Source organism: Lissotriton helveticus, chromosome 1_1 (assembly GCF_964261635.1).
Source record: "Lissotriton helveticus chromosome 1_1, aLisHel1.1, whole genome shotgun sequence".
In the NCBI taxonomy this organism is placed as follows: domain Eukaryota; kingdom Metazoa; phylum Chordata; class Amphibia; order Caudata; family Salamandridae; genus Lissotriton; species Lissotriton helveticus.
The window spans coordinates 1,615,697,864-1,615,842,042 of NC_136057.1; the positions used below are offsets into that span (position 1 = coordinate 1,615,697,864).

General features: G+C 43.4%; 1 protein-coding gene and 1 pseudogene across 2 annotated transcripts; both read right to left on the reverse strand.

Annotated features, from left to right (window-relative positions):
- Positions 1-3,333: 3,333 nt before the first annotated feature.
- SMUG1 (single-strand-selective monofunctional uracil-DNA glycosylase 1) lies at positions 3,334-114,032 on the reverse strand. Of its 2 annotated transcripts, XM_078688252.1 has the most exons (4): positions 113,909-114,012; positions 75,259-75,376; positions 25,701-26,000; positions 3,334-6,086 (listed from the first exon to the last, which is right to left on the reverse strand). In XM_078688252.1, the coding sequence occupies exons 3-4, from the start codon at positions 25,995-25,997 to the stop codon at positions 5,538-5,540; spliced, it is 846 nt and encodes a 281-aa protein (XP_078544378.1). In that variant the 5' UTR covers positions 25,998-26,000; positions 75,259-75,376; positions 113,909-114,012; the 3' UTR covers positions 3,334-5,537. The 2 variants fall into 2 exon arrangements, with proteins under 2 accessions (XP_078544378.1, XP_078544369.1); XM_078688243.1 differs by lacking the exon at positions 75,259-75,376 and having other exon boundaries at positions 113,909-114,032.
- An 8,635-nt stretch (positions 114,033-122,667) lies between these two features.
- On the reverse strand, positions 122,668-123,818 carry LOC144764744 (uncharacterized; annotated as a pseudogene).
- Positions 123,819-144,179: the final 20,361 nt, after the last annotated feature.

Sequence of the window (144,179 nt, forward strand, 5' to 3'; positions counted from 1 at the left end):
AGTACTGCCTCCTGATTGGCTGAGGAGCCGACGCGGGAATCGAAACTAGTGGTGCGCGCGCACCAGAGGAGCGGGGGCAAGGGAGCGCGAAGACGCCGAGACGAGGTAAGGGATGTGTGTGTAAGCGCCGGGGGTTCTCTGTGTATGTGTGTGCGTGCGTGCGTGTGTGTATGCGGGGGGGTTCTGTATGTATGTATGTATGTGTGTGTGTATGCGTGGGGGGGCTGTATGTGTGTTGTGCATGTGTTGTGAAGAGCCTGTTGATGCGCGCGACCTGATCCCGGCAGGCTGCTGCTGCTGCTGCGTGCGCGTGACAGTCTGTTGTCCTCTCCGGCTCCCTTTGAGTCCTTGAAAGCCGGAATGATAACAATAGTCTCGCTCTGCGACAGCAGGCCTTTGGCCTGCAATCGCAGGGCGAGACCTAAAAAGGAGGTTAATGAAACCGTGGAGATCAATTCTAATACTCCCAAGGACAAGCATTGATTGCTGGTGAGCCTAGTATATACTTGGTGTCTCAAGATTCTGTATAACAGGCCGAGAATAAACTTCAACCAACCCCAGGTCAAGTGTGCTTGCCTGCTAACCACAGCACTTCTTAAGTCAAATTAAATAACATTTTCCATTGACTGGAGGACTTTCACCATATCGATAGCATCAATTCTATCATGTCTATTTTAGAGGATCCCTTAGTCTATCAAGCAGTAGGAGAACCCTGGGATCTTTAGAAGCAATGAACATGGTTCAAGTGTTCCTGGTGAGTTTATATGACTCCCAATCGAAACAGGTCCCTACACTTACCAAGATGTTGGAAAAATCTAGCAGTCATTTGCTATAAAGATAAAGAAAAAATGTACTGTGCTTTAGGTTGCCAAAGAGGCAAATGATGTCACTACCAAAAAACCCACAGAATTCTTTGAATCTTACCTACACATGGGTAAAAGCAAGTATTGTTTCAGACTCCACCCAGCTTTTTCCAGATGGTTCTTTCTATAGAAGAGGCTAATTCTGAGGCATCTACTAGTCCCGTTATCCCTTCTAGTGATAACAGCGGGTTGCTCTTTTCGATAAGAAAAAAAGTGCAAAATAAGCAAACTTAAAATGTATGGGTTCTGTCCGTCTGGATTATGAGAAGACAACGTGCCCCAGTAGATATGGCGAAAACGCTGTACACTGGGATACATGTGACCATTTTGTGGGCTTGGTGTCCTTTCTGATGACAATGGTGGGGTATCTTACCTTAAATGAAAAACTGGAAAAATACTGAAACCTATAATATAGGGTGTTATCTTATCAGAATTTGAGGAGGTAAAGAGTTCCAGTAGACTTGGTGAAAAAGTTGAAAAAGATAATCATCCGTCCAGTTGTACTTCCCACAAACAATAAACGGGTGATTGGTTACTCTTACAGGCTATGCCCACCGCACTCTCAGTAATTCCTGACGAGCCTAAGAGAGGCATTGACTGCTATGGTTGTGAGGTTGTTAGGAGACCATCAGCAAAACTCAGTTCCCCCTTAGAAATATCTGGCACTTCAGAATCACTTCAGGGTTCTGGTCTTATTACAGGCTATTCTACACACAGGCCACTAAAGAATACTGCTCGTAAGGCACCATGTGTGATTGCCAGTACTAGATGTTTACTAACTTCATAAACAAGAGCTTTGCAAATCATGTTCTTCCAGTTGGTGACAGGGTTCCTACTGTGACTTGTTCAGGTAGGGCATCATTTAGCAGATTACTGTGGGAAAACACTGTAGCAGTACTAAGGATTCAGAGAGGATGTTCCATTCCAACTATTATCCTCTTACCAGTTAATATCAAGGTGGATCGAGGGTGTGTAGTCGTATGTTACGGCAGCTATGAGACTGATATGGGATCTATCTTGCAGGATGATATGAATATTGTTATCGCTCAACATCCTGTGGGTAACTGGGGTTTGTTACCCGGTGCTTTGAATATAAGGACAGTGCTGCACTGTTCATAGCCTGGCCTCTGATGACAAACATCTTGTCTTGGAATACAGCTGTTTTAAAGCACCACCCCTAAGAATCACAGTTTTTCTGATTTTTAGTAGTAATATCACATATTTGTACCAAAACACCTCTGTGTTTAATGTTATCACTATCATGGGCTAGTCTCTTTTTATGCTAATGCCAAGAAGGGTTGCAAAGGCAGATTGAGTGTCAGCCTTTTGATGCAGGTTTCTAATAACTTCGGTTTATCGACCAGATAAAATATATCGAGTTGAGCAGATATTGTTCCTATGACTATTATGGGATTGATACTGGTTTTGTCGGTCCTGTAGTTGCGGATTAGCATTAGTTTTTGTGTACCAGATCAGTGGGGTGGAAAGCAACCTCAAAGATGATGCGGCATAATCAAACATTCTATGAATATCTTGAGCCATATGTTATTATATCACAGGAGATTTTAATAGCAAGGTGATGAAACATATCCCTCTAGGTATACTGATCGATTGATGCAGCGATGCTTGACATGTTCCTGACACTGTAGCATGTGAAGTCAGGCTAGATCTTCAAGGAGAGTACTTATTGCAATTTTAGAGTGACAAAGTTAGAATGCTGAATTGCAGCACATACAATTATACACTTGGCGATCATACCTGATTCAATGGGACAATCATTGCCCTGAAATGGGCGCAATGCAGGATTCTAGCTCTATGTATCACTACTTGAACATATTTCATCCCTACTTTTCATCTGGTCGGAAGGGTGACAACCTCACTGCAAGTCAAAACAGACACACATTCTCTTTCTCTCTCTATCTCTCTCTCTTCCTCTGCTTTTGTGCCACCTCTGAGGGATTCAGGGTACTCTAGTCTTTGTGTGCGTCCTAATAAGGCTAACACTACCATTTGTTTGCAGGTGAAATGCCCCGGATTGAAAGCGGTGTCTGTAATGACAAAGAGTGAAGTCGTCTCCCTACTGGTGGTGGCACAGGGACAAGCCGCATCCAGGATGAAGAAAGCTAAAAATCTTGGACTCATCAAAGTCCACTCTGTCTGCAGAACCTGGCCATACATTATCACCGCACGAGGACCTGCAAATCTTCTATCTATTACACCTCTGCCCACAAGCAAGCCCAAATGACAACATGACAACTATTAATTCTGTCCCATTAAGTTTAAAAATACCTAATGATAAAAAAATAACTGTGCCAATTTTCCTATTGTATAATCAGGAAAACTAGCCTTCTCACGTCAATTTTTTATGCAAACATCAATTATATAACATTAAAATAAATAAGACACTCCAGTTACTGCTCCCACTTAAAAACATCAACACGTCTGATATGCACAGATTTAAATAAACACATTTTGGAAACTATGTTTTTAATAGCCTCATTCCAATGGTTGGTGTTTTCGGAAAGAAAAAAAAGACCAATCCATTTTGAAGATCGTGGCACAATGTCACATTGTCTTTCAGTAAAGAGGTGATTTGGAAAGGTATCCCACTTCATATCTTGAGATGAGAGTGCTCTTTGGCCACATAACAGCAAAAAAGGTTTATTTCCAGTCGGGCGTCCGCACTCTTGATTGAGAGACACGCTCTGTACATGTATCCGGTGTAGTGTTCACAACAAGAAGCAGCAAACTATTCAAACTGCTCACAATAATATGAAATAAAGACAACATTTTAAAGCAGCCTAAATCCTTCATGTAATCTCAATATTCATTCAGAAGGAAATACACAACAGGTATATATCAGCACCCACCGTATGTTCTCACCCTCCTCAGAAATATGAACCTCGGCCATTTATTGACAGCACCAATAAGCACACATAATTCTTAGGTGATTATTTACATTGGCACAAAGTTATATTTCGATCAAACATATTGTTAATGGTGCACACAATCAAACACCACACTCCACCTATCTGCATTTAAAGGTCAAACCAGACAACCAAGCATGCACTTTGATTCTGACTCCCATGGCACCTCACTGTAAGAAGACCTTAAAGGGAAAATGAGAAAGTGAAGTGACAGGTTTACAGTATGACACAGACTCGCTCACATCATCTGGATTAATGAAAAGCAATCTTACTAGAAAGTGAATGTGGCATACTAACCACAAACAAATGTACCCCCTCAGAAACGGGCCATAACTGACTAACCACGATCATTTCAACAACAATTACTACAAACAATAACGATTTGCACAACATATTTTGACTAGCTTAGGTTCTAAAAGGGTGTGCACCAAGTAACACATTAGGAACCTTCTCCATACACTTGCTTCTGCTACCACACATTGAAACATGAATGCAGTGTACGTCCAATGACAAGAGACTGGATACCACTAGGTAGTAGGGCTCTGTAAGGGCTATTGGAGCATATGAGGTTAGTATGGCCTTTCAGGATCAACAAGCGGTAAACATTTACATTACATTTAAATGCATTGACGAAGTATCAAGGACCAAAGGCAGTAAGCATAACAGAGTCTGCCAGATAAAAGATGGACCGGTCAATTATAATGTAACTGAAGGGGTCAGCTGAACATCTTCAGGGGATTTAAGCAGCAGGTCTTTGCAGGTAGCAGCAATAGAAGGTTTCTCCTAAGAAAGTACTAAGGGAGGGAGCTAAACACAGTGTCGCAGAAATAGAAATAGAAAATAAAAGAATAAAATCGATGTCCATTAAAATGATTCTGAAAAAGAAGCACCTGCAAGAGTGTGTACAGATATCAGAACAGCGGTCACTACCAATGAAGATCATCCTAAGCCCCTTAGTATCGAACCTAGTGATCTGGTGGAATGATGCGGAGCTCAACGTCATGTAATGTAGAGGACAGATTGCACATATAGCTAAGGGGATAGGTATATAAAGCAGTAATGGATACGACTCATGGGGGGTGTGTGTCACGCTCTAGTGTAAGAAGGACAGACTCTGCCCAGCCGCCTAGTGTAAGAGAGAAGCTGCCCAGATCAAATAAATGGAAAGCATATAGATTTACAGACTATGGCTCAGAACGATGTGATGAAGAAGACAAATATTGTAAGAACGTGTCTGGGTTGATAAACTAATAACAAATCTTTAAACACTATTTCGAGAGCAGTGGACAGTACACAACAAAACTGCAAGCCTAATCCCAGCCACGTTTGGCTTGGATCCATAAGCCAATCACAAGCTGAAGCAATGGCCCCCTGCAAGGTTTTATGTAGTACAATACATAAAGGACATAAAAGGTTTGGTCAATTTTCTTATTGACCACATTCTGGTCTAAAACGATTGGTCTCAAATAAAACATAATTGGTTCAGCCCCTCTTCTTACACAGAAAAGGTTGAACCAGAATTGAGCTTGAGCGTTGAGTTTACTTGCCAGCTTCCATTGACAAGTCGGAATTATGGTCCATGTTACACTAGTAAAATATTGTCAATATGTACACCTGCAAAGGCCAAGGACCTTCTTCCACATGCATTGGATTTAATAAAGACTGACCACTTAAAACTGGCACGAAATAGTACATTCCCCTGAGCTCGTATTTGTAGTGTTGGAAACAGCTTCCCCCGGTGCGGTCCTCAATCTCGCTTGCTGGGCTCTGATGCCACCAAGAGAGGCATAATTCCCAGTTCCTCCAGCTGTGTTCTTATAATGGAATCCCAGCCCTTATTGGCCTGAGGGTTTCGGGGCGATGGGTGCATCACCCCCTTCACACAGATATCCATGCCTGCAGCTGCCAGGGCCTTCCGTGCCCGCTGCTCTGCAAACCTCCCAATACCAATCACAGTCCGGACTCCAAGCACTCGCACAGCCTGGCAAAGCGCGTCGTCGCAGATCTGCAGCAGGTGCTCGCGCTGGATCCGTGGCAGATCAGTGGGCGTGAGGTTCTTGCCAGCATGGTTCATGAAGACGAGTGGGCAGTGGTTGTGCACGAAGCAGCTGCGGAAGAAGACATCTGGCTCCTGACAGAGATTCTTGAAGAAGCCCCAGAAGCGGGCACCACTCACCTCACTCTGGGGGCAGTCCAGACCCCGGATCGGTCTCTTTGGGTGCTCTGGGTTGGGCTTGTTCACTTCACCGCTGATTTGCAGCCAGCCTTTCACATAGTTCACCTCGCCAAAGGGCACCTAAATAATGACAAAGAAATAGTTACAAATAATTTGTTAATCTTCGCCCTCCCCTGTGCTCTAAATGGGCAGGTGCTTCCGGTACTGAGTACCTACACTTCTTTCATTTGAAAGGGAAAGTACCTGCACTTCTCAGCACTGCTACAATACATTTAATGAGAGACTACGGACACTTCTCAGGAGGAAACAGGTACTGTATATAGTGAGCATCTGCACTTCTATATTTCAATTTAAAGCACTGTTCCTCCCCCACAAACTACTATGAACCTTGTGCTGTTATCAAATATTTTCACTGTCAGCAAGGGGTCCTTACATCATTCTGTCAGTAAGTCAGTCAGTAATTCTTTATTCGATAGTTAAAAACATCATAAAAGTACACATATATACAAATAAAAAAATAAATAAAAAAGAATTAGATTACACCTATTAAGACTATTTCAGGTTTAAATATAAAATCAAGTAAACAGTATACTCTACAAGGGTCCCTTCACTAGCCCTCCACTCTTAAATTTCTTAACTTTACAGCAGTCTTAATAAAATTCATGATACAACATAGTGACCATGGATTATGTGCTCTTTGTAAAAACAGTAAGGCCGTTTTAGCATGACAGAACTTCTCTTTTTTTTAGAATCTCTACCAGGAATCTATGTCTAGGGTACTTAAAAAAAGGACACAAAAGTACAAAATGAAGGGTGTCCTGCGGAGACAAATTGTCGCAGACGCAGGTACCCTTCTGCTCAATCGTCAGTGTAAAACCTGGTGGGTCTGCCAGTATATGAGGTAAAAGATTAAGTCTAAAACGGGTCATTAAAAACCTATCCTGGGCATTATACATCACATAGAGGTATGGCTCCATACCCTCTGAGTTCTTGATGGAGCTATAGGCAAATACAGTGTGTTTTAACATCTCCCGATTTGTTCTAAGTGTGGAAGATTTATCAATCAACAACCTTTTAATTTTCCTTTTATCAGAAGGTGCAATAGAGCTAGGGTTGGTGAAAATATCCCTCTGGTCAATACCCTCCAGGGTTACCTTAACATAATTTAGCCAAGGTATTTGTAATCCTTTGTCCCTGGACAGGCAGTCTCTCAGAATTTGTCTAGTTAAATCTGCCTCCGGGTTGGCTAAGATTTTTTAGCCAGGCCATAATCGGTCTTGACTTGAGTTCATCCTCTAGAAAGGGTCTCCCTAATTCCTTGAGTGCAATTACAGCTGGGGAACTCTGAGGGAGCTTTAAAATCCTTCGCATAAATTTATTTTCCACCAGCTGCAATTGCTCTGTTTTGACATAACCCCAGACTTCTGAGCCATACGTGGCTTTAGACCAGCAAATCGAGCCATAAAGGTTCATAACCTGTTCTGGGGACCAACGGCCCAACCTTCGGCCAAAATTTAGTAAGGCCCCGTTTGCGGAGATTAATTTTGTACATCGTTCCTCCACTAGGGATCCAAATTTGAGTGCACCATCGAAAAGCAACCCCAGGTAAGTGAAAGAGGGAGTTGTTTCCAGTTGGTGGTTCCCAATTTTGTATACAAACCTCTTACAGGGGTTGGGACCTGCCAACATCACATAGGACTTGTTCAAATTCACTGCCAACCCCAAGGTGTCCATGAATTTCACAAATCCATCTAGCAGGCTTTGCAAGCCCCTCGGGGCGCGGGCCAGCAGCACCGCGTCATCCGCATATAAGAGCACCGGTATTTGGCGTGTTCCTATTCTCGGGCAGTCAACATTTAAATCTAACAGAGCCTGTTCTAAGTTGTTAATATATAACGAGAACAGAAAGGGGGCAAGAATGCACCCCTGCCTCACACTGCTCGTACAAGGGAATGAGTTGGTGTTCTCCCCCTCTAGATTATAGCGGACTTTAGCTGTCGTGTCCTGGTGTAGCTCCCTGAGAATTTTGATCAAGCCCAAATCAATACCCATATCCCTCATAAGACACCATAACTTGTTTCTGTTCACATTATCAAAAGCGGATGCAAGGTCCATGAACCCCAAATACATGGCTTCATTGCTGGCTTTAGTGTACTTTGCAACCAGCATGTAAAGATTAAGACATTGGTCACTGGTGGACCTCCCGGTTGTAAAGCCATATTGGATATCCGTAATTATGTGATTATCCTCTGTCCATTCCATCAACCGCTGCAGAATTACCCGACCCAGGATTTTGGCAGATACATCTATCAGGGAGATTGGTCTAAAACATTGCCGGTTATCCCTGTTACCTTTCTTGAAAATGGGGATAATGACTGCTGTTGACAAAGAACGTGGTAGCCCCGTCTGGACTGCCGCATTTAGCACTCTAGTGAGAATGGGGGCCCAGAGATCTACATTACTCAGGTATAAATCCGGCGGTGTACCATCCGGGCCTGGAGCTTTGTTCCGTGAGAGACCCTCTATCCCCTGTGTGGTTTGCGCTAGGGAAAACTCAATAACTGACCCAAGTGGATCTTCCCACCCCCTTTCCGGCACTAACTCCTGGTCGTGATTGTACAAACCCTGAAAGTGAGACACCCACTGTTCCGGTAAAATGTTTGTTCCAATCTCTGGGGTGTTACTATCCTGAAAACGAGGGTTGTTGACAAGCCTCCAAAATTGACCCATGCCCCTTCTTTCTCCTTCCTCCCTTAGGTCAGCCCATGCTTCATTTTGGAGAGCAGTCTTCCATTGTTTCAACACCTGTTTATAAGTCCATCTACACTGGGCTATTCTAGAATTGTCTTTAGGCTTAATTTTTAAACTGGATTTTAGGTCTCTCAAAGCTCGGGAGCACTTGGTATCAAACCATCTTGGTTGCGTATTGTGCCTCAAAGGGGCTTTAGTCTTTAAAAGACCATCAACTATTTTGGATACTGAGCTAAACGCCCTAACCAGGGTACTCCCCTCTATCTTAAGGTCTAGGCACTCATCGATCTGTGTTTTCCCTTTTGCCAATAACTCTTTATAGAAAGCTTCACCGTCAATTTTAGACCAACTAATCCGCCTTCCCTGGTCAGTTACCTTCATCACACTGTCCACCTGGGGGCGGATCCTTGGACGACAGGGATTTACTATGCTTAGCGTTAGGGGGTTATGGTCGCTAAAAGCACTCCAATGGATCCCCACAGTGCTAATCCTATTTTTCACCTGTCTAGATACTAACATATAATCTATATAGGACTGGCAACCTCTTCCCTTAAAAGTCGGAGGGAGTGTCCTGTCACACTCCAGGCAGACCAAATCGACCGTGTGTACCAGATCATGGTTCCTTAGGAGATTGCTCAGGACTATTCCCTCTACAGAATGTTCAAAGTGGGGGCCTTTCTCTATAGGGCACCGGGACCAGTCTGCAGTGAGGGGGAACAGAGTTGGGCACAGGTGACAGTTCAAATCGCCCATTAGTAAAATGGTAACTTCTGATGCCCCTTTTCTATAACCTAATTCCTGGCTAAGTCTATATTCTAACTCCTTAATTGTTTGGTTAATGCCTTTTGTGGGCCCTGCATTATATAAATTATACAAAGTCCACCTACGTCCAGGACTACTAAGGCCTATCGATTGAATATTGTGTGAGGACCAAGATACGCTGCTCCAAACTCCTTCCAGATTTAGGTCAACATATATTGACAGGCCACCCCTCGCTCTTCCTGAGCTAGATTTTTGAGCCGATACAAAGAAACATTTGTACCCTGCCATATGGAGGGGATTACTATCCACTGCCCAGGTCTCTTGTAGACTAATAACTTGAAACCCTCCAATATACTGTCTCCATTCGTTATTGGTAAATTTTCCTGTCAAGCCCGCAACATTCCATGAGATAAACTTTAGCTCCCCCATCGCTTGCGTTACCCTATTAGGATATTCGCTACCATAGCTTTGAGCCCTCTGCCCTTCCTCTGTCCTTAGGGGACTGCTTTAAAGGCCGGGGTGCTGTATTGGTGGTGCGGATTCAGGAACCCTCAACACTCCTCCCATTATATGTGATGTTGGGGGGCTAGATGGAAGTTCCTCCACCTGGGGTAATTTCTTGCTATAGTTTACTAATTCGGGACGTGCGCTACTTACATGGGATTGCATCTCAACAGAGGATTTTATTCCCCTCCTCTCTCTCTCTACCTCACTTGGGGAGCCTAATTTAACAGCCTCACTCATGACAGTCACCACAACTTGATCCGTTATAATTCGTGGTCAATAGTTATCTTCTAGGGTCATGAGGGGACGGAATCTATTTGCCCAGAGGTGATCATCATGAAGTTTTGCCGCAGGTACATTTGTACACCAGCTTCGTTACCCATATGTAGTAAAACCCGTCATTTGTCTCCCCTGAAATTGCCAAGTGTCGTGAATAGCCCTTTGCATGGGATAGAAATAACCCAGCGGTAGCGTTCTTATTGTACTTTCTGATTGCAGCCACCCGCAGGTTAATATTTCCTCCACCGAGCTTGTGTCCTTAAAGTTTACAATTACACAATTCCCCACCAGACTTTTCCTTGATATACCAATCCAATTCACCCTTCTGACAAACAGGATTTCACCACTATTATTCCCAGACAATGGTCTGTGCTTATTGAGCCAGGCTATTGTTTTGTTTTTAAGTTCAGGGTATGACTCTATCTGGTCTGGCTTCAACTCTGGCACTCCCCCTAGTCCACTACATAGGGGCATGCGGTGGAAGATTGATACTTGGTAAAGGATTAGGTATTGATGGGTTATTGGCACAAGTAGTTTGTTTTGTCTCAGTTGGTTTAATGTTCAGGGGCATCTTGTTTTGTGTTTGTGCAGTACACGTGCTAGTCCCTCTGGCTATGGTAGATTTGCCTCCCACCTGATCAGATCCTGTGTTACTGTGTGTAATCGGGTCTGACTGGGGATGGTCCTGCCTTGCCCCCGATGGAGTTCTAGTAGTGCAACTAGAGAATATGCCTTCCTGGGGAGCTACAACGGTGTGTTCCTTCGAACTAGTGCCTGTAAGATTAGGAAATCCGGTGCTACCCGGTGCCCTTCCCATCTTATAAAATTAATTTATAATTGTATCCAGTCTGCTGGCTAGCGGTTTAATCTGACTGATTATAAAAGTTTCCAGGGAAGATTGTAGCTCTTGAACCACCTGAGCCATCCAACTTGGGGATGCTAGCTGATGGACCGCTTGAGTTTCAGGGTCTTCAGCTACAGACTGACCTGTATAGGGTATTCTCGCTCTTGATTTGTTTTTCCTGGAACATGGGGCCTTCTTAGGTGCACTTCTTTTCTTCCTAGTGTGGGCTTTCTTATTTAACAGGGGTATTACCTGTGCATCATCACACAGCAACTGTGCACATGGAATATCCTGAGTGGAAAGGTCAGTGCTAGTGCAAAGGGTGACCACAATGTTCTCTATAGTGTTTTCCTGGGGTGGGGGGGGGGGGGGGGGGGGAGGAGCAGACCCTGGTGTTATTGACAGCCTTCTCTCCGTGCGCTCTATTTCGTCCGAGACTGCACCTAATGCTTTCCTCAACATACGATCAATTGCAGTCGGTTGCGGAATGGGGAGTAGCAGCGGTTTAGGGTCCCGAACTACAATCCTTGATGACAAAGGGATATTTGATTTAGCCTTGGCCGCACAAATGTTTACTTTAGTTGCCATACTAGGTATCGTCTTACAGTTAACTATCCCACACACTAACACTCATGAGGGGGTGGACCCAACCCCGCACTGGCAACCAATAACCATAAGTCCTCACAACCCCTCCTGTACTAGCTTACAGTTAGTGTTTGAGAGTCCAGTGTTCTGTTCTGTCAATATTCTCCTTGTTCACAGGTCGCCGGTTGGACTGCCTCCTGTTATCGAACAGATAACCCGGTTCCAAATGCCCAGGGAGGGTGGACCGGCCCAGCCTCCTCCAGCCCCAGACGGCCACAGACGGCCCGCCCTTTGCCCGGGCTTAGCCCGGCTGCACCCGCGCGCGTCCCGCGGCGCGGGGCCTCTATCGTCCTTTTAAAGCGCCACCTGGCGCAAAATCCTTCGGTGAGTCGGGTCAGCTGCGGGGAGTGTGGTCTCCCCCCTCGGCGGCCGCGCACAGGTGTCAGAGTGCAGCGGCGGCGGGGGAGACCTGCAGGAGACAGCAAGATGTTCGTACGCGCCCCTCTCCACCTCGCAACCCCTACGGGAATGCTTGCAGGAATGTAGCAGCAGTCAAGGGAGCCCAGGTAATGCCGCAAGAGTCCTCAGTTGTGGAAAGGAGCACCCCTACATCATTCACTTGTGCATATATCTGACAGCCGCGGCCCATGCAGGTAAGAGCGGTGGGGCTGAGTTGGGGGTGGGGGGGGGGGGGGCAGGTGGAATTCGACAGATGACCACGAGGCGAAATAAAATTAATAACTAATTTTCATTCATCTTCGTCTGTCGCAATCCCCCCCCCTCCCACCTGGCCACACTGCTCTTACCTGCACGGGCTGCAGCTGATATCTGATAAAGCTGCAGTACTCCTCTACACAGCTTTTACCTGCACGGGCTGCGGCTGATATCTGATAAAGCTGCAGTACTCCTCTGTGGTAACATACCTGAGCCCTGCTTAGTTGAGTCTTCCTCGAGGTGACCAACAGAGAACTTTGGTTAGCATGTGTAGCCAGCCCCTGTGCTCTACTGCGACTAACACAGATGGTGCTGATTGAGAGAGTAAATTTAGCAATATAGACATCTGTCCCAGAGAAAATCATAAACCAACTCCTTTCAAATACTAAACTCTAAACACAAGATATTGCAACTTTGGTGAGATTACACCCTTTGCATGTTATTCCTGGGGATGCAGTTGAGAATTTAACTCTCACTAATATAAAATTTTCCCATTCGACCACTGACTGATAACACAGTAAACATTTGCATATTACTCTCTGTAAAAGACAGAAAACTTAGTTCGTTTGCACATTTTAAGTCTATACATTGTAAAAGTTTTAACATCATGAAATGGCGTATATGCTAATATTATTGCTACAAGCTCCTACGTAAAGTCTACAATTTTCCCCAAATACCATATTTGATCAACTACTGTGGTATAAACTCACTTCATAAATTACATATTGTTTCTTCTAGATTTATTTGAGGTAGATGGATTCTGGATAATGTCCCATTCGTGTTTACGAAATAACAAATGAAACTCCAGACGCGAGTAACTGGTTCCAAGAGTCAAATGTAAAACGACAATTTCACTTGATCAGCACTAGACAACTACAATACCATATGTTAAATGCTGACGTAATGCAAAAAAGTTTTGGGATATGCTGGCAGAGTCCAATATTCTTACATTCAACAAATTAAAAATACGAATGTAACTATTTATGACAGTTTGAAAAAGATACACTGCCTGTGCACCATAATAAAGCAAAGTTCACCCTACAATAAATGAATCCAAGTCTATGAACCGCATTTGTTATTTTCTACCTGTTTCGGTTTGCGGAAGTGCCTGCCAAACTGCATAACCCTTTATCGTAGAAGAGAATTTATGAAGCGCAATTGTTTTATTCCCTCTGGAGAAAGACCGCATGCAAGAATAATTTAATTTCATTTCCTGACTACACTCTGACCCCCGGAGGGGCTATTCTTTCAATGCCACCAATTCAGTCTACCATCATATACCTAGGTTTGCTGACGCTAAGCACTGTTACCAACACTGCCTGTATAGAAGGGTATGTCTAGGGAACAAACACATCTCACATCTCAAAACATCGAACAAGTGGTTCAATTCTGCCCCTACCGCATCCTCCTCTGCTTGGTGGGTATGGCAAGACCTTAGCCTCATGCTATGCTTCAATGGTGCCACATTTCTTGTATTGGAGGCTTCTAACACGTATAGAATGATGTTGTGCTTCTGAAGTCTGGTCTCCCTTTCCAGTTACGAGTTTGTCAAGAACATATGTCAAGTTGACCCTGAGTCGCGGTGTTTGGTTACTACTTATGGACTCTTATTAGTACCATATATTTTAGTTTTCTTACCACGGACCAGCATAATGATTGGACACTTCATCTCTCTCCCCATCAGCACTAACCCTCCAAGGACAGTGTTAATACCTCAGCACAACAGATTTCCGACTGCGCACACAACCAGATGCCAGACATGTGGGGACCATAAGGTTTCCCTCTTCAATTTTCAGAGATCTTCGGGTCATTATTGTTAGTTTCGTCAAATAGTTGTTTCTGTGTGATATCAATCAATTTGCCCTCACAGCCTTTCCTGCGACATCAGTGGAGTCAAATATGACAACATGATGCCACTATCATGTTCACCACCCACATGGCTTCACTAAGAATTCAAAAATTTCTTTACAGAATAGGTCAAAATTTCAGTAATGGCCGCAGGCTTGTGATGGGAGACTCTACCCTCTGGTGCTTTGTTACTTCAACTAGACTCTCCATAACCACGTTCAACTCCCTTGGCTTATAGGACAATCTATCTAAGGTGATTCAACCATAAAGGTCATGCACACGAAAACAAAGATATCCATCAAATTTGTAACTAAATTCTACCTTACCCCTGCGGTCATGTTACAAGAACTTGCCAATGGGAACCCCGAGCACTCTGTTCTTCGTTGTGATGAATGGGAAGGACTACATGGCATTGTGGATTGAGGTGGGATCAATGGGACAGCCAGTCATAGACACCCATGCCAATCTGTTACCTTTGTGTTTGATTCAGAGACTAATGTTGAACAAAAGGGCCTGATTTTGTGAGGTTCTTGGCCATGAAATGGACAAAATTACTACAACTAAAGAAATTATAGAATTAGATGTCAATACCTTTCCTTCATGTCTACTAAGAAAACGCCATATAGCAATGAAATTAGATTAACAGTTCTAAAAACAGTCTTCTGGTCCATAATAGCCATCGAGGTTGTTTAGCAATTAGTTGATCAGAAGTAGAAATTAGAAGATGGGGCGGTTTTGTTTTGCACCCTGGAATCAACCTAGATGGCTGTGGTGCAATTTTTGGAAAACAATTTCCTCAAAAAAACGGGTATGTAAAGTATTACACAAACTGGTTAAGTTTGGATATATGGAAATGTTTATATAGCTTTAGGTTCATGTATATCATCAAGACACATTTTAAAACCTTGTTGTTCAGATTCACATTACCACTCTAGAGGAAAAACAAGCTATTGCAATGTCTAACATATGCTAACAGGCACAAGGCAGTGCCTTTATAATCTCCAGGAGATCCCATCTAGAGTAATGCCTAGGGATTCACTCCAAACCACCTAGGGGTCCTGGCCCCGTCCAGGTGCCGACGGGCTTGCCTTTGTTGTGCCAGCAGCGCAGCTGTGCTGGCATGATCTTTAAGTAGCCAACTGTGGAGGGAGTCCTAGAGCGCTGACCTTCAAGGTGGCGGCTCAACCAGGAAGTGGGGCAGTGATCGCAATGTGCCTATCCATTTCCACACACACAGTGATACAGCGGAGGACTGAAGGGTAGATCTCAACTGAGGCACAACATTCAAATAAACTCCCTTCCGCCCACCACAGCTCCCCAGAATGGTTAAAAAAAGGTGAATTAAATACTCGAAAAAGATTTGAAATAGGGCAGCGTGCAGAGCGCCTCTACCTGCAATTATGACATGACTGATACATGTACACTTTATTACTGTGCTCTGTATATCAACGTGCTAGAAAAGATGCCTTTCGTCACTAGTTTTTTCGCATAAGATGTCTCTCACTCCTCTACTACATAATAAAAATAACATATCAGATGGATAGTGCTTCATACAACACTTCTACAGTTTCGTACTGCTAAAAATAACAGGTGTATCTGTTATGCAATTTAATGTAACTCAATTTTGGACTTTGGAAGGATGTAAGCCTGAGCCAGCCTGGGTGGAATTTGTAAACTTCAGATCATGCACTTTAAGCAGTTAGCTACATAGCTTTCTATATCAACCCTAGATGGCATTTTCATTAAAATCCAATGTATCCGTAACTAAGTGTTTTCAAATTAAGACATGAAAGAAAAACAGCCTAGGGCCTTGTGAGCAACGTAAATTCATGTTTCTAAGCTACATGCTGTACAGAATGCTCCATGAGTGGAATATTTAACTGACAGGCTGTGAAACACATCCCTCCCAATTAACTCAGAGCTATGACTATTTCCGGCGTGCAGTAATATCAATGCTAAGCAGCTAGGTGCATCCACAGTTTTCTTTAAACAAATTCTGGGTGATTGACTTCTGCTCAATACTCTACGGAGTTTAGGGTCTTAGCAACGTGACTTGCGCAGCCTTTGCAATCTCCAGCCTGTCCTGGTGCGTGGCCAGTGCTGCACCCAAGTAAGGCCACAGTTAGCGGATGAAATAGGTAGCAATGGTGGTGGGCGGCATCATACTTGGACGGGACGGTGCCCTCATAAAAAAATGTGTTGACATACTTTTTTTTTAATCGCGAACTAAGAACCAATTAAACCTTTGAGTTGTATTATTTTTCATGCATATCAAAACAGACAAGTAAGCACTGGGCCAACAAGTTGCACTATTGTTCATGCAAAACAGTAGCCGCTCCATAAATCCAATACAACAAGGAGACCTCTGAGCCGATGGCCACTGTCTCTTGTCCCCACACCCCCCTTCTAAGAATCGTGACAGAGAGCAAGCGCCATCTCACATCATTAATGTGCAATCACTGCACTTGATTACACAATTCTGCTGCTTTGTCCTATCCCTCTGCTCAACAGTATTGATCAGCTGGACCAAGCCATCAATAGCATGTCTCACCTACCCCTTCTGCCAATTAGCAGATTAACAAATGCTGCTGCTGGCGGAGGCGCGTCCCTCCCGTCAGAGAGTACAGCAAACAAACTGAAGCCTGGTCTTAAAGGATCCCTTACCCTTGGGACTCCAGGCCCGGGGAGGTCAGGTAGTCAGCAGGAGGCGAGCAGCTCAAGGTCTTCAGCTCCTCTGCCCTCATCTCTGCTCCTCCACGCCTGGTCCACACCGTGGCTGTTAGCAGGCATCTGCCTGCACTGCACAAAAGGGGCACTCTAAACATGGCTGCCTAAGCGAAGCTCCACCATCTTACGTAGGCTCATTTCCTATACAGGTGTCTAACAAAGCTCTGCATGCCAAGTCCACCAACTCTCATGGACATCAAGTAAATGGAGCCAGGTGAATCTCACCCACTGCTTGCCCTCTGCTGCCCCTGGTACTCTTTTCTGCTAATATAGAAAGGAATAAAAACTTGAAGAACCCGGCTTACTGTCTGTAATTTCTCTGCTTGCTTTGACCATGGCCCTTAAGCAATGAACAGTATTATGCTGCGGGGCCAAGAATACGGCTTGTGCCAATCCTGCAATGTCACATAGGGGCAAACGGTGCACCAAATCACTTGTGCCTGCTCTGTAATTTTGGTGAATAGATGCCTAAGCAACTTCTCAACTACTGCTCTGACTTCCATCAGGGGTATATTCACTCCTAAAGGGCACCTAGGCAGTTCCTTCTCAGTCACACCCTAACCATTGCCATGTCTATGAAGAGGAAGCACCTTGTTTGGCATGTGCAGACCCCTCCGGCTAACAGGAACAGGCCACCCACACCGGCCCCATGCCAATGTACCCAGCGTTGTCCTATGAAGAGGTAGGGTTTCTGAGGCACTCCGATTCTGTGAGCCTGCAAATTCTACAAAGTTCTTACTGAAGCTAATGAAGAAAGTCAACGTTTCAGGTTCTCGGCCCAGAAGCCGAAGAGTAGACTAGGAGTGTGGGTAAGTAAGGGTATATGTTCACCAACGGCGCCCCCGTCAAAAATGGCCCCATGACGACAGTTGGCTGGTGACAAAAGTTTTCTCCACCAAGGCAGACAAAATTCATTTCAGCCAGGGCCACTGGAATGATACGATTGTGCATCCGCAACGTTTCCCCTAAAGGTTATGGATTTGCCGTATTTGACATATAATTCGCCATCTGAAGCATAATCTGAAGATTTCAACAATAAAACATTTTTTCTAGCTCAAACGGTTCAATAGTTACTAAAAATGCAGCCACTCGTGTTTCCCTTCACATCTTTGCTACGGATGACTGGTCACATTTGCCTAATGCTATATTTAAGTATTAAACGGGTACCAGTGAGGTGATAACAAATGTAAACATTACAAACTAATGAAATGATAGAACAAAACGTGCCGCATTTTACTTTGCCTTTTCTTTCTGCATAATGTCAGCCCTGCCGCATAATTCGGCCCTCCCCAGCCGCATAATTTCAATAGCCCTGCTTTCAACCAGACTGCGTAGGATGTCCCTACGTGGATCATGGCCCCAAGGAATGTGGGTATGGTGCCAAATTTAAAACAGTTGAAGGTGGTGGCAGAGTCAAATGAGTTGAAGATGGTGGCAGAGTCAAACGATATTCTCATACGAGGGATTTACCCCCTGGTGTTATGTCTTACAAGGACGAGAAACTCCGGGCAGCTAGAACATGAGCCAATGACAGAGAAGGCAGCCTTTATCAGAGCGACTCCGGCCGCTCCTCGTCCTGTCGGGGAGAGCCGTGTGCGGGTAATCACATTCCCCATGCACGGGAGGTGAGCGGCGGCCTGTCGATGGCAGGAACATTGACAGGAAGAAAGACCAGCTCTGGCCGAGGAGCTGCAATTACCAGCACACTCATTTCTCATTAACCGGCGGCAGCTGATAAATCAGTGAGATTTAGGCCTGCGCTCGAGCGCTGCAGATGCAGGGCGGCGCGCGCACCGTTCCCTGACCTGCGCTCCCAGGATCCTCTGCTTCTCAAGGCTGGGCGCCGCGGCATTATTCAGGAGAGGTACTTCTCCACACCAGTTCCACAGTCTGCCTTACAGATATGGGGCGGCCCCGAGTTCAACTGGTACTCAATGAAATGTGATAGAGGCTCCTTGTCCTTATGCCCCAGGGGCCTGCAGGCGCCTTCTGGATATGCTACAAACTGAACTAGTACTTGCCACTCAGTTAACAGAATCATAGATGGTGTTTTTTTTAAATGTATCTTTATTGGCATTTCGTCAAATACAAAAGCAGGCCAGGGCAGGCACGACCCGTCGTAAGGAGGCATAACTCAAAAGGGAGAAGGTGACGTTGCCCACTCCCACTGAGTGGTATAAATCGTGGAGTAGCGGGCAGTCACACACTGCATCTCAAACAACCAGAATTACCCCTACCCCATCCCCATCCCGGGAGGGGGGGGGGGGGGGACTGCGCGTGCACGACCACATAGAGGAGAGACCCACTCATGAACAATGAAGTTGAGTAAAGAAACAAATAAAGAATACAAAACCTTGACTCAACACGCGACAGGCATAATCGTTAACCCTTATCCACTGGTGTACTGGATTCGGAAGAGAGAGTGGTCAAAGAAAAGACGACGTCTCAGGGAAGCTGGATTGGGAGCGTCCGGTCAGCACCATCTAAAGCAGGCGCATAAGGTGTGGTCGTCTGAACAGTGCATGGAAAGATGAAGGGCCCCCACTTCAAGTTCTGTCCCGCCTAGGCCCTGACGTGCCGCCATGATCAAGGGGTAGGATCTCCTCTTCGTCATTAGCCAGAAAGGCCACCATCACTTCCACTCAGAGACCAGCAATTGGCTGTATCCACCCCTCACCTCCCCTCACTCTACAGAGCTGCAGCCTTAGCCCTGGCCCACAGCTCCAGAGACAAGCACCAGCGGGAGGGACCTCTCGCGATCTCCAATGTAGGGCAATTTACAGTTTTGCCAAGACTATGGCTAGGTCAAGGAACCTGTCCCACACCCTGCGCAGTTTGTTCTGCGGATAAACGCCCAGCAAAAAAAACTGCTATGGCGCCAACATCTCTCCCACCCAGCGCGCGCTCCACGTCAGTGATCATTGCACTCCAGAATCGCCTAATGGCAGGGATTTCCCAAACCATGTCTAGAGACCCAGCATCTCTCAGGGCACATCAAGGGCCCTGCATGTGTTCCGCTTAATGCATAACATTTATTCTGTGGGGTTTCAGATAAACTGTGTGCATGTGATTAAATAGTATGTATTCAAAGTGGGAGCTACACAAAACCTTGTGGACCTGTTCCATTGCCAGCTTTCACTCCCTGTCCTGGAGCCTCCTGCCCAACGCTGTTTCCCATCCTTCACACCTACGATGGAGGTCTTCCTTGCTCATTTCTAGCATTGATCTGTAGAGCCACGAGACCAGCTTGCACCCATGGACAAAGGTCAGAAGGACCTACAAGAACTCATGTGTCCCGGACTCCGCCAGACCCCCAAGCCCACAGCCTCCGCATGGCCACCCCCACCGGACCATATGTTTATTGAGGATCAGAGCACCAGGGAGGCCATCTTTCTCCATTAAGGAGTCCAGCGTGTGCTTAGAGCCGTCTGCATAGAAGTCACCTACAGTTTCTATGCCCACCCCAAGCCACTGTTCCAGTCTGCGCTCCGTGAAGTATACCACCTTACAGGTAGGAACTCCCACCAGCAGGGTCGGTGGGGCATAAAGCACCGGATGATGTTAACTCATCGCCAAGGCCCTCCAGCACCTCATCGCGAAGGTCAAAAGTCTCGACGACGGAGCTCCCCTCATAGTCTGTCCCAACAGCCAAGCCACCAGGGAATCCCTGCACTGGGGGTTCAGCAAATCTCCCAAGATCCCGAGCATCTCGACCTGCTAGCCACCCGCGCCAACAGGAAATACAATTCTATGTTGGAACACCCAGGCCCCCACTTCTAGATTCTGGTGCAAAGTTGTAAGGTACCCGCGATTTTGCCCCTGCCCCAGACTAGTTCCCAGAGCATTGCATCAAGGGCCTCAAACCAACCTCGGAGATACAGATCATAAGATTGGTGAAATAATGCAGTACTCTTAGAAGAACCACCATCTTGGTGAGATCAATTCTCGCCATTATGGGTTGTTTAAGAGACCGCCAGAATTTTACAATGCCTCTGAGTCCCGCAGCAAGGCCTTGAGTTTAGCTTCCCTCGTGTCCACCACACTATGAAACACACGCACCCCTAAGTACTTCAGCTGGGTCGATGCCTATTGGATGTGTCAGTCCTTTACAGAACGGGGAGCATCGATCCAGCCTGGGAACAAGGGGAAGAATTATATTTTTTCCCAGGTGGTCATAAGACCCGATGCTTCACCTAGGTCTTCCAACACAGACATGCACCACGGTATATCCAAGTCAGGGTGTCGCAGATAAATCAGCATGTCGTCAGCATACAAGGACACTATGTGCACTCCATTGTACAACGGAATTCCCCAGGTGTTGCCATCAATCCTCATTATACTGGCAAAACGACCAACACAAAAACATTGGTGAAAGGGGGCATTCCTGGCATTCCTGTTACGTTCCCAGGAACACCCCAAAGGACTCAGAGATGTCACCTCCCACCTGCATACAAGCCTGTGCATCAGCATACAAAAGGGCAACCATCGGCACCACCGTGGACCGAGGTTCATTCTGATCACCTCCTTCAAATAAGACCATCCCAGCGTGTCGAAAACGTTGCGCAAATCTACCTAAAGGGCCAGGAAGCCTCAGGCATATTCCTCCAGCATCTCATTCAGGAGGTTATAAACTGGGGAGTGGTATGCTTATTCCCACAAGTGTGCATGCTGTGCGTGTTATGAATCCAGTAATCCCCAGTGGGAACACCAATCCTGGAATTCAGAGGCTACTCTAAAGGTCGGAGAGTCTGGAAGGGGTGGGGTCGAATGGTCTGAAATAGTGTTAAAATTTCCCCTCAAGAGCAACGGTGTGTCTGGTGTTAGTGCCAGCAGTGAGGCAAGGGAGTCGTAAAACTGAATTTGGTTGAGGTTCGAGGCATGTATGCTGCCCAGCATCAACTCAACTCCATTGACCTGTCCCCTAATGAAAAAGTACCTCCCTTCTTTATCGATACGTTCCGACAAGACGTCTAAGGGCATCCCTAGTCGAATCCACACCAGTCAACCGAAGAGATCTTGTTGTACAACTATCCTTCCATATCCGTTGTAGCGCATCAACCTCCCCACTCGTCAGGCGTGTTTGTTGTAGGAAAGCCACTTCTACCTACTTGCGCCACAGGTACGAGAGAATTTTGTGCCACTTCGCATAAGATCCCATAACTCTCACAATTCAATTAAATTGAGTATAAGGCGTAATGACATAATGATGCATCAGAATTTCGACCACTAGCCCCCTCCTCCCAAGCTCCCCTCAATTGCCACAGAAGGGACACCCAACAAATGACAAGTCCAGTGCTTCGGGTGTTGTCTCCCGTCACCTGAGTCAAACAGTCCCAACTCCCAATCCCCAGGACAATGCAGAAACGTTCACCCGTCCAAGAACCAAGCAACTATCCAAAAGCAATTGTCAACAATGTAAGTATTCACAGTGAACTCCACCATCCAGGAGAAGTTGGTGAGGGGTGACATGTAGCTCCGCTCCGACAACAGTCTCCCGCCTGCCCTAATACAAATGAGCACAAATACTTGTGGAGTCATCGACAGGGTGCAAACACTGACCATCAGCATATAGTCCCCGTGTGTAAGCCAAGGGCATCTCTCTGTGAGTCAATACATCAAACACATGGGCCCTCATGCCCCCACAGCAAAGCACAGCAGTCTAGCGGTCATCCATTGAGCATGGAATGATCACTGATGGGGTCGGACCAACTTCTTGCTCGCCTGTCAGCAATGATTGGGCTCGAGCCTTGGTTCGTGTCTGATCTTCTCAAAGCAGCAACGGCATTGCAATCTCCAGCACCTCCTGGAGGCCCCGCGTTCCCTGAGCTTCCAAGGGTCCGATCACCTAAGGGCAGCTGCAACATCTTCACCTCGTCCTCCTGGGCTTCGGGGGTCTATGCCCAGAGCACCTCCATGCCTGCCCTATATGTTTCAAGCCACTCCCAAGCAGCCACAGGGGTCGGAAACAGTAGCATATAGCAAGCATTTTCCTCCCTGAGTGTCTTTTTTTTACTTGGGTGATGGAGACCCTGCTCGGCTGCACCTCCAAGGTGTAGTCCGGAAAAATCGCTACCAGTACATTGTCCACTTGAAACCTACCCACCTCTCAGGATCGTTGCAGGATGCGAACCTGGTCTCGATACTGCAGCAGGCACGCCAATGGGTGTGGCGGGCTCCATGGAGGGCAGCTGCTGAGCCAGGACCCGGTGAAGCTCTTTCCAGTACGAAGGATCTGGGCAACTCCCGCGGCTCCACCATCGACACGAACCAGTGCTGCAGATAGGGAATCATGTCCTGATCCTCTGCCTTTTCCGGGAAACCAACAATCCTCACGTTAGTCCATCTTCCACTTATCTCTTAAGAGTGTCCACCCGCCTAGTGAGCACCTGTGTGTCCAGGGCATCGAGGCGAGGCGGGACCGCCACTTTGAATGCCTCCGTCTACAGCACTCTAGCACTCATCTTACGGTGTTTGTCGCAGAGGATCCCCGGGTCCACCACATGCAATCCAGTTTTTGCTCCAGGAAGTCTCTGGATTTGTTAATGGCCACAGAATTTGTGCCAGAGTGATGTCCACTGGTGCCCCAACAGCAGGAACCCAAGCACTCTCTGCCACCCCTCCTGGCAGAGCCACTTGCAGCCGGGTGGACTCCAGACCAGATCAAGAGCCCACCGTGGACTCTCGCAGTGCTCTGGTGCGCCCCATCTCATAGGAGACCACACTTGGGGGAAAGTTTCACTCAGGCAGGGACCACTCCAAGAAATCGCCCCACAAACGGAAACCAGTTACTCTCCTGCATTTGCAATGCAGGCAGGAGCACAACACAGCCCAAGCGCAGGAAGGGGCACCCCCACAGCGGGAGTGATCCCTCATCAGTTCATTAAGGTTCAACATCTCACAGGCAATGACAGTCCACTGTCCAGGAACACCGGGGTCGCAGCCAGCTCCTCACAGAGCTTCCTAAATGTTCAGTGCCTCACAAGGTAGATCAGCTCACTTGTCCCTCAAATCCATCACATCCCTCGGGGGCTCTCCACACTCAGTATCTGTAGCCCTGTACCAACGATAGGCTAAGCAGCAACAAGCCGCCGCCTACAACCCCTCCTGCTTGGGCCCAAAAAGCCCACCAAAGTCCTCTCTCCTTTTAGCCTGCTGTTGCAGCCTCACACTCAGGGGTGGGAGGGTCAGACCTTCTGTTGCAGCCTTCTTGTCATTGTGGTGACCTGCACACAACAGTACCTGGCTCTCTGGGCCCACCATTCTGGGCACAGTAGGTGACCTGTCCATCACCTCACGGCTAAGCATGGTTGCCGGCAAAGTCTTTGCATGATGCAGCTGCCATTTTGGGCCGCGGGCCACCAGAGTCAAAGTTCCCCAAAATTCGTCATAAGGAAATCCCTGTATCTCCGGGGAGCTCTGCTCCTGGCAGGAAAGTATGGGGGCGCAGCGGCACTCCGTGAGCCCCGTCTGCCCCTCTGACACCCACTGTGCGTGTAATGTAGGGGTCGCCGGCGGGAAGCTCCTCTAGGGTGCAGCCATCTTGTGCTGTGGTTAGCCACGCCTCCCCATTATTAATAGTGTTTGAGTATAGTGCCTCCCTTTAAAAACGTTAAATCCGCCTAGCATTTCGCTAAGAGTAATTCACTGCTTGTGCGATATTGAAGCCAGAGTTGTTCATTGGAATCAACTGCTAATGACCCACCGTGTTCTTTGCCAATTCTACTTAATTCAAATATGCCAGTGCATGCATGTGTCCTCTCCAGTACTGTGTGAACAGAGGCACCACACCGAACACAAAAAGCACCACCAGTGAAACCTAGTTTATTCAATAGCTTCTAGTTTGTTAAGATTCTGTAAGTTGAAACAGCTAATAGAACCATTTTTAAAAGGTGATATAAAAAGCAGAGACGGCTCGTACTATAAGGTATTGCACAGAAATCCTTTAAGAGAACTGCAGGGCTTCGGGGGGCATGAGTAATAACATGCTTTAGCCCCGTCCAAGATTAAAATTCAATTTTCCTCTGTCAAGTCCAATCCATCACTTTAACCTTTAGCCTCAAACAAGGCAAGCCTTTAAATTGCTGTACTATCTAACAGAAATCGCACATTATTATTAGTATAAAGTGCAGACCGAGGCAGTGGGTGAACTTCAACAGATTGCTTACGTAGTAAGTGAGTAGATGTGAAATTTGCAGGCACCAGCAAGTCCTCTTACCCCTCAACATTCACTCTGACATCAACTGCGGGGCCACTCACCTTGCAAACTACTCCTCACATTCTGAATTATATCCCTCACGCAGTCACAACACATTCAAAGACACACACACACACAAACGGACGCGTTCCTGCTCCATATCTATGTAAGTACAGATATTTATTTCCCAGTGGTGCTGCAGAAACTCCACTTGGAGGAACAAAATGGAGCAGCATCCGAGTCCAAAACCTGAGAGTTTGCACTCATGAAAATAAGAGAAATCAGACAGCTACATAGTTAAACATTCTGCGAACGGCCATCTATGCGTAAAATATTTAGATTACATACCAACAAGTGCTAGTGCAAATTTTTCTCTTTATCCGGAGGAGCCCAGGTTTAAGGAACAAAATAAGTGCCGTGGGAGCAGATGTATAGATTTGGCATGTTAAAATAGGCCCTAGTTCTGAGAGGATGTGTATTTTCACGATTCCCTGTGTACCTTAAATGCTTTCAATGGAAGGCTTACCCCAGTCTGGGCCATTCCGAAGGGGCCGGGGTTCATGCCCAGGAACAGCACCTCCTTCTGGGACTTGCAGTATTTCCTTACGTAGGCCTGATGGGGGTCCCAGGCATACTCCAGAGGGTTGTAAATGTACTGAACAGGCTCCTGGAAGGACAATTCCTTTAGCCGGACATTGAGCTCCAGCTCAGTCTGCAGGAAACGGTCACCCACGCTATCCCCTTCCCAGAGAGTCTTTATTTCAGACTCAAAGTGTCCTGGCCCATTTGCGAGGCCAAGGGAAGCTGCCAGCTCCACCGCCATCTTCTATAAGGCAGAAGGGAACAAAATACTGTTAATGAAGAGAATTCTTCGAATCGGAAATGGTCAGTACTGAAATCATAGTGCATTTAAAGAGAGGTACTGATGCCAAACCTAAGCCTCTAAAAGAACTGAAGCCAGCAGGTTAACATGCCGTACTGTTGTTTATTTGCAGTTTATAAAGAGTGGAAAGATAGAGTGGGAAACAAAGTGCTTTGCATAGTACCACATAAACAAAGAAAAAGCACAGGCAATCCCAGTATTGAATAAGTAAATCATACAGTTTACACAGTACTGGGTTAACAATCCCAGTATTGAGTAAGTAAGCCATGTAGTTTGCATAGTAGTACCGGGTTAACAATAGAGGGGAGACATAACAAGCCACAATATCGAATAACCAAGTCAAATATGTTAGATAGTACCCCACAGTTAACATTACATACGAACAAAATCAATCAAAAGTATCGAATGAGCAAATAATATAGACCACACAGTACTGAGACATCAGGAGATAAAGGCATAAACCAAAAATATTGGATATCATGACAAATATTACTCAGTACGAGGTTACAAGACATGAAGAATCCAAACAATGCACAGTACCCAATCAGCAAGTTCGAGAGGATAACAGAAAAAGGAAAATATGTACATAATATAAGAATACATAGTGGTATGCTGACTAAAAAAGTATTTGGAAACAGAAAGGCAAACTTATGTTAAATAGTGTAAAATAAAAGACTACACAACTACAGTGATCATTTCAGGTGGCCATTATCTACGAACCTGAAATCAGGAGACATTTAACATTTCAGCTCTCCTTTCAACATTTCAAGAGACGAGATACCCTATAGATAAACAGAGGAATGGGGTTCCACACATTGGGACGCTCCCAGATCAAGTTATTGTCACTGCAGTGCTATGTCCTGACTCGGAGCTTATGAAACTTGACAGCCAAACACTTTCCACAAAGATCTCAAATTATTTCAATCAAATATTCAAGCCACACCCACAATTTTAACAAAAGCTTACACATTTTCAGGATGCACAGTCACATAAATCCTTACTGTACATCCTTACTGCACAAATGCATGCGCTCAGCTAGCTATCCAACTGTGCTTCCACGCCATATCCGACTGCCAAGTCATTACACAGGCTGCAGCAGCAACAACAAACAACATCCCAAGTCTCAGTCAAATCTCTAGAGCTGAAGTGGTTGGTAAATAGGGGTGTCTGATCTTAATGCGGTCATAAACGACTGCAAGTATCACCACAAATGGCTCCCAGTGATCTGTAAAATGGAGGCAAATGTTGATAGTAAGTGATAAATCATTTTCTACTGGGTTTACGGTCACCACAGAGATATCTGTGGATACATTAATTGCGCAAGTTTTACAGTGACCACAATTTATTAACATTTTTATTAAGATTCTTAGGTTTTAAAAACGTACTGCACTTACTTTGATTAAAGCTTAGCTAGCTTAAATTCATAACTTGTACTCAATAAAATATTTCGATGGGTGGCTAGCCTTTTGGAAACATAATATCTCACATTTAGGATAACGGAACAGTGGATAGAAGGAGGATGCTGAGAGGTACTGATTGGTCATGCACACAAATGATGCTCTCTTTCGTGACTGGGAATACACACTCACAGTCTGTAAAATCCATATGCAACACGTTGTGTCTTCTACCAGAAAATGTGTCTATTACATCGAATTTTCTTCTAATTGATTTAATCTGGGTAGGCTTTTTTTTCAATAATGTTGTACGAGACCAAAACCCACTTTTTACACCATGGCCATTAAGATTTTAGAAGGGCAAGAAATAGCTCCTTTCCAACCAGAAACATAAAGCTCCAGTAGATGCATGTTAAAATCTAAATACTTTTTTAACATAATCTAAATGTCTAGCAATGCTGTGGTAATCAAAAACGATTTCAATGTATGCTAGAGTTTGATTACAGGGTATCCATTCTCCAGGAAGACTAGTACATGACACGCACATTCCTGCCGTGGATTGTCTCTACTTATGATCACAACTACACACTTAAAACTTCGAACTCCTCTTACCTTATTGGGTTTATCTTTATTTTACAAGAAGGTGCAGCATTTCAAGACTAACTACACAGTTATTCACGATAACCAAAACTGCTCTTTTTGAACTTTTCTCAAGTAAACAATATGCCAACTGGTTAAGTTTCAATTATTTTCAATCGGGTAGTTGTCCTTTTAAAATTCTTTTAAAGTAATTGGACTTGTCAATGCAATTAAGAAACTTCTTAATTTCTCCCTTTCTGCAGTATGCCCCCCAATTCGCCATGGGTCTTGATTCTGTCTCGTCATTGTCACTGCACACGTCTCACCATCCCCCCAGCATTACTATACTTGGGTGTAGCCTGAATGATCGATTTCTTGGTCTTCCGTACCCTGCTTTGTAGTTCAGTGTTGTCTTCCCTCCCGTCTTTTTCCTTCTGTCCTTTTTTCTTTCTTTTCTTCTCTCTATCTATGACTTATTTTTTCACTCCTTTCCATCTTTTGTCTTCCTGTCTTATATTTTAGTAATATTTGGTATTGGTATATGTATCACAAACAGCATTTGTATCTTACTATGGATTTATGTTGAACTTGCATGTCATTGAATTTGCTGATATTTCTTTTTTGGTAGAAAATATATGTCAAGAAACTAATTGATAAACAAAAAAGCAAGTAAGATATTTGACCTATAGCCAATGCGCCATTTCAACCAATGCCAACCTTTTCCTACAGGACATCTCTCTCAAGCCCAATTTTTTAAATTTTGTATTATTCTTTTATTGAGAGTTCAAATTATTGAACATTTGGAGCAAAAAAAACAAATACAAAGTGCAACATACATCCATACTTCTTATCCTATTTAACAATTATTCAAGAATACTTAAATATGTATATGTATATATATATATAAAAATACATAAAGCTATTCTGCTCTATACAATACACTTAATATAATTCTTAAAATATTTCTATATACAATTATATATTGCACACTTCCTCATCACATAATAAATAAATAAATATTATTATGTGACTTGTGCATATATTTGGAATTGAATTAAATCAACAACAATATGGCTACAATTACATCAATTACAGAACATTAATTAGCTATGGGTCCCCTGCATCTTTCAAACTTCCTAAGGGCTCCCGTTCTGAGTGCATATCGCCCTTTTAATTCTTTGACTTTACTTAATTTTGCTCTCCATGCTTGGAATGAAGGTATTTTTTTACAACACCAATCTTGTAGAATCAGAGATCTTGTCACAAGGGCATATATGTATAGGCATTCTTCTTGCGCATTGCTCTGCATTTGATTCAGAGAGCTACCCAGAACTGAGATATATTTATCAATAACTATCGATTGGCCGAAGGTATTTCTAAGATATTTTTCAATGTCTCCCCAGAAATTTCCTATTTTGGGTCAGTGCCAGACAATGTGTGACCATGTGCCTCCTCCTTCTTCTGCACATCGAAACCACCTATCTTCTATCTTGGGATAAATATTATGTAAGAATGTCGGGGTTCTATAGAGTAACCATTTTGTGTAAAATTGCATTCTTTTATAATTAGCTCCTCGAATGAATGTGGCATTACACTTATTACCACTTCTCCAGGTTGTTCTTGGAATCTGTATTCCCTCTTTTTCACTCCATTTATCCTGCAATTTCCCATAACTAGGGACCAGTTTGTTATTATAAAAAAAATATATCTACGTACTTACTGACCTCTTTACGGAATTTCCTAAAGCTTCAATTATTCCAGAGCCTGCTGTCAAGGCCTCTATATCAATCTTTCCTAGGCAATGTTTTATTTTAATATAAGACCATTTAAGTATATCCTTGGAGTGGGATGGTCTTATTTCTATCTCAGACCACTCTTTCCATGAATCTAAGTTGATGAAGTCTTTTATTTGCCTATATCCGTTTTCCTCCCCCTTACTCACTTCAACAGGCTGCAGTAGTTCCACCTCCCCCGTATACGGGTCTGACAGAGCCTTCGTGACATGGATTCTCGGGATCTTATAGAAGGCCAATATTTGGGCTCTCTGTTTAAGAATCCATTGGAGTACTTTGTACCACACTTTCTTTGGATCCTTTACTATTCTAGTGGGGTCTTTAATTTTATACTGTGTTAAGATTTTATTCATAAAAAAATTATCTACTTCCGAATTATCGAATTGGGGAAAGAATCTGTAATAATTGTGTGCATAATTTGGGAAATAATATTCTCTTATATTTGGGAGGGATAACCCTCCCTCTTCCTTTGAATAATATAAAGTGCTAAGCGCTTGTCTTGGTGCCTTATTAGCCCATAAAAAAGAAGAAAACAGACTATCTATTTCCTTAAAGAAAGATATTTGTAAAATGCATGGGGCTGCTGCAAGTAAGAAATTAAACAATGGTAAAATAGACATTCGAATAAGTGCTGCTCGGCCAAGAACCGATAATGGTAGTTGACTTAATTTTTTGGTTCGGCAGAATATAATTTAACTGAAATAGCTCCTCTACTTTTTCTGTTACATATACCCCCAGGTATCTCTTCGGACTAATTGTATATGTTAATCTAAAATTGGGCAAAAGAGTAGCTACAGAACAATTACATAAAATAATTTCCATCCTTGTCGTATTTATTTTATATCCTCCTATTTCTTGGAATTCCGAAAAAAAAAACTAGTATCTCTTCTTGGGTGCTGTCTTTAGTGTTTAAGAAAAGAACAATGTCATCTGCATATAGTTTTATATTAGTCATATCTTGTAAAGGCATAGTTTGTTCTCTTTTATGTCTAATGGCTATTGGTAACGGTTCAATAAAAAGGGCGAACAAAATGGGAGAAAGGGGACAGCTCTGTCTTGTGCCCCGATTTATAAGACAAGAACCTACATTCATTGACTTAATCAATAATTGTGCCCGTGAGCCTTTATAAAGTTTTCTTATTATTTATATAAAAACCTTCTGGAAATACGAACTTTTCTAAAATAATAAAAAGACAGTCCCAGGAAACTAAATCGAAGGCTTTCTCATCATCTAGAAGCCATACCTGTGCTTCAATTTTGTTCTTATTCAAATAGTCCAGTGCTTCTATTAAAAATGTCATATTTGTCGAGCGCTGTCTCCCTGCCACAAATCCACATTGGTCTGCGTGAATAAGAGAACCTACAGACTTATTAAGCCTATTTGTTACAAGCTTTGTAAAAATCTTATAGTCAACGTTAAGAAGACTAATAGGTCTATGAGAGTTAACATTTTCTCTGTCTTTTTCTTTAAAACACTGACTACTACTGCTGTATGGAAAGTGGCTGGCGGTTCTCCTCCTTTCAATATATGATTAGCTAATCTCAAAAAGTATACATTAAGGGTAGGGGCTAGTCTTTTATATAATTCTGCTGGTAGACCATCTTCCCCAGTCGCTTTACAGTTAGCGAGTGAGCCTATTACTATTTCAATTTCTTCAAGTGCGAAGTCTGTTAATAGGAATTCTCCAAACTCACTATTAAGTGAAGGGATCGGCAACTTATCTAGGTAGTCTATAATGCGTTCTGGAAAAGGTTGTATATCAGACTGATATATTCCCCTGTAGTGTTCCAAAAAGGCAAGCCCACCTTTTGTAGTCTTTTGTGGATCTATCTGGCAATCTGCCCAGATCAGTACCGACATATAGATTTCTAAACAGACTATTGAAGTAGCACACTACTGAGACTGGGCTGACTCTTTTTTATTTTATTTTTTTCCCCTGGCCATTGGACTCTGCGACCTGTCAAGATCCCTCTCCATGACGTCATTCATGTCCCCCCCCCCCCAGGGACCAGCGTCCCAGTAGGCATCTCCAAGAGCAATTTTCCTATGTCTGGGAGAGTGGTGTTGTGTAGTTTTGGAGGGATGTAAAGTGAGCATAGATTCAGTGTTCTACCCTCCGCATATCTTCCCAGGGGATCTAGCCATCTCCGCCCCAGGATCAGCGGTAGAGAGTTCCTGACAAGGATTCCCACCCCCCTGGAGCCCGTGGTAAAGCCAGCGTGCGCACGTAGGGTGCATCCAAACCGATCAAGGGCCCTACAATGGTTCCCCAACAAATGTGTCTCCTGTAGGAGGACCACGTCAGGGGCATGCCTGCGAATGTATTGGAGCACCACTGTGTGTTTGATCTTATATTGCAGGCCGTTAACATTCCAGGATATCACATTAATGTGTTGTGACTGTGACATTGCGGTTCCTGCCATTGAATCAGTCAACTGTAAGGGTAGGCCGCCACCCCTCCCCGCCTCCCAACTCCCCCCCCCTAGCTGATAGTGCCCTCGGACCATGAACAAATACACAATAAGTACCAAACATGTAGAACTTAAGCAGAAGCCCAACCCCCCCAACCTCCCTCACCATCCCCCCTCCCTGCTACGCCGGGCAACAGAGCCAGACAACCCCAACAAGCAGAGCGCATGTAGCCCTAATAACGAAAAACTCAGGGGGTGAGTGGAGCCACCAAGTCCAACATCCGAGGCCCATACCCTACCCCCTATTTCAATGTTTCAGCTATTCCACCATATGCCGCGGCCTAGGGCAGTGTCTCGAGGAGAGAAGCACAACATTGACGCCCAATCAGGACCCCCCTCCCCTACGGCGTGCCAGGGAGTACGAACAGTTATGTCCAGTACCATCATATCTCCCTCCCGGGGACCACCCAGCAACAAGTGAGCATCCTCCCGGCACGTCCCAGTTTCACCAAACCCAAAGTCATCAGGTACATTATGTGTCCACGGATGGTGAGCAGGTCGTGATGACAGTCTCTGCCCTTTCACCCCATGTCCGGCGATGCCGAGAGACTGCGGGTTCTGCTCCTTCCTGCCGATTGTGGGCTCTTCTGTCGTCGTCGCTCACCTCCCACGGATCCCATGGACGAGGCCGGAGACTGGGAGACAGCACTCCTCCAGCTGCCCCCACGCTCCGGGTTCGAATGTCCATGCTTCTCGAGCCACGCGTACACCTTCTCCGGGGCTGTAAAAAAGAAGGATTTCCCACCTGCCAGGATCTTGAGCCGCGCCGGGAAGAACAGCATGTACTTGATTCCACGCTCTCGGAGCACCTTCTTGACAACATCGAACGATCGGCGCTCCTGCTGAACTTTAAGCGTGAAGTCAGGGAAGTACCTGATAGTGGCATTTTCAATGCGTAGGTCTCCATGTTGGCAGCTGGCCTGTAAGATTGCGTCCCTGTCTCTATAATTTAAGATCCGAACAATGATTGTGCGAGGCGGGGCCCCCGGGCGCGGCGGCGGGATCGGCGCCCTGTGCGCTCGCTCAATAACAAAGAACTTAGACAATCTTTTGGGTTGCAAACGGTTTAAGATGAGATCTTCCAGGAAGAGGTCCACACTGGCCCCCTCCATTTTCTCCGGTACGCCCACCACTCGCAGGTTATTCCTTCAGGCCCTCCCTGATCCTCCAGGCGGGCCGTTATCTGTCTGTGTGTGCGTGGGCTGCTGGACCTGTTGTTGCAACGTCTTGGTAGCACCACGTATCTCTACAATGTCTGCTGCATTTTGCATGGCCTTTTCCGAGGTTTTGTTCAGGTCTGCCCGTTGGAGCGTCAGTTCAATAGACATTTTGTCTATTTTGGATTCCAGTGTAGTGCCTAGGGATTGGATGGCCTGCATTATGGAGGACAAGGAAGGCTCACCGTGCTCCTCCGGGTTCCCCGCGTGGGTTTCAGCACCCCCTCCCCTGCTCCGCCGTGTAGTTGTCCATAGTATTTGACTGCGTCACCGTGGACTTCTTAGGTCTCATGACAGCCGTTGGTACTGACCAATGGTCTCTTGGCCCGCCGCCGTCTGTCTTCGCTCCACTGTGGCTGGGAGAGTCCCGGTTAGGTCTTCCCTAGGTGGGGTATTCACAAGCGTGGTAGGCGTCTGCGCGACGTCAGGGTTGTCCGCCGGGTGACTTGCACCCCTCCACACTGAGCCGGGGACGGTCCTGTCCACTGTGTCCCCGCAGCTGCCCACCAGCCCCGGTCGCCGTCCAGGGATCGCGATCCTCACCACCGCCAGGCGCGCCGCCTCGCTTGCGTCACAAATCCGGCCATGCACCCTTCGGGGTCCAGTCCGCGTCTCGCCTTCAAAATCTGCCCGATACTCGTCCCTGGAGGCAGTCCAGGGGGTAGGGGGGTGGGGGGGGTGGCAGGGGAAGATGTCTGTTCAATGAGCGCCAGGGCCCTCCGTCGCACCCAGGTTCCACCGCCGCCTATCGCTCCATGCATCCGCCTAAGGGAGCGCCGCCACCAGCCTGCTGGCCACTCGAGGTCGGTGCTTCACCTGTGGCCTCTAGAGTCCTAGGCCCCACAAGGCCCGTTTTCGCCGAGCTCCGGTACTCGGCTTACCGGAGTCGGATCGGGCCAAAACAACCACTGATCTGCACAGGAACACTGCGGCCAGTGGGTGCTGTCAGCGGAATCGGTATTGTAGCAGGATAAAAGACGGATTTTGGGGGTTTCAGTCGGGCCTCAGGAGCGCCGCGAAATTATGCGGCCATCTTGGTCGCTGCCAAGCCACGCCCCATAGCCCCCCCCGGGCTGACTCTTTTTAAGTGGAAACCAGAGTGGTAAATTACAGTATTCATCTACTGATGCAATAATTACATATATTTGTGTTCGTTGGGTTTATCAGGGTTAGTAAACAAGTGTGTGAAATTCAATGGTGGATGACATTTTTGTAAACATAAACTACCAGTTTGCACTAACTGAGACGGCACAAAGCTAATCAAGATGACATCTGTTCTGAACAAAATGTACAATAAGTGCCAAAGCAAATTCCTAAATCACTTTGGAAAAGTGACCCCGGAGACAGTGACTTTGGTCTTGTGTTTTTAAGAAAGATACTTCTCTGATTCCGGGGTTCTCTTGCCCTTTTAATACAGTACAATAAAAACAGCGATTTTCATGCTGCAGTATAACACTGAATGATTATCCTTTTGTCATCAAACAAAAAATGGAGGAAGTTAAATAAGCAAAATGGCAACGCTCTCCAGAACAGGTCATTTTACTAGAAGGAAGATTAGGCGGGAACTTTGCAAACTCCTTAAATTTTTGGAAGTTAATTAACTATATTGATTCCCTCACATCAGTAGTCATACTGCTAAAATAACATGCCAGTTAAAATAACTGAGCCGTCTAACCACCTTAATACATACGCTTCAGAAACTGCCCATCATCAGGAATTCTTCCTAAGTATCTCCTCACACACAATAAATAGGTCCCAAATTACACCAAGCATAATTTCTCTGCCACCTAATAAAAAGCCAGTCAGATTTACAATACCACTACACAAGGCTATCAAAAATGTACAAATCTGGCAAACTTAACCTGTCTCAGATGTGAGGTTCAGGGACCACGTTTATTAGTCTGCTTGAATGTTGTCTTCAAGAGGCAACCAAATGGCTATTTTAGTTTTTAGCAATAGCCCTTTTGGAGTTGTGCAAACTGAGTCAGGCTAAAACGTCTGCCATGACTTGTGGCGGAGGCTGTGGAAGAGGGACCTGAATAGTGGAGAATGCATAATTCGAAAAATTATGAAAATAAGGGCAGTTCATGAAATATCTATGTTTGAATAAGAGGAGTTTTGTGAGAGTCAGAGAAGGTTTGGTAAGGGAAATAATCTTCTGAGGGAGAGAGATAAGCTTAAAAAAATGAAGAAGGGAGATAAAGACTACAGCACCTCCTAGCATGTGATGGTATAGTAGGAGCAAAGACACAACCTCCATCCCTCAGATATTAGATCCCTTCTAAGCAATGACTGTGTTCAGTGTGGCAGCTTGGGAAGGATTCACAATGTGGCTCTCCTTCAGAGAGTATGTCAAACAATTCTAGACAGGCAGTGTCAAGCTAGATTGTAAAGTGAGCTGTCTCATTGTGAGTCTAACCTTCCATAGAGGCCTTTCCTTGCAAACTCATTTGACACCAGAAAATATCACTTCTAGCGCACCAAAAACGTCTGTTTTATAAAGGGACACAGAGAGGTATACATTATGCTTCATAGTGTAGGGAGGAAGTATTTAAGCTAGCAGAAACAGACGTTATACAGTGGTATGCCCATATATCATTTATTGATTTCCTTAACCTGTGTGTGTTTTAGATCATCCCTTCATTTGAATCAGAGTGATCTAAGGACCTGCAAACCTACAGAGAGGCAGCGCGTGCAATGAGGAAATTTATGAAATGCATGTCACAGCACGAGGGGTACTGTACCTCAAACTCCACTTTAATAACCCACGCCCAGACCATTTGCATCACTGATAAGCCTGTTGAAGCTTAGCTGAAAAAAACTCTAAAAACTCCAAATTGTTCCAATAGGGGCAAGAAATTGCATTTTTTAATTACATTTTTTTATATGCTGATACACTCAGAGTACACTCTCCTCGTCAGTGGCCACACACCACAACGGTCCAACATGAGCATTACATTCATGGAAGGCAGAAATGTTCATGATAAAAAACGCCTACTATACGTGGTACCTTTTCATACATAATACTTTCTTTTCATTGTCACCATTTTCAGGTCTCAGTGACTTCATTCTTTATCTCGTAATTGAAGCAGCGTCTTATGTGCTGCTGTTCCAAACAATTCCTCATCACTGCCCTGCTTTGCCACAGATCACACGTCACATCGGATCCATATTTGAAATATAATCACCCTAAGGACTTTCTTCTATCCTTGCTTTAAACAAACTCACTACCAACGATCACTGAAAATAATCTTCCCTCTCAATAGGGAACCGTTCCCTTCTGTGAAAACGTAAACCATATTTACTCACTCTAGTGTAACTGTAATCTGCTGCAGCAATGTGAACGTGTCCAAGCTAACACTGCTTCCAGGAATGCCAGTCTCTGACGAGGAGCCGCTTTGCATTTTGGCTCTCGAGGCATGAAAAACCAAAAAGAGCTTGCTCAGCAGAAGCTGTTTATACCTTTACTGTGTGGACCCCAGGCCAGGTGAGTCTGTGATTCACAGACTATTCTTTTTAGGTCTCGCCTAGGCAGCAGTTGTGCTGTCTCTTCAAGACATGCTGTGTTCAGGATATGTGGATAAAGCTCCACCTCCCACCCATCTTTTTAAATAACTCCTGTCCCTGTCGTTTGCAAATGGTGGCTTTTCATTGGTCATTAGGCTTTGTAGTTCCTCCTTAGTACCGCCTTGTCTCTTCTTGTAATCTCCCATGAGGACACCCCATGTTACCTGTGTTGTTACACCCTAGGTTTTAATTACAGCTTCAAGGCACTACTCTTTTAAAGGCCTTCAGACAGGACACTCACTTAGTCCTAAACTAGATTGGAAGTGATTACTTTACTCGCTAGCACATCTCACATTTATATTAGACCTTCTATAAAATTCCTTTCATCAGCTCCACAGAGTACAACCTAATCTGGAATTAATATAATAATTATTTTGTCACTTTTCAAAGCTACTAATTATATACATGGACATTGCTATTTGAATGTACTAGTGGTACTGTCTTCCATGCAATGCATTATGGGTAGGGTAGATTCATCATATCTTCAAAGTTTATGATGCTCACTAGGGACCTCTAGGCACAGCTAGTGCTACTGTACCTAGACAAGCAGTACTGGTGCCTTGCTCACTATGGACATCTAGGTGCAGCCTGCTGTACTGCACCTACCACATCTCATTGATATTAGACCTCCTATAAATTTCCCTTCATCAGCGCCACATAGAGTACAACCTAATCTGGAATTAATATAATAATTATTTTGTGACATTTCAACGCGACTAATTGTATTTGTACTTTGTACTTATAGTCGTTGCTCATGAGAAGCAAGGCTGGCAGTAACTGCGTCTCTTTTACTGCCAGCCTTGCTGTTCATAAGCAAGGACCATAAGCACAAAGTGCGTGTTTAGGCACCGCTTGCAAGTTTTCAAAACACATACATAAAAGACATTGTCATTTACAATGGCAATAGCTCAAATTCTTGAAATACAAGACCTATTGCATTGCAAATGCGTAACAAACATTTAGAGATATTGAACTAGATGTGAGCGGATTTCTCTGAAAATTCTCAGTCCTGGCTCATCGCCATATCATGCCTCCCTCCAATAACCCCAATGCAAGCTTTTTTTGAGAGGGTTTGGTTTAGGCATTCAGTTAACTCTGTTATAGGTAAGGCATTTTGTAGGTTTGGGTTTCCAAAGTGTTACATAACAGAAATACATAAATAAAAATGGAAACACAGAAGTATCAGTGGCTATCAATCAGTTTGTGGGTCACTTAGAATACAGTCTACACTTTAACGAATTACTGGGAGAAGTGTTAAGTGGACTTAAGAAACTATTGCTATGCACTGCCATAGATACAGACCAGGGCCCAACAGTAAACAGACTGGAAAGTAGACTAGAAAGCCTTCACATAAACAAGCAAGCAAAAGTAAAGCAATATGTTTTGCTTCTATTTTTATTCCCCAATAAAACATAAAAAGCCTGCTGCAGTAAAAAATAAAAAAATAAAAAAAATCTAACAAACAAGCATTGGCAAAGCCAATTGTTTGCGCCTTTGCAACGTATTGACCTTGCAATTTCTTTTGGCGATGCCGTACAGCATTGATAAAAATCATTTCTTGATGATGCTGTGTAGAATGGTGAAAAAGGAAATGAAAAAAATGATAATCCATCCCCTAGTGGCTACATAATTTTGTACGCGCATGCATGCTGACAAAATGTTGTAGGCATCATTAATTTGTTTTTACAGTTCCCTGAAAAATCGTTCAAAAAAAAAAAAGAAAGAAAAGAAAACAATGTAGCTCAAATAAACATTTTCCCTTTTAAAGTGGAGCGGCTGGAAGCAATTTGCTGTCTTTCCCTCCGCAACAAAATTACTAAATAAATAAATGATATAAGACTGCATAGGTCGGAGTGCAAAAATAAGGGAGGAGATGAGGGTCAAAGTAAAAATGAATGTGGGGGGAGCAAGACACAAGAAATGGAGAAACATGAGGACGAGAAAAAAAGCACACGAAGGAGAGCGGAAACTGTATAGTGAGGGGTCGAGCAAGTAGCACACGGGCAAAAGAGAGTAACATGGAGCATTGGAGGGTAGAGAAGCACACAAGGGTAACAGCTGGATATCACATGCACTTTCTTGGAGAATTTAACCCCCCAAAAAAATTGAAGTTGTCTAAAACGGAGCAGTGGGGGGATCGACGCCAGCCAATCAGAGAGACGGTAAAGAGGTTATCCTCCAGGGGAGTGACAAAAACATGATGGGGCAAACAAAGTCATCGAATAAGAAGCTAGCAAATTAGAGTAATAATAAAGCCAATAAAGGGTAAGCACCTGACAGGTTTTGCTGTCTGGTAGGTGAGACTAAAAAAAAGCTGCATAGAATGCAACTTTAAAGAATTTATTGTGTGATAGTTTAGAGCGGTAAAATAGTCCCCGATGCACTGAAAATAAAGTGAAAATGACAACTAGTTTTTAGTTACTTATTTGAAGACGAGGACTAGCACGATGCAGTCCATCAACAAAATGAATCATACCAAAGGAGTGACAAGAATATAAAAGAAAAAAGAGCAGCAGGGAAATAACCTCACGTATGAAAAAAGTATGTATATTAAGAATCATATAGCTAATTATACATCACAGTTTTGTAATGGCTCTAAACTGTCAACACTTTTTTTTAACAAGATATGGAATGAAATCTAGTTTAAATAAATTCTTTAGTGGGTTAAGAAAAATAGAGGAGGAAAAGTCGAGAAAGTTAAAACACTGGATGTGTGTCTTACCGGGAAGGGGTGCATGACTATTTGGTAAGAAATGCATTAGTAGAGGCCTCTTATCAGAAGCCAGTAAAGAGCTGTATACATGCCATGGATAAGGAGACCAGATTACTTCATGTAATCAGGATACCACAAATTCAGACCTAGGTTTTACTTAGAACTGTTGATTAGTTCCACAAAACAATGTCAAGACTAGAAATTATACAAATCATTCATTTTTTATCACATTTTTAATTAAATCCCATTATTGGGCAGGTGTTGTTTGGCTTTTGAGTTATCTGTTATCCCCGGTCCTAGTAGTATACGTCATTTCTGGTACTTTCCCATCTTCATGAACCCACTGAAGGAATGAATGAAATTAACTCTTTAAGACCAAACACTCATACATCTCTGCTGTGTATTCAATTAAAAATCTGGATTATTGTTGCATAAAGTCTAATGTGTTTTTTAAGTAAATAAAAGCATGTTTTAGCATGTTCTCCTCATTTCTATGACGGACACTCAACAGTGGAACTTGTAGACACTTACGAAATATGGGAATCTCCCAGTAGCACTCTCAGCGAATCTCCAAAGGCAACACACATACTAAAATCTTTACATTTTCAAATGTGATTAAAGCGACGATGACAATCTTTCATACTGCACATTCACAAATTAGTAGGAGTCCATGAAGGCCGTAGGACTTGCAAAGTATAACAATGTGTAAAGCAAACATGAGTACTTAAAGCACAGGTATCTGAATCAACACCAGACTTCCATGCCCTCTGATAAAATAAATACCTCAACTCTCTGACTCATCTCAAACCTCTTCCCACTACTCTTTCCAATGCACTACCATATTTCTCACTCTATACCTCTATCAATATATCCTCTACCTCCACTCTCTCATTCATCTCAAACCCCATACCACTACTATGATCCCCAAAATAACCCTGTCCAGAAGCCTTTCTAAACCCTTCCCTCTGACTCTTCTCCTGCCACCTCCTATTTACTCATCCCAAGCCTCCTCCTAATGCCAGGAGCTCCAAAAGAAACAAAAACATTCTAAATCCTTCCCTCTTCTATACTTTTCAATCCAAATAACAGACTAAAATGCCCACCACTCAAATAAATTTCATATTTCACTATACTAATTCACCACTAATCCTTGATGGGTTCTGGAAAAAGCGCCTCAAGACCTCATCAGGGGTAGCAAGAGCTATATAAATGCAAACCTGTTTCCCTCTTCTATTTCTCCGCTATCCTTTTCAATCTAAATAAATAACATATCCACCACTCAAATTACTTTCGTATTTCACTATACTAATTCACCACTAATTCTTTATGGGTTCTGGAGTAACGTGCGACGTGCCGAAACAGCGTTTCAACACCCCATCAGGGGTAGCAAGCACTACATAAATTCAAATCTTTTTCCCTCTTCTATGCCTCCGCTGTCCTTCTCAATCCAAATAACTAACATATCCTCCATTTACATTACTTTCTTATTTCACTATATTAATTCACCACTAATCCTTTATAGGTTCCAGAGTAGCGTACTGTTCACCAAAAAAACACTTTGACGCTTCATCAGGGTTAGTAAGAGCTATATAAATGCAATTGCATTGTTTACAAGGCAGCAGAGGATAAAATGGTGTAACCACTGGGCACACATCTATGGAGCACTTGATCAGTGATTTGAAACAAATTAGTAACAATTAACATGCAGTACCAGCCAGTCATTTCTACTTTGATTTCTGCACATTAAGTGAGTAGTCGTAGGGTGAGATCACAACAGACACACATTTACATAAAAAGAAGGGCCTTTACTTCATTGGTTATTCTCATGTGAAAAGATAAAAATTCACCTACCTTGGAGTCTGAAATTTCTTTATAGCAGGTTCTGCAGATTTTGCACCATCTTCTGAGGGACATTCCAATGCAGGTGGAGGTTTTATTTTCCACTGCTCTCAGTATCTCGTTAGGAGTGCTACAGTACCAGCTCCGATGCTGTGATATTGTGCTGGGCGTGTTAGATGCCTGCTTCACAGTGCGAGGGAAGGGCACAATGTGAAGATGACATATGCTTCTACCGTAAACTGACCCAACAGACTTCTTACAATGCACCTTCACAAAGTGGTCTCAGAACCCACCAAACATATGAAACATGGAAGAATGAATGGGGAAGAGCACTATCAGAAAATCACCTGACCAGTAAGGGTTCTGCCACGAGAATCAGCATAAGCATGGTAATCAGACATGCACATCTCTGTTGGATTTAAGATAGACTAAAGACACATTCTACTTCCTGCTTGTCAGGGGTACACAGGGCCTTTGTGTCTAAAGAATATTCTCCTGTTTGTGGGATGTATATTCCATTGCCTCACGATTCATCTGACAATTATCTTTGAATGTCGGCTATACACAGCGTCTAAACTCCTGGTCCCAGGCAGTATAACCCAAGTCTGTAGCCAGTGGATAAACTATTCTCTTCTCCGTGGAAGCCGTTTCTGACACAGGCGCTCTGCTAAGCAAGCTTGTTTATCACACAGGCTGAAACCTCTACATAGAAATGATTTCCTGTAAGTTTTTCGCACAGGCTGGTCGTTCCCTATGTAAGGGTCCCTCTTCCAAACACAGGGTGCTTATCTCACCGGCTGTACGCTGTGTGTACATAATTCTCATCTTTATGCAAGCACCTTGTCACAAAGGCTGTAACCTCTGTGTATGAAGCCCTCTCCTGTATGGTGACTATCACACAGACTGTAAAGCCTGTTTGGATAATGGTCTCCTGTAAGCAGACTGTTTTAACAATGGCTGTAATTGTTGTGTAAACAACCCTCTCCTGTTTCTCACACAGGCTGTGACCTGTTAGAAAAAATTCTTCTCCTGTGCATAAGTTGTTTACCATAGAGGTTGTAACCTATGGGTAATCACACCCAGTGGGTAGTTTCTTCATCACACAGGCGGTGTGTGACCTGTTAGAAAAGACTGTGCATACGTTGTTTACCACAGAAGCTGTAACCTGTGTGGTCACACCCAGCATGTAGTTTATTCATCACACAGGCTGGACACAGGCTGAACGCTGTGTAAAGAATCCGGTGCTACATCTAGCTGGTACTCGAGTGTGTAGTCTGTTTATCACACAGACTAACAGTTAACCCACCTCAAGCTGTAACGAACCCTCTTCCGTTGGCAGGCTGCACAACCCACAGCACAAAAACTGACAGACATTTAGAAGCCCACAGCTATCCAGTGTAAACAAATACAATCATTCGGGCCACGCAATCCCAGCTGCAGCTGGAAGAGCCTCCTTAAGACAAATGACATGTTTTCGTCCTTGATCGCAGCACTTCCGTTTTCTGGTAATTAATTTCAGATATCTGTTTGAAACAGAAGCTCCCTCCCCCCTGCCCCCTCCCAAACAAATCAGGAGCAATTGTTTGCAGCCTCGTAAATTGCTGTCAGCACGCTATTATGTACAAGCGGGAAGAAGGCTGCGGAGAGTGACATTGCAGGGCTGTTGGTAATGCGCGGTCTCTCATCCTACCAGTGCCTGGGTCAAATGTCTCACTTTACAATTAACAGCAGTGACACCCTAGTCTCTGTGCGGGAAAAAGACTTGACACTTGTAAGAAATTCAGGCACACTGGTGGCGCACCAACCTACAAGACCAATAGTCCACCCGGGACACGCTAGGTGTCACTGGGTGGGCCCGATGATGAAGCATGCCACCAACTAGGTTGGTGGGTGAGGGCTTCATGAACACCTACTAGGTGCCTGCTGATAAATACAGCCTAGAGTCCTACATAGGTCACCCGTGGCTAGTTCTTGTTGATACCATATATAAACCATTGGGGATCTGGACTAGCTATCTAGTCCTCCCTCTCTCTCTTGATATACGCATAACAGAGAATGCCTCTTCCAAGGTGTTAGAGTGTCCAGATTGAGAAGCATTTTAGGACCATATAAAAACTGTGAAAATGTGCCATATACATGTGCTGAATGTAACATAAGATGTAGGTAGACAGTAAAGTCCAAAAGGTTATAGCTTTTGTTACAGTGATGCTTAAGGGTAGGTGTTACTTTGGGTGCAATGGTTACAAAAAAAGCACTCCGGGCTGCTTGTTTAGTAGTTAATTACAGCAATAAATTGAAGTTCAGTGGGTTTCATAGACCTTTTGAACCCTTTGCCACTGCATCGGCTGAAAAAGGCACAGTTGAAGACAGAATACACAATTATTGTGTAACTAAACAAACACAAAAGCTTTAAACTTATCCAACTCTCCAAAACCAGTTGCCACAGATGTCATAAATGAAGCATATGCTTTACACATCAAAGTGAAAACCAAGCATTGTTAAATTGTGTTAAAATGTGTCTGGCTCTTTGCTGTGGAAAGATCCTGTTCTGTGCTTGACAGTGAATGGGCCATAAACAATGTAAATTGCCCAAGATCACCATATGTTAGGCTGATGTGGAGAATGAAATGCAGTTTTGTACTTTGTTCCTAAAAAGGCAGTTTCACAAATTAAATGGACTCACCAAAGAAGAGACATTTTGCAAAAAACATGCAAACGGTTTGTGCAAATGAAAAATGAGATACCTTTTGAGATGGCTAGGTCTAAAATAAAATTTGAAAAAAGGGCACAGGCAGTCTCCATGGAGAAAGTTTGCTGCATTCCATTTTCCTACAAACACTCTCACTTTGAAGTCAGCCGAAAACAAAATAAACACCAGGTTCCCACAAAAACAGAGCAAGAACAAGATTTAAAGGCCTTCTTATTACAGAAAACGAGTTTGTGGAAGAGTACTGTAAATAAGGCTTTACCATGGAGCGGTACGAGTTCACGCTACGCACTCTAAAGCAAACAAAGCCAGAAACTCGAAATCCAGAAAAAGTTAACTACAAACCCAATAAAAAGCCACGGGTGGAATGCATTCCCAGGTAAATTTTCTGTAAGTCCCCAAGATGCCTTTCGCATAGCAGGCAGCTGCACTGATTGGTAGACGGCTGCCTAAAAAGGAATCATCAAGACAGTGGTGTAACAAAAGTTTAAGGGGCCACCCTGCAATGTACACCGAGGGGCCGCCGCTCCGGATTTTATCCAGAGCGCTTCGACCTGAGTACTGTGTTGAGGTGGCCCTCTGCAGCAGGGGGACCCCCCGCACCGCGGGGGATGCGGGGGGCCTGTGTTACGCACCTGTATCAAGATCTGTGGGAGAAGGCACAGAAATCTGACAGCGCAGCTACTAGTGCTAATGAAGTCATGTACAACTTATCCAAAAGCTTCTGTCAGAATAGTGGGTACAGGCATTGTAGGCGTCCGTGCTGCAGTACAGATGTATGATTAAAACACTTTTGTTCTCATGTACGTATCACATACTCCAAGAACATCAAAATGAAGTTGCATCTAAGAGAGGAGTAAGCCTCATACAAAAGTTTCATTCAAATAAACTTATAGCCAAGAGTGATCTGAACGTTTAATGGGAAGGATGCGCTGCCAGCATAGTATTGTGGTTCTGAACTAAAGCTTTTTCTGTGCTATTAAGGGTTTAATTCCTGAAAATATTGCAGAAACATATCATGCTATGGTATTTTATTGTGGAGAGAAAATATGATGTATTCCTTCTGAATGGCGACTAGCCTTCCATATTGCTGAATAGTGAAATGTTTAGATGTCTGGAAATATTCTGTAAGCGTAGTATCAGAATTCAATATTGCTATTTTACCTTTATTTTTGTAGCACACTATCACCAGTCAGTGTATCCTGGTGCTGAGCAGGTGAGTGGTTTCTTCTATGGTGATGTGTTTGATGTGGCAAAGGAAACTCCTTAGTACAATATTGACAGTCTCGTTAGCAGTTCGCTGGGGGATGGTCACGTATTGAAACAGTCATATATGGCTGTGATTTCACTACTAAAAAAGTCAGAGGTTGTTGCACAGTTCATGAGTGGGGGTGATGTTTCTGGAGGTTGCTTCGGGTGCAGTGAAGTCCATGATGCCCCTAAAACTTTCTTTGCAGCTGTGGATGCGTCTGTCAACGCATAGGGCCTTCCTCCTGGTTTCCTGTATTTGCTGCTGGCTGCGCCTCAGGGCAGATTTAAGTTATTACTTGCCCGAGTCTTCTTGGCTGGCTCTCCACCTCTGTTGTACTTGCTTGCAGTGCCGCTTTGTCGTTTTGAGTTCTTCCATGTACCAGCCAGCCAGCCTGCATTGGTTTTCTTGCCGATTGGATTTGTTTGTGAGAGACAAGGGTGTCGGTGCTGTGGGTGATCTAGTTGTTAAAGTTGTTGATATCCCTTGCTAGGCTTCCTGTGTGTTCTGGTTGGCTCTTGTAGAACACGGAAGCCCAATCCATCTCTGATATGATATTCCAGAGTTAGCAAACTGGGCCTCCAGTGGTTGTTCTTCTGTGGTAAGGGATATTAATTTTGAAGCTGATGATGGTGTGGTTGGTCCAGGTAGTTGGTGTGGGTGTGTTTACTGTGATGACATTGAGTTAAGTGAACAAGGGGTCGATGATGTCACACACACACTTATCTGGTAGATTAATGAGCATTATAGGTAAACAGTATATTATTGGTATCCATTCATAGGATACTTGTGATTTCTTACTCATTCTATTCTGTAAGCATTGTGAAATATTATTTGGCAATTTCCACATATATTTTTATAATGCCTAGACATTACACACGTCTTTACTGACGCTGAAAAACCATGCAAAATGTTTAGGTCAGTGGCAAAAATCCACACTACCAAGGCAGCCAAGTAAAACAATGAAGGCTTTTCAAAAGTGATATAAAAATGACAAACTGCAACACTGCCTAGGGCAACAAGAGCCTCGTTATGCGTTTTCTTTTAATTCGAATGGGGGGAGGTAATACAAGTTACCATAATTCTGATATCCACAAAAACACTGCAGATCTGTTTTGTTTAACCATTAGATTTTGGCTTAATCCCTGGGTGCAACTCCAGCCAACAGTTTGGAAATAGCTAATGTCGGAACCTGGAAATACAAATTCCCAAAGTAATTCCTCCTCTGTTAGGGAGACTTCAGGGTTCCAAGATTATTCAGTTTGAACTACCCCCACAACCGAAGTTACCAGTAACCCTGGTATCGGCAACTCTTCTGGGTGGGCAAACTTAACTGGGCCAAATTGAGGCACTCATTAGGACGCACAAGCATTTATTTAAGTAGAAAAGTGGGGTTTTACCTCCGGCGTGCCCCTCCAACGCTTATTACAATTCAGGAACACCAAGTGGGGCTCCCCCACATCTCTCGCCATGCTTCTGTTGACCTCACCCTGCTCTTGAATCCCCTTACCGCTTGTTCATATACCATAGAAGGACTCGCTCCAGCCCCCTACAGAAATTCCTTAAAAATATTGTTTATCTGCTAGTAACCACCCATCCATCACTTTGCTGTAATGATAGTATATGTTTATGAGGCTTCTCACGTTTTACTAGCCAAGCTAATAGGGGATGTATCCCCTACCTAAAGAATCTATATATATGTTGCATCTAGGTGCATCTATCAAGCTGGGTTCATGTGTCTTCCATCTGTCTTTTTGTTTGTAACCGCTTCTTTTTATAATCCAGGTCTGGAACTGCTCTCTCTTCTAAACCAGCTAGTGCCCTCTTAGTCTCTACCAGGGCTTTCTCTAAGTGCCGTTGCACTCCAAGTATTCATGATCTGTGTTCTCCCCTGGGGGTCACCTCAGGATAACCAGAGGCCCACTCTGTAGACCTGCTGTTCGTAGGCCTCTAGTTATCCAGGAAGCAGTGCCCAGTAAAATATCAGACATGAGCAAGAAAGGAAGCTTTAGTCAGACCTTCCTTTTGCAATCTCCACATAGGTATTTTATGTCTTTGTAATTGTTTTCTTATTGTGCAAATCAGTAGGGAGTGGCCCACTAAAAATTGATTTAGATATACTGCAGATTTACAGCCCTACATCCTCCCGTCTACTCAACACAAATTATGCCCTGCTATAGGTATCATGTACAGGAGAATTAAATGAGAACACAAAGATCAAATTCTGTTAAGACTTTTGACAAGGCTGCCTCCATTCCAAGTTTCTGCCACGGTCTAGGAGGATTTTTGTCCTGCCTCCAATTCCCTACAAAGTTATCATCTGCCCAAAGGATCTAGCATCATTGTTCCAGGAGGCAATTTTGCATAATAGAGGGGAAGAACCGCACATCATCCGCTATTGGGGCATACGTGTACACCAAACACAACTACACACCATCAAGGTCAGCAAAGATAACCATCTGTCTTCCTTGTGGGTCCCCGACTTTTTCTTGCAATTTAAATGGGACAACTGGCATCTCCTGAGGCAGGACTCCCTGGTCCCCTTGGAAAGTTAGAATAACTTGTGGTGTAAGTGTGACTACACCATTCTTACCAAGATGGGACACCTCCATCCATAGCAAAGGAGTTTCCTGGAGCATAGTATTTGAACATCATGTCTTTTGATAAAAGTGTAGACTCTGCATCATTTGGGAAATGGGTTTAGTATTCAAGCATTTCAGAACAACACTTTCCTATTTATAGCTGCCATCTTTCAATCAGGTCAAATCAATGCACTGTCCAACCAGTGTCCGCCTGTCTGTGTATCTTAATTCCCCCCTCCTGTAATACGGGACCTTTTCTAACTATCCTGTCTTTGTGCTAGAAAACGTCAGATCAACCAGCATCCCACCCACCCTTCAAATGGCCATACGCCATTCTCTCAACTCAGCCTTTGTCCAGGTGTGCCCTGAGCCTCTTTGGGCTACCGATACGAGATCCCACCCTAACCCAACAGAAATAATGATATCAATCCAAACTACTTTGTGTGTATTGCGGCTAGTGTTCAGTCAGGCAAATACTCGTCCTTCTTAAGCAGAGCTCACCAGCTAATCTGAATACACCAGTGTTTCTACCGTCCACTACTGGGTGCTATCTCTACAACAATTTTCATCTCCTTCCGAATATAATTAACATAGACCGTCTTACACATCGAGCAGAAAAGCAAATCCCCTCTAATGAACCCTATACCCAAAAGAAAACACCAGTAACTAGCGAATACATGTACTGTAAAGCTACACCACCTCCTCAGGTAGCACCAGCTCCCTCCTCCTTGCCGATCATTTCCAGAACAACTCTAGCTGACCTCTCTGGCAACCTCACTGGGGTGTCTGCCTCCTCCAAAGAGGATCCATCCTTTGGCCTCAAAATCCCATCATCCTACACCACCACACCGGGATTCCAGTCTCCTCTCTTCCGCCTGTTCCTGGATTGTCTGCAGTCTCTAAATCCCCTCTGTTGAAATGTCCCTCGTCTAAGGCAAGCTTGCAGAGGGCTGTCCGGCGGGGTCACCTTTGCCCAGATCTTTAGCCAAGACCAGACATCTTCTGTGGTATCAAAGAAGTGGCTTTTCCCTTGCTTCACCACTCGTAGCTGAGTCAGAAACACATTTTTGTACTATAGGTTCATCACTCTGAGCTTTTGCTTAACCTCAATATACTATTTTCGTTAGAATTGAACTTTCCTGGTATATTCTGGGTAAATGTCGATAGCATGGTTCTTAAACTGCTGGTGTGCTGTCTCTAGAGCTGCAAGTTGGATACAGTTGTAAACCTGTAATTAAGAATTCACGGTATGAGGGCCAGGCTGGTTCCTGCCACTAGGGCAGGAACCAGTAATGTATGTGCTTCCTCCACCAGAAACAGTTCAGAGTCCGTGTGGTCATGCTCAAGTTGGACCCACTCTATCAGAAATCGTTCTATAGCAGTGCCCTCTGCTTTTTCTCATAATCCAAGAAACTGCAGGCTATTTAAGCGGGAACGGACCGCTGCGTCTTCTGCCCTATATTCCAGTATATGTGTTCTTGTCACCATCTGCATCATTTGGACCCTTAAGGCAGTCATCTCCCATATCCGTCCATAATGGTACCCTCTGCTGATTACACCCTCCCGGCCTCATTTCACAAGTCCGTCTGTAATAGTGATGTAATGTAATTCTTGCTTAGAATGTCAAGGAGTCAAATGTTATGTAGAATGTTATGCATGTAATATAATGTTGGGTTTTAAATGCCTGAAGTGTTCTTGTGTTCGAGGTACGCTCAGCAAACTTAGTTGTTGAACTGACTTCGGATTGACAGGACGCTCTGTACTGTGGGTGAATTACTTCATTGGAAATAACCCTACTTCTTCTTCAAATGTAAGGTCTCTTTGACTCATTACACCATCTGTGGCAAATTGACCTCTAGTGACACCCTATCAATTTTTTCCTTTCAATACTGTTCACAAGCCCAGAATGGCCACCATAATGTCTGCTCTTGAAAGCTCTTCCACCAGCATCTTCTGGTCTGCCTTTGTCTTCTTGCCTCGTCACCTCCTGGGCCAGAGCCTGAAAGGTCATATAGGGCATCACAGTGTTACCTTGATTATGCCCAGGCTTTGCACACCACGAATTTCCAGTATTTAATGTTTCCGCTGGTTAGAGGTGTCCCTCAGTCAGTAGTATTTCAGCATGGAACACAGGTGTCTGAGTCTCCAGACCACCAAACACCTACAGGCCCAAGACTTCTAGGCAAGCCCTTTCCACTTCACATGGGTGAGTCTCAAAGAGAGACTACAATTGTGTACATACACTGATAAGTCGAGACCTCGTGACCACAGTGTGCAGCAAAAGATCCCTTATGTAGGCCCATGATCCTCATGCCTCACTTAAGTGGCAATTGCTAGGTGTAGATAATCATTGAACATGGCCTGTCGCTTCTTATCGCGGACCCCATGACGGGACTCTCCAGTCCAGTAACTGCTGGGTAGGACCCACGGGGATTGTCAACTTGGCCCCGATCAGAACCCGAAACAGCTAAAAGTCACTAATGGCGCCGTCTTTGCCGACGGGTCGAACTTCACAGGAGGCGGCTAACCGATCAGGCCCCTGGGCCACACACCACTGGGCCAACTGTATGGGCTCCGCACTTTGATACCAAGGCTGCCCTGGCTGGCAGGCACACACTCCAGTCCTCCCGACGGAGGGTGACAACCAGCCAGGAGGAAATTGGACCCAGAGAGGTAAGCGCAGCCCTCGCCGAGGTTCAACGGTATTGCCACAGTCCTGGGTAGTCAGCGAGGCAGATAACTTTGAATCTCAGGGATCTAGTACATGGTATTAAGCAGGATCAAGCCATGTGGGCATGGAGCTCGATCTTCCCTGCTGCATTTGCCACCCCCAGAGAGGACCCAAGATTTTTTTAATGCAATTTTGAAACTGCACTGAGTTCCTCAGGACAAAACTGAATACATCTTTTGCAAAAAAACATTTGCAGACATTTACACCTAGCTTGAAAGGCATTTTATAGCAACATATTTTAATATTTCACACTGTCCTCTTCCAACACTATAAAGTAACTGAATTTAATATTAGGAAAAGCACAAAGATACTAAAAGCAAACTGTCAAATGTGTTTACTCTAAAGATAAAAAAAGCTGCGACTGTACGTCTGCAAGGGCACAATAAACTAAACAGAAACAAAAATACTAAGAAATGAAATATCTTTTTGAAACTTTTTCTTCGACCCTGTAAATCCAATGATAGGGCATCAAAACTGTTCAAATGTTAGGCCTTTGCATTACAGAGAGATATCTTAATCGTTTTTCAAATGATTTGAGAGATTCAAGATTTTCGAGTATGTACTCCAAAATAGCTTTTGTGAATAGGGCCACTCATCTTTACGTATTTTGACGTAAGGAATTGTACCAACATTTCATGTTATGACAATATGGTAGTGATGCAAGTACAAATGTAGGTATAACATGGGGTTACAAATTGAAAGATGTAGTTATTTATGTCCTATTTTCCTGAATCATTTAATCTAATTCATTTAATACGTTTACCCGTTTAAAAATAAGTCTCATTTTTTTCATTCTGAGTTTTCCTAAAAGTCAAACACCTGTATTTACAATTTAGTATGATTTTTATTTCCTGCAGATGGGTATGGGACCAAGAGAGAACTTAAACTGCTGGCAATTTGTTTAAGCGTGGAAAATGATTATACACGTAAAAGAACAGTAATCTTTTTCTCTACCCATCTTGATTGTCTTTCCTTAGGTTATTCCCGTCCTTTATCTCTTTCTTTCATGCTCTCTCTTTTCAATTCACTTTTAATGTATTTTGGTACTTGTTTTTATTTATATTTGATATGTCTTTATCTCATTTTTCATGAAAACTCGTAGTTCTTTGTATATTGTTTTTCTTCTAGGAAAATGAACCTACCTAATTTCAGTGTGTAGGACTTCAAGGGCTTTGCTGCGCATAGAATAACATCAGACGCTTTTTTCGACGATATTTAATTCAGTGGGCTCAGAGATCTCATAATTCCATCCACTCCCACAAACGCATTACTAGACACCAATGTCCTGAACAACTGACATGTGGGGTCTGTTACTGCCTTCCCCATCATATTTCATATTACAATTGCTTATACAGAAGCTGAAAGGGAAGTAAGGCAATAGATGCTCGAGGAATTTGATTCAGCTTTCCTTTTATGATCACATTGTACTATCCGGATATATATAGTATATATCACAAAAAACTGTTAATAAAAATATATTTTTTTAAAGTGGAAGCTGCAAAGGATAATGTGGTGTGTCCAGCATTTGGACTTGCATAGGGGAGAGTTCCACATAAGCTTGGTTGTGCGATAAGTGTATAATTGCAAAGGGACCAGAACCCTTACATGTATGTCCATGTTACAATTCTTACCAACTGAGATTTAAGTCTATAAGATAGCTGAGGGGATCAATGTACCTGTTGCACAAACTGTTTTTAGACTGATTGTCGTCTGGTGCATTGTAGCAGGATGACTCAAGATGCCATCTACCTAAAACTCAACATATGACTGATTGCATTGATTAAAAGTAAAATCTAATCTTGCGGCATTTAGACAAAGTGCTGTTTTGAAATAAAATAGAAATATGCCTCAAATAAGGCTGTACAAAGAATTCAGATTTTAATCCGAAAGTAAGAGTCAGTGTTTTTGCTATTACATGTTTGATGTGAAGCCCTTCCTTTTATCAATTTTGTTAGTTAGCATAGGCTGTATTTTTTGCCACAGTCATTTAAACTCAAAACGCACTGCTTCTTTTGCCCACAATCTCAGATGCTGAAAACATAATTTGTATTATTTGCTGTCTTAGTATTAGGGAGAACAGAAGAGTCAATGTTTTTTAGATGTATTGAGTCAAGTGATACCTAAAGGTTATGAATTTCTTTCATCTGCTAAGGTGTTTGCTGTGAAAGCCACAGAGCACATTTCTAACCAATCAGCTGAAAACAGCCTTACTATTTGCCAGAGTAGAAACAAAGCTAACATCTAGTCTTTAGGGATTTTTTCATCTGTCTATGTGCTATTCGTTGCCAAGGAGACCGAACATACAAATGGGTCACTACAATATTGTTGTCACCTTGTTGATGGGTTGATACATAAATTCTAGCATTCAAGTTTAAACATTTCCAACTAAAGAAAATGTAACCTCTCCTTTCCCCGCGCCTAAAAATTCAAAAAAAATTATGTCAAACCAAACCGCATACAAGATAGATTTTGGTGCTTGGTAACTGAAAAGACCAACTATAGAAAATTAATACCATTCTCCATCCTACTATGCATATGCATGTTCCACAACACAAACGTGGTTAGGAGGCTTACACTAATTTAGCATTACATTAACAGCACTGACCTTATTTTCTTTCCTGAAGTACACGACTGAGCTGCATCTGTGTATTTATTTTCAAGAATAATAGATTTGAAAGCTGCTTCTGTACTTAACATAATGTAAAGATTTTAGCACCAAAAAGATAAGAATTTCAAATGTGATAGTTGGCATACTAACACACCTACACACAAAATCCTCACGGTTAACATTGATAACTTCTGCATTCCACTACACAAAGGTGACAGCCATTGCTTAAATTATACTGGAGAATAATTATTGGCTTTAGGTCTTAACTGAAGCAATAACAATGTCTAAAATATGAACATTGACCTCAACAATATTTAGATAAATAATCTTATACGAACAGAACATCAACATGCCAACAATTTGACAATCTATAAAGAGTACTTAACACTTACTAAGGGAAAGTGTTCCTTTACTATTGTAAATCTACTCTTTGCATTTTTGCACGAGAGATTAATGTTGAGATTAAACAATTCAATGTTTTTAATGTTAATATCTTGATGCGTAGATATTCATAGGAATGTTGTTTCATTGCAGATATTAACATTTATGCTATCAATATTTTGGGGTCAAAATAACAAATCAAAGCGAAAACACCTAAGAAGGCAAGACATATTTCCTAGTACTTCGGGACTGTGTATTAACCACATTGTTCATTAGTATCAGATTAAAAGGTATTCATTCATTCAATGTACATACATTTTACAAGTGTACTATTAAGCACTGGTTTCAGCAAATGTCAGAATAAAGAGAAGTATTATGAAAGTAGAAAAAGCAGTACACATTTTCTTATATTTCAAACACTATGTAGCTGTTTCATTTTTTCCATGAAAATATGTTTTCCACATTTAAAGCCAATTCATTTTTAGAACACAAAGCAAGACTTCAAGATAGGAGGCAGCCATGACAAGATTCCGGAAAAATTGTAATCGCTTGCTTTAGGGACTGACTTCATGAGGGACATTCAACTGTGCTGCAGGGCAGGTTCCTAACAGAAAGGGGTGTTAAAATAGACAACTCTACATGAAACGGGCTGGTGGCTGTACTGAAAGATAGCTGGCATAAGCAGAATTGTAGAGGCACAATTTGTATTAAAAGATGTGTATATATGTTTTTTAAGTATGGCGTTGGACAGAAGAGCTGACAAATAGACCTATTACTAACAATATATATCTAGTGGGCTGTGGGCGTGCTCCTTTCAAGCAGTGGGTTACTTTCAGACAACCTACTTAACCCCTTCCACGCTGATGACGAGCTGGGCTCGTCATGAGGTAGCCTCCTCGCACGCTGATGACGAGCCCAGCTCGTCACGTAAAGTGCGCTTTTAAAAATCTCAGCGTACGAGCGGAATTCTGCCCGCACGCATGCGGTTAAGCTATTGGCTTTATACTTTGTTAATTACATCCTGGCTCAGCCCACTGGAATGTTCGTTTCTCACCTAATGCTAATGCAGCAGTCCGGGTTCTGAAATATATTAATAAGTTCGAACCAGTCTCCAAAGCCAGGGAACAACTTCATAGACTACCCATCGAAAAGAGAGTTGCTTTCGAGGTGCTCAGCATAACTCATAAATCACTTTATCACCACAGTCTAAATTTCCTTAAAAATAAATTCTCTTGGTACACTCCAAATAGATCGCTTCACTAAGCCACAGGTAAGAAAGTGTCTGTCTCTTCAATTTACAGGGCCTCTTGGGGTAGTAGAAGCTTCTATTATGCTACCCCTTGCCTCTGGAATCAAGTGCTAGAGCATCTGAGGAATCCATCTAACTTCCCTGCTCTTAGAAAATCTTTTAATACCTGGCTGTTTACTCTCACCCTGTATATTCCGTTTAGACTGTTTCCTCCTTCATACAATAGGCCCTTGGGCTTATGCCGCGCTTTACAACATTTAAATCAAATCAAATCAAATGGCTGTTTGACTACTCTGATCAAAATCGGTACTTTCAAATTTAACAGTAAAAAGAATGGCAGAATGTACAATGAATTACAACAGCCCTGTTTTCGTAAGTGACGTGTTTAATGTGCTTAAGCATATTTATAAATCGAGGAATATGTTAAAACATGAATTAAAGGTAAACACTATCTGCATTTTTGTTTATTTATACCTGTGTAAAAACTCTGCAAAATTTTTCGAATCATGCTTTAGAAACAAACAAAAAAAAAGAAAATTCATTTATGAATATAAAAACATAACAGCATACAGTTCCTACACCAGTCAATAATTAATAAAATATCTCAGGAAAAGTTCTTGATGCATAGAAGTACACAGGTGTCTCAAGTACGTACACAGGTCTCTCAAGTATACATGCATGATATTTTAGTTTACAAACACAGACATTCTAAGAAATATTGCATCAGGAATAAATACGAGTTATGAGCGAAGACTAGCTACAATTTCCATCATTTACTGTGTAATGTCTTTTTTTACTTCATTCTTTATTTTTCATAAACACGTTTTACCAAGGCAAAGTCTAAGGTTGTGGAAAGTCATCAAAAAAGGTTGCTCGACACAAATTGCATAGCACTCTCTTCAATGATACCGTACATTCTAACATACCCTCACTGACTTAGAAGAGATCTGTGCTTTCAAATGAGACATAGATAAACTTCATGGTGAATAAGGGCAATTCGAGATAGTAAAGGAGCAAAGTGTATCAAAACTATCTAGTGGAAGGCTCTAGCACCATTTTCTAAAAAAGCACAGCAAAGGCCGCTTCATAACACGGTACTACAGGATGGTGTCAGCTTGCCTCACAATGATGCCATCCTTTCAAAAGGGAAGCACTGAAACATGGCGCCCTCTCTATGAATAGCCAAGAAGTGAACTCTGCCACCAGCCTCCCTTGTAACTGGACCGGGGCGTCGCTTTATTAATAACCAATTTACAAGCAAGCTGCCCTTCTGGAGTACTGCAGCTTAGCATCTGCTCAGATAATACCCAGATACTAACAGGATACAAGAACTCTTTTTAAGAACTGCACTCTGGAACCAGAGACAATAATTACCAAATTCTGAAAGTTGGTGCAAACTCCGTTCTTACACCGCTGCACCCTGGCACGAGCTCAAATAATCAAGAATCAAAACATGGCATCAGGTCTATTTACCAAATATTAAAGCCTGACATTATCTCTATTACCAAGTACCAAACCATATCACCAGCAACATTATCAATTAAAAATGTTTCTTTTAGATAAAGAGACCAATAAAACGCGATATAGCAAATAAAAAAGGTAAAAACAAATAATTAAAAACAATAAATACCAACTATCTTTTACAGGTAACAGAGCCACAGTCAATAAAATACAAAAAAAAGTAAAAGAAGAGAAACCCCAACAAGATTGTAGGAACAGTCAGTGTGGATACAGAAAAGAAACTGTGCTTTTGAGGCATCATGTACATACTGATAAACCAAGTGCAATGCAAACATTTCGTCATCCCGACAACGATTACCTCTCGCGTATCTGAACTTAAGGTGCGTAGTACATGCTCATAATGACAGAAACCCAAAGGTTTACAAACTGGTCTAATCCATAGTTTGCGTGGTCTATCATACGTAGGGCAGAAAAAAGCAAAATGATGTAGAGGGTCCTCCGCTAAGTTACAAGAAGGACACGTGTTAGAACTACAGTATTGCATACCCACATTTTACATGGAAGCTATTTAACTGCAGGACTCCATACCTCCCAAAACAAATTTGCAAAGGGATGGGGTATGGAAGTATATCAAGGAATGAATCATAAGCAGAAGTGAGCTTTATGTCTAGAAAGTAGTCAGTTACTTACCGCTTTAAAATATTTAAATTCCCTCAACCATAAATTAAATGCTCCTTTATTTGTTCTTTAACCAGGGAGCAAGGTACTCGTTTTGCTAAATCTGGGGTATCCCACAAAGAAGGCAGGCCTATCTCATATAGCATACCCAAACCATCAATCCTCTCACAGTCCGGACATTTTAAGAGGAATATAGGCCAAATTCTATGCCAGTACATAATGGGGCAATATATAATAATTTGATTTATTGGGACAATACCCAAGTCCAGGAGCTGAGGGAGGCGTTTAGAACTCTGCAGGAGGTTAAGGTGGCTTTCCACAACCCTATTTTCTCTTTTACCAAGATCAAACTTGGCACAACCCATTATTCTACACCATATATGCCTGCACTCTTTGCTTTGATAGTACATATCTTCACCGCTGGTTCAAGGGAGCATGCATGGGCCCTTTTGAGCAATTTGGCTACAACACCAGCTTCTTGTTGGAGTTTTAGTGTACATTTCCCAATATGCGTGGACCAGCTCATTGTATGATTTAAACAAACCCCCAAATATACAAACTCCTGCACTTTTTCCAAAGAGACACCCTGCACCAAAATATGTGCTCTAACAGATTTGTACAGGTTAAAAGCCATGAATTCTGTATTGTTAATATTTTGTTCAAGGCCGCAGTCGCAAAAAAAAAAAGAATAAAAAGACCAAGTACTGCCTGCAGACCACACATTATTTTGGAGATTAAAAGTGTGTCATCCAGGAAAAAGCAGCATCTCAATTTTATGGAGTGTCATTTCGAGGAAAGTCAAGTGCGTGCACTAAATCCTTAATATAAAGGGTGAACAGTGTTGGAGCAGCACACCGCCCTGCCTGACACCGGTTTCATGTTGAAGGGGTCTACTTACATGGACTGACCGTGAACTCAGCCTAATGTCAGTTGTCAAGGTTTTGTCCTTAATGTTAGCACGTCAGGGTCATTTTACAACCAATCCCATGGTTGAGAATATTCTGTGAAGTGCCTGGGAGAAGAGGATACTTTTAATATGTAAAGCAACCTATGATTTTAGCTTTTCTGCCATCCCAGCCAGCTCCTGTGCTCAGCACAGAATTCCTAAGTGCCAAAACACCAAGTGATACGCAAGCATGTCCCATATTGCATTGTCCTCTAAAAATAAAACCACACTTCGAAAAGTTCCAAACTTCCCATTAAAATTAAAATTTTGATTTCTGCATTTTTTGAGAATTAAATCAAATATTTTATAATTTGTTTGTTGTGTATTTCTATCTTTATTTTTCAAATCACAGAAATTACTTAGACCAGGATCCCACTGAAATCAAACAGTAACAGCTGGCCTTGACCTATTATTTAGCTCCTAAATAATGGCATGCTGGATATTAGAAAAGCTGCAAATTCTGCTAGTTCAGCTCCCACAGAGCAGATTTAATTAATCTGTTGCTCACTTTGCCTAGGTAATAACGTCACCGTTCAGTTATGTTTTGCAGATAACCTTTCTAATGTAGCTGCCCTCAGATGTGTAATGTCCTACTCTGCTCAGTAGAGCACAATACTGCTGATTATGCCAGACACTGGACAATCCAAATCTTCGAATAGGCAGAGGCTCTGTTTATGAATGGGCTCAATTTAGGTTACCTTCCTCATCATGGTATGGCTCTGAATGTCTACTCTTGAGCATTCACTCGATTTCACAAAATATTTCTGTAAATAAGCTTGAACGCCACTTGCAGGCCAGTGTCTAGGTTGCCAACTGAGGATCAAGGTGATCGACCCGAGTCTGACAATCAGGCAATCAGAGCCTTGCTAGACTTCAAACCTTGCCCTAATATGCACCTTACATAATCAGAGAGGCTATTATCACACCTATATATAACTAGGGCTCCTAGTTTGATGCCATTTATTTCACTGACATTTCTGTTTGTATCCTTTCATATTTTTTTTGTTAATTAGTCTGTTTATTCATATGTATGTAAGGTTTTGTTACAATAAAAAACAAAAGCTGAATGAATATATTTTCACATTTATTTATTTAACCAATAACTGTACACGCATACTGGATTGCCTGATAGATCTCAAATCTATGAATGCCCATCGATGATAAATCAAAACATGCAGATTTAATTAAAACACGTGAGCAAATCTACAGCTGTACATGCTTCATAAGGAAACTCTATTTTTTTAACTCCCCTAACTGTCAATCCACAAAGCTGTTAGCTTGTCACTCATGACTGACAGAATTTAGAATCACTCAAAAGGCAACCTAAATATCATTTTTTTCCATATCTAAACATACTTACACAGGGAAATAGATGATCTTCTGTGTGTCTTTATTTGTCATAATGGGTAAAAACTTGAAAAATGAGACCCATAGATGTAAGGATGATGCCATAATTTGTCACATCATGGTAGAGATGCTGAGAATGTCTTGCGTTGTATTTCTATGCATGTCACAGAATTAATAAAGGGATATTATATATACAGCCTGCTTCCAAACGTTCTGCCTTTTATGCTATTTACCATCTGTCAGCGGGTGACTACTCTGCTATACTCTCTCCACTTCCTGCCATGTAGCATAGTAAGGATAGCAGATGACTCCATATCACCACACGGTTTCACAAAGCCCTTTATTTACAAATAATTGATTTTGGGTGTTAGTACATATTTGAGCAATTTAAAAAATCAGTAATTGTGCACCATGCCACACTTTTTATCTTGCCCGATTGTTTTAAATAAGCATAAATGCCTGATTATTAGAACGGTGGTACCAGAAATGATTGAAAGATATACACATCCCGTTTCTTCACCTACTTTAGATGTAGAAAACCAAAAACTGAAAATGTTGAAAAAACGAAGTGGCTGCTTGTTTTACATGCAAATCCAAATTTAGAACTAATAGCTACCAAATGGCTACAGAGCCTGCATTGCATATTCAACTACTTTTTTTTTTTACTACTTTTTTTTTTTACTACTTCTGAATATTAGGCTGATAATGCTTTGCATTGTGGGATTTGTAGTTTCACTGTTCCCCAAAAAGGTATGGGATTAAAAATTCCAGCATATAACGTGTTCTTAAGTAAAAATCCAGGATTCGCTTAAGCTCGGCATGGGTGGAGCCGCTTGGGAGATAAAAAAATACTATTCACATATTTTGTCGGAGATCACATCACCCATTGAAACTGATACTTTTTTTAATGTGTTGCCTCTCCCAGGTGAAATATAAGTAGCAGCAGTGCTGTGAAGGGCCCCTGCCTCCCAGATCACATATTTTAAACAAATATGATAATGGAAAAAAGCTTTCAAGGTTACTGGCTATCCACCTGATCACATAAATCACAAAAGAGTACCTCAGGGAAGAGGACGGGAACCTATTCTGGATGTCAGAAGGCATAAAGCGATTTTACGGTCCGGGTGTGTGAGTTAACAATGAACCTAGCTGGACAATAGTGTACTCCTATTCACCACAAGAACTACCTTAAAACTAAGATGGAGTCTATTTGTGGTTTCACTATCTGACACAAGAAGCACCCAGGAGAAGGCGTGAGGGCTCAGCTTCCAATACACAGGGGCATATCCCTGCTCCAGTCAGAGTCCAGCCGAAAAACTTCTCTACCACCATCTTTTGAAGTTGCACACCAAAGCATGGGCAGGCAGCAAACTATTAGAAGTCACACTGTGCACTCTTCTCCGCGAAGACAGTGGATTAGCAGGATGCTTCATCCTGCTTGATATCAACTTGATTTAGAAAATCAGGCACCTGGTTCTCAAGTGGCTGGATACAAGGCTTACCGGTTAGGACCTGGTGGGCCCTGCAAGGGTGTAATACTCCAAGCCCACTTACACAGAGATCATACTGGAGGAAGGAAAGGCTGGCGGGGTCAATGAATCTCTACTGTCACCTGGCAAAAGCCTTTGTGTCTACTGAGGACACAAATAATGCGACGGCACCCCACACGAAAAATATAATTCCCAGTAAACCTTGAACTCTCATGTTATTTGAAGATGGCGGTGGCCATCTTGAATAATTTAGTTTAACTTTCCTTGTGTTGAATCGTGCTACAATGTTGCTGTAACTAGAACGTCAAGAATTGATTTGTGTTTGTTTTCATTTGGTAAATAATTGCCAAGGGCCTACTTGAGGATAGTTATGTATTCCGAAAAGTATTCAGTGATCAAGTCATTTATTGGGGGGGGGGACTGACCTCTTTTGAACATTTGATTATTATTTCAGCCATTTTGCTGATGTTTATTCATTGCTATGTGCAGGGTACAAAAGGTGTTTATCAAATAGTGCATTTATGTATGTTTCTGGTACTAGGAACCATAAAATATGAATTATTGTCAATTGCCTAACAGATGCCCACATAAAACAGGCCCCATCATCAGTGTGCATTAAAGCAGCGGAAAGTAGTTACCTAATCAGTTGAGAAGCTGGGTAGTTTAACAAACAAGTGATATTGAATCTTGTGATGCTTCAGTTTCAAATATATCTGCTTCTCTTCAAGAACAGAGTGTGGGTTACACAGAGATACTCTAAAGATATACAAAAATCTACTTTTAAGGTGGAAACGAGATTAAAAACGTTACTCACTTGCATATAGGTATCCATCTTGATCTTCAGACTTCAGTGCCCAGCAGTGAGGAGTCAGAGGGTGATATCTAGTTTCTCTCTTTTTTCTAATTGAGCTTTTGCAGTAATGTGCAACAGAAAAAACTTTAGGTACCTACTGGCATTTCTGTAATCACCTTAGAAATCTCACATCGCATACAGTAGTCTTATAATACACAAGTACTATGGTAGCACTCTACCAACTACCGGCATATGCCTAATGGATCAGAGAACCAAAGCTGCATTACAACTCAAGGAGTCAGACCTTCATCTTGAGAGGACTGTCGCTACGGGATGCTATTATTTGCGCTTGGAACCTTCGTTTAGGTAAATAGGTACCTAGAATGTTCAGGCCGCTGCGGACAGGAATTTGTATGCTATTACATATATGAAATAGATGCTCGGCTAGCAAAACATCTTTACTCTTGTTTTTGTAAACAATTGTATTTAGTTTTTAGAGACATGACATGTCAGTAATTGTGCCATTACATCTTTTACATCAGCTCCTTACAAAGTTAGTATCATGCTAATTTGCATGCACTAATCACCAACTTAACATAACCAAGAGTTCTCTAGTTTCTCACATCACTTTGCTCTGTGTATTTTTGCCACCTGAGCCTCAGAGCAGCCTAATTCAGGTTCAGTGTCACAGTACTCCATCCAATAGTTCCACACCATGGAGTGTGTATGTGTGCAGCTCCGTGCTCGGTAATCAGCATTTCTAAAGGTCTGCAGTGATCCATCCCTCACGTCCAGACGTCTAAATGTTGAGGCTCATCACTTCTCCATGCCCGGGCAATGTCATGTTTTGCCTCTAGAAGCCCAATGTTGAACAGGGCCAGTTTTTATCTGTTTGTTTCTAGGCATGAGGTGATATGTAGGCGAAGGAGTTTAGGGGATGTGTCAATTTGCCAATTAGTCATTTCTGAGAGTGCAGATTACGACCTACCAGTACCACTGAATCTTGGGGCAAGAACGTCTCTGGTTGTACAATGGCATCTGAGAAACTTGGGGGAGTTTGTCCTACCGAATCACGATAACCATGGCATCATATATATTTGATGCAAAAACTTAAGTAGGATCAGTCTCAATTATGATGCTATAGCATATTTAAGGCTCTGATGCTTATATAGGTCATATGTTTCCAATACTCACTGAAGGAGTATATTTGGTTCCCTGACAGAACGTCTCCTAGTCCGGATATACCAATGGAATCCCAATTGTGAAATCTCTGCAGTCTGTTCGCCTGTGGCATGCAGACACTCATTCAAAGAGGAGTCTCCCTTTTTAAGCCAGCCTATACTTTCCTCTGTTTCCCACCACAACTGATCATAACTCTAGTTGCAGGGGTGCCCCTCACCCCCACAGTGATACTGCAGGGGGATCTACATTGCCCATAGCCCATCTCTTGACTGCACGTGCTGGTTCTGTGTGTGGTTCGTTAGGCCATTCATGTACCACTATTAAGTGGGATGCATTGTAGTTTGAATGGACAGCAGCAGCTCTGATCCCTAAGCCCGTTCTTTGCAGATTTATAGCACTTTAGAATTGCAATTTGGGGAGGTGCCCCATTCAAGAAGTTACGAATCGAAGAATTTAAGAGCATGAAACATTATCTATGGATGTAATATGGATACTTTTGCTGTGGGTAGAGAAGGCACTGCGGGGGAAAAAGTAAATTATAGTTACTCTGCCCCATACCAATAGTGGGAGTGGTCGTTAAAGCCCACAATCGCTGTATGAGCTATCTACTTGATGTTGGAGGGTACACTCCCCTGTCGTCACCACCTCCCCATCACGTACACCCAGGTACTTAAAATCCTCTGCAGAGACCCACATGTTGCGGGCTCAAGTCATGTTTTCTGTCGCTGCTGTAATTGGGTGTGCCACATGTTTTGCCTGGCTAGCCACCAGTCCACAGTATTTACCAAACATATGCAGGAATTTTAAGATGCTCTCACCAAATTCCTGAAGCAAGGGGAGGTAGAAGAGTAAGTCATTTGCAAACAATGAGATGTGGTCTGATACCCCTGCAGTCCACTCAAACAAAACCTTTTTACTCTAAAAGTTACTGAGGGAGGTGCACACTTGGATTGTGTTTTCAGTACAAAGGAGTTCAGCTAGGAGCGATCTTGCAATGTGAAAGCCTTGGCTGGTTCGGCCGGTCACTATACCCACAGACCAGAGAATGTGTCTAGATCGAAGCTTTTTGTACACACCAATTGAATAACATACTGAAGTAAATCACATATCGGTATATATTTTCCAGGATACTTTAAAAAACACATTAGAGTCTGGCAAAGGGTTTTCACTCTTGATGTATTGCAGCTTACGCATCTTGTATACTGTGATTTACGTGTAACCCACATACTTTCATCGTGCATTAGTGGTACTCAATTTTCAGGCTTCTTCATTGACAGCACGCTGCCAGTGAGCTCAGTCACCAATACAGTCATTTGGTGTCCAAACATTTCAAGTCTTCCTCTGCCTTCAGAAGGCTGTTTTTGATCACCGATTACCCAGGGGGCTCGCTTACGGTTTGCCTGGGGAGCTTGCTCCCTTCAATCCAGGGATGTCGAATGCATTAGAGCTCTGCCTGTAGGTGCCTTCTGGGAGACTTACTTTAGTGCATTCCGATTGCCTATATATCTTGTTATCCATCTAACCTGTCACGCATGGTTCTGTTTAACAGTTTGATTCTTTTCGCCAACGACTCCATTCACTCACACCACCAAAGTTTGACTGTGGCTATCTTCTGCGAAACACTGTGCATGATTTAAAGTGTACATGACTGTTTCGCTAAAGCAGGCCCTTGCTCCTTTCCATCAGGTTCGGAATACTGTTGTGTTGTCATACAGTGCTAACGTGGCGTGAGAGACTCTGTGGGTTTCGACTAATAACAAACAAGACTACGAAAGAATGCTTTTAATGCAGGGGATGTTTATTTTCCTGAACAACTTTCTTATTCATAAGCATGATTAAATAGTACTCATTTATAAAACAATGTTGGATCTTTATATATTTAATCTTTCTCTTTTCCTATTCTTTTTTCCAAGACTTCTAGCCTAATTCTTGCCAGCCTCCGAACCTCTGCCAGATGTTTGTGTCTCTTGAAAGAGAAAATGTGCAACAGTTCTTTCTCTCTTATTTTCTTTTCTCTTGCTTCTTTCCTTCGGATCTTTCCGATGGCCTCTTCCTTCTGAACCTCTATTCTATGTTGACTTTTCCTACTGTCCAAACTTAATCCACAGCGTGTTTGGTTTGTGTACTTGTCCCATGACAGTTTTGCCTCAACTGCTTAAGTCTTCTATCTTACTCTGATCTTACTTCAAAGCTCTCTGTGAAACATTTGGTAACAATGCCTTGTTCATGCTCCTAAGTGTCCCACCATCACCAAGCACCATTGTGAAAAATGAAATTAGGTATTTTGTATCTTCTGACCCTGAATGCCCCAGCCTATAACCACTCACCCAAGTGTGCCATGAACTGGGGTGGCATGGTGAGCAAAAAAATGATGGATTTAACCCAGATCTCTTGACTTGGGGTGAATGTTTTGATTTGTTCTGCATTCCGTCCATCAATTGTGTGTCTTTTGCGTTCTCGCTCTAAGTGCGCCATGGATGCCCAGAAGTGGGTCCTGGGCTCACTGTGCCACTGGATTCAAGCTATCATGGCTAAAGAGGGGTGAAACCCCGAAACCGGTCCTAGGATGCTTGTTGCCGGTCCAGGGATGACCTGGCTTGGCCTTTCGGGCTGGACTGTTCCCATGAGGCACAGGGTAAAGACTGATTTGCATATGGCCAGGTCTAAACTGGGGTGGCATGGTGAGCAAAGGAATGATGATGGATTTAACCCAGATCTCTTGACTGGGGGTGAATGTTTTGATTTGTTCTGCATTCCGTCCATCAATTGTGTTTCTTTTGCTTTCTCGTCCTAAGTGCGCCAGGTATGCCCAGGCGTGGGTCCTGGGCTCACTGTCCCACTGGAATCAAGCTATCCTGGCTAAAGAGGGGTCAAACCCCGAAACTGGTCCTAGGATGCTTGCTTCCGGTCCAGGGATGACCTGGCTTGGCAGTTCAGGCAGGACTGTTCCCATGAGGCATAGGGTCAAGACTGATTTGCAAATGGCCAGGTCTAAACTGGGGTGGCATGGTGAGCAAAAGAATGATGGATTCAACCCAGATCTCTTGACTTGGGTTGAATGTTTTGATTTGTTCTGCATTCCGTCCATCAATTGTGTGTCTTTTGCTTTCTCGCCCTAAGTACTCAGATATGTCCAGATGTGGATCTTGGGCTCATCGTGCCACTGGAATCAAGTTATCCTGGCTGAAGAGGGGTGAAACCCCGAAACCATTACTAAGATGCATGTTTCCGGTCCAGGGATGACCTGGCTTGGCAGTTCGGGCTGGACTGTTCCCATGAGGCACAGGGTCAAGACTGATTTGCATATGGCCAGGTCTTACCTGTGGTGGCATAGTGAGCAAAAGAATGATGGATTTAACCCAGATCCCTTGACTGGGGTGAATGTTATAATTTGTTCTACATTCCTTCCATCAATTGTGTGGCCTTTGCTTTCTCGCCCTGAGTGCGCCAGGTACGCCCAGACATGGGTCCTGGGCTCACTGTGCCACTGGAATCAAGCTATCCTTGCTGAAGAGGGGTGAAACCCCGAAACCGGTCCTAGGATGCTTGTTTCCGGTCCAGGGATGATCTGGCTTGGCAGTTCGGGCTGGACTGTTCCCATGAGGCACAGGGTCAAGACTGATTTGCATATGGCCAGGTCTAAACTGGGGTGGCATGGTGAGCAAAATAATTATGGATTTAGCCCAGATCACCTGACTGGGGGTGAATGTTTTGATTTGTTTTGCATTCCATCCATCAATTGTGTGTCTTTTGCTTTCTCGCCCTAAGTGCGCCAGTTACGCCCAGACGTGGGTCCTGGGTTCACTGTGCCACTGGAATCAAGCTATCCTGGCTGAAGAGGGGTGAAACCCCGAAACCGGTCCTAAGATGCTTGTTACAGGTCCAGGGATGACCTGGCTTGGCAGTTCGGGCTGGATTGTTCCCATGAGGCACAGGGTAAAGACTGATTTGCATACGGCCAGGTCTAAACTGGGGTGGCATGGTGAGCAAAAGAATGATGGATTTAACCTAGATCTCTTGACTGGGGGTGAATGTTTTGATTTGTTCTGCATTACGTCCATCAATTGTGTGTCTTTTGATGAACTTCCTGGCACGCGTGAGGGACGGTATGTAACGTTTACAACACAACTTTTACAACGCACTACCATTACAACGAAACTTTTACAACGCAAAAACTATTACAACGCATACATTTACAACGCATGTTTTTACAACGCATATACTTTTACAACGCATACCATTACAACGTAAGTATTGGTAAGTATATAATTATATTTAAAATGTTATATGTTTGGTTTTTGGGTAAAGGGGTATTTTTAGGGTTCAGGGTCAGTTTGGGGTTTTTGGGTAAAGGGGTATTTTTAGGGTTCAGGGTCAGTTTTGGGTTTTTGGGTAAAGGGGTATTTTTAGGGTTCAGGGTCAGTTTTGGGTTTTTGAGTAAAGGGGTATTTTTAGGGTTCAGGGTCAGTTTTGGGTTTTTGGGTAAAAGGGAATTTTTAGGGTTCAGGGTCAGTTTTGGGTTTTTGGGTAAAGGGGTATTTTTAGGGTTCAGGGTCAGTTTTGGGTTTTTGGGTAAAGGGGTATTTTTAGGGTTCAGGGTCAGTTTTGGGTTTTTGGGTAAAAGGGTATTTTTAGGGTTCAGGGTCAGTTTGGGGTTTTTGGATAAAGGGGTATTTTTAGGGTTCAGGGTCAGTTTTGGGTTTTTGGGTAAAGGGGTATTTTTAGGGTTCAGGGTCAGTTTTGGGTTTTTGGGTAAAGGGGTATTTTTAGGGTTCAGGGTCAGTTTTGGGTTTTTGGGTAAAGGGGTATTTTTAGGGTTCAGGGTCAGTTTTGGGTTTTTGGGTAAAAGGGTATTTTTAGGGTTCAGGGTCAGTTTTGGGTTTTTGGGTAAAGGGGTATTTTTAGGGTTCAGGGTCAGTTTGGGGTTTTTGGGTAAAGGGGTATTTTTAGGGTTCAGGGCCAGTTTTGGGTTTTTGGGTAAAGGGGTATTTTTAGGGTTCAGGGTCAGTTTTGGGTTTTTGGGTAAAGGGGTATTTTCAGGGTTCAGGGTCAGTTTTGGGTTTTTGGGGTACAGGGGTACAGGGTAAAAAAAAAATTTAAATAAATTAATTTAATTAAATTATATTAATTTTACTTATATTATATTAAAAAAATTATTATATACTTACCAATACTTACGTTGTAATGGTATGCGTTGTAAAAGTATATGCGTTGTAAATGTACGCGTTGTAATAGTTTTTGCGTTGTAAAAATTTTGTTGTAAAGGTAGGCGTTGTAAAAGTATGCGTTATAACGTCATACATCCGTGAGGGACAAACACATCCCTTACTGGGAGCACTGTATTTCTCCCCAGCTGGACTCATTCTTTGCTGAAGCTCCATCAAGGACTCCTTGGTCTACTCTCCAGGGCTTCCTCTCTTCTCATTGCTGTGTCGGGTGGGAGCCCAGTCTCCTCGTTTCCCAGGAGTCTTCAGTCCTCTGCTCGCTGCTGTGAACCCATCTTCCTTCTTCGACTGTGGCTTACTCCTGGGGAGGTAAATAACAGTGCCTTAATTGCTGCTTTACTTCTCCTGCCTCTTGTTTGTCCTTCAGTAATTTCTGCATCGCTGCCTATCTGATCTTGACATCACCTCCTGCTCCCCACTTTTCAACCCGAGTTTCGTTTTCTTTTACAGGTCGCTTTATCTCCAGTGGTGTAATCGTGACGTCCAACACCCATTCTACAACAGGTAAGCAACCCACCTCGTCCTCATTGAGATTTACTGCACTGGGATCAAGCAAGCCACCAATAAACATCAGAGGTTACCCTCTTCAGACTCCTTGGGAAGAGAGCTTGTTCTACCTTAAATTGATGTCTTAACCACAATTCAGTAGTTCATATAAACCGTAAATTGTAGCTAGGCATTTCCGACCAGAATGTTAATCTCCGAACTTTGGTAACAAATCTTTCGAGGTTTACCAGTTGAATGTCTACATTAAAAAAATTAACTGCTCCCGGGTATCATCAATACTAAGAGGACAGAAGGCTGTGACCACACTATGCCTTATTTACCATTGTATCTGCAGCCAACTTTTGATTAGATGGTATGTTTGCTAGACCTTTTGTCCAGTGCCTTTGTCCTTTTATTTGAAACCTTGTACAGAATTTTTGACGTTTTTGTCAGGATTTGATTCAATGAAAGATGGTCATCCTATTAACCTCTAATTAAAGAAGGCCACAGACTGTCTTCTTAAACCACTATGGCCGTCACCAGCTCTCTCTACTGATATGCAAGCGATGAAACCTGATGCAAAGCCTTACAGCGTGGCATCAACTTCCTCCATAAGATTTTAACTCGAGCATTTATTCCCTTAATATCACACACTATCTATGTCAGCTATATGCATACAAGAGTCCTGGTAACATTCATAAAGGCCTTTTGTAAAGACCTGCAGTCTGATGTTAGCTCCTTTTGCAGCATATCCCTGCCACCTGGCACCAGTTCCTTGCACAATGCATACTGGTCAAAGCACTGCTGCCTTTTAATACTTCTTGACAAGCACTGGGACTAAGGCGGCAGAGTCCGTCTCTCAATGTGCTGCTTTTCCATACATAGGTACCAAAGCATTGCCTCTATGTGGACAACCCTACCCCACGCGCCAACCACCCTCTCCAGCACTCACACAAGTCATAACCTGCATTATATAGCTGGCAGCTGTCCTACCTGTGGCACTTTATGTATCTGTGCATTTTTATAAAGCGCGGACATTACTCGCCCTAATGCACGATGGGCATTATACCCTTTGAGAAATTTGGTTTTGCCTTCCAGTGCAAAAGCTGTGCGTTGAGTTACTCCTCATAGGTTTCTGGGATTTGTGCTTTATAGACTCTCTTCACACTGTAAATGGGTTTACGCTAGAAGTAATGGGACACTAGAGAATAAAGTGGTAGGATGATGGGTAGAGAGGCAGGAATGGAACACCAGGCGAGGTTTTTATAGGCATAGAAAAATGCATCAGCATGATGTTTTCCAATTTCACACGTTTTGTTGACATTACTTCTATTTTTAGCCTGCATGCTACAAAACTATCTCAACAGATATCTGAAAAAAATTCTTCAGACACAATATATATCAATATGTCTTTGTAAGAAATGCTTCTGCTAATTCAACATTTAATTATCCATCTCGTGATTTAAAGTGCCTGCTATTTTATAATTTCCTTTAAAGGAAACCGCTGAGATGTTTGTGCAGTACAGAACTGATGTGCAAACAGTAGTCCTACTGACTAGCTTTCGGAGAGGCTGGTTACAGTTTAATTGTAAGCAATCTGCATTTGTCTTCTAAACTCTCAGTTCCTCGTATTCAGATCTACCTTCTGAGCACCATTATGCTGTTTTGCTCCCTCAATTTTATCTTGAATTGTGATGTACATCTGAGATAAACACTGGGTTACTGTGATGAGATGATAAGGCATACCTATATTATTCCATGCTTTAATGTGCCGATTGGCACCTTCTTCACCTGAGAATACCCTATACCATTCCCTGATTTTCTCATAATAATTATTATGCCGATAACATTCCGAGTCTTGCCTTTGAGCCCATTCTTGCAGATCTCGTAGGCCTGTTTATACATCACTTTATCATGACTACAGGCTCAAGTCTCCCAGCTTCTTTGATTTAATCATGAATCTCAGAATCTTTGCTTTAAACGGGACTACTTGCAATGGGGGATCTGCAGTTTTTTAAATGTGTGGATGGTTCATTACAGTAAGAAACTGGAGTACTATATGTGGTGGATGACTGCTCACTTCAAAGAATACTCACAACCCCTGTTAGGGTGAAGCCTCAAACACATTAAATTAACCGAGCTCAAACCTCTGGTAGCTGTGGGACAGAGCATACTGGCCTGACTTACGGCAATGTGAAGTTTTTTTAATGTAGTACCAAAACGGAAGTAAAGTCAAACTGCAAATCAATACAAATCCCAAAATGAATAAGAAAAATAGAGTAAAGTTAGATAACCACAATAACACCAAAATGACAAATCTTGACCAAGCATTGGCATAGCCACTAGGTCTCACCTTTTGGGTCTTTGTAAGTGTTTAACCATGCAGCACATTATCCTGGGTGCTGTGCCAACAGGTATTGAAGAGTTGCCACTAGCAAACCTGCATATTTTATCATTTAATTATTTATTTGTATAAACTTGTAATTTCCTTTAAATTATTAAAGGCAATAAAACATGATTGCCATTAAAGGGTCTGCTGTTCAAATGGCACAAAGGATTGCACACAAGTCTCGTTTTGAAGTCAGAGAATGAAAGTAAACAGGCCTCTCAGATACAAACAGGATTTACAAACCTGCTACAGAAGAGCTTGGAGCAGAAATAGCAATATTGTTCTTTTTAGGTCTCGGCCTTAGCGTACACTGCGCAGCATTGTTTGCGCAGCCAGAGTCCTTTTGGCAGGGTTTTCAAAACAAACCTGGAAATTCCACACGCTTGTGCGTGCGAATTTCCATTTGCGGCCTGCTATTGGCCTTTCACTGCTTGCTGTTTTGTAAGGTAGAGACCAATAGGCCAGAGGCGGGCGCTTTTCTGGCATATGCTTTCAATTATTGCGCCCACATACGGGCACGATAATTGAAAGCATATGTTTTGCCATGGCGCGCGTGTGTGCAGCATTGTCGGCTGTATCAGCTTCTAAAACCTATTGCTTTCGGTTTCGTCATTGCTCCGGGGGACCTGCTAGACTGCAGCCGCCTGGGTGTTACCGAGCTGCTTGCCCCGCCGCCTTCCTGGGCTGTTAGCATGTAAGTACCGAGGGGGCTCTGTCTGCGTGTCCGTGGCACTGCCGCGAGACAACTCATACCAAACAACCAGCCTCCTCAATAACTCCAAATGACTTCTGAACACTGCCTCGCTGCATCTCCTGCCGTGCAGCACATCATCGTTACCTCCCGCCGTGCAGCACCCCTGGTATCCCGCAGCCTCCCAGCACCCCGTGGTATGAGAGACCCCGCGTACCCGTCATCCTGCAGCACGCCCTGAACTTCACTGTTCTGAACGATACTGGGCACTGCTCCTCGCGGCGCCCCTTGATAAGCTACACATGTGTATTCTGTGCTGCATCCTCTGCTACTGGCATGGTGTGTTATATCCCGTGCTATGCTACCCTTCGCAATACTGTCTTGTTGCATCCCATCCCGACCTATCGGTCTGCCCCCATGCACACCTGTCGCGCTGAGCCCTCTCCAGTACCATTTCATGCAGCGCTCTGTTCTAGCCTCGCTGTCCCACATGCCTTGGTGCACGAATAGCCTTGTATTTGGAGAGATTTGGTAGCCCTGCTGCCAGAGTCTTAGAATTCCCAGGGCATTGTAAGAAACGGGGTCCATTGTTTTGCCCTAAAACTCTCTCTACTCTTTACAGCTGCAGCTGTCGGTGTGTCTGATTATTGGTAAATTCAAGTGCTTTTTAACTTCCAGTATTACGTGGTTACTTTCCAGAAGGCAAGCCTGACTTGTTAATTAATAAACGCAACTCTTTAAATAAATATATATATATATATATATATAATTTTGTAACTTTTAAACATAATCAGTATTTCTATTGAATAAGAGGGAACAAAACCGTTTTTCACTGCATGCCTGGCCTATTGCGTTTCGATTAGCAGTTGCTGATTACTTTAAATAGTTTTGTTCACTATTAGTAGATTTTGTAGTGCTCGTCACATTGTGCTTTTAGCAGATATTAGAAAATTACAAATAATGAAATGGAGCAACAAAATGTGGAAGCAGTTGAAAGCTTGGTCCGGATAACAATTTCACGCTGTTTCAATAACTTAACCCGTTTGTTACTTCGAACGTTCTGCTCCAGTGCTGAACGTTCAAAGAAACGGGTGCAGCCGCGTCGGCCAACGGACGTGCGCAGCACTGGCAAGGTAGTGCTCGCGACGACCGTTGGCCGACGGCAGCACTAAAGGGCTTAAGGTAGCCAAGCTACAATTTAGCAAAATACATCTTTACTTGTAAACAAGAAGCCTTTGTGCTGTTGACTGAAGTAATAGCCGGGCTCAATAGTACTGTTGTGTTGGTTTGTTTACATGTCTTTCCACTCCACCGAGATTCTTGCGTGTTTTTAAGTGCCTCGGAGCAGTCAGAGTGGTGTTGAAGTTTGGGATTACTCTGCTCCAGTGGTTTGCTTGTTGTGTTTTTAAATAAACGTGGTCTTTAGCTTTTTGTTTGGAATGGCAGATGTGCGGTTTTGTATTTGGTGTGAAGCTCTGCTTGCAGCTGGCAGTGTGTCACTGCGTATTTGGTGTGAAGCACGGCCTTCTTGCAGCTGGCCCTGCCACAGTCAGTGTGTATTTGGTGTGAAGTAGCTCACTCCCTGCCCTCTTTTGCAGCTGATCCCTGCCCTCTTGTGCAGCTGGCAGTGGCACTGTGATTAAGTTATGTGAAGCTTGGTACTCCTTGGAAGGGGCAGTTTCACTGTGAGTAGGTAGTCGAAGTATGGCCCCTGGCCCAGCTGTTTGTTGGCAGTATTACGCAGTTTATTAGAGTAGGAGCCCGGATCACCCTTAGCCCTTTCACTGCGGCTGGCAGTGGCACGGTGTGTGTTTGATGTGAAGTACGGCCTCTCTCTGCGGCTGGCAGTGTCACGGTGTGTGTTTGGTGTGAAGCATGGCCTCTCTCTGCGGCTGGCAGTGTCACGGTGTGTGTTTGGTGTGAAGCACGGCCTCTCTCTGCGGCTGGCAGTGTCACGGTGTGTGTTTGGTGTGAAGCACGGCCTCTCTCTGCGGCTGGCAGGTGCCATAGTGTGTTTTTGATGTGAAACACTGCCTCTCTCTACGGCTGGCAGTGCCATGGTGTGTTTTTGATGTGGAGCACGGCCTCTCTCTGCGGCTGCTAGTGCCATGGTGTGTTTTTGATGTGAAGCACTGCCTCTCTCTGCGGCTGGCAGTGCCATGGTGTGTTTTTGCTGAGAAGCACAGCCCCTCTCTGCGGCTGGCTGTGCTGTGTTTTTGGTGTGAAGCACGGCCTCTCTGTACGGCTGGCAGTTCCATGGTGTGTTTTGGGGGGTGAAGCGCGGCCTCTCTCTGCGGCTGGCAGTGTCACGGTGTCACATGCTTGCCTGTGTTGTGAGTGCCTCCCGGGGTACATGCACTCTAACACTATGGAGTCTCAAGGCGAGAGCAGCATGTCCGGTGCGCGGCATGTCCTGTGCCCTGCCCCAGCACAGTCTGTGTGTGTGTTTGTGTTATGTGATGTGTGATGTGAGAGTGTGTTGGTATGTGTGTGTGTATAGGTGAGTGAGAGAGCGCGAGAGAGTATGTGACTGTGTGCATACCCAGAGGCGCACACTGCGCCAGTGCACGTGCCTCTCCTTTTATTTAAAAGGATTCCCAGCTCAAGGCGCACAACCACACACACACAAAACTACAACCACACACACACACAACCATACACACAACCACACACAACCACACACAAAACCATACATACAACCACACACACAACCACACCGTCAGTGCACACTTTCACCAGGCACACACCCCACCAGCCGTTAGTGCACACTTCCACCAGGCACACACACCACCAGCCGGCAGTGCACACTTCCACCAGGCACACACACCACGAGCCATCAGTGCACAATTTCTACAGGCACACACACCACCAGCCATCAGTGCACACATCAATTGTTAACGCATCCGCAATTAACTATTGTAGCAATCGCAGTATGGCGCACTTTACTTTCAAACATATTCATCTAAAGCGCAGAATGCCACCATTGCTACAAAAATAAATACACATTTTTTTGGCCTACAATTTATAGACTTTTGTTGCAGTTGGTGTTGCAATATTTAGCAACGCCAATAGCTCAAAGTTAATTAACCTGAGACCTATTGCATTGTAAATGCTTGTATCATAAAGAAGGGGCTCCTGTTGCTTGCTAGAAAGACGGCTACATGCACTTTACTATAAAAAAAATCTATGTTTAGATATATATGGAAAGTGCTGGAAATAATATAAAAATACATCTCTAGAAAACCTTGCAACCATTACAATGCTATTTAAAAGAGGATGTCGAACAGTGATCGGCTTAAACTTGTGAAAGCCTTGACTTATAAAGAAAATGTAACGTGTTTTAACCTGATGCACACCTTCAATAAAAAATGAACATTGTTTCTTGTCAATCTCCTATATAAAAAAAACTCTTCACAGAAAGCCAGCAATTACCTTTTTCCTCGCCACTGAACTGCACTGTCCAGTAGGATGCTAATGTACGAGTGCAACGAATAAAAGGATGCATCCTCTGAAATTAGATCGGGTGGTGTTGTAGCAGCAGCCATGACATCTGCATAGCAACAATTAGGAAAACAGACATTAATTGTGTGTTGCAGCTCAGGTCGGATGCAGACAAAAAAAACACTTTAGATTGTGCGCTCAACTTCATATGTCTAGTACTTTATCTTAAAACAGCAATACTTTCCCCTGGCTAAAACAGGAAGGTGGAAATGTAGCAGCTGGCGGGGCTCTATTTTGGCTCACCAAACCCCAAATAGTAATTCAGCTGGAAACCAGCTAGTGCTTTGCTTGGCCACAAACTAGTGTGACATCTAGGAGGTGGGCGAGTCCACAAATTAACAGGGAGAGCAGAGGCAAACGTCCGCTCTGCCTCCCAGTCTTCGTGTAGGAGCCCGGCCCTTGACAATATTAAGCAGGTAAATCACTAAAAAAAAAAAAAAAAACGGGCTAAAATGTCTTTCGAGTTAAAAACATTTCTTTAACATGCAGAAGCTTTTCAGAGTAGTACATCAGATTACGTCTGCGTTGAGAAGTATTTTTTTAACCATTAACTGAGAAATGTTCCTGCCTTGATGACAATGCTGTTAGTGCCTTAGGAGGTAAGTCAGTCTCACTGTGAACACTATAAAAGGCCTAGGGCTAGATGTAGGTAATTCCCATTTACAGACTCTTAAATACCGAATTTTACCGATTCGGTTTTTAAGAGTCTGTAAATGGGAAGGGGGCAGATGTAGGTAATTTCAAATTCAGGAATTTACCGAATCGGTAAATACCGAATCCTGCAAGCACCCCAAGTACAGGCTTGTGTGACATGTGGCACACATACATGCCCTAAGGGCATGTCTGAGTGTCGCATTGCACAGGTGTGCATGCACACCTGAATTCGGTATTTTACCACATTACCACACAATAGGATTGTGTGGTAAAATACCGACTCTTAAGGGCCTGTGGCACTGTAAACTGTGCCACCTACATTTGGAATTACAGAATCAGTATATTTACCGATTCGGTAATTTACCGAATCGGTAATTTTACCGAATCGGTAATTTTACTGAATCGGTAATTTTACCGAATCGGTAAATATACCGATTCTGTAATTTTCAGCCCCATACATCTGAAAACCCTAATACCGGTCGGAAACGGCCGAAATCGGCCGTTTCCGACCGGTATTAGGGCTCCTACATCTGGCCCCTAGTTATTTATTATAGATTTTACATTTTAAAATATTAAAATCAAACACAAGAGAGGTTTTTGAACAGCGCACACCCCAAACTTACACATTCGAAGGTGCTGCAAATGTGATGTACACAAAGGCGGCATGGTGAAAAAGATTTTGCCCAAGATCACACACATTAGTGAAGCAGGGATGCCGGGATTAATCTTAAACTCTTCAAATTCACACTGCTTTTCAGCCATATTTCATTTATAACGTGGTTTCACTTCAATAAAAGACCATAAAAAATGAAGAAAACGTTGTTATAATAATAATCTACAACTTTAATTAAAACAGTACATTCCTGAAGCTTCTTAACAGTTTGTGCCGATCACAGATGATTTTCTTTGGAAGAGTGAGGTTTAGGGAAGCGGATGAGCAACGAAAGTCGGTGTGCTTATTCCCCTGCTGCCGGTGCAGCATGAAGTATTGTTGTAGGGCTCTCCACATCATATCTAACACCACACACCCAGAAAATGGCGAGGAAGGGGGGGGGGGCAAGGGAGGTGGTGAACACAGACAACGGGAGGGGGCGGGAGCAAAGACAACTTGGACAATGGTGGCGCACAGAGGAGAGCTTGAAACGCAAGCAGGAGGATGGGATGGGTTAAACAAGAAGTAAAAGCAAACTTCCAGAATAATACTTTCTTCCCCGCAACACGTGTCCCTATCAAAACGAATGTAACCCACTTACTCAGGATACATCATCATCCAGGGGCGTCCACAGAAACTGAACAGACCGCACAAGAATGAAATTCCAAAGGCAGGGAAGAGGGGCTGCCCCAGGTCCAGGGGAGACTAAGATAGGAGGGAAAGGAGAGCGAGCTGTGAGGAGAGGGCAGAATGAAATCAGGAGAGTCTGAGATAGCTCGGGGAAGGAGAGCGACCTGCAAGGGCTTGTTTAATGACTTGTTTAATAGAACTAACATATACGTAAGCATTGGAGGTGAACACTTGCTTACATGCTCCATCTCAGATGCGTGCACTTCTTTAATTTTGTAGATACAGCTAATGTTCGTAAGAGACATTGATTGCATAGGGAATGTTTCCTCATGTAAAAAGACTAGGTGGTTTTGACATGATAAAATTCAAGTTAAAGCGCGGAGTGAAAAATAAACAAATGAAAGACATCTGGACTAACCAATTAAGCCTACTTCAGACAGCAGGCATATGCACTCTTCTAGAGTGCATTTAACCCCTTCGACGCTCATGACGAGTTCAGCTCGTCATGAGGTACGCCTGTCGTACGCTCATGACGAGCTGAGCTCGTCATGAACCGCGGGTTTTGCGAATCTTTAGCGCAAAGCGGGAAAACGCTTAGCGCGGATGGTGTTAAAAGAGACAGAGACACTCTGCAGAAAATTAAGCAAGAACAAACATTGGCCAAGCGGCCGTGAAAGTGATTGTTCAGTGTGCTCTTTTTCAAAGCACATACTCGTGCTTGTGGCGCACTCCCGCAAGGCGTATGCCGCCACAAGCACGAGTATATGCTTTGAAAAAGAGTTGTACGGCGGCTAACGGTCTCCTATGTAGCGCATGAGCGCTGCGTAGGCGAGACCTAAAAAGGGGAACAGGAGGTATGAATTTATAAAGGTCTAAGCAGAAATAGTGCCAAAAAATCATGAGGCTCCAATGATAGTCAATGGTCACAGTAGACCAGGACCTAGGCGCTATTTGAGGCTGACTACGAAAGACCGCGCATCAGAGGCACCAACCAGCGTCATCATGGTCAAAGATTTTACCCTCTGACCTAGCCATTTAAGTTCCAATCCGCCACAGAAGTACACTTCTAAAGCCCATCAGGACCTGGGGGGAGGCACTAAGACTTCAAGGGTGTCAGGCAGAGGCCAACATTAGTGTTCAGTACAGGTCCAGCTCCCACTGGTCAACTGGGTACTTCCAGGAAAAGGTATCTTGTAGCTTGTTGTTTCTGTGAAGCTTGAACAGATCAGCCTTATGACCCTTGGATTCCACTTCTTTGTTCTCGGTAAAAGAGGGAGCAGGTCCCCACTGACTTGTAAGTCAAATTTGCCAATTTGGGTTATGCCAATATGATGATGTTTAAAAGAGGAACCACGGGCACTTTAGTACTGTTTAGTGCACAGAGTTCTAAAGCCAGCAAAAATATATGGTCCAGCAAAAGGGAAACGTTTATGCTGGCCACATACAAAAGGCGTATTTCCCACAGTCACGTTTCTGTATAAAGCTTGACGCCACAATTTTGTGCTCCATTTTAAATCACAACTTTTATCATTACCCAAATTATTGGCAAATGATGAAAGTCTGACCTAGTGATGTCTGAATTCAAACTTTTGCTTTACAGATCAGAAACAGATGGCTTATCTGTAAATGCATACGGATGCAATAAAAACAATGGGCCAAACATTGAGGATTGGCTGCCTTAGAACTGTCTCTTGCAGGGAGTTCACTCTTTGACACCCTACTTATTCTGTTCCAAGTCTCAAGTTAGCTTTAATTGGCCATAAACCATGATTTTACCACCTTAAGCCTGGCTCATGATGTTCTCTCTTCGGATAGTTTCAGTATAGCAAATCTTCGTTGTCATTATGTCAAGATAAAGGATGTTGTCATGATTTTGTCTTTAACAAACAGTTACAATTGCCCTTGATTTGTGGAGTGCCTTGTTATGTTATTGGCTGCTAAGAACAGAGTAAAAGTGCAAACAATTAAATTCATTATAGGTTTGGGGATAACATGCCTCAATTGTTATATAGCTCCACATACTGATGCTAAGCCTGTTCCCTAGCACCCAATTAAGGAATGGTAGACAAGGACTACGACACTGGTATTCCAGACTCAAAGGTTATCAATTTAATTCCACAATAAACTGCAAGCTTGTTTTAAAAGCTTGATCTTTACGACTGTTCAAAATGCACTATTGTTGGATTCACAGTATATTGGTGATGGTTAGTATTTTACTGGGAAAGGAAACAAGGGAACCCTACTCACATGGAGCCTGGGTATAAAGTCTTAGGAAAACAACAACGGCTCCTGTGGATAGATATATATATATTTTCTGATAAGTGTAAGGCACAATGGCAATATTTGGGTGGTATGTGGGATGTCCAAGAAGGAAGCTGTATACACACTTAGAGAATATGATTTTCAATTTGTATCTGTTATGTAAGCATACATAAACATATTGTACAAAGTATCTGTAACATTAAATACATGCACATAATAACAAAGTGATAGTGTGTCCCAAGTGAGTAAAGACGAACCTATACTACTAACGTGAGAAGTAATAGTGTGTGAAAAGCAGGAGGTTTCTAGTTTACAATGGGTTTCATAGAGGCTACCTAGTTAAGTATCAACAATCAATGTACAACAGTTGGAAAGTATAAGCAACTATTGTGCATGGTCTGGCTCTTTTTAGTTGTCGATGAAGTTTCGACCCGTTATGGATGTCGGGTCTCCTCAGGACTGGTCAGTATAGGGACACCGGTGAAGGGCTAACGCTGCTTAATGACGAAAATAAGTGGCACCGTGAGGTAGTAGTGAAAGCCAATTCAAAACTTACAGGGATCCCGTCCGGGACCCCTGATCAGGGTGAAGTAAGCAGGCAACCGTGTGATAATCATCTGTCCGTGGGATCCGGAATGTTTTCAAAAGGGATAGTAGCAGGAGAGGCACGAGACACAATGCACACGAGGGCGCTCTTTGTATGGATCAATGTACTACTGTAGATCGAAGGATTATTCCTAGTTTCAGCGGCTCATTCCAGACGATGCTGGCGCTGTATTTTGGCGCGATACTCGTCAATGGTCTCTTCTGCGTGTCCTCTCCTGTTGGTGCGATGGTTAGCATTTTACAGCATGGTTCCTCTTACAAATACAATCTCAGTAAATGTATGTTGTGATGGTTAGGCCGTGGGAAATCTTCGTCCATTACACCCAAGGTGCACAATTTTGTGCTATTTATAAAGATGTGGGTCACATTAAGTCAAAGTTTGAAACTCCAAGGAAACGGATACATTATTTTGAGGTCATAAAAATATAAAACAAATGGTGGAACAAACACATAATGTTTTAGAAAATGTATCGATACATTGAGTAGTTGGGAAACTGTGGGCCGGATCACAAAACATTTTTGACTGGTGCTATGTCATGTCCTTGTTAATAAGTTAAGTGGTTCCTAAACTTTTTACTCCTGAGGACCCCCATTGAGCCACTACTGGAAGCCGGGGAACCCCAAGAAATGTGTATGATTTAAATGTCAAACATTAAAACTGTAATTCGGAAAAAATAAACACACATGTGCACATCATACAAAGACTAGACTAGAATTACTAAAAATGTTAGTATTTTTATATTAAAAATATTTGCAAAAATCGAAAAATCTTAATGGGAAGGTTGGTGCTGCATCTTGCGACTAACTTTTCATTGTTTGGTTTTATTTTGCAGCCTGAGGTTCCTGTTTCTGCCAAGGCTGGACTGGAAACCTAAAGCTGCTCTGGCAAATGTTGTCAGACCAGTCCCCGTACAGTGCACATCAATGCCTGATTGGAAAAGGTCCTGGTTACCTCACTGAAAAATTCATCCCTTATGTGCCTTCTAGATGCCTGAGATCAGGAGATCAGGAATTGCTATGCGTTCCCAGGGCCATGAAGGCAAGAAAGGGGGGAAGGGCCCTATCGGTAGCGGGCCCAAAGTTGTGGAACCAACTCCCGAAGGAAATTAGAGTATGTAGGGATCATTTCCCTTTCAGGAAAAAACTCAAAACGTTCCTCTTTAATTTCTAGTTGGCCTCGCGCCTATTTACCAAATTATGACTAGTTTCTGTTCTTTAGTTGCTGCCAAAGGCGCGGAGATACTCCTTCGGGAGTCGATTCACAGCGCCATACAAACATGCAAATAAATAAATAAATAAATAAATCAAGTGCGAGTGAGCCTGACCATTACAAAGGGGGTTTTGGGGGGGCTCCCCTCCAAGAAATTTGGGGGAAATGGTGCTTTCAACACATTTGTCATTATATATTGAATTGTACTAGCTTTTAAAGCATAGTAAATAATGACCTTACTATGCACCAGGATACACCAATCTTTTGTCAATCCCTCCAACAGTGCCTCTCATCTCTCCATACCCCCACTGTCCCATGTATTTAATTTGTTTTATAGCACCTCTCATACCACTGTAGGGTGTCAGAGCACTTTACATCACACACATACAGAGACAATGAATCGTAAATGGGTAAATCAGTGAATAGAAAACGTTACAATAAGGCAAAGGGGACTACAAGGTATAGGATTCACATCATCCATGCGGGTAGATATTTTTTAACAGTGCTTGGTCTGGAGAAGCACAAACTCAGGATTCAGAACATAACACATGGGTTAGTGTTGACTTTAATAATAAGGATTTATTTCTACCCAAACAAACCTTTTTAGCACCATCAGGATAATGAAAGACTGGGGAAAAAACTAACTTGTTCCATAAAGTTTGCATGCAGCTCTTTGATGGCAGTTCATATCTTACTGAGCTAGATTACGATTGGAACTTGTGAACTGCACAATACCAAAAGAATCTCTTTGGCAAAAGCAGGAACCCACTGAGATATGCACACAACAAAATACTCTTTTTTTAATGCATGGAAGACATTCTTTGCAGCAGGCATGTTAACCATCTATGCTTCCTTAGATGAGCCAAAGCTCCCACTGGACAAAACCACCATCTCTCTCCAGCAGGTACATTAATCACGGGAGTTATCTTGCCACTTTTATTGCTGCCCAAAAACTGCTGATTATAAAAGGAACTTTGGAATGCTTTTAAAACTGCTGCCTGCGGACCCCCTGGGAATGTGTCACGGACCCCTGAGGGTCCGCGGACCCCAGTTTGGGAACCACTGTTGTCATTGCTAACTTTGAACATCTTTTACCCCCTTATTATAAAACCAGGAATCTGGAGGTGGCACTGTGTGACAAGACACCAGTCAGCCCAAAACTGTGGCGGACACAGAGACTGAACATGGTGCTCCCAGTGCTCACTTAGTGAGATACGGCCTAGTGTGTTCAAACCATGGACAGTCTAAGCTGATATCGGCATGATAGCCTGCCCTGATCCAACTGACACCTTGATCAGTTGTGGGCAATCTTGAATTCTCTTTGGAGAGCTTTTAGACTTAAGGATCCAACGGAATTGTTACAGTCTAGACTAGGATTACAGATGATTCCAATTCATGGGAGCACCACCTTTCCAGGAAAGGTCTCTACTTGGGCGTCCCTAGTTGCTCACACTGTCCATGGGCCCTAAGCTCCTCGCTATCTCTGTTCCTACCTTTGTTGCCTTTGTATCCCAGGTTGCTCACATGATCTGTCAATGTGCTATAAAGTTGCTCTCACTATCCGTGTGCACCAAGCCCCTTGCACGGATGAGGCGTGTACCCTAAACTCTTTGCACTCTGAAGAACATTGGGAATATTGACACTCTGCCGGGTGAAGTTTAACAGGATCCTCATACTGTCTGTTTATGTGCCCCAAGCTGCTCTCACTAACCAAGCCCCTCTAACTATCTCTTAATTTGTCCCCACACTCCCAACTTATTTAAAGTTTTTTGAGAGGGCATGGCTCACAGTCTGAGACACTTCTACGACTGTGCATAGCCTGCAAACATGAGCTGGATACCAACTCTGTACAAAGGTTTGAAGCTTACCTTGTCATCCGCCATGTGCTATCGGCTCTTTACCGGGAGACCGTGCGAAGGGAGCTGACCTGATATCGTGCCATCCACGGTCTACACTCCTCATGTTGGTGTTCCATGTGACCAGGCCTCTTTATTGGCCCACGTTTCCTTATCTTGATCATTTAAACTTTTGACGTTATTTATCAAACCAGCGATCTTGTATTGTGTTATTTATTGACTTATTTAAATACCTCTAAAGCACTAAACACTGCGAGTCCACGTAGTTGCTCGATTGTTTTTATCATGACTTTTAGCATGACACAAGACGGCATTACATCATTTGTAAATGTGCCTCTGTTGCCCTCTAAATCATGGCAACTCCTGATTTATGTCCAGTACTTTGCCCTTCAGGCCCTCGGAGATACTGCAGCAGTAGAGGGTTTGGGACAGAAGCTCAGGGAAAGAATTGGCATAACAAAAAGTTAGACAATGTCGCACGGCAGTGAGATCTAAGATGCATTGTAGAAGCACAAAAAAACTCTTAGTCTAAGTACTCCAGGCAGGAAAGATTAAACAAAGTACACAGATTGTGGTAAAATGTCAAGTGGTGGAAGGATTATATCTGATGCAGTGCAAAGAGAAGATCAAAGGGACTTGACAAGAGCTTTCAAAAATGCTGCTTATCTGGCTGTATGACCTGGAGAGTACAGTAGAGATGCAGCTCAAAAGAGGGAAGTGGATGCTTTGTGCTAAAAAAGACAGCAGCACACACTAACGAAAAAACTTTCATTACAACACCGTAAGTGCCAAGGAGCTATCGCAAGGTATGTTTTTGCATCCTCCTCCCTTTTTTAAGCAATACAATTCTGGTCTGCCTGAAAACACCGAAGGGTAAAACAAAAGTGGTGTTAATCACCATGGGCACCAGCCAGCCTGGCCTTGCTGAAAACTAAGCAACTAAGAAAAAGAAACCTAATTCAGTGTCAGGCCCATGTTTTTAGGCCCCGATATTCTACTATCAGTCAGTATGAGCAGAACACGGCTGAGGTGCCAAGTGATGAGGCAGGAAGGCAGTATACCAGCTCATCTTTCCAACATCATTACTGCCAACTCACCCACTTTCAATTTTTGGGGGGAAACGAATAAAATACATCCACAAACTTTAATGGAGTAACCTAAATTCCAAACCTATGTCCCCCTCCAAAAAGGTGTTAAACGCCTGACTTCACAAACATTTTGAGGAAAATGGTTGACAGATATCCTATAGATGTGTGTGGGGAAGATACTTTCCTAACTGAAGTCCAAGAATCCTCTAGAACTAGGCAGCTATAAGTTACTCTAAAGCCCACGTTAGTCCTGTGCTATAGTAACAGCCTCAAATCTGGGACACAGGTCTGAAAAGTGCACCCTGCAGCTCCTGAGTACAAGCTCAAATGTGATTCAACTTCTCTCCAGGTTTCTAGCATGAAATTGGCATTGTGCTTCTCATATCAAGAACTTCAGCAACAAGTTACATGAATGGATGGTATTTGTACGGGTGTAATGTGTCTTAATGCGAAGAGCTGAAATGGAGTTTGTGCTCAAAACATGCTCTTATTGTGTTGTGGCGAACATCTTGCTCAGACCTCATAATCTTGCTAATGTTTTGAACGTGCAAAGGGGGGTGGGAGTCTGGAGAGGGGCATGGAACTTTGAGCCCCGTACAGCACTTCCAACCACGGTAGGGCCATGAAGGGGTGTTGGCCAGCATAGGGGGTGGAACTTCGAACTTGCATGGTCTCAGTAGGCCCTCCCCCAAAAATAAAATAAAAGCTTCTGAGGTTGTCCCCAATAGGTATTAGCATTGCAGAGACTACAAACACAAGCTAGAAACACGCCACTTGCAGTGTTTCATCGGTTTCACCATATGATCTCTGCACTCCAACATGAAAGCGCCTGAATGGAGGTGAGCCTATGTGATACGAATTGACATTGCGTGAGTTGGTAGGTATGTGTCACTGCATCAGTGTCACAGAAAAGCAAGTTAGATCAAAGAGGTGTTTCACTTTTTTCTGTAAACACATTGTAATTGATAATTAGCATTTGCACAGCGCACAATTCGTCATTAGTATGCTACTGCGGTGCCAGTGTTGGTATTCCAAGGTACACATTTCCAAATATTTTTATTGCCAACAGGAGACAATGATTTTGGTTGAGGTGTGAGATCCGTTCGGCAAGTGTGTCAGTTTTAATGTGTCGTAAGCTATAGGGCGTGGGACCATATTTCCTCCTATTGCTTTGGCTCATGTATTACAGACCAGACATTTTCCTCTATGATTGGGAGGTGTACAAGTATGATATTTCCTAAATGTAATGAGTTGGGTGTTAAGCATTGGCACCAGAGATGTGCTCAAATTCTGATGGTTTGAACAAGAGGCAGTATTTATTCTAACCACCATAACTGCGAGTTAGACTGTAAAGGCAAAACCTATATTTAGATAAAAGAGTTATAGTTTTGCATACACTTTAAACTCTATACACTATACAAAGGTAAGGATTTTGTTCATTTTTGGTAGGCTACATTACATTTGAAGTTCATACGTCCAGGTTGAGATTGAAGAATTGATTTGGGCCATTTCCCCTATCCACATCGCCCATATGCCCATCTTAGTCATACTGTAGGCATCTGAATCGTCTCATTGCAATGATAAGTGAGCCTGGGATAAAGTCTCACTAAATGTCTGCCAGGGCATGGCTCCTCCTAATGCATCGGTCTAGTTAGTGACTGCAGCATCAAGCACGGTTCGTCGGCCCATCCAGTGACTTCCATCGTCAGGCGTTAAGCTTGCAGGAGCATTGGCAAGGCTTTATTGTGAAGGATGCCCATAGATATGAACGTCAAGCAGGGCACTTGTGAAAATACTGTACCCCACCGTATGGCTGAGGGACACACTGAGCAGGAAGCCTGGCCAACACACAACTACATGGTTTACAAAAAGTCAGAAGTGTGTGAATGCACAGTCATGAAATTACCATCTCTCTGTTAACCTGTCACTTGCATTTCCAACCTCTCTATTTTTATCTCTTTAAATAAATGTCCTTCCTCTTACACAGTACTCTGCCTATTAAATTACACTGTCCGACTTTTGGTTTATGCCGCTTGCTTTTGTGCTCATTTCTCCAACTTCTTTTAGACCTTTCTCCTTTTTTGCTGCCTCAACAATCGTTATCTCAAATACTTTTGACTTCCTTTGCTGGCCATCTTTATTCCACAATTCATTTCAAACAATCTCTTTCTCTCGCTTGAATGTTGTTTCTCACCACTCTTCTTCTTTCACATCATCTTCTGTTCCTTATCTTCTGTCCTCTTGCGTTCATACTGCCCAATATTTTCACTTCTTTTTCCTTCCAATATTAACTTGTAACAATGCGATTACTTTCTTTCAGCTTTCTAGTTACTGACATACACTTTCTCTCTCTTCTCTTTTACAGTCTTCCATTTCTTTCCCACATATATTGCATACACCTCTGCTAGTCTGCTGATGCCCTGGGTTTCTCTTTCCCTAGCACTGTTTTCCGCTTAGAAGGTTGATGCCTTAAATGAGGGCTCGTTTTTTTTAACTCTGCTGTCCAAAGAGTGAGGAATTTTGAGGACTATTTATCAGGAAAAATTCATTCCCATTCTCCGCGTTTCATCCTCCGCGTTTCATCCTCACTGAGATTACATTTTTGGCTAAATCTCATCCTACATAACACAGGAAAATTTAGGTAGGGTCAGAGGCCAAAGTTTAAAGACTTCACAGAATATACAGCCCCATGTAAGACATTCAAAAACACAAAATACCCGAAGTCTAAAAAGGGAATACAAATGGCCATCAACCAAGACTCTATTCAAGTGTGCAAAAAATATACAAAAATTGTATGGATTCCCATCACTCACCGTCCCAGGTGACATGCTTCATCATCTGGGTCTCCTTTAACAGGGCTACAACTCCACCCTAATGATAGAGGAGCCCAATGATGTTTTCAAATTGAAAAAACAGATGTGAGCGAGTATGTTAAGAAAGTGTATAGGAAAGTGCAGAGCTGTAAGTGAAGCAAGAAGACAGTTTCAAGAGATAGCTGTCTGTAACTATATACAGACGGACAAAAGTTAAAAAAACTGTGCAAGAAGACAGTTTCAACAGATAGCTGTCTGTAACTATATAGTTACAGACAGCTATCTGTTGAAACTGTCTTCATGCACTGTTTTTTAACTTTTGTCCGTAGCAGACAATAATAAACTCTAGGGTCTGTCTACGCCTCAATTTTAAATTTCACATCACTTACAGCACTGCACTTTCCCATACACTTTCTTAACATACTCGCTCACATCTGTTTTTTCAATTTGAAAACATCCTTGGGCTCCTCTATCATTAGGGTGGAGTTGTAGCCCTGTTAAAGGAGACCCAGACGATGAAGCATGTCACCTGGAAAGGTGAGTGATGGGAATCCATACAATTTTTGTATATTTTTTGCACACTTGAATAGAGTCTTGGTTGATGGCCATTTGTATTCCCTTTTTAGACTTCGGGGTATTTTGTGTTTTTAAATCTCATCCTAAACATGGAAAGCCATGGTACCATGCTGCGATTTCAACCATTAAATGAGGTGGGCTAGTTCTCGCCTCTTTGAGGCCTGGGCTTGAAATTCCACTCTGCTTGCAGAGGTTTTCCCGATCTGCATAGCATGCAGAGTTTTCTCGATACGCGTAGAGCACGGAGTTCCGAAAAACTCGGCTCCATATAGCGGAATGGAGTCTATTTCTTGCCCCGTCAATGTTAAATTGGCGAGTGCGAACAAGGAAAAATCTTAATCCAGACCACTTCCCGGGATGATTTTTCAATGCGAGAGGTCGCAGATGACCGCGACCACTCACGTTGAGAAACCTTCCATTCGCGATGAGGAAGCTGCCTCTCAAGCAGACCTAATGCTCTCTGCTGCTGGTGGAACTCTGTGTAGCACAGCAGAGATTTTAGATCACTTCGTGAAGTTCTGCCTAACTCCGCCCAGACCTAGCCTCTATATCATTTCCTGGAATATGAAACGAGCATTGTGGTCAACAGAGCTCATATAGCACTGAAGGTCATATGTAAGTTACGAATTGTCATATAGCCTTGTTTTACCAAAGTCTTACTCATGTTTATTTATTCAGTGTTTTTGTTATGTACTTAATTCCATTAACAGTGAACAACGAAGAAAACATTAAATCATGGAAATGAAAGTTATGGAACACTATGGGGAAATGAACGCTGGGCTTACAGTTCACATCTTAGCAACTCCTGAAAGTGAAATGGAAGCTCAGAGTTGGACGTTTTTAAGAAAAAAAAATCAGTCTAAATGGATAGATAAAGCTGCGTGCTATCACAACCTGCAAAGTTAACTAGACAACGTTTCAAATAAAAAAAGTTAATAACAATACTGTATACAGATAAAGTAGAAGAATTCTGCTTTGAGATACGATTGCTGCCCATCCCCCACACGCCTCAGCTCAGTGCTTTACAACAGCTCTGTGTAGGCAGCAGCATAAGGCAAGCGGCCACGCTCATGCCTATGGAGGCTCGGAGAGTGAATTGTGAAAGAGCTCCATCTATGGGTCACGAGAGGGATCACCATACACACGGAAGCCGTGACTGGGGGTGGGGATTGGCACCCACAGCTGCATGCCTGATAGACTAAGGAGGAGGCGGAATGTACGAGGAGGCAGAGAAAGAAGGAAAGGTAACTAGAGAGAAAATTTAAGTTAATAAAAGCGAGAGAATTTGTGGTAGCGAGAGATGAAAAAAATGAGAGGGGAGACAAAAAAAAAAGAAAGCGAGAAGTAAAGTAAATGGAAGCGAGCGAAAACGGGTGCTCACGTAACACGTTCGAATTGTATGCAAACTAGAAAAAAAAATGAACAGGAATAACAAGAAAGAAACCAATGGATGACAGTTTAAGAGAGAAGGGTAAATATTTAGAGACGGCAACGGAGCGATAAAAGTAGATGAAAGAAAACTGGGGAAAGCTACAGAAAGAATTCTTGTGGTTTAGTCGTAAAAACATCTGCAGCTGGCACCTGCCCAATTATTGTGTATTTGTTTATGCAGTTTCGCATAGAACGCATATTGCCCGAAGCGTTCTAGTTATCACCTAGAAAGTGGATGGGAATTTATGACTGGAAATAAAATATACAACCTCAACAAAATAAGTGGCAAGTTACAAGAGTAATTAAATTAGAAAAACAAAGATGAGCCAAAGCAAATAATACCATGCAAACTATGAATAAACACAGCGTGTGTGTGTGTAAACCGACCACAGCAATAAGCAGAAATAGCAATTGACATAATCCCCAATAGGTAATAGTGAAAGAACGTGAAGAGAACGCTTAATAAAACATTGTTCAGCGGAAAAAAAGCTTCCTGGAAAAGTTTGAGGCAATGAGTCATATGCCAGGAGTTAAGGGGCAATAAGACAGATCGTAAGAAAATGAGATACAGTTTTGAATGACAGATGCCACGTCTTTTGCCCCCTTTTCCACTCACTCCCAAAATGCATTTATTTGGAAAGGATTAACCTTGGCTACATGCAGTGGTGCTGGGACAGTTTTCAGAGAACGGGTGCTGCCAGCAATGTTACATCACTGAAGACATGGAGATTGTGAACAATCCAAGCATCATACATATAAATAGTGTAGCAATGAGCCACACCCATTGAGCAGAAGAGTGGTAAGGGGGTGATAAAGCACACCGTCACAAATATATTACTAAAGCCTGGTGTGGTAACTCACTGTCATTCACAGACAACATATTTTCCATTGAAATGACCAGCAAAGTTGTTTTACTAATAAACCTATATAGCGCATAATGTATGGAAATCGGGTTTCAGCAAAAATGTATCATTAGCACATCACCAAGTAAAGTATATTGTTTTGTTTTGCCCCTATTAAAATCTGTTACAATCACACTTCAACGTACAAAAGGTGTGCATTCCTAGATGGTGGTATGCCTTGAAATATGTGTACTGTTCATTTATAGTGTTACAAATAAAAACTGACATCCTACAGCCTTTCATTTCAGATGACATGTGCCCCCACAAGATTGTTACATAGGAGTTGTCCATGGAATAATAACCTTAACCATTACGGAACAACTCAGTGTCACCATTGCCAATTTAAAAAATAGCTATACCTATACATTTTGGGGCAGGAATTTGCTAGCTGTGCTATTTTAAACGAATATGACTCGTTAGTTCGCATATCATTACTTCGCAGCTTATTACTGCAATGTTTTTACTTTACAAATACCGTTACTACGCAAGTTTTTAGTTCGCATACATTTACATTGCAAATGTTAATGTATGCAAACTAAAAACTTGCCTAGTAATAAAAACCCAAAACTACACTAAATACAGATTCACTACCCTACACATCACAAACTCTAAAATACTACCCAAACCCTCAAACACTACACTACCCTACACAAACACCACTACACTACCATAAACCACTACCCTACACTACACAAACACTACACCACCCTAAACCCTAAAACACTACCCCCTGTACATCCCTCCCCAACCCCTAGTCCTGTCCCTACTCCCCAACTCTACCCTTCACGACCCCGACACTACCCTAAACTCAAATACACTACTCAAACACTACCCTACAACCTAAGACTACCCCCTTTCCCAATCCGTTCCCTACACTCAAACACTACCCTGCATGCCCCCTGCACTACCCTAAAACACTACCCTACACAAACACTACAACACTACCCTAAAACACTAGCCCCTGCACATCCCTCCCCGACCCCTAGTCCTGTCCCTACTCCCCAACACTAACCTTCACGACCCCGACACTACCCTAAACTCAAATACACTACTCTACACTACTCGAACACAACCCTACAACCTAAGACTACCCCTTCCCCCAATCCGCTCCCTACACTCAAACTCTACCCTGCACGCTCCCCTACACTACCCTAAACCCTAAAACACTACACTACAAAAACACTACCCGAAACCCTAAAATACTACCCCCTGCATATCCCACCGACCCCTAGCCCTATCCCTACTCTCCAACACTACTCTTCACAACCCCCAACACTACCCTAAACTCAAATACATTACTCTACACTACTCAAACACAACCCTACAACCTAAAAGACTACCCCCTGTATGACCCAAAAAACTACACTTATCTCTCTCGCCTCCGTGGTTCCTCTCTTCTCCGGCTTCCAGCGAAGTTAGATCTGCACGTCGTTGTTTGGAAACGGAAGCGCCTTCCAAACAATAATGGAATACGGTCTTTGTGTGTTTTCAAAGTTCTTTTAGTGCTTACAACGGTGTTCTCATCAATTTCCCTTAGTGCTTTCAAATACTGTTATTTCTCATCAGGTTCTTTAGCACACAGCACTCTGTTCCCATAGAGCAGTATGTAGCCAGGATCAGAAACAGCGTTTAAAACAAGTGCATAACAGCGGGCAGGGCTCATTTAAATAGGCTGCTGCTGTGACCACACGCAAGATGGAGGCCACGGTGTTGTACATGGCACGGGCCGTGCAGCCTTTTGAATTCAAACAACATAATACCATTACAACACATGCGTTGTAACAACGCTTGCGATAATACAACCTGCGTACAAATTGTATGCGTTGTAACATCGCACGCGTAGTAATGATTGCGAAGTAATGGTATGCACACTAGCAGCCACAAAGTAAGGGTTGATTACCATTTTAAACATATTCATGGCAGTTTCTGATGAGCCAAATGCCGCCAGAATAAAAAGATGACATCTAGTTAAGACCTACGTTCAAGCACAATAGATGGAAAAGGCTAAGCAGGGGTCGTGAACTCCGCTGTTCGTGGAGTTTTTCGCACTCCGCTAAGCTCGCGGAGTTCCAAAAAGCGCTGTGGAGCATATTGGATAGGAGTTTTTTCCTCATTCGCGCTCTCCAATAGTAAGATGGTAAGCGCGAGCAAGAAAAAGAAAACACTAGACCACTTCCCTGCGAGATTTCTCAACGTGGGCAGTTGCAGATTGTCGCTACCACTCACGTTGAGAAACCTTCCGTTCGCGTTGAGGAAGCTGCTGCTCAAGTAGAACTTCTACTTATGCGTCAGAAAGAAGCAGCGCCCTCTTGCACTGTGCGAGATGCCATTTGCACTGATTTTACAGAACGGGACAAACGCCCGGTACTAAAAATCAGCACGAGGTAACCCACTCCGCTGCTCACGGAATTCCGCGTAGCTTGGCAGAGTTTTTTTGTCACTTCCCAGAGTTCTGCGTGGTGGAACTTCGCCCATGCTTAGAAAAGACTAAGAAATGAGACAGCAAGGAACAGGAGAGAGTGAGAACCTACGTCTAATATGTTGAAGTGCAATACTTCCCAACATTCTAATGGTATTTTGAGACTCACGGTGGTCTATAGAGCTATGCACAAGTATTAAGGGCTGGCCTAGAGACAGCTCCAGCTATGCTACCAGCCTCATGTTTTTCAAAACATCCACAATAAAAATTAGGCATGGGCGGTGAACTTTGCTCCGTTCGCGGAGCTTTCTGCACTCCGCGGAGCTCGCAGAGTGCAGAAAACTCCGCTTCGTGATGTGCAGCAGAGTTTTTTCCCCGCAGACGAACGCAAAAAGTAAGTTTGCGAGCACGAGCTGCTGCTCGGGTAGAATTTCTACCCGAGCTGCAGGAACACCAGCACAAACTGCAGTTCGCACTGCACTCCGCCACTCGTGGAACTTTGCAGAGTTTTTTTGTAACTTTGCAGAGTTCCGCATAGCAAAACTTAGCGAACTATGCCCAGGCCAAATAAAAATACGCGCAATCACTTTCTTTCACCTCGCTCCATTTATTGGCCTATTCAACTGTTATTCACATTTTACTCTTGCTCATCACAATTTTCAATATGTGGCAATGGTTCAACCAATTTCATACCTTGGCTGTCTAGGACTGTGACAACAGTTTACCTCATCACGTATGCAATGCTTCCTGAAAAGGAGTGCAATTCAGTACCAGGATTAGCACCCATGGGCAATACCTTTATGTTTATAGTTGTGCCAATTTTTTTAGCATATAGTTGCAACAACAAAAAAATGTGCACACTTGCACAGGTCAGATCTACTGAATTTGCCAAACGCTTGTTTTTATATGGAACCAAGAGATATTTGCTAACGTATTCCCGATTATTTATTGCTCACAAAATAATAGATTTAGAGTTAGCTCTGAAGTGAAAATTCCACAATCTTCCAGCACTTTAAAATTGGCCAGAGCACCCACCTTAGTGCTTTACACACACTTATCAGATACAAATGCATAACTACAAAAACATGCAATAACCAGCAGAACAAGCATTGGCATAGCCAATAGGTCTCGCCTTTGGGACCTGACAAGGTCCCAAAGGCGAGACCTATTGGCTATGCCAATGCTTGTCGGGCATAGGGGTCATCCGTTGTAAAAGTAAATTAAGAAAAAGTTTGTGCATTGTGCAATGTACACTTTTGCTAGATAGGGGGTGCAGGGTGAGAAATTGGTTAAGCCCTGAAGTTCCCAAATTGGAAGACTGGATTACAGATGTCAGTGAATGGACGCCAGCTGAACAAATCTGAATGAAAAGGACAAGGATGGATGAAAAGCTTCAAAAGATCTAGAGATCTGAAAATAACAGTCTACTGTTCTAATATGCCGACCTGAGACAGCCCACCATGAACAGGAACAGCAGGGCTTCTCTGCAGCTTTGTATGCTTCTATGTATAGCATGCACAGAATAATGCTGTGTATTAAATAATCCACGTTTATAGATCTACCCACTAGACCAGATTTTGATATACTGACACCAAAGTTATATTCGTTAATTGTTATTGATATAAATGTGAAAAGCAATAAATTCATTTTTATAGTAGTTGTAACACGTTGGGCGTCTTTTCATTTTAGTGGATCTGTTAGATTGAGGCGCCCGGCACTATGGATCAATGGGATTGTAACGTATGAGGAGCTTTACAGTAACGCTCTAAGATAACAAGAAGGGTAAACTCAGTGCTGGGTTGCGACTGGCATGGGGGCCGCACAGTATGCGTGCACCCCTGGGTACCTGGCTGTTTGATACACACAAGCACAAATGTTGCTGCAGCCAGTCTCGCACAGCAGTGCAATTTATACCACAAATAAAAAACGGTGCCCATCCCCGTGACAAGCAAATCAATGGCCGCCTTGTGGGGACACCTGCCTGAGCTTGACAGCCTCCCTGGGCTGAAAAGCACCTCATTGAAAAGGGACCCTCAAACCCTGCTCCGCCCCCTCGAGAGTGCATAACATCACATGGCAGACATGTTCACTCACCTCAACCAGAAAAGCAACAAGCAATGACTAGGAAGGGGAGGAGTGCTGGACACGGGGGAGGGTGGTGTAGTAGAAGCGAGCGACAACATGGGTGTGTAAACGGCATCGCGAAAGCGAATCGGGACGGGCAGCTATAGCGGTACTGGACTGCAAGAAATTCCCTGAAATTGCTTGGGTGAGAAGCAGGCGTGTTGAAACCCCGAGCCAGCACACTGGCTGTGGGAGGGGGGGAAGGGGGTTTAAGGACGCTAAGTGGTTGAAGGACGGCAAGGGAGCTGAAGCAAAACAAACAAGCCCATGCACGCGAGCACCAGGCCATACAGTGAGGGACGAAACGAGATGCAGGAGCTGCTGGTGTGCGCGCGCAGTTGCACTCAGCAGCATATGTTTCCAATTATCGCGCCCGCGTCTGGGTATGATAATTGGAAACATATACTGCTGCAGCGCGTAACTGCAAGCATTAGGCCGTGGGCGTGAACATGGGAGACAAAAAGAGCCCTTGGCCAATTGCGTGCTGTCTTTGTTTAAAAGATGCACGCAAAGGCCAGTAGCCTGGGACAAAACCAAAAGCACACACACGAGCGTGTGCGAGCGTGAGGTGAGCTTTCTTAACCCCTTCCGTGCTCCCGTCGGCAGCACTCCCTCCCCAGTTCTGCGAACGGCCAACGACCGCCGCAGCCCCGCCCACTCATTAGAACGCCCGCGCCACGGCAGGCGTTAAAGCCCTTACATAAAGTCGAGCAGAGCAGCACATGCGCGCTGCGCTAGGCTCGACCTAAAAAGTGTGTACGCCAAGAGAAATAGTACCAGTATTATTATTATTACTTAACATTTCTGAAGCGCGTAGCTACCCAGAGGCATCCCAGCAATGGCAGAAGTAGGAGAAGAATGGAGGGAGGGTCTACAGCCTAACATTTTGAGAATAGCCATGTTTTCAGATACTTCCGGAAAGTAAGGAAGTGAGACTCTGAGCGTATCTTCAAGGGTTCCACAGCTTGGCTAAGCTATAAGAGAAGGAACTGCCCCTGCTCCGAGTTCTCCGAATTTTCGGCACCACGACCAAGCTCATGCTGGCGGAACCGAGTGATCTCCTTGGTTGGTAAAATGTGATGAGGGAGTTAAAGATGTTGGGGCCTTTTCCCATCAAGGTTTTGTGGGCTATGCAAAGTGCTTTGAATTTCACTCTTTCCAGAATCGGAAGCCAGTGGAGGAGTTTCAGGCAAGGCTTCGCAGATTGCGTTCTTGGCATTCCAAGCAGCATCCTTGCCGCACAATCCTAATAGTGGCTTTTGGGCTCTCCCAGGTACAAGGAGTTACCATAGTCCAGGTGCGATAGAACCAGGGCCTGGACTACCATTCTCCTTGCCCCACTGGGGAGAAGTGGGAGAATTTTTCTCAGCATTGTTACAATGCCAAAACAAGTACCTGCCACTTGCACTGCTTGTTGATCAAATTTAAGTGATTTGTCAAGCCACACCCCCAAGCTTTTGATCTTGGGCTTTGGGGTGGGCACTTGTCCTAGGCATGTGAGCCATTGTAGTTTGAAATCCGTATTGGGTAGATTGCCCAGATACATGATTTCTGATTTATCGCCATTGAGCCTAAGGCATGAGTTTTGCATCCAATTTGCCACCTTCTCCAAGCATGATTCTAGGTTAGAGGGGCATTATGAGAGTGCTTTAGGGAGACCACTAGCTGGGTGTCATCTGCGTAGGAGATGATTTTTATCCCAAAAGGGAGGACAATGTCTGCTAATGGCCTCATGTACACGTTGAATAAGGTAGGATGATCCCTGAGGTACTCCATACCTAAGAGGTAGACAGCTTGAGGTGGCTTCTCCTGAAAAGACGTTGAAGGTTCTTCCAGTGAGATAAGATTGAATCCATGCAATGGCGACCCTTGCTACTCCTACCTTCTGTAAGCGGTTCAGAAAGATGTCAAAGTTGACGGTGTCGAACGCTGCGCTTAGGTCGAGGAGGATCCATGCTCTTCTTGGCTTCCTCCACCAGCGAGATTAGCTTTGGCTCGGTGCCCAACTGGGGTCTGAACCAGGTCTGGGAATCGTGTAAGAGCTTATGGGTTTCTAGAAAAGTTGAAAGACTAGAATTGATATGTTTTTCAAGAATCTTGCAGATCATCGGTAATAGAGAAATGGGTCAGCAGTTACTCAGAACATCTGGATTAAGGGTCAATTTCTTAAGGAGCGCTTACCTTGCGTGTTTCCATGGGGAGGGGGGGTGCACCTGGCCATTAATAATGGAAAAGTTTAATACTTCCCATTATTGGTGGTAGCACCACCTCTTTTACTCTGTCCAGCTGATGGGGGGTTGCCGGGTCACAAGGTGAATCTGATTTTATCTGGCAAAAGATTTTTGTGAGTGTTGCTAGATCTAGGAGAAGGAAGTTCTCCAGTGTAGGCCCCTTATTGTTTTGGGCTCTATTAGTTTCACCCGAGTCAGTAAAAGGAGTTGGAGCAGAGATGTCACCAGGCAAAGGTGAGGTGGGGAAACACGGCACAAGCAGCTATAATTACAACCTGAAATCCTGTCCAAGATAAATAAATAATAACCAGGTATTTGTAAAGCGCAAACTAATCACCCCTAAGGGCTGGGGGGCATCGGAAGATTAAGCGAGCTATTGCCCAGAGTCACATGGTGCTGTGCTCAGCAGCAGCTGGTGCCAGGGATTGAACTGTGAGCCCCGTACTCCGGAGTTAGCCGCCCTGGTCGCTGCGCCACACCTCTAGATAGAGGTAGCCACTCAGGTATGAAAACAAGTATTCGAACTCATGTGCCAGGAGGAGTGTTTCATCAGTAACGACTGACAGTGCTGCCATCATTTGTGCCAAAAGTGTGCCATGATTTATGCTACTGGCTGCTGCCATCATTTATCTCCTGGTGTTCTGCCGACCTGGGCGCTTAGAAGTGCTGCCATGATTGATGCCAGCGCTGCTGCCACGGTCTGTATGTAGTGCTCCCTTGATTAATGCCAGGATGTACAGCCATGATTTCGGCTATGGTACCGTGCAATGATTACAGCCACATCTACTACTGGCAAGTTTACCCAGGAGGAATGTTATAGCACACATCATGGATAACTGGCATTAATACTGCCAGGGACTTTTGTCAGTGCGGTCACAACTTATGCCAGGCAGTAATTGCATATTTTGTACCCAGGGCAGCTGTCTTGATTTATGCCCAAAGATAATCCAGTGAGAAAGGCCGGTGATTGTTGCAAACATTGTTTGTTGGGAGATGTTGCAATACACATCCAGGTTTTGCCCATAGTCCCTGACCAGGAGTGCTGCTAACATTTCTGGTTTGTAGGTAACAATTCTGATAGGGAGTGATGGCGATCAGACCAGGAGGCATTATAAATGTGTGTGTCCGGGGAGGATGACGTGTATACTAAGAGGTATTTAGTATGAAGCAAACCCTGGACAAGAGATGCAATTGTTATATATTTGGGTTTTTTGCAAGCAAATGCCACAAAACTGAAATGAAGATAAAAAAGAATCATGCCGTTATAAGTATGGACCCACCAGCCCTGGCACTGAAGTGCACTTCTGTTTGGGCGAATGTGCAATCTGCAGGGCCGTTGTTCTTTGTTGCCCGATGCAGTGGGGGGATGCAAAACTGGAAGGACATATCCAGGCATAAATGTCAATTATGTAGTTGGTATAATGGTCCTCCACTTGTATTATAGTTTCAGAGTAACAGCCAGTAAGAAACCCAGATGGTTCAGATAATGTTTCACAGTTTACTTTCAAGTTGCCTAGTTCTGGTCCATGTATAGGTGATAAATTGATATGAAAGCAGATATTTGCTTTACAAAGTCACTTAATTGCTCCATGTAGATTTCAGTATTGAACATTAAGTCAAACTCCACACAAACTGCTCATGGGTCCGTCGTAAGATCCTTGATCTGTGTAAGCACGCTTCTCCAGATACCTTACTACATAACGTAATGAACTATGTAATGTACTGATTTTCATAATCAATGTTCCGTACACCCGTGGTAGTGTGGAGTGTATGGCTTGAGCCCCTTCTTCAATCTGCACATAATTGGTATAGCAATTTTCTGCTTATTGGTACAGATGTTGTGTAAATAGGCAGGCGCTTGAGTTGGTGGTTGTTTTATGTATTTATCGCACTTCCTTCGACTATTCTGCTGTATCGAAGTTTTTAGGGCACTAATTTAGCTGAAATAAGGAAGGATGGATGGCTTAGTCAGCATTGTCAAGATCCGAACTAATGACGTGCCCATTGTGCTTACTCACTAATATATATCTTACACACACAGATGTACATATTTATCTGACTATGTATCTATCTCTCAATATATCTATCAATATATAATTTAAGGATGTAGAGATATTTTCGATCTCCATACAAGCTTGACTGAGGAGAGGGATCAATTTTTTTCCCCACCATCTTGAAAATCGTGATTTTGGTCAAAATTGTAATTTTAGCACAGTGGAAAAAATATTCCACAGCAAAGATGAGGCATAATGAGAGATGTCTGAACTCAATGAAGTGCTAGAGGGCACTCAGAGGTGTGGAAAATAGGGAAGAAAAATTAATGAATTTGCCACAGTAAAATCACAATGTGTCTCAAAATTGTAAGGATGTGGATACCATCTTGAATTTGAAATGGCACCATTGTTTAAAATTATTTTAATTGTTTTTTAAAACAACAACACTATGGCTTGTTGCCAACCCCTGATGCATGGCCAAAGCCACTGCTCAGTGCGGAATGGGTACAACATAAGAAAATAAGACATTAACAGATTAGTTATGATTCCTAAAAATAAAGGAATTAATAAAAAGCCCTGAAATTTGCCATTTATGATGGGGCAGTGCACAGTGAACACCATAAACGATGGCCCACCACAATACAATACACTCATTTACAAAGCCAAATGAGAAAAAACGGTCTACCAAGACCAAAACATGTATTATATACTAGAACTGGTGAATGTTAGTTGTGGTGTGTCTATTTTGTTGAAAACATATAGGTACATTTCGAAGCATAGACCTGGTCAATGTAAGATCAATGAGATCTCAAAACAGCTGCCACACAAGACTTTCACTCAAAGATCCTAATGTCCTGATCCCTCAAGAATCCCCAAGCACATCTGGAAATAGGTTTGATAATGTTATCAGAGGCAGGTAATGGAGGATGATGTTAGCAAAGGAAGCTGACCTTAAGATCGTTTATTTGCTCTCCCAACTCCATGAGAATGTAGAGGGGTGTGTTAGATGTGGCCCTAATGGAGAATGCACAACCTCAATTAAGATCAGGCGGGGTGTCAAACAAGGTTGTGTTCTGGCCCCCTTCCTATTTAGTATATATATATATATATATATATACACGATCCTGACACATATCTGCCTGGAACAGAGGCTAATCCACCTATGGTGGGAACCAGTTGTCTCCCGCTGCTGATGATTGTGTTCTAATGTCAAGAACTGGGGTGGGTTTCAAAAGGCTGCTGGACAGATTTGTTGCATTTATGGACAACCTCGTCTGTACACAAACCAATAGAAATCCTTTGCCTGGGTTTGTGGTCGCCCGTTAAGTAAAACTATCTCCCTGTATGTTATTAGCACCAAATTACAGTGCGTTCCCACTTTTACATTCTTGGGGATTCCGTTTGATAGTATGAGTTCCTGGAAACATCTGTCAAATGTGAGATTGATGCAGCTTGAGCAGACCACTTCATCTTGGTTTAAGTTAGCTACCAAACTGGAGTCACCACCACTGGAGGTAATAACCACAATCTATAAGGCCAGATGCATCTCAGCCACCTCTTATGATGCAGGCATCTGGGGGTACTTCAATTTTGCGCAGGTGCTGTTTAGTGAAAATAATTTTCTACGTGATTGCTCTCAGGATCAAGGAGTGCCCCAGCTTCAATATGTCACGAAGAATTAGGTCTACAATATTTAGGAGACTTCATAAAGATCGCACCAGCCGTGTTATGGCACTCGGTCTGGTCTAGGCCGGAAGCTGTACTTACTCAAATGGTAATAGCTGACTGTTTGAATCTAGCCAAAGCTTGCAACATCAAATGGCTGTCCCATGTGAAAGCCCAGTTGTGTTGAAATGGAACGCCAGGTCTTTATGATAAACCACAGAATGTCAGTCAATCTATCAGAGTCTCAATTAAGGATGAATTATTGGATTTATTGGCCAGGGAAAGAGTAGGAGCTGAGCTTGGCAAGAGGATTGTGGAAGTGTATATCCCACTAATTACGACTAACCACATGGAACCATACCTATATAAGGTACCAAGGCACTACCAACATGGAACCATACCTATATAAAGGTACCAATTGGATCGCCAGGTCTTTACGATAAACCACAGAATGTCAGTCAATATATCAGAGTATCAATTAAGGATGAATTATTGGATTTATTGGCCAGGGAAAGAGTAGTAGCTGAGCTTGGCAAGAGGACTGTGGAAGCGTATATCCCGCTAATTACGACTAACCACATGGAACCATCCCTACATAAGGTACCAAGGCATTACAGGTTTGATTTGGTAAGATTCAGACTTAATATGGTTCACTTACTGGTATCCTACCCCTCTGAGGCCCACCATGGTAGAGACCTTATTCCATGCCCAAGTTATTCAGTTTCGTCTCAGACACAATCGCACCTTTTCTATTTTGTGACATACATAGGGACCCGAGAAAAAATATTCTAATGCCCTTATTAAGAAGCCTTAATTTTAAAGCATGTAGCTTAGTGACGCACCATATCCAGCTGTTGCAATCCAACACTGTGTGCCTTGCAGTTTACAGATTTATTACAGCCGTAGTTAGGCTGCGCAAATTGGCAGACACGTAAATGTTGACAGAAATTAATACTGTGCATTGTTAGCAATAATTGTTTGCTTTCCTCTTCTTCTGTAGACAATATGACTTTATTGTATTTGGCTCATAATGATTTCCTTCCATGTGGAGGACTAATTAACTGCTTGTTTTACCAAATTACCAGAAATTACACTTTGAAATGGGTCTGGTTATGCTGCTAAAGCTACAGGTATCTTTGGAACCTCTACCTGTGTCTTATTGATGAATTGCCTCCGACCTGAATCTTGGTCATCATCATTTCCAGCTGCTCTTTGCTTAGCCCTATATGAGACAGTGGCGAGTTGGCATGGAGCCTTTTAGATTTTAGGTACAGAGATTGTATTTCGTGAATTTATTGTGTGATTTTAAATCAATTTGTATGTACTCTTTTAAGGTTTTAAACCAAATAAAGACTCTTTTGACTTGACGTTTGTTTGAATATAATGACCTTCTATTTCCACCCTGCCCTACCACTTTCTCTTCAGCTGGAAGCTACCTATGCACAATTGCATCCATGTATCCAGGAGGACAAGAGAGATGGGCCGAGCAGGAAGGGAAGACTGTAGACAATGCGGAGAGAGAGTGGTGCGAGTACATACCTCTGCTTCCTTAGAGTGTCTGTGTCCATCTTTGGTACCTCTCTCACTGCCCTTCTCTGCTTCTTATTTACTGCTGTACCCTGTTCCACTTCCAACATTATCCCCCGCCCTCGGGTCTCTTCCTAAACATCACATCTCCTGAAGTTTCAGTTTGTAGCAGGTGCCGTACCAAACAATCAACATAACATATTATATATTTCTTCCTCTAGCCTACATCTACCCTATTGTTGTTTCAACACACTCCCTTTCCTCAGTCTCCCCACTGCTGAGGGAAAGCAGTCTCAAAAGGAGGTATACACTTTGAAATCTACGTCCTCCATGATTATTTACCATTTTGTGACTTGGTATCACCTGCTATACCGTGTGCCCCTTGCCCTAGTCCTGTTTTACCGGGCTTATGCTCTTACGGGAACTTCAAGAACCTGGGAAACCTTTGGATCTGTGTTGCTCTTGTTGACAAGGGGGGTTTGTGGCAGCAGCCTCTGGCATCATTGACCATTTCCCACAAGAAGCTTTCACTGAAGTCCTCCTTAAAAGTGCTCATATCTGTGTGTTCAGTTGCTCCTGTTGGAAAGTCTCTACTCCGTTTACCTTCCTCTCAACATTCCAAAAGTTACTGGCCATATCCTCCTTATCTGTACTCTGAGTGCTAGCCATTCATTCCTTGACAGTGCATTGTGTCCTGGCCTTTCCTTACTAAACATTAGAGCAATCCTGGTCAATCATTCCTTGGGAATCCTGGCCATTTAGTCCTACTGTTACTACAAAACAAATTGTGCAGAGGGCTACTGGCCCCTCAGGTGTCCTGGGCTTCATCTCATCTGTACCTCCCACACTCCTTGGCACTCGCATCCTCTTTCTTTTGAGCTGTTCTCTAAAGTTGGTCCTAGAGGGCAGGATCCATGCCAGATTTTTAGCATATCCCCATTTAGATAAATGTAGTTATCTTAAAAATCTGGCATGGATCCGGCGCACCAGGACTGACTCTGAATAACCCTGCTCTTTTGCATGGTCACATTAGTCGATGATCGCTTTATAAATTTCTTTTTCATTTCATTTCATCCTGAGTCTCTCCAGAGGGAGGCTGCACCTGAGGTCCAGTCTCTCCCCTCCTGTCAGTGACCACGCCACCACCGTTACTACGCTGGCCCTTCCACAGCTTCAGCACTGCACTCCAGCAGTTCCAGGGAACCCCTGCAACATCCTCTCCAGAAAGGTTTCAGTGAGAGGATTGTGGGGGTGGGTTGTCAGGGAACCATGATGGGTTTCAGCTATGGGGGCTTAATAGTTACTGCCACCCCAACCATGTTGTTATTCGAGTCTTGGCTGTTCCTACTTTGAGAGTATTCTGAGTCCTCGTTATTTTTCCATGAGAGTATATGGAATCCTTTTCATTCCTTTAATGAGAATGTGAGTCCTGGGCATTTTTTCATTGAGCACGCTGAGCCCCGACCAATAACTGCTTAAGGGTATTCTGTGTCCTGGCCCCTATGGGAGAAGGCGAGCATCCATACCCTGGACCAGCTCCTTCACGATGGGGACCTCAAGACCTTTGCGCAACTCCAAGAGAAATTTGGCCTTCCCACGCCACAGTGCTGGAAACACATGCAGCTCCGACATGGTCTGCAGATATGTCTGGGGCCGCGCCCTTGGTCGCTACTAACCTCGCCAGTGGTATCGTGCCTACACACGTGGGAGACACACAAAGGAGTCACATCCGGCCTATACGGAGTACTCACCTCCATCTTTTCTCACAATCCCTATCACAAGCCCTTTGCACCAGATGGCAAGCCCGGCTTTCTGTCTCCTATGAGGAGGACGAGTGGGCGGAGCTCTTGGATGACCTGCACAGGGGTGCCGGGGAGGCAAGACTGAAATTTTGCCTGTTTAAAACCCTACATGAGTGGCATTGGTCGCTGACAAAACTGCACAGAGCAGGCCTCCTTCCGCATGCAAACTGTTGGAGATGCGCAAACACAGCTTGCGATACGATCCCCATATCATATGCGAATGTCCCTCGGTGCAGCCCTTTTGGGCCTACGTGGGCAAGACCCTGAGCACCACTATGCCCTTGCACCTGCCGCTCACTCCCGCTGCTATCCTACTGCATGACCTGCGGCGCTTCCCAGAGTTGTCGAACTCTACCACACAGCACTTGCCACAGCTAAGTTATGTATCCTGCACCAATGGAGATCGTCGACCCTACCGTCACAGGAGGCTTGGTTACTGGCCATGATCAACACAGCTTCCCACGAGCGAGTCATTTACAACCTCCAGGACCGATCTGACCTATACCTCCAAGTATGGGCGTCCTCCCTATGCACAGAGTGCGGCAGCAAGGGATGCCCCAAAACAGAGGGCCCGCCTCCGACATCATCATGACAACATCACAACGTGGCAGTGCCCTTACTTTACTTTACCCCTCCCACGCATGCACTCCCTCCCCCCACTCCCCTACCTATCCACCCCCACTCCCGCCATCCCTTTCCCCTCTACAGTCTATTCTCCCCCCCGCCCACTGGCCCAACAGGTATATATTAGCCAAGTCCCACCCAGGTATTAAGACAAGACTCACCATAAGGAGACGAAGTACAACAACCTCCCCCCCAGGCCCCTACTCCACCCCAGGTATTGCCAATGCAACTTTAAAGCAGGGCACCTACCCTCCCTTGTACCCCGCACCACAGACAACACATAGCAGAGGTGCCCCCCACGCCTGGGAACCGGCATGGCCCCAACATGACGTGACGTGGCTCCTTAGGCTATGTTACCGACGATGTCAACCCCCCTCATCCACACCTGGAAACGGGCACGATTAACATCTGACACGCTTAACCAGGCTGGTCCCCCCTCCCTCCCCACCCTACTACTTTTATGGATATTTTCTTCAGTTTTCAAGAGGCGCAAATTCTTGTTCTACTATCTGATATAGCCATTGTACATGCGTGGCCGATGATGATGTTTTCAGAATGTTATCTTTTAACATTGCTAATAAAGAATTACAACACAAAGGGTATTCTGCGGCTCATGATTCCTTCTTGATCGTGTTCCGTGCTTAAGCCATCATTTTCCTCATTAACCCATGCCGACTACTGAAGTGATTCCCATTTTTAATTTATCCAAACACCAGTTAGCATCTACTGAGAACGCACTACTGAGCTGAGGCCTTTCCCAAGTCATCACTGAATAACCCAACTGGTTCTTAATTCAAACTAAAATTTTCAAATGTTTTAGGAAAATTAGATTGAACTCTTTTTTTCCAGACAAAGATATGCCTAACAGAACAAATGTCTCTGGACTACGTCCTAAATCTACATTCAATCCACCTACTAGCTCCATGCCTCCAGAAATCCTAACCTTTGAACATCTAGTTCTTATAGATCTAGACAAATTACAGAATGAATACAGGTTCACTCCCTACAACGTTAGCCTTGAAGAAAAAATAGCCTATCCATTTTGAAATCAATGGAGGATGTAGTCATAAAAAGCTGTGACAAAGGCGGTGGCATAGTGTTACAAGAAGAGACTGCTTACCACAAGGGATTTTTTTCGCCAGCTTGGCAACATATCACACTATGAACCCGTTGCCCATAATCTTCTTCAAGAAATAAAGCATCTGATCCTCTCTATCACCAAGGAGGCAGAAGAACTAGGCTTCATTTCTATTCCTTAATAACAAGGCCCCACACACCCCGGTGCTATATACATTGCCGAAAATACATAAAAGCTTGGATGCCCCCCAGGTAGACCTATCCTGTCCGGCTGCAGCTCGATCCTGGAAGCCCCAGGGAGGTACATTGTTTCCTTCAACCGTGACCTAGCTCAATGTACAACATCATATGTGAAAGACACGACTCACTTCATAAGCCAAATCGAATCAGAATCATTTGACCCTGTGAAAGAACTCCTCGTCAATTTGGACACTGAATCGCTCTATACCAACATTCCACAGAACAAGGGTCTTGACATCATCAGAAACCATCTTAACGCACGCCCTTCTCCCCACCAAGTCGCGACTGATTTAATAATTTCCCTTCTACAAATAGCCCTGACTAAAAACTATTCCTTATTCCACGAAAAATACTACGGACAGTGAAACAGCACTTCCATGGGAGCAGTTTTTGCTCCCAATTTCGCTATCCTGATCGTTGATGATATTGAGAAATCATTCATCCTCAGCGAACAAAATCCACATCTACCCAAAATCCATATCTGGCGCAGATACATTGATGATGTCTTTATGATTTGGCTGGGTAACAATACTGAGCTACAGGACTTTTGCGTCTGGCTCAAAAACTATTCCTTATTCCACGAAAAATACTACAGACAGTGTAACAGCACTTCCATGGGAGCAGTTTTTGCTCCCAATTTCGCTATCCTGATCGTTGATGATATTGAGAAATCATTCATCCTCAGCGAACAAAATTCACATCTACCCAAAATTCATATCTGGCGTAGATACATTGATGATGTCTTTATGATTTGCCTGGGTAACAATACTGAGCTACATGACTTTTGTGTCTGGCTCAACAACTGCCAACCAGATCTCAAATTTAGGTACAATCATAACAAAGCTCAGAGTGACTACTTGGATGTGACAGTTAAAAGTCTTGATGGTGAAATTTACATCACACTTTTTCGCAAACCCACTGAACGCAATACCGTGCTCCACTACACCAGCTCACATCCCAGAGCCCTCATGGACAGATTCCCCTATGGCCAGTTCCTTAGGATCCGCAGGAATTGCAAATTTAAGGAGGATGTCTTTAAGGAAGCAGAGGTCTTGTGTAAAAAAACTCACTGACAGTGATGATGATTGGTAAAACGCTCCCTGAAACGTGCATGGTCTTCCCACAGAGACCCAAACAAAGAGCACCAATGTCAAAAATCACATGCAACACCACATTCTGCCCAGTCACCAATAAATTGACTAAAATGAACAAAAAACATTGGTCTGTCCTTGCCCCAATAAACTTTGCAGGTGAATCACCTTTCTTTTCCTTTAAAAGAGGCTGCAATATCAAGGACCACCTAAGTGAGAGCCTATAAGCCCATGTGCAGCGAGACTTCCATTCAGTCCTACCTAGGGCTTCCCCCGGTTCAGGGGCATTACAAATGCAGCAATTGTTTGGCATGTGTCTATAGAAAATACAAAAGTTTTTAAATATGGGAATGTGAAACACACACTCAATTTTTTCTCTAAATGTAATTCCAGTAATACCATAAACTGCATTTGTTGTCCTTGCAACTTGTTGTATATAGGTCAAACGACTTAGAAGATCATATCAAGAATATCCCAGCACAAGAGCAGAATACGCTGCAACGTCGTCACAGCCTCCCTGGTGGAACACTTCACGGAGAGAGGACATTCGGAAATGGACTTTACGTGGCAAGTTATTGACACTCTACGCGCTCATCACAGAGGTGGCGACCATCAAGAGACTCTGAATAGACTTGAATGTAAATGGATCTTTAACTGCCGCTCTATCGATCATGGCTTAAACTCACTGGAAGAGTGGAATGCAATTCTTTGATGTCTCTTTTCCACCTGCATAAATGCACTCTCTGTTACTAGAAAATGTACTAGCTCCACTACACTTTTTATCATAATCATTGGTGCGTTACCTATTCCATGGTTTATTTTAATTATTATCTCCCTGTAATTCCTTTGCTCTCCCCTTGTCTCTATCTCTCCATCTGTGCCCTCCCTATTGCTTCACGTTAATCACTGGCCTTTGCCTAGGGAGTCAGCAGATTCACTTAATGAGACCCCTCACTCTTATTCATGCTTGCGCATTAGTTGCTCTATCTCCCCAGATGTATATTGGATACTAACCAAGGTTATGGCGGGATTCACTAACCTCAACCGCCAGATACTGCACCCTCTTCACCGCGCATGTGTATGCAATGCGTGGTCTAGTTGTTCCAAACACTACCAGAAGCATATTGCTATATACTTCGGCCCCCTTTCTATGACTCAGTAGTAGTCACTCACCCGAAGGATCGAGACTGAGCGGCGGCCTGTCTCCTAGAAATTGACCGACAAACGCGGACTGCCTCTACTAAGTAAGTACCTGCTAGCACTAACTTGGGACTTAGCCGTTGCTGCAATGCCACGCTCAACTTGCCTAATCTAACCCCCTCCTCCCCTTTCCCCCAACACCGGTCACAGCTTGGAATACGGTGACACCGACTGCGCGGTGTTTTCCCACCACTACTGAACATGGACTTAGTTGCCGCGGCCGATTAACCGCTATGCATGAACGCCCTTCCAAGTAGCCACTGGATCTTCCTTACCGTAAGTGGGCGCATCATTATTACCGCTCTATCAGAGGATCAAATTACGTACCGATAGCCTGATATTTGATTTTCCCCCTCCTCTTAGGCTTTGTTCGCGTCTGGAATTGCAGCGAGTAACCCTGCATGGTTTATTGGTTAAATATCACCAGGTTCCTTCAAATCATCAGCTTCCTCGGGTCGCCAAGTGAGTAACCCTTTGAGAGGAGCTTGTTCTCACCAGTTCCACTTCTGTTACAGCTAACTCACCTTGCTGCCTCTGCTATTTAGGCACCAAGCACTGCCTTTCTCTTTCTTTTTGCTGATTGTCTCTTCTATTTTTCCAATCTAATCATACTGTATGAATTTGCATTGTCATGATTTATTTAACTAAATTTTAAATTGCTGATCCATTAAATAATATGCTATTGATCAGATCCACTGGGAGCACTGCGTATACACTTAGTTTTTACATAATTAATTACGCAGGGACTTCACCTAAAACATTTGTACCTTATTATTTCTTCCCAATAGATTCTTCATTCTCACATTTTTTGGCCTGATGATCTCAAATCAATGAGATCGAAACACTGTCGACCTTTATACAACAAAAAACTCCTTCACTGTTAAAATTACAATCAGGAGTTTCTGAGTATGTTGTCAATGCGATGTATAGATTTTAAATGTCACCCTAACTCGCCACATCACGCTGGTCTTCACCTTCTTGCGAGCTCTTGAACTATATCTTTAAAAAAAAAAAAGCTTTAAAATATTATTTATAAATAAATGATCTACTATTCGAAAGCCCATCTGTGTCCCTACGTATATTTAGGAAATTGTCTATTGTTGCTCCTCCTGGCATTTATTGACTATATATGCCCTATGCTATAGGCATAGTGATTAACACTTCCTTCACTCAACAGCTCTTGCTGTTCTAGGACCTGTATAGCCTTACATGAACTATTGTTTTCTTATAATACCATTGACTACCCCAGGTTCGAGTAATGGGGTCCCCTTGTTTTTTAATACACATTATTTTCCTCAGAGCACTGTGTGCCCTTTTCATTTCTTTGTTCGAAGCACTCGGAGTCTCATCCATTGCCACATTAAAAGTGATTTTAATTAAGGCTATAATCTGCTCAATGGTTTTTGATTTCGACCCAAATTGCTTTTTTGAGGTCATCAGAGTGTTGGCCATACCCTCCGTGAGGATTACCTCCTGGAAACAAAATCTCCTCCTCAAGGTTTGCCTGGGTTCTACGTACTTCCTGTTTGGGAGTCTTATCAGTGGCAATTTGATTGTCATTAAGGTTCCTAGGTACCCAGGCTTTTGCCTCTTTGATGGTACTCTAAGTAGTATTTGTGATCTTTTGTTTTCTTCTCTTGGAATTCCTGGTGAAAACAAAGGAGTGGTTAAGTTATATAATTACTTTTACAACCTTTGCGAAGTTCTATAGAAAACTTAGCCAGAGATTAACTTATTTTTACTTTACTGCATTTCAACAAAAATCATAAGACTTTGACAATTTGCGTACCTGTACATAAGATACGCCGTGCAGAAAGCAGGACATTTTTAACATTGGCTTTTAGGATGAAAACTGGGAAGCTTCACAACCTCTGCCAGGTGTGAAAATCCAGACCCTCGCAAAACTTCATAAGCCAAAAAAAAAAAAACTTTGCACACCCTTTTGTGGAGGCTCCTAACATAATTTCTCTTGGAAGATGTGAATTCCAACACATAAAGAAGTGATGAATTTTCACTTTTGTTTTATGTACAAGTAATTCTTCACAGTTCCTGACTATTTTTCCATTACGAATTGTAGAAATATTTGCATGTTTGATTTTTAACTATAAAATTATTTGGTCACGATTTTTTTTATTTTGAAATTCCACTGTCAAAATGGTTGCCCCCCCCAATGTTAAGACCAGTAATTTTACAAAGTCTGAAAGGAACAATACATACCTCTGCGAGCTGATTTGAAACGCCAATTCCTATTCACATTTAAATGGAGATAACTATGAACAATAACGAATTCGGTCTAGTTTGTTGGGAGTGCTAGCTGTCATCACTATTTACAACTCTATTCTTTGAGATGGCACAGGAATAAAGCAAGTGACTGACAAGCAAGCAGCATCAAAGAGGGAAAAAATACCTGTACTACAAAGAAATTACCAGCAGCTAGAGGTGATCATGGAAGTCTGCATACAAATTGCAGAACTCTGAGTAGTCAGAATGCCATAGCGAGCACAAAACGCATACACAAAGATGGCACGATTAACACAATACATCTAGGAAAAAACCTAAATAAACCACTGGGAATTTGTTGATAACACAAATGGAATGGGCAACACTCATGGTAGATGTGGATCAAATTAGCCCAACTTGTGCTTGAAAATGGGGTTAGATGACATTGCGAAACATCATTTACTCGAAACTTGTCAAGTTTGTGGTAAACAATAACATCTGTTTATTTGTTTTAGTACGGAAAAGCATATTTAGGTTTTTGGGACATTTTGCTTGCAAAAACAGTTTCTCCCACAAGAAAAAATATTTTACATGGAAATTCTGCTACAATAGCTTTTTTACAAGATTAAACTTTGTAATTCTGTTTAGTGCAAAGTATGCGTACTTCGCCTTCAAAATAGTAAGTTTACAAACTGATTACTGAAACCAGGCATGTGGAGCAAGATTCATACATGAAGTGACAATAGTCTAACATTGGTTGGGGAGCTCAAACGATACTGAAAGAAATTAACAAACATGTAAGCATCTAGAATGGTTTGGGGTAAAAACAAGCCGCAAACTAGAAGAGAGACTGGACAAAAGATAACAATAGCGAATCAAAAGGGTTGCTGAAGGTAACTCCAAGAGAAATCTGCAAGGGATGCACTGCCATTTCTAACAAAGAAAACATAATTATTTACTTGGTATTTATGTGACCTATATTAAAATGTAAATCATATGTTGCCTTTTTCAACACATTCAGCCAGTCCTTCATTTTCCATGTGAATCTCCTGACTTGGGGGTCAATGTTCATAATGAGAGCAGACAAACTCTAAGTCCCTTGTTGTAAAGTGTAACTGACCAAAAAGCAATGGATGCAGATGTCACATAGGCAATCTACATATGACTGGTGGGAAATAGGGACATGGGAGAGATACCTCAGTCGCTCCCCATATACAAGTGCCAAAACCACAAGGAGTTAACGTCAGATTTCCACAGAGAAAGCCTCCGCTCAAAAAGATGGCAGAGCTCCAATTTTTGGCTGGCCTCTCACCTACATATTTCTGTGGGACATGCTTCATCATCAAGTCCTCACCCTGTATGATTTTTTGATCCCGGGCGGGCTCGAACCCACTCATGGGGGAGCACTTAGTTTGGTAGTCTATAGGTATTAGACAAAGGGGCTCGAAAAAGGGGGCAGGGTGTTTAAAAATGCCTTAAGTTGCTGAATTAATTTTTATTGGTGACAAACAGCCTTGGCATTGTTAAACACAGGAAATGGCGTGCGTAGAAGAGTTTAATGACCTCCCTGCCGCCTGGTCAACATATTTCAGCTGCATTTTTGCCCAAACGTCTTCCAGCTTTTGTCAGGACCATCCAAGTCCCCCATTGGTTATTAAGTGTATAACACTTTTTTTTTTTAATGGTTTATTGCGTTTTTAAAAATATCACACCAGGAATGGCACCTACGCAGTAGTCTCTTTCGTTACATCAAAGGATTTTGCACTCCAGCATAGTGCAAAAACTCTGTCCAAACGTAACCAGACTTAACCAGAATGTTTCACAACAATAAACTTAAAATCTCAATATCACATGTGCACGTGGACAAGTAGATGACTTTCTGGGGTACATAAATAAGAGGTCAGGATGTAAAAGTATGATACAGTCTTCCTTCAACAGGGTTGAAAAAAGAACCCTCATCACCCATACAGCACATCGTTTTATATCTAGTCATAAGCCTGAAGTACATATGGTCCATCCTTCCCTCCCCTCATGGTGGGCATTCATCTGGAGGCAATCTCAGCGCCCTAAGCAATTTGTGCCATAGTTCCAGGACATCAGCGAGTTTGGGGCCAGTCCTCACTACTTCCATCCAAACACCCTCGGCAACGCACTATGCAGCAACAACTTTTAACCACCCCTCTACCATTGGGACCTTAGCACTCAGCCAATGAATTACCAGCCACCGCCTGGCCAGCTGTAGGGCAAAATCCACACTTTTTCTTTGACGTATGCTTCACAACAGGGGCCCCTATTTCCAGTAAGAAGAGTTGCGGTGTGCGCTGTAGATCAAGGTGTAGTCTATGTTGGTACGTGTCCGCCACCAGTTCACAGTAATCCTGTTTTTTTACTACATGTCCATGTCAGGCAACGCTATTTTGCTCTGTCTTGCTCACCGAAGTCACTTCGTATTGTCGAATTTGTGCAGTATACCTGGTGTTAGGCATGTATGATGTACAAAATTAAATTGAATAATTCGGAATCTACAATTACTGGTTGCAGTTTTAATAAGTGCAAGTGCACCTTGCCATTGCTTATCCAGGAACTGCCCACTGCAGTTAATTTCCCACTTTTGATGGACATGTGGCAGGGGCTCAACATTGTCTGTTCGCATAGCTTGATATAAACGTGTTACCACTCCTGTGCCTCCATTCGTCCAAATGTGCAACGTCAAAGTTGCTGAGACACACGGCTCGACGTCTCGAACGCCTCGTAGCGCTTAGTCTGCCTGGCACAGTGCCCAATAATGTATGAACAACCTCATTCCCATAGGAAATAGGCTCTGCGCTTGCTGCCATGTGAGGATATGCCATCAATGTATAGGTCGCCCACTTCTCAGCAGCCCTCCATTTACCAGTATCTCATACTCAGTCCCTCATCCAGGCAGTGTCCAATAGTGGCGGTACCTAAGCATTAAGTGAAAGAACGCCACAGCATGCGCCGAACTTGTCCCAAGCATATAGTGACAGACTCAGGATATATTTGGTCGAACATTGGCATGCAAATATAGATCATTTTTGATTGCAAATGAATGTGATGATGACCAAGATTCCGGTCGGAGGCAATTCATCAATAAGACACGGGTAGAGTTGACAAATATATAGGTAGCTCTAGCAGCATAACCAGTCTAATTAGGGGTTTGAAACTATCTTCTGGTACCTGTAAAAAAACTGGCGATTGTTGTCGAGATCATTATACCGTAATTGTGAACATGGTGCCGTGATTAATTATGAGTGAGTTAAATATTCGTAGTCGTGCATGGTGAGATGGACTATATGAAATCATATAAACTTGTATGACACACCTACTGTGGTAGCAAGTCGCACATCACTCACTCATTCAACATCTCGTGAACACGTAAACAGCCCCGAGACCTGCACTATTCAGACAATTCTCCCAGGTGCACTGATGCCGCCACAATGATGTCGGTGTCATAATCTATTTGAGAGACAAGCATACCGTAATCATTTCCACTTATCAGGATAGAAAACGTAGTCGGTTTGTGGAACCTACTTGCCCCATAGGTAGTTACTGACAAGATAGTCCTAGTGGCACACACTGTACTAAAGAGCATCCAAATCAATGTTCAACACCGCTACCCAGAATTCGGGCAAAAAGCAGTATCGCCAAAATGAACGGAACACTTACTTCGTCATAGGAGTAACCTGACCCAGCACCTAATTGAGGTCCAGTTACTCCTGCATGTTGGAGTTTGGACGCCAGGGCTCTGTTTTCATTTCAGTGACGCGTGTGATGTCAGTACGCAAATTACGTGTCGGCGCCACATGACGTGCGGCCAGACCACGGGGGCCATATTGAAACGGGAAGGATTGTGTTTAGATCTCTAGAGGACAAGGATACCGAGAACATGAATGCGGATCGCAAACAAAGATAGTTATATTTGATTCGTATATACAATATACAGTGTATATATACAATAGTTTATACACATACATTCTGAAATAAAGTACAGGATTGATGGTATTTGGTAAAAGGAATGAATATTCCCCACTCAATATGTGGGGCAAGACTTTTATGGCAGTGTTTGGAGAGGAGTGGTACCAGGAGGACCCTTTGTAGAGGAATATAACCTTATGAACTGTTCCTAACGTAGAACATACATGCCAATAGACCCGATTCAGACTAGAGACTCCCGAGTTTTTAAAACAAAAAGGGCTTTATTTTTGTCTGTCTCCTGTCTCAAATTGCCACTTCTTCAATAGATTTCAATGGGGAACTACATTCTACTCGCTTAATATTATTTTTTTATCTTCCTCTTTTTGCTTCTAAAATGTTGCCATGTATGGTAAAAGCTTAACTATACCAGTGCTGAATAGATTCAACCTTAACTCATATTCAAATTGAGGACACAATCAATTTCAAAGGAATTTTCGAAATATACTGGTTTGAAAAAAGGTTTTAAATAATGTTGGTAGTTTAGCATCCTCCCCAGCCCGGGAGCATGTAAATGATCACGTCAGACACGGAGTTCTGCATTACCGTTAATTGTATGCACTGCGTTACAAACGTTATCAACCCCTTGGGCGCGGCCGCGATTCTGCGCCTGTGCGGCACTTCTAAAGAGTGTGCGGGATCATGACGGCCCCCAGCTGTCATCAGCACACGCCCACCGTGTTGCATGACGGACGGGGGCCGTCATCAGCATGGAAGGGGTTACCCGCACCACATTGACTACGTCATTTTACTATGGGGTCCGTTAGGGACCAGAGGAGTCCCACTATCTATAATCACAAGACAATACATTGCTAAATAAAAAGTAAAAATTATATATATAAACATCACAACTTCTCAATGAGTCGCCAAGATGCTTGTATCAGTCTTCCAGATCTCATTGTGCGAGGTTGATGAGATACAGGAGAGACATCCACAGCAGGCACAATTGAAACAGACACAGATGCGTTACTTGGGCTTTCAGTACTCTCAGGTGGTATGGTCTCACGCCTGATGTCTGGAGCCAACAAACACTGAGGCAGGTGTTTAAAATGTCAAGAGCCTCTCATAATGAACTTTCCATGATGTTGAGCAGTAACCATGTATCCTTTGCTAGTTACAACCCTAAGGTCAGCATCAAATGGGGCATCAGACTGGCGTTTCCTTTTCTGCTTGCAAGGACTTGGTCTCCCTTCTCAAAGACAGTGTCCCGAACACATCAGCCCTTATCTGCATATAATGTTGCTAGAACTATAGTTTGCTTGTGGCTGTTGAATCCAGTTGGTACACAGGCCTAAATCAAGGATCTTAGATGTTTTTGTTATGCGGCAGATACTACAGCAGGGATAATGGCCTGCAACAGGTTGTAAGTTCCATAGTGTACTTGGCTAGGCAACATTATCTAGAGTACGATCTCTTGTGTGCACTACAGCATCCCTGATATTTTTCACACGTTTATGGGCAAATAGTGTTTTTTTCAGATCTCAGATTGCCAGTATTCGGGATGCCAGTGTCTATTGATAGATTTCTTTAGGTGAATAGAAAGTGCTGAGTATGTAGTGACACACAACAGTTGATTACTTTAATTTTTTCCATGTGTATGCTCAATAAGGGCCTACTTTCTGTTGTTACTGACCTTTTTCAATGATCTCCAATTGATGTGCTCTGGGTATTTCCATTATCTAAAATGTTCACTGAGCGCTACAGCCTGGACTTTGAAGTCTGCTTGTCGACTCCAGTTCTTCCATACCACTGTCCAAAGGGAAGATTCTACCTAAGAGGCCAGGGTTGAAAACTGTCGAAGTGGACTAGGCTATTTCTGTCAGTTGGCTTCATATGTAAATCAGTTTGTCCCATGCTCATGAAAAATCCTGACATCAAGAAAAATGAAAGCTTCTCTGTCGACAGTGTGTGTAAACTTCGAAAACTCATTTTGATTGTTTATCCACTGCACAAAGTTTACAGCACTTTCATGGTACCCCTTCCAGATCACCAACACATAATCGATATATCTCTTCCAAGATTGGATGTTCTCTTTGAAGGTAATCCCATTTACTATAATATTTGTTCTTTCCACATGGTGGACACAGAGGCATGTGATTGAGGTACCATGTACCTCGAGATACACGGTGCCCTCAAACAAAAAAAATGCTTGTAAGTGCTAATCTCATGCACTCTAATACAAAATGATGTGGTGTGTGGCAAAACATCTGTGAAAAGAAAGTCTTCCGTAGCTCAAAGACTCTCCTCTTGAGGTACAATGGTGTTTACTTTCTATGTCGAGACTGATTCAGAGGTTCAGTTCTGGTATATATTGGATAGCTTGTAGAATCCTGATTAAGTCCTGTGTATCTTAATATAAGATGGCATTTTCCCTACCATGGATTGTAGAAAGAAGTCAGTAAATTTAGAGTGGCCCCAAAATCGAGTTCATGCTAGACACCAGGCCCGGACTGGCCGTTTTGGGCACCGGGCAATCCCCCGGTCGGCCGCAAGGGTGGGGGCCGGTTTTGGGCCCTGGGGGCCGTTTTTGTTGCAGAGCCGTTTTTGCAGCATAGCTGCAAAATCAGCCCTGTAACAAAATCGGCTGAAAAGCGGCCCTGGCAAAGCGCTCGCCCCCCTCCCGCCCGGGGGGCGGGGGGGCCGGCCGAGCACTTTGCCAGGGCCGGTTTTGGTTCCCAGTCCGGCCCTGCTAGACACCTTCAGTCTTCACGGTACTGGTGTCTGTTTTTTGTGAATTTTTGGGAGAGTGTAGAATGGTGGAGTATCCGGATCATCTGCTGATAGGAAGTCAGTTTGTCTCTTAGAGATCCATATGTTCAATTCAGCCTCTTCAATCATGCTGGCAATCATTCTTTTCAATGACTCAGTTGAATTTACTTGTGCTTTTTGGTAGTTCCGTTAGTGAGTCAGTAGGTGGAGACTTTTAGTTATATAATATGTTCTATTCTGTTTAACGATGGCTCTGCCATTGTCTGCTGGCATTATGATAATCTTGTCATCTGTTTGCTGGGCAATTAAAGCCTCATTTTCTTCTCTGCTGATATTATGAAACATGTGTATTTGCGTAACATAAATGGACTCAATGTCACTTGTCACTGCTTGCTCAAATGTTAACATCTCCACCAGGACTGTGTTTAACGGCAGGTTGAATGTAGATTTTTACTCAGACCAGAGTCCTGATCATCCATGTCACTCTCTTTTTGGTTAAAAAAAAAAGCTTTTAACCTCAGTTTCCTGAAAAACTCAGCCAGATTGCACCTACATTTGAATCTTTCTACTAACTGTGTGGAAAGAAAGCCAATGTGGAGCAGATTATTATTAACCTGCTGGTGCAGGGTCACCACTGCGCCATGGGTTCTGAACAAGTAAGGAGGGTTCGACACTGGAGCGAAGGTCAAACCATAGGTCATTTATTAAGCATTCATGAATGGGCCTCCAACCGATGAGCACCATAGAGATACTCAAGGAGAGAGCACACTGAACGATGGTTACATGGGTTTTTATAGCAAAGATCACAAGCAAGAGACACCCAGTGGTAAATAGAGCCCTGGGAAGAACACACAAATGAGACAACCTTAGTGCCTTGTGTAACTGTTACGTCCTGAGGTTGCGCAACAAGATAGGCTATCTGAACAAACTTTATCAAAGGCTTTACTATTGTTTAAAGAACCCAGTGCAGACATCAGCAGTTCTTTAGTGCTGACTTTGCATGTTTACACAGCCTACAATGTCTCAATTTAGATTTGTTACCTAATGTTTACGCAGGTGTGGTGTCAAGGATAGAGCCAGGCTGAAAACAGAGCAGGGGTGAAAATGGATGAGGCACAGTTTAATTAAAAAACGAAAAATTCCGATTTTACATTTCCACACCGAGACCCTTGTTGACAACCCAAATTTGGGCCTCTAAAACCGATTTGTGACAGAGGTTAACCACTAGGTTGGCATGCTCATTAGTTTGGACTTTAAATTAGAGGATTCTAAACTTTACTCTTGTTGAGGAGAGAGGATCAGAAACTCTTCTCTGATGATAGCATGGACTCAATAGATGAGAAAGACTTACCCGTAGATGCTTCTAGAGGAGATATTTCTTCAAGTGTTTATTATAAATTGCTTTATGAGTACATTCATACTGTGAATGCAAGGGATTGCTATGTATGTAAGCATGCTATTTTCTACTGGTCCTGACATTGTGTTTTACCCTCCCTTATCTGGGTGTTGTATTTTTCTCAAATATGATATTATTGATTCTATTTGTCTCTGCTCTATGAACAATTGTATCACGTTCTTGTACCCCAAGGGTCATGTTTGCACTATATAAAACTTTCTAAATAAATAAAAAACATAATTGAAAAAAGTAAAGCCAAAAATACATATAAAAGCAATTGAAGTAATTGAATACCTTAAAGTGCTCTACAAAGTGCACAGTCTTTCATAAAGGAATGTCCAATGTTTTTCTTTTAAAAATATTAAGTACTGTAATTCACTCACAAATAAATACTAAACAAAATCATGAATGCACACAATGAAAACAAGATCCCGCTAGCACCACATTAACAGATCTTTGGAAGAAGGTGTCATGCCTCACACGTTCTCCTCCTCCTGCACTGTCCCTTTAATCAGCCACTACATAAGCCTCTCTGACCCATGGAGCGACGCTTCACGTTCTAGCGTCTAGCTCCGTTGGTTTCTTCCGTCCTGCTGTAATTTGCCTGACTTCCGTTTTTTGTGCTTTCAGCATTTTCCCCGAGGGAGCTCCTGGCCCCTGTGTCATTTTCGGGCTCCTTTTCATTCCCCCTCCCTTCTTGGGTTCCAGCCCTCCTTGAGCGTTGTATCCAGTTAACGCTCGCTTGTGGAATCCCATTCATGGTGTTTTCCGTGAGTCTGCAGTTGTTTAGCCCTGCACAGCGGCCAGACCTTTCTCTCCGCCTCTCTGCCGGGCACTACCTCCCTGCCGCTGTTGTCTTCCTCTGCTCCGCCCTTCAGCCGGGTTTATGCTCCGCTGACGGGCCGGGCTTTCTCTCCTTTTTTCCCCCCACTGGAGTTGCTTCGCCCGGTATGCCGGTCTTGGTATCTGCTGCCCGGCTGGGTTTACTACAGTGCTCCTAATAGTTAGTTAGTTAGGTTTTGCTTTGCACAGTGTGTCATTTCCTTCCATTCCCTCGTTTACCTATCCCCTGTCCAGCCTTTTATTGAGGTATTCAGCTATCTCGGGACATCTCTTATTTGGCTGTTGATGCTTGCGTGGACCAGAGGGGATTTCATGTTTCTACACTTCTAGAATCACGGTAACAGCGCAATAGCGCTGCATATTCAATTAATTACGTATTGTGATTTATTACAGTATTTTGAATCTATATGTTTGTTTCCATAGATGTTAATACTGCTATCCTGTGTGTTGGTACAAGAGTTGGAGAGTTCCATCTGTATTTTATAAGAATAAGACGAGCATTACACAAACACCTAAGTGAGCAGTGTTTTGGTCCTTATATATTATACTGCGTTTATTTCAGGCACCCTGTACTTATTGATGTACCATCTTTTCCTATAGCTTCAAAAGAAGTCCTTACAAGAGGTTCATCCACTATCCTTCTACGACATTTGAGCTCCTACACGCATATACAGGGTAGGAGAGGGTCATATAGGTCACGGTTGTATTGTTTTGTAGAATATTGTTATATGCAGATACATGTTCTTACTTCTTTGTGTTACAGGCCAACTCCTTACCTAACACTTCAGTGAAGCAGCAAATACATCCTGTCTGAAGAGTACCATCACACATTTTTTCCCCCCAACCTTTCCTTGTTTTGTTTCCCTGTTTTCCCCTGGCGCGCCTCTCGAGCTCTAGTGCTCGATAGAGTCGGAAGGCCGCAGGGGAAGGCTGTGGATTTATCTTCGGACTCCTGACGCTCCTGCGGAATCATCGTGTATCCTTTACAGAAGGGCTCCCAGTTTTAAGCAATGTATAGCGCCTCCTTATGATGTTTGTAAAGACAAGTTCATCCAATTATAGTTGGCACAGACTTCTCAATGTACAACCACTTCCTATTGTATTTGTCAGAGAGTTCAAAATGTAAACCCTAAGTATGAAATTTGCCATAGAATCCATGAGATAAAACCTGACACTCACGGTGCTGAGGTAGAGGAGTCCAAGGCTGAGTGACAGAGGTGTTCCAGAAACTCAGAACTGGCAACACACATAGCTAACAAAAATTCAAAACCCAACCAATGGCTTTCCTTTAAAAAAAGGTAACATAGTTTCATATACTTGCAACTAAATACTCTACTCAAAATGATGAATAGTTACAAGACTTCAAATGGAATCAGAAATTGGAACCATAGACTGCTGTGCCAATCACATACCCTATAGAAATACCACAGAGGGTAACATACCCTGTAAGTGTAGTCTCCTCCTGTTATCTTTGAGGTACCATGTGGTAATTTAAGAACCAGCAAGGTTTAATCCCAAAAACTAGCAATGCTCCTATATGAGCCTACTAGCAAACATGAGGCTTTTCACAATCAAAAAGGTTAAGCTACAGGCTTTGTTAAGTTGTTTAAAATGTATACTCTCTTTGACACCATATTAAATAATAAATAAAGCAAGCCCTATGGCTTTATCGGGTTCCAGCAGGGCAGCCCTCTTTAGATATCAAGCATTTTATTCTACCAGACTAAGAAAAGGGACATTTGTATTATACACTTTTTTATTTCGTTTGTCAGAGAGTTCATAATCTAAATCCCCTTCCTGTGGAGTTTTCCCTGGACTTCCCACTGTCAAACCTTTTACTATTGCATTTACCAGGCCAGAGAGCTCACAACATACAACCACTTTCTGTTGCATTTGTAGGAGTTCACAATGACATACATATTACTATTGTATTTGTCGTAGAGCTCACCTTGTGGAGCCCCTTCCTTTGGTGCTTGGCATGTTGCAGGGATTCTGCAGAATCACAGAACTATGCTAGGGATGATGGAACCTTAGTTGGCAGGGACTGAGTCATCCTCCCACCTGAGTATCCATGAGCCCAGGGACTGACTAGTATAGTGTGTCACTTGCCCTCCTACTCACTCACAGAGGAACAAGTGATTAAACACCCCAGACTCTAAAACTCCCGACCCTGTCAGGAATCGCGGTTGCAGGACACACCCTTTTGCTCACACTCTCGTACCAGTCCACAATAAGATCTGACAGAGACACGAGGAACGTTTAAAATGTTTATTTTAACTATCGTGCCCTAGTATGCAGTATATGTGGTACAACAAGTAGGAAAATGCCTAACACAAATATGATTAGCATAGCAAGTAGTCCGTAAATCATTAAAGGTGCTGTCATTGTATACAATAGTGTAGCCTAACCTCCCTCCCTTTCTATAGAAGCAAAATGATTTTATACCAGAAGATCTCTGGGTGTTTGCAGCAGATTCCGTACATCAGTCTATGGATGAAAAATCGACATCACAGGTGGTATCACGCTCCCTTCTCTGGAAAGATCCTTCTGCAACATTGTGTTACCCACCTGTGTATACCTATATGACTAAAGTACATGTTCTTAAACAACAGTTGCATCTGCATGTTTTGTCATTGTGATAGGGCCTGACCAGACCAGAATAACAAGGGGCATTATTGATCGACCTTGTCGGCAGTGTTCAGACTAAATCCCAGGAAAGAGCAGAGCGCAAAAACAACAGTATGTTCTGTGTGAAAGTTGCAGTGTGGCACAAAGCAAAAATATGTTTGTGTAGTAACGTGCATAAAGCAGAAGACAGTCTGGCACGGGCTCATGCTAACATAGGGAAAACGACAATGGCCCCATGTACCACGTGATACCCTCTCTTTGTTCAGGACAGTAGCAGGTAATGGTTGCAGAAATGACTAGTAAGCAGCTTCAAAGTATTGCAGGATAATGCCGAATGAATAGGAAGGAGAAGCTTTTGTACACAAAAATATATCCAATTACAGAGTGTCATCAGGACCCAATATGGATGCAGCAAAGTGGAACGCCATCTACTTCTGTAAGGCATCTGAACCTTCCAAAGTGAAAAGCGCAGCCATCCAATTGAGCAAATCAAATGAACAGACGTGTTCCTCATATCCAGTGGTCGCCAGGCCCATCCAAGAACTGGTGTTGACATCAACAAAACTGAGATCCAAGAGTCCGTGTGCACCTGCGTAGGAAACCGCGTCGGCGACTGGCCCCAATGATGGGTTATACATAATCCACATACCCAAGGAACTGTCCAGGTTATGGGACATCAACGCACCCATCAACAGATCATAATCCAGGGCAGTGTGTCACGGTGTAGCCAGGCAGATATCCAGGGCCCACTGAAAGGGGCACCGGATGCAGTAAAAAACACAGGTTGCACACAGGTGACATAGGCACAGCGTAGGTCAGACAAAAATCAACATCCAGAGCTTCCAGTGGCATCAATCCAAAAAGCTGACATATCCGCTCACAATACAGCTGCAGCTGTTCCTGTCCTGGAAGAACCACAGATTGAGCAGCCATTGCAGAATAGAAGAAAGAGGACAACAATGCCACAAATCAAGACGAGTAGCAGTGGGAACCCACCGAACATGCTGGAAAAAATAGAATGTATAACGGCAGGAATTACTCTAAAAATCATCTGGAATGAGGATACAAGACCAGAGCCCACAAGTTTAAAAAAGTGGGCCAGGCCTGTGATATCAGATGCATTCAATATTTGATGTATCAATTCCCCAAAATGAAGGGGAAAATTCGTGTTTAACAATGATTGTATTTCACTGGACGTTCTAGCCACCTGCAATTCGGAGGTCTCACAGGTTGACGTGAGAGCTACTTCTTTTTGAAACAATAGTGCTTTGAGTCTGCTTAGCTTTTTGAAATCTGTTTTCAGGGTTGGAATGGAAGGCCACAAGAAACTATCTACACTCCCGTGTGGAGAGGGGGAAACAGGACGTTGTTGCAACAAGTAACTAGCTGGGAAACAGTCACTATGTACGGGATCCCAGCCCGCAGTCCGTTGCAGTCCTGATTATTAAAGACGAGATACCTGCCATTGAAAAGCAATGTGAGAGTGGTGACGATAGCGGGAACCTGAGTTCCTTTCAGGAAACAAGACAAATTAGGGGCAGAAACATTACAAGTGCTGTGCAGTTTCACTTGTTGACATACAAGGGAATGGCCGGCTGTGGAATCACACTCTTCCCCTGTAAGAAAAACTTCTGTGTCTGCTCGTTGACAGCGATGTGTAAACGGTAAAGACTATAATTCATGCATGTAACCGCTCCCAAGGGGCTCATATCTACCTACGGTAAAATGTTTCATGCACGCAGTAAAGTGAAACATAGAGATGGGCAACAAAATTACCCCATGTATTATCCAGACTGGAGAATTACGTTCGGCTACAGTAAACAGTAGTCGTTTGAGTTTTTCTATATGCAAAATAGTGTATGTAGCGTCTTTCATGCCCATTAATTGTTGTTTATTATTTAAATTGAAAGGTAAGAACAATGCACTTGCAGTCAGATAATCCCACGAAAATCGCCCATTTTTCAGTGTTTGTAGTGTCCATCCAAATTGCCTGACTGATATAAGTTGGTGTTGACCATGATATAACATAGGCACTTCATTTTGTACAGTATCAATAACAGAAGATACAATATTGTCTAAAGTATAAATATGAGATGAAAATGTGTTAATATCGACAATGGCAAAGATTTTATCCAAATTGTCCTGATCTATTTGTCGTAGATGTACAGCAGCTTCTAGTTGTGACAATTTCCAAAATTCATACTAAGCAGCATAAACAAAATGCTTAGAACAAGGGGATTTTGAACCCAAAAGAAATCAGGGAGATTTATGTCTTCAGACAAAAGTGAAAAATGTTGTTTGATAAGAGATAGCATGGAATGTTCTAACCACTGTTGAAATAATTACCCAACAGACTAAGTAGTGACAGTAGTGGAATTGGAGGTTTGAAGATAGCGTGGATAAGGTCTATGTAGTGAAAACCCTAAAGTAATATTCATGAAACACGAATGACAAACATTTGTTTCCAACAGCCACAAAGCTCACCCAGATGGATTCATTGTAGAGGAGTTAAAAGTGCAGTTTCTCTTCATGAAATTAAGTTGATCTTCAGTATAGTTGGTATAAATCTGCCAGTTACCATAAAGGGCTAGCGATGGAATATTGGGAGTATTCAATTTTTTAATTTTAGCCAATCCTAGACAAGTAGTTTGGTGGGCTGTGTCATTCAGAAAGATGATTTGGGTTGGTATTAGACATGCACGGGACAAGGATTCAGTACCTTGCAATTTTCATGGCTTAGTGCCCTATACTGATTTTAATTCAATGTTATCTTTCCAATAACTGTATCCCATTAGCACCACATTTTCAATAAAAGAAGAAGAGTATGTTAACTCAGTTTGGGTAAACATATACTTTTCTGAAGAAATGGGAAATGATTTAAAGTAATATGAAGCCGGGTCTGAAAGGTTATAACCCGTAAAGGAAGTGTATTTCCGCTTTTGCGTATTAGAACTACCCTGAGATGTAGTAGGGCAATGTTCCCATTGAGTATAACTAAAAAGAGAACCCTGTCTGTAAGTTCCATGCAGAAAATGATGTCCATAATGTTGGTAACAAATTAATTCGGCATAGTTAGCAGAATTTAAATATAAATCTTCTGTATCAAAGACAGTATAATATTGTAATTCAGAAAACAAGGAATTCACAGAATTGACATCCCAATCATCTGACTGTAACCCAGGTATAATCACATCACCCATGGAAACACAGAATACATATGGTATCTGTAGGGTCGCCGTAGGACCATATAAATTGAATGGTACTTTATCCCATACAATTCCATCAGAGACAGGGATGCGGAAATGTTAACAAAGGACTGGTCTCTTTTTATTTTATGTGGGGCCAACACACCATCAACCGATTCCACTTTGGAGCACTCTGGAAGATAGTGGCCATTAATCAGAAAGAAGAAAACAGTCACAAATCCAATCCACCTGAACAAGAACACCATGGAAAACACAATCCAGAAATATGTCTATGGTGGGACAAGATAAGTGCATTTGAACCAAGAGACAAGAACACAAATCCTTGCTGGTTTCGGTGAGAGGACTGTAGACAAAGAAGAATTGTTCAAAGAAAAATAATTCTGATCGATATAGTCCCAGTAAGAACTCAAATGAAGCGGAGGCTGAGATTCAGGACCTAAAACAGAGGTGTGTAGGTTCGTATGGTTCTCAACAGGTGGATCAAACTTAACAATTTCCATTGTAGGTTGTAAGGAAGGCAAAACTGATACTTGGTCAACAGTAGACTCAACATCCCCCTACGGCAGCGGGGGAGAATCAGAATCAACGAGACTCATAGGCTTTAAAGAATTATCCCTGTGTGGGACACTCCTTGGCATACTATTCAGAATTGGCCATATAGTGTAACTTGATATGTTCGATTGAGACATACTGATCTCTTTGTATCCAGGTAATGGAGGTAAAATCACAGTTCGGGTGCCCTGAAGACCAAGCACTAGAACAGGAGCATGATACAAGGAACCAAATTCTTTCTTGATTGCCACTTTTCACGAATCAGGTCACCAACTTTGGGGAGCCAGCCAGCAGCAGGAATCAGAACTGCAGCATCCACTGGTGAGGTTGAGGGCAAATGTGTCTTCGCCAGAGAGTCACAACTCTTTTGAAGATTCTGTAATATAGCATAGTGGTTATCTACGTCAAAAGTAGGGGAAGCCGCTACAATGTCTAGACCGTCAAGGTCTGGAACAAACATCTTAATGCCAAAGAGCATTTCGTATGGGGTCCGCCCACCCAGCGATCTTCTAGGGAGATTATCAAGAGCACGTTGAACTCCATAGAGGTGAGTTAACCATCCACGACCCGTACCTAATACCTTTGCTGTTAAAGTCTGCTTTAAGTTACGGTTCATCCGCTCCACAACAGATTTGCCTCAGGCCTATATGGAGACAAGAAATGCACCTGCACTCCTATAGACTTAATCAAATCACTGTAAGCCTTTTAGGGAAAAGCGGGACCTTGGTCAGAATGAAAAGTGCCACAGGCATAAGTCCCGACAAAGACATGCAAATCTTTTTTACCAGTACGAATGTCAGCAGAAAGCTGCAGCTAAACCCAGAGTGACCTAGTGCTTGAATCCACTGCAACCAAAATATATTTGAAAGCATTATCGGATGTTAAAGGACTGCAATGATCAAGATAAATACACCCAAACAGATGATTAATAATGAAAAGATGTGTCTGAGGTGGATGAGACACAGTAGAACTAATTTGTTGACTCACAACAAAGCACATATTTACGAGTCTGCTGGTATAAGCCGCACCACCAATAGCGTTGCTGTAAATGAAAAACTGTAGCCTACACTCCTGCATGAGCAAAAGCCAATCCTTTATGGGAAGCCACAATGAGCGATAGTCTGCGGTCTCTGTTGGGTATCAAGCGATCACCAAAAGTAGGAATAGTTACAAATGGGACGTTTTCAGAATTCAGATAAGTATAACGCGAAGGAAAACCTTGCGGAAAAGGAGTACCCTCCTTAGATGTGGCTATAGCCACCAAAATGTCATCATCAATTCTATTCATGGACCTTGTAACTGCTGCTACTTTGGCTGTGGCTACTGTAGATTTGGTTGCTTCATCGGCCATTGAATTTCAACAGCGTGTGCTCCGGCACGTTGATGTCCCAATGTAGGGACAACATGTGTAAGTGGCAAGCGATCTTTATGAGCAGCCACTCGGACACAAAGCAGTTTATGCTTGATTGTGCTACTTTTAGAATCCCAAAACTCAATCTGCTTGCAGAAAAACTAATTGTCATTGAAAGATTGTAAAGTGTACACATTAAAAAGAGTCACTCACAATCAGAGTTGGTAAATCAGCATTTACAAACTCAAGGGCAAAAACAGAGCTAGTAACTCTGCCAACTGGGCCGTGCAGTCACCAAGGGACTGCGTTTGAACTGTTGTACACCGAAAAACTTCGTCCACTACTGTACCTACCACAATAGCTCAAGCTGCCGAATAAGCTTGTTTAGAACCAATTGCTGGTTGAGCCGAGCCATCAGTGTAAATGCTGCCTTTGTACTGATCAAGAGGAAGAACCGTCGAACGGAAAGGGTGAACATGTTCATACTGAAGAACCTCCTGCGTTTGTAACGATGGGTCGAAAACAAAATTACACGTTGGAGCATTCCTCTGTTCACAGAGGTGCGACTCCCTCATGCACTCGAAGAAACGGTATGCAAAGTTAACTCCTCTCTCTTAAAATAGGTTTATTCAGTTTGAGTTTTTATTCATAGTTTTTCATTGTTTATTCGCCACTTTTAACATTTGTTATTACTTTATAACAATGTTTGTGAGGAACAAAGGTTTATCTATGCCCAATGCATTTCGGGCGGATTGCCCTTCTTTAGGGGCTGTACAACTGAAAAGTAGAAGAAAATTGGGTTCAGTACAAGGATAGTAAAAGTTCTGTAATCATCCATATGTGACTGTGCTGAGGTAGATTTTGTCTGTATGGGTCTAGCACCGTTGTTAAAAAGGTGAATGGTGTGTTAAACATGCGCTCTATTTTCAATGAGGTGATCAAAAGAATGCTCAGTGATGTTAATACCGTCGAGAAGGTGCTCAAGATAATACGTTATGCTCGAAGTTAGTCATAAGGAGTCGAAATCCCTGTTAGTGCGAAAAGCAAGAAAAGAGTAGGAGCCCGTTCGTTTATTTTGTGACCGGGTAAATCAGTGCCACGTTAGCTGTAGGTGGGTAACTTAATACATGTGCCATAGACTGACAAACTTTACCAAATGCGGTAAAGAACTGTAGTGCGGGAGTGATAACCCAAGTGAAAATAGTGAAGCGGTTACGATAACAAGGGAACTTAGAAACTTAACGGACGGCGTATACACAGCTTACGTGTGAAGACTTTGTTCTTGGAAAAGCGTAGTGCATTAGAACTGTGGACAAGGAAAGAGCCACCAATAAGACTTACCCGCGTTCCAACAAAGCTGTACGCGTGTGATTATTTATTGCAGGGTAAACAAAAGTAACTGCTGCAGCGTGTAGGATTGTTAATGCGCGGTCGAATACCAGAAGTAAAAAACGTGTCGGAGACTACTGGAGATATGAAAGTAGATAACAGACTCGTAGTCCGTCCCAAACAACAGCTGCATCTGCATGTTTTGTCTAGGTGCCAGGGCCTGACCAGAACAAAATAACATTGTTGTTCGACCTTGTCTGCAGTGTTCAGACTAAATCCCAGGAAAGAGCAGAATGCAAAAACAACAGTTTGTTCTGTGAGAAATTTGCAGTGTGGCACAAAGCAAAAATATGTTCATGTAGTAACGTACGCAAAGCAGAAGACAGTCTGGCACGGGCTCATGCTAACATAGGGAAAACAACAATGGCTCCATGTACCACGTGACAGGTATAGGGTGCACACTGTAAAAACCCTTCCTTTTGTATTTGTCAGGGATGACAACCTACTCATTGAGTAAGAGTTAAAAATGTAAAACCCCTCTCAATCCTCAAACTGGGAAACGGTATTCCTTTTAGCACTTGAATATAAGTAGAAAATTAAAACTAAGCAATACACAAATAGAACAATAATCAAAGTCCTACCAGAGTTTCTTTGAAAAAGAGTCGTACTGCAATGAGCACAGTTTTCCTCACAAATTAAAATATTTACAGGTTAGCAAGTATTATTAGTATAATTGCAATTTAAAACCTCTCCTAAAGGTGCCGCACAGAATAGCAGGGTGCAAATCACATACCCAAAGAAATATCAGAGGTGTCGTCTCTACATCTAGTAGCACCAAATCTCTTAAAAATTAGGCAGAGTAACATTTTGCTCTCCTCCAAAAACAACAGGCAATCAAGGAGAAAATTAATTATACTACAGTTGCAGCAATCTTGATTTAATCTAATTCTAGCTCAATCCCTATCTGGAGTCGAAGGATTAATAATGCATCTCTTTATCTGAAAGGTTGGGGCCAGATAAAGAAAAATACTTTCACTGCCCAGATATTCAAGAAACACATAATGCCTTTTTTGAGGCTAGGTAGCATCTGTCCCTTTCAAAACCTACTTCTTGAACTCTATCATTTAATATCCCCTTAAGGATCTCAGTGGAGATGTTACCTGTTAATAGCCATTCCAATCGATGTTCTAAAGTTAAGAATACAGCTTGGAATATGGCCAGCATATTACTCTATTTCCTGTATTGACCGAGTTGAAACTTTATTGCTATTTACGGGCTTTCTAAGCGAAAATAGGAAGCACAAAGCATGTGACTGTGCTATCAGGTCCTACTAATGTAAACCCATTTCAATGCTTAGCTCCTGTATCATTACATTTGCCAAGACATTGAAAGCTGTCTTTAAAACCAGGCAGCTCACCCTACTTAAAATTCCCTTCTTTAGAGGTTCTATGGATAGACACCCAAATCGTGAGTCAAAACAGTTAAGGACATTTGTTGTGGCCATAATTGTAGCTTTTAGCAGCTCAAAATGAATATCCCATTTTAAGTTGTCGGCAAAAGATAGCCCTGAATATTTAGAATGTTGTACTTGATCCAGTGGTGAATTGATAAAATACCACCTGAAGTTCTTGTGTCTCTCAGAAAATATCTTGTTTTTGCTGACATTTACAATTAGCCTATTAGACTTACAGTAGTCTCCCAATACATTTAGCGTTGTTGGGAGACCCAGTGGCTTGTAGTCCATTAGGACTAAATCATCAGCTGTGAAGAGGAACTCACCGCGGTGTCTCCGTGGGCGGAACGATTACGCAGCACCTCAAAGGATCGAGTAGGTCGGGCCGACGTAAGAAGTCCCGATCCAAACCTTGACACGCCATGCCGTCTTTCCGTGTCCCCGCAGAGACCCGACAGGCAGGACCCGGAAGAGGTTGGTCGTGACACAGGAAGTGCACGTCAAGAGCCAATAAGAAACGAAGGAGGTGGAGAACAAGGCGGGCCAGCCTGGAGAGTGGATTCGAAGGAGGAAACGCCGGAGGAGAAAACGGAGAACACTCAGCAGGACCAGACCAGCGTGACAGAGCCCCGGAAAGAGGTCGGCGCCGAGGAGGAATCGGACGAGCCGTGGTGTGAGGACTGGTGGAGTCCCCCGGAGGATGCTGGAGAGCGGCCGTGACTCTGGAGAGTTACGGCAGGGCCGGTGAGTGGGGTGTTACAAGGGACAGAGGGCGGAACACAGGAGGTGGTGGGCACGTGGGAGGTGGTAGGAACTGAATGTTTCCTTTATAGTTGTTTGACCAACCTGACATATCGTTTTTGGCCACAATAGCGTGACGTACTGGTTTGTAGATATTTGCCCTCATTTAGTGAGACTGCTTTGCCCTCATTTAGCGATACTTGGTAGAAGACTGCCTGGGGAAGGTTTCTGTTTGGGCTGACTATTCGATCACGCATCCAAATAGGGTGTGCTGATCAATGCTCTTGACTTTATTTCCTGCACATTTGTCCCTGCACAGTCTGTTTGGTTTGTGGTATATTTACTGGACCCATACTTGCTAAACTCTCTCCTTTATTGTGCTAAATCACTGGACCCAAGAACAACCCAGAAGCAAACACTGTGGTGTGGTGACGGTTTAATCTTTGAAGGCTCGTAGAATTAGTGTTCTGACGGCCCCTTTCTTTTTACCTCTTTTATGAGCCTCCGGGGAAATCCTGTGGACTCCAAAGAAGAGGAGCCTGAAACAACAGCCCTAACAGCCCTCCTTCGAGAAGAGGAAAAGCCGGAAGACCCCAATAGTGATTCACAAACTTTTGTTCCCCAACCAACCTATTCGCACTTATCTACAGCCTCCACGCCTATTTATCCGACCTGCGCTCCCACAAGTGGTGTCAGAAGTGGGATCGAAAGGCGCAATGGAGGCCGCACTTTCCAAAATGGCGGAAAATCAAGAACACCTGGGAAAGGTGATGGAGTGGTTTCTGACTGTAGTAGAAGAGGATCGAGGGAAAATACAGCAAGTCCTAGCTGGACAAGGGCAAACCCAGGAGGCGGCTCTGGGTAAATTGACCGAGGTTTTAGGGCAACAGAGAGGCCCCACCACTTTGCCCTCAGTGGTGTTACAAAGATATGTAAGCGGAGAGGACCCGGACTTCTTCTTCAACAATTTCGAGTGAATGGCGGCTGCGGCTTCTTGGCCTATGGACAAATGGGGTCAGTACCTGGGACCCCTATTATCGGGCGACTTACAAGCAGCCTACCAAGCAGCCACGGTACAAGGAGGTATCACCTATGCAGATATAAAGAAGTGTATTATGGAAAGGTTAGGGATCGATGACGAATCCTATAGACAAAAATTTCGCCAAATGAGAGAAGGACCCCAAGAAACACCCCGAGCTTTATATTTCAGAGTGAAAGATATGGCAGACCGATGGTTAAAACCAGCTACCACTGACAAAGAGGGCATCATGGCTAAAATATATTTAGAACAATACCTAACTTCTCTTCATCCTCCTATACAAAAATGGGTTCGCCAGCAAGCTAATCTTACTCTTGAAACGGCGGTGGAAATAGCCAGCGCTTATAGTAGGGCTCAAGATTTACAGAAAGGTAGAGATGATTGTCTAGGGAAAACAAGCGGGCCCATACCTCATCGACCTCCTCGTCCGCCTCCACCAAAGAAACCCGAGCCTTTAGCCATCGTGCCCGGAACCCCCGTGTTTCGGGCTCCTATGGGTCCTCAGTGTTATCAATGTGGGGGAATGGGACACATCGCAAGATTTTGCCCACAAAAAGAGAAAGAGGAGCCCATGGAAATCGGGGTAGTCCGAAACTATTATTGCTCTTCATCTGACAGAAAACAACCTCCATACCATTGCACTGTTTCAGTAAACGGTCAACAGGTAACTGCCTTAGCTGATACCGGATGCCTGCATAGTGTGGTAAATAAATAAATAATACCCTATTTTTGAATGAATAAATGAATAACAGATAGCTCAATAAATAAGAGTCAAGATTCGAGGTAGTAGGAGTTTTGCAGGTTTAATACAGCAAAAGGACAGGAACAGGACAACCTGCATAGGAATAGGATGGCAGGGCCCAGCAGCTGCTGGGGCTGGATCTGGGATGAGCGCGCTAAGGAAGGATGGATGGATGGATGGATGGATAACTTTTTAATAACAGTACATGAACATATATACATAACGCAAACACATAGCATTACATTGCAATAGGCGTAGCAGTGGGTGGAGCAAAGGGTGTGACGCGTAGCAGTCGCGAAAGATAAGGGTGAAAAGAGGTGTAACAGGGCGTATACATAGACATGTGATGCAAACGTAACAGAATATGTCATGAATGGGGCGGAAACCATGGAGGGGGCTACCTGAGGAGCCGGGACCTTTAACCTGATGGTTCGCGCAAACTAGCAATGACGTATCACTAGGAGAAGCTGGGGGCTATGAACTCTGTGCTAGGAGCAGAGACTGAAGTCTGGAGAGTCAGGGCGACATGTACCTAAGCAGTATCTAGTATCTGATGTTTAGAGAACATGTTGATATAAACTAGAAGTCAGGAGGGGAAAGGCTAACAGACACTAAGACTGGACCATGCATTATTCTACATGTAGTGCGTGATGAAGAATATTAAATGACCATTAAATGCAGTATTTCTCTTACATGGAGACGTGAAGGCTAGACAATGACGGAAACTATTGATGCGATTCAGTAGCTTTAGGAATGCAGAGAAGGAGGACTGAACTGATAACTGGAATCATAACATACTCTTGGCAGACTCAGAGGCAGAGCCAGGGTGAGCCGGGCACTGCGAGGCAGGAAGTGAGTGAAGGGTCGAGGATACAGGTGGGGGCTGTATCGCTCCTCAGCGAGGGCTTCAGGAGACAGGAGACAGGAGCTGAATCTGGTGTCCAGGCCCTTTTGAGGCCTAGAAACGGGAACTTTACATTCAATAACGTGCACACTGAGAAACGTGGCAACGTAACTTTACATAGGCCTGATATTCGTAGTATTCACGAGAACTGGAAACTGGCATACTAGAGGTGGACACAACTGTAATTGCGTCATTAATCAAACATGGGGAATAACATATGCATATTAATCATGCACATATAACATATGATGGATGACACGTAGGGACACAGAACATGGCAAAATTTACTTTTCCACATTCCCTCCTTGTCACTACGTTTCCATCAGGAAACATCAATATTCATGATACCATCTATCATTTCATACAGTACCATTTGCTCGTCTCGAATTATCCTGGAACGGGATATAGAACGGGGCTTGGGACTAGGAATACAAGAGGTAGCACAGATGCCGCAAATCGCAGGGCCACATTGTATACAGAGGCAGCAGCTGAATATGATCGCTACTGCAATACCTAGAAAGGACAAGACTTTCCATCCCCAGGCGGAAATTATATTCCAGAACCAACCGGACCATGTCCAGGTGCCTGGATCTTGGTGTAACAGATGGGCAATTTTATGGAGTCTGGTTATAGCTGAATAAACAGACGGCGCGTTATTTGGAATGAAAATGCAGCAACTAGATCCGATGACTCTACAGGCCCCGCCCCTATCGGCCAGTATGACGTCAAGGACGAGACGATTCTGTAAAACGACAAATCTCATAGCAGATTGCTCTTCAGTTAAGTTACCTAGAGCAGAGGCAGTCTCATTGACTACTACTTCAAGGGTTCTTGTTAACCTACGGATCAGCTTACTATTCTGGATAGGTCCTATAAAGAAAAAGAAACCTCTGTTGAAATCTGTATACTGTTCTAGAGCAGTTTCAGTATAATCGACAATGGGGGACTCCCTTCTATGTCTAATGTGTACTAGATGTGTGTTTCTATGATAATCAGGTGGGGCTAGGAAAACTGGTGGCAGTAGGAAGGCAATGTAACAGGTTCCCTCCCAATCGAGGGGCAGACGAATATATGCAGTTTGACCACAAATAAAATAAGAATGACGTGAAGCTTTGAAAATAGATTTCCCACTGTCACTATACTTGACAATAGTAGTACAATCACTATGTCCTACATGTATGGAACCATTATTTCGGACACATAATTCGCCTTTAACTGGTAGTACTGAAATAGCAGGTAAGTCTGGAGTAGTATCAGACTGAACATTCAGGACCATGAAATTCGAAGAATAATTACCTAAGTTATAAACTTCATTTTCTAGATCTAACCCTGTTCTGTGGGGAAGACCTTGCTTGTCTGGAAAACATGTACTGTTAAGAAAAGACATATCTGTTGAGGATGACGTTAACGTGGACCATGCTCCACACGAACCGTTATGTGAAAACGGATAAGGAAAGAGTGGCAGAACTCCCTTCGGCGTCTGGAAAGGGGGGAGTCGACCACACACCCAACAATTAGTGGCATTGCTGGTCTGGTGTGAATAATGTAACATGCGGATGAAAGAATTATTTCGCATAGCGAGGCGGTAAGAGAGTTCATGAGGAGGTAGATCACTAAACGTATGCTCTACTGTAGCATTAGCAGACTTATTTACATGAAGAACTGGGAAATACAGGTAAAATGCATAACTGGTGCAGGAAATCATAATGCTGAGAAATAAAATGAAACATAGAAAAACGATACATCGAATTGAGTTTTGACTAACTCTCTCACTATGGGGGTCTATTTTATACATGTCAGAAACAGTCTAACCGTTTCACCTAGGGGAGGACTTAGACAATCAAACTGGCTGACTTATTTTACTAGACCGGAGTTTCAACTTGTACTCCTGTTGCGGAGTTTTCTCTAACGGGGGAGGGTTTGTAGCAATGTCTTTTGCGGGACAGTCCTTGAGAACAATATTTTGGCAATCCTTCAAATCCTGGGAAATGTTCTTTGAGACGGGTTTCAGTCCATAAAACTTCTTTATATGTGAAAGGTGCACCCAGCCTTTGCGACCCTCCAACTTCACGGCTGTACGGGTGGCGAGGAGGACCTGTCGGGGCTCCTTCCAGCGTGGCTCCAGCGGACTTGAGCGGTCAAAATTGCGGACAAGAACCATGGATCCTGGAACGATTTCATGCGGTGCCACCTCGGTATTGTCTGGAAATGCGGCGGCAACCTGTGAACGACAAGAGTTGAGGGCAGACATCAAGGAAGCTAGGTAATCTGTCAGCATATTACTTGAAACATCGGTAATACTTCGGGGTCTAGGTGTACCCCACATGTTAGGGGGGCGGCCGAATACGACCTCATACGGGGACAGACCTGATCTGGAATGTGCGACCATGCGCATATAGAACAAAGCGACTGGCAGAGCTACTAGCCAGTCCACACCTTTCTCTTTACATACTTTGGCGATGCGGATTTTCAGGGTCTGGTTATGTCTCTCTACGAGACCGGCTGCTTCAGGGTGGCGTACACAATGAAACTTCCACTGGTACCCTAACAAAAGGGAAACATGCTTCATCAACTCAGATGAGAATGGCTGGCCGTTGTCGGAATATACGACTCTAGGGAGTCCATAGCGGGGGAAGAACTCACGAACCAACTGCTTGGCAGTGGTCGCGGCTGTGTAATCTGGGACTGGATATGCCTCTGTCCACCTGGACAAAGCGCATACAACTACAAGGACATACTTGAAACCTCGACATCGTTCCATCTGAATATAATCCATCTGGAGGACTTCAAAAGGGTGGTCAGGAGGTTGGAATCCACCTTGTTCCACCGGGACACTTTTACCTGGATTAAACTGACAACATATCATACAGGTACGGACTTTCTGCTTGGCTGCAGCTCGTAAATGCTTGTTGAACCAAATGTTCTGGATACTGTCTAACATAGCTTTTTCTCCTAAATGTGCTGGACTATGTGCAGTATTAATAATGACTTGAACCATAGAGTCGGGGAGAAACCATGTGGCTCTACCCTTCGTTAACCATCCCTGATCTGTCTGGACCCCTCCTTGTTCGGACCATTTCTTGATTTCTTCAGGAGTAGCATGTAACTGGATATCTATGACGTCTTGAGTAGGGTCTTTAACTGTCATGCATGTAGTCGGATCTGGAGTATGTGTCTGTGTTGGGTTAACTGGAATGTCTGGAGTCTGTGCTGTAAGCTTGGCTGTGCGATCTGCTAGATCGTTACCTTGAGAAATAATGTCAGTAACTTTCGTATGTGCTTTGCACTTCATGATAGCGATGGATGTCGGTAAATGTATGGCATCTAACAGGGCTTGAATAAGGAGACCATGCTGAATCTTGGTTCCATGAGAAGTCATGAAACCTCTCTCCTGCCAGAGCACTCCGAAGTCGTGTACAACTCCAAATGCGTAACGTGAATCTGTGTAAATGTTAACTTTCAAGTTCTTGGCGTGTATGCAGGCTTGTGTCAGAGCAACTAGCTCTGCTGCTTGAGCGGACAGGGTGTCAATACGGTGTGTCTCAATAACTTCGGTGTCGGTAGTCACTGCATACGCGGCGACTAGTTCTCCTGTACTTGTTCTCATGCATGAACCATCCACATAAAGTGTCAGGTCGGGGTCTGGTAACGGAATATCTGTCAGATCTTGTCTTGGCTTTGTCGTAATGTTAACTACTTCCACGCAGTCATGTGTGGCAGAATTCGAAGTAACTGATGGTAACAGTGTAGCAGGATTGAGAACGTTGCAGCGTCTGATTTCTATGTGTGGCTGGAACAGTGTCAATTCATAACCTGTTAAACGTGCAATTGTCAAGTGCTGAGTTTGTGTTCGGTTTAAAAGAACTTCCACGGAATGTGGAACTTGTACTGTCAAGGAATGTCCTAAGACTATGGAATCACTTTGTCTGATAGCTAGTGCTGTGGCTGCAACTGACTTGAGGCACGCAGGCAGAGCCTGGGCTACAGGATCTAATGTGCTCGAAAAATAAGCACATGGCTTGTATTGTCCTGCTTGATCTTGTGTGAGAACAGATAATGCTGTACCTTCGCGTTCAGTGACGAAAAGTGTAAAAGGCTTACTGTAGTTTGGTGTAGCTAGAACTGGAGCTTGACATAGGGCTTTCTTTAACTCATTGAAACTAAGTGTATGTTCAGATGTCCAAGGGAGGACAGTCGATGCGGCTGCCTCCTGTGTCGTTAACTGTATCAGTGGCTTAGCTAGAAATGCATACTGAGGAATCCATTGTCGGCAGTAAGAAGTGAGGCCGATAAAAGCACGTACCTCCTTCTGGGTCTTGGGCTGAGGAAGACTCGCTATTAACTGGATACGGTCTGGTGTCAACTGCCTACCCCTCTTGGACAGTAAGTGTCCTAAGTAGACCACTTGCTGGACACAGAATTGAAGCTTAGAAGGGGACACCTTGTGCCCCATCTCGGCTAGGAAATACAAGACTGTAAGGGATGCTCGCTCGCAAGCACGTTCAGAACGGGCTGTGATCAGTAGATCGTCGACATACTGGAGCAGGGCAGTGTCAGTTGGCGTGTGAATGTTGTCTAGTTGTCTCTTAAGTGCTTGACTATAAATACTAGGACTTTCTGTGAAACCTTGAGGAGCTCGTGTGAACATATAGCTCCTTCCATTTAAACGAAATCCAAAAAGGAACTGGCTGTCTGGATGAATAGGGACACTGAAAAACGCGTTCTTGAGGTCGATTACAGTAAAGAACGTGGCTTCGGAATCAATGGCTGTCAATAGGGAAGAGATATCTGGAACGACTGGGTACTGAGGAATAATACATTTATTAAGTTCTCGTAGGTCAATCACTAATCGATATACTGGGGGTGCATTTGGATCAGTACGTTTCATGACTGGAATGATCGGAGAATTGCATACATTGGAGTCAGTTTCTACAACCACTCCTTGAGCCATGAGCTCGTCAATAATTTTGGATAAGGCTGCTACAGCCTCAGGTGGCAATCTGTACTGTCTGATTCGTGGCAGGACTACACCTGGCTTGAGAGTCACACGATGGGGTGTGATTTGCATATAACCAACATCAGTTGGACCTTGCGCCCATAGATGCTGCGGAACATTGGACAATCTGGGATCAAAATCTCGTAATACATAGTGACCCTTAAAGTCACGTAGGAACAGACGTATTCCCTCTGGGGAACAGCATATAACTGCACCTAACTCTTTCAGTGTTTTAATACCTAATAGATTCTCTGGACATGACTTAGTAAGTAACAGATCAGTAGTACGGGACAATGGACCTACTTCTAGAGTAACTGGCTTTGATATTTCATTTACAATGGGTTTTCCTGAAAATCCAAGGGAAACATTTCTTGAGCCTGAGAGCGGAGCCCCTGGAACTTCGGCGTGACTGATGGTGGTCCTACTTGCCCCTGTATCAATCAAAAACTTTCTGTCTTTCCCTAATACTTGACTGTGAACATAGGGACCTTCTTGATCTACAGGTATCTCGATGAGAGGCAAGCCTACCTCCCTCTCTAGGCTGTTTCATGAATATGGCTGGTACTCTGGATACTCAGACTGTGCATACTGGTACATCTGCTGTGTAACATGCTGTGTTGCAGCGATAGGCTGCGGTGCTGTAACTGTCTGTGGTGCATTCTGTGGCTGAGGAATCTGTGAAACTTGTTCTTGTCTAGGCGGACGTGGTCTTTCTTTAGTCTTACCAGTAGCTATGTTATGTTTCAGAACTGCACACTTGTTTATAAAATGACCTGGCTGTTTACAATAATTGCAGTTTCCTTTAACGGGAGCTGCAGGATGACTGGCTTGATTCGGACCCCTCTTCTGACTGTCTTGAGGAACAGATTGTGCAACTAGTACTTTCATTTTCGTGTCTTTCATACGTTTTCTCTCGTGTTCTTGCTCTTCTCTGATTCTATTCTGGTGGTATTGGAGCATCTGCAACATCTGGGACGGGGTATTAGCTTGCCAGGTACTTTCGACTTTCAAAACTCGATTTTTAATTTGTGGACTTGAATTCTCGACTAATTTAGTAACAAAAAGGTGAGGGTATGACTCACTACTTGTCTTGAGGCCACTGTTGATGCTAAAACATTTCTCAAATCTGGAATAAAAATCACTAATGTCTTCGTCTTGTTTCTGTTTACAGGCTGAGATTGCATCCCAGTCTTCTTTTCTAGTTGTCAATAACCTAGGCAAAACTTGTATTAATAATTCCGGTAATTCTTTACATTTCGCTCCAAGACCGGTACCTGGTACTCGTGCCTTGTCTTCGGCTTCTAGAACTGCCCAATCGATCTTTTTCTCTCCCACCTCCCATTCTTTTTCCTTGAGCTTTTCATACACCCCTGCGGGCAGCAGAACCTTTAACATTTTAATTATATCTGGATACGTGTATTCTCCCATACGGAGCATGTCTTTTAATTCTCTATGGAACCCTGCTGGATCTTTATCATGACAGGGGATTAATTTCTTCATCTCTAGGAGTTCCATCTTTGTAATCGGAGTGTAAACAAACACTCGTTCTAGTTCGCCACCCGTTCCTCTAACTGGGTGGACTTCTCGTAACGGATTCTGTCTCTCCATGTAAAATGGTTTACTTTCTGGGGGTGAGACATGAACAAAATGCGGATTCAAAAACGTTCTATATTTGTGACGCTGTTCTAGAATGACACTAATTAAGTCGGTACCTAAACCTTTCCATCTATACTGGAGTAACTCGTTCAGGATATCGTGTAACGGGCCTGGATCAGAGTGTTGACCCTCATACAATGTAATGAGGTGCTGGATCATATACATACCCGCCAGTCGTTGCTCGGCTGGGGGCATTTTCAGAAACATTTGTGCCACTATTTCATCTGGAAAAGTGGTAGAATCAGTAATCCATCGGACTGCTGATCGGACTAGTTCTTGTTCATGCATGGTACTCAACTCACTGTAACCGATTCGTGATTTCAGAATGTGATCGGTAGCTTGAAACACTTGTTCTAGAGAACCTTGTTCTGGTGCTGGATGATGAAAAATAGACTTGTGTTCTAGGCGTAAATGGCGATCTGGAAATCTAGATTTTCCTACATACGCTATTCTGTCGGGATTTTCGTCGTCTAACTCTTCAGGATCAGAGTTACTTTCTTTCTCGCTTACTTGTGCTGCTTTACGTTGTTCGTGTAACTTTATTATTTCTTTACGGATTTTCTTGTACATACTCTCCATAGCACCGACGGTCTTGTGCTTACCCTCGGCTATATTATCACTCCACCTTGTCAGGGTTTTGATTTCAGCCGGATCTTTAGACGGGTAATCTTGTTCTCTTATTAGACAATTGATCAGAAACTTTAATATCATGAGCTGGGTCTCAGCTTTCCTTTGAGACATGGCCTCGCCAATGCTTTCTGGATCATCCCCTGTACGGATGAAACGATATATTCTGTCTAGATCTTCTTTCATATTCGGTAAGGTGACTAGATACTCGGTCACCTTTCTTACGCGGAATGAATATAAAACCATATTATCCTCGCCTGGGACTGGATCATAGCCGCATTCGGCAAGGGATTTTCTTATTTCTGCTACAGACTGATGTCTGGGCGTACGCTGTGACGCTTGCATATGTAATTCGGCTGTCGTTAAACGCTTGTGTGGCGGCGGGGTTTGAGGAGTACCTCCCCCTGCGGCCCCTAAACTAGAGTCGTCTACTGATCCTCTTCGTACTAGTGTGGCAGGAAATTGAAATGCGGGCTGAACTGGTATGGCGGGCTGGACCTGGGGGACCGTAGCAGGTACTGCAAGGGGTACCCCGGTGTCTGGAGGAACGGGAAGTGCCTGATTTACAGGGACTGGCGGAGCGCGAACAGGATTTGCATATTCTGGAACTGTGTCGTCCAAATAGGACGAAATAAAAATATCAGCTGCGGTCGGTTTGTGACGTAGCTTAGTCGGAACTAATGGTGGCGGGAAATTACTGGATGCCTCTGGGGTCGCTTTTGGCAAGCCCTCGGCAAGGAGAGGATACATACCCTTAATAAGGGCATGCCTCTGTCTGTCTGACTGTTCGGCTTTAACTTGTTCACCTATCTCGATTAGTTCTTTTTCTTGTGCTCGTTCTAAGGATTCTCTACTTAATTCTGACTTTCTGATTTCTTTTTCGGTTCTTTTATGAGCTTCTTTGCGCCATAACTCGATGGCATCTTTCTGTGACTGTCTGGCTTTCTTTTTCCATAATGCCTCTTCTACTCGCATGATGCACTCGGCATCCCATGTACCCGATACGGGCCATCTATACTTTTCTTCTAACTGTTTGGTATACTCTACCCATAAATCTAGATATAGTATGGCACTTATGCCATGCTTCTGATACATAAAATGACCTGGACTGTCCCTAGGCGGAACTGGAACTGCTGCTTCCAGCAGACCCTTTCTAGTTTTTAACTGACGTAACTTAGAAAACAAGGGCATGACTGGACTGTAGTCTAGACACAATACAATACACAATGAACACGATACTTATTCCCCATTCATACCACGACATTAAAATACATGAAGAACATTTAAAAATAACAGTTCGAACAGAATACTACCTGGAATACGGAACACAGAATACATGAATTTTCTCGAGAACAGAACTGACTGGAACAGAAACTAGATGCACTGCTGAAACAGTACGAAACTTACCGGTCTCATAAAGAGACACGTCAGGACCCGCATCCACCGAAGTGGACACTTCGTTTGTGGGTCTGTGTACCACCAACCCACAGACCAGAGTCAATCAGATTGACCCTGTCTAGATACTACCCCAGTAACGGTACTCACCGGGCAGCAAAAACGGAAGGCCTCAGACTGGACTGGACTGCCTCGACGTCGGACGGACGAACTTCGGACTTCTGTTACGGGTGGGCCTCCGGATACCTCGGACCTTGGACTCTCGGCTTGGGCTCTGGTCGGGACTCGCCGCGTTCCTCCACCGTCTCGTCTGGATGCTGGACCGCCTCCTCCGTCTCCTCCGTGGGCCTGAGGGATACTTGAAGCAGAAATATCTGCCGGTGCGCAGAAGAGTTCCGTCACGACTGCAGAGGGTCAGGGGGTCGGCGTGGCTTCACCGACGCGTGGGGAAAGGGCAAGTCCCTATTCGGGCGCCATTATGTGGTAAATAAATAAATAATACCCTATTTTTGAATGAATAAATGAATAACAGATAGCTCAATAAATAAGAGTCAAGATTCGAGGTAGTAGGAGTTTTGCAGGTTTAATACAGCAAAAGGACAGGAACAGGACAACCTGCATAGGAATAGGATGGCAGGGCCCAGCAGCTGCTGGGGCTGGATCTGGGATGAGCGCGCTAAGGAAGGATGGATGGATGGATGGATGGATAACTTTTTAATAACAGTACATGAACATATATACATAACGCAAACACATAGCATTACATTGCAATAGGCGTAGCAGTGGGTGGAGCAAAGGGTGTGACGCGTAGCAGTCGCGAAAGATAAGGGTGAAAAGAGGTGTAACAGGGCGTATACATAGACATGTGATGCAAACGTAACAGAATATGTCATGAATGGGGCGGAAACCATGGAGGGGGCTACCTGAGGAGCCGGGACCTTTAACCTGATGGTGCGCGCAAACTAGCAATGACGTATCACTAGGAGAAGCTGGGGGCTATGAACTCTGTGCTAGGAGCAGAGACTGAAGTCTGGAGAGTCAGGGCGACATGTACCTAAGCAGTATCTAGTATCTGATGTTTAGAGAACATGTTGATATAAACTAGAAGTCAGGAGGGGAAAGGCTAACAGACACTAAGACTGGACCATGCATTATTCTACATGTAGTGCGTGATGAAGAATATTAAATGACCATTAAATGCAGTATTTCTCTTACATGGAGACGTGAAGGCTAGACAATGACGGAAACTATTGATGCGATTCAGTAGCTTTAGGAATGCAGAGAAGGAGGACTGAACTGATAACTGGAATCATAACATACTCTTGGCAGACTCAGAGGCAGAGCCAGGGTGAGCCGGGCACTGCGAGGCAGGAAGTGAGTGAAGGGTCGAGGATACAGGTGGGGGCTGTATCGCTCCTCAGCGAGGGCTTCAGGAGACAGGAGACAGGAGCTGAATCTGGTGTCCAGGCCCTTTTGAGGCCTAGAAACGGGAACTTTACATTCAATAACGTGCACACTGAGAAACGTGGCAACGTAACTTTACATAGGCCTGATATTCGTAGTATTCACGAGAACTGGAAACTGGCATACTAGAGGTGGACACAACTGTAATTGCGTCATTAATCAAACATGGGGAATAACATATGCATATTAATCATGCACATATAACATATGATGGATGACACGTAGGGACACAGAACATGGCAAAATTTACTTTTCCACAATAGTGTGGTACGCCCCCAGGACTTGGGTTCTCACATCGGTCCTATTGATGGGGCAGTCGCCATACGATGTGTACATGGAGACACGAAACCCTACCCGACTGCACAAGTAAGGATACAACACCCAAGAGATGAGGGAACCACTCTGACTGTTGGGTTAATACCTCAACTACCCGAGCAAGCAATCTTGGGAAACGACTACCCAAAACTAGAACAGTTGCTACATGAGAAGCCGCATCAGGAGGAGGAGTGGTGGTCTACTGCCCCGTTTGCTCACGAGGACGGTAAAGAGTGGCCGATGTCAAAAAACCGGAAAAGCAAACGACAAAGAAGAGCGGAGAAAAACAAGAACCATGTGGTATTACCAATAACTCTGGACGAAAACCCATGGGAAACGGACCGAAGTTTCCATGCAGCTCAACATGAGGATCCAACCTTACAGGAAGCCTGGAATCGAGCACTGGATGAGGAGGATCCCCATCATGTAGGTCCCTATTTCTTTAAGAAGAATGACTTGTTATATAGAAAGGGGAGTCCGACACAAAAAGCCCAACTGTTGATTCCTGGTCCCTTTAGGGAGAAGGTGTTATATCTGGCTCATAGTCACCTACTTGGGGGACATTTCGGAGCCGATAAAACCGAAAAACAAATCTTAGAACTCTTCTATTGGCCAGGGA

Excerpts from the sequence above, each read along its gene's own strand:
- SMUG1 (XM_078688243.1), bottom strand. The coding sequence starts at position 25,997 with ATGGCGGTGGAGCTGGCAGCTTCCCTTGGCCTCGCAAATGGGCCAGGA. Across the intron at positions 6,087-25,700 it reads TCGGAATGGCCCAGACTGGG|GTGCCCTTTGGCGAGGTGAA; the intron begins GTAAGCCTTCCA and ends GTCATTATTTAG.